The 127,386-nt window shown below is 32.5% G+C and overlaps 12 protein-coding genes, 1 long non-coding RNA gene and 1 other non-coding gene across 15 annotated transcripts; 5 read left to right on the top strand and 9 right to left on the bottom strand.

The window, feature by feature from the left end:
- Positions 1-3,580: 3,580 nt before the first annotated feature.
- TRNAR-UCU lies at positions 3,581-3,653 on the bottom strand. Its single transcript has one exon. It is a non-coding gene; the product is annotated as a tRNA-Arg (tRNA).
- A 1,973-nt stretch (positions 3,654-5,626) lies between these two features.
- LOC123881507 (cytochrome b5 domain-containing protein RLF) lies at positions 5,627-10,317 on the top strand. Of its 2 annotated transcripts, XM_045930215.1 has the most exons (5): positions 5,634-5,861; positions 7,330-7,690; positions 8,783-8,917; positions 9,023-9,073; positions 9,827-10,317. In XM_045930215.1, exons 1-5 carry the CDS (start codon positions 5,829-5,831, stop codon positions 9,901-9,903), a joined length of 657 nt encoding a protein of 218 aa, XP_045786171.1. In that variant the 5' UTR covers positions 5,634-5,828; the 3' UTR covers positions 9,904-10,317. The 2 variants fall into 2 exon arrangements, with proteins under 2 accessions (XP_045786170.1, XP_045786171.1); XM_045930214.1 differs by having other exon boundaries at positions 5,627-5,861; positions 8,783-9,073.
- Positions 10,318-19,975: 9,658 nt separating this feature from the next.
- On the bottom strand, positions 19,976-23,420 carry LOC123923785. The gene is made up of 5 exons (XM_045976518.1): positions 23,321-23,420; positions 23,020-23,182; positions 21,553-21,646; positions 20,725-20,924; positions 19,976-20,430 (listed from the first exon to the last, which is right to left on the bottom strand). Exons 1-5 carry the CDS (start codon positions 23,378-23,380, stop codon positions 20,315-20,317), a joined length of 633 nt encoding a protein of 210 aa, XP_045832474.1. The 5' UTR covers positions 23,381-23,420; the 3' UTR covers positions 19,976-20,314.
- A 1,066-nt stretch (positions 23,421-24,486) lies between these two features.
- LOC123923740 (transcription initiation factor TFIID subunit 11-like) lies at positions 24,487-26,054 on the top strand. The gene is made up of 4 exons (XM_045976462.1): positions 24,487-24,778; positions 24,877-24,964; positions 25,370-25,469; positions 25,626-26,054. Exons 1-4 carry the CDS (start codon positions 24,552-24,554, stop codon positions 25,754-25,756), a joined length of 546 nt encoding a protein of 181 aa, XP_045832418.1. The 5' UTR covers positions 24,487-24,551; the 3' UTR covers positions 25,757-26,054.
- A 5,120-nt stretch (positions 26,055-31,174) lies between these two features.
- LOC123881535 lies at positions 31,175-40,314 on the top strand. Its single transcript, XM_045930244.1, has 15 exons — positions 31,175-31,412; positions 31,659-31,736; positions 33,038-33,087; positions 33,187-33,240; positions 33,427-33,479; positions 34,168-34,240; positions 34,533-34,594; positions 35,339-35,407; positions 36,398-36,503; positions 37,436-37,500; positions 37,744-37,844; positions 38,253-38,348; positions 38,906-38,973; positions 39,117-39,162; positions 39,916-40,314. The coding sequence occupies exons 1-15, from the start codon at positions 31,299-31,301 to the stop codon at positions 39,994-39,996; spliced, it is 1,116 nt and encodes a 371-aa protein (XP_045786200.1). The 5' UTR covers positions 31,175-31,298; the 3' UTR covers positions 39,997-40,314.
- A 4,592-nt stretch (positions 40,315-44,906) lies between these two features.
- Positions 44,907-45,752, bottom strand: LOC123922110 (uncharacterized histidine-rich protein DDB_G0274557-like). Its single transcript, XM_045974856.1, has one exon. It carries the CDS (start codon positions 45,750-45,752, stop codon positions 44,907-44,909), a length of 846 nt encoding a protein of 281 aa, XP_045830812.1.
- Positions 45,753-60,690: 14,938 nt separating this feature from the next.
- Positions 60,691-61,536, bottom strand: LOC123922109 (uncharacterized histidine-rich protein DDB_G0274557-like). The gene has a single exon (XM_045974855.1). The coding sequence runs from the start codon at positions 61,534-61,536 to the stop codon at positions 60,691-60,693; it is 846 nt and encodes a 281-aa protein (XP_045830811.1).
- A 10,549-nt stretch (positions 61,537-72,085) lies between these two features.
- Positions 72,086-74,514, bottom strand: LOC123923202. The gene is made up of 3 exons (XM_045975880.1): positions 74,270-74,514; positions 73,318-73,812; positions 72,086-72,683 (listed from the first exon to the last, which is right to left on the bottom strand). The coding sequence occupies exons 1-3, from the start codon at positions 74,364-74,366 to the stop codon at positions 72,163-72,165; spliced, it is 1,113 nt and encodes a 370-aa protein (XP_045831836.1). The 5' UTR covers positions 74,367-74,514; the 3' UTR covers positions 72,086-72,162.
- A 1,240-nt stretch (positions 74,515-75,754) lies between these two features.
- Positions 75,755-78,598, bottom strand: LOC123921967. The gene is made up of 3 exons (XM_045974718.1): positions 78,419-78,598; positions 77,025-77,519; positions 75,755-76,415 (listed from the first exon to the last, which is right to left on the bottom strand). Exons 1-3 carry the CDS (start codon positions 78,513-78,515, stop codon positions 75,895-75,897), a joined length of 1,113 nt encoding a protein of 370 aa, XP_045830674.1. The 5' UTR covers positions 78,516-78,598; the 3' UTR covers positions 75,755-75,894.
- Positions 78,599-84,787: 6,189 nt separating this feature from the next.
- LOC123881567 (protein OBERON 4) lies at positions 84,788-89,998 on the bottom strand. Its single transcript, XM_045930282.1, has 2 exons — positions 86,430-89,998; positions 84,788-85,682 (listed from the first exon to the last, which is right to left on the bottom strand). Exons 1-2 carry the CDS (start codon positions 89,545-89,547, stop codon positions 85,126-85,128), a joined length of 3,675 nt encoding a protein of 1,224 aa, XP_045786238.1. The 5' UTR covers positions 89,548-89,998; the 3' UTR covers positions 84,788-85,125.
- A 4,763-nt stretch (positions 89,999-94,761) lies between these two features.
- On the top strand, positions 94,762-95,444 carry LOC123923102. Its single transcript, XM_045975749.1, has one exon. The coding sequence runs from the start codon at positions 94,901-94,903 to the stop codon at positions 95,270-95,272; it is 372 nt and encodes a 123-aa protein (XP_045831705.1). The 5' UTR covers positions 94,762-94,900; the 3' UTR covers positions 95,273-95,444.
- Positions 95,445-95,965: 521 nt separating this feature from the next.
- Positions 95,966-96,549, top strand: LOC123921707. The gene is made up of 2 exons (XR_006814170.1): positions 95,966-96,214; positions 96,317-96,549. It is a non-coding gene; the product is annotated as an uncharacterized LOC123921707 (long non-coding RNA).
- A 524-nt stretch (positions 96,550-97,073) lies between these two features.
- LOC123921706 (peptidyl-prolyl cis-trans isomerase FKBP42) lies at positions 97,074-101,329 on the bottom strand. Its single transcript, XM_045974356.1, has 8 exons — positions 101,208-101,329; positions 101,019-101,059; positions 100,520-100,705; positions 98,952-99,041; positions 98,426-98,610; positions 98,236-98,358; positions 97,970-98,122; positions 97,074-97,732 (listed from the first exon to the last, which is right to left on the bottom strand). Exons 2-8 carry the CDS (start codon positions 101,056-101,058, stop codon positions 97,397-97,399), a joined length of 1,113 nt encoding a protein of 370 aa, XP_045830312.1. The 5' UTR covers position 101,059; positions 101,208-101,329; the 3' UTR covers positions 97,074-97,396.
- A 14,993-nt stretch (positions 101,330-116,322) lies between these two features.
- LOC123921171 (protein SEMI-ROLLED LEAF 2-like) lies at positions 116,323-126,948 on the bottom strand. Its single transcript, XM_045973593.1, has 19 exons — positions 126,699-126,948; positions 126,513-126,587; positions 126,307-126,422; positions 125,465-125,579; positions 125,199-125,327; positions 124,772-124,819; positions 124,348-124,469; positions 124,067-124,263; positions 123,675-123,967; positions 123,363-123,512; positions 122,730-123,257; positions 122,465-122,611; positions 121,514-121,589; positions 119,918-120,045; positions 119,573-119,773; positions 119,351-119,488; positions 119,124-119,252; positions 117,393-117,626; positions 116,323-116,795 (listed from the first exon to the last, which is right to left on the bottom strand). The coding sequence occupies exons 1-19, from the start codon at positions 126,831-126,833 to the stop codon at positions 116,643-116,645; spliced, it is 3,114 nt and encodes a 1,037-aa protein (XP_045829549.1). The 5' UTR covers positions 126,834-126,948; the 3' UTR covers positions 116,323-116,642.
- Between the last annotated feature and the right edge of the window lie 438 nt (positions 126,949-127,386).

Here is a 127,386-nt window from a genome sequence, read left to right as displayed (position 1 = left end):
TAGAACGGAGAGATGCTCTCTCCTCCAGAGTAGGTCAATTTAGGACTGAACTGGGTAAACAATTTTCTTGTGTTCTTTTTCTCGTTCTAGTTGTTTATCTTTTCTTGTGATTACTTGTCGTACTGCTTTATTGGTTTCTTAATCCATTTTGCTTCAAACATCAAGTTTCATTGGTGTGATTTTAGACGAATTCACAATACTCTTAAATCTTGTTCACCACATGTGAATTTGCCAATACCACACTGTGACTCTGAAACCCAAAAAACATGGTTCGTAAAAATCGTTTCAATATCTGAATTTGGCAACACATACAGAAGTTGTGCACCTTTACTTGCAGTGCAAGTTATTTAAAAACAGAACAATCCTCAGAATTGGGTTTGAATTTTTATGAATATACAAACAAAAGTAAATTAAAGATAATTTGTTGAAACCATATATGGTGTAAAGATTGATTCCAAGTCAATATATCAACATCAAAGTTTTACTAACTTAGTATCCATATATCTCTAAATATAATATGATTGGCGCTGAACTCGGTAGGGAGGACCACGGTTTGATCCCCCAGAACTGCGATCGGTAGGGGACTGTAACCATTTGATGCCAGAACTGAACCCCGAAAATTTCGATCCTTCTATTTTTTGTTTTGAACAATTTTCCCCTATTTTACAAAATGCAAAATTTTGGCCCCCTATTTTATTTTGTGCAATTTTATTCCTGTATTTTGAAAAAATTAGACATTTGTTGGCCCACTCTTAATTTAACCTTTAATTTTGATGATTTGACACATTATTATTTATATGACATGACACATGATACATGATCATGTTTAGGAAGAACACAATGAAGAAGAAGGAAAACATAGTCTTAAATTTAATTTTATATACATTTACTATTATGAGTAGAATCCATTGATTTTGGTTTGCGGTTTTCGGTTATGCGATCTTGATTTCCCCTTTCGATTCAACAAAATTAATTGAGTAGAATCCTTCGATTTTGATTGTGATTTATGATTTTTTGATCTTACTATCCTCTTTGGATTTAAAGCAAAATCCTGATTCTGACAACCTTGGTTGGATAGTCAACATAAGGTCTAGGACAATCCATGTATTTGTGATCTTTGGTTTTGTCCAAGCACATTCTTATTTCTTTCACATAGTAATTATTTGTATATTCTACACATAAAATTTCTGGGTTTTTGCCATCAATAGCTTCCTTAATCGCATCGAAAATTTCTTCTCGTGCGAATCTTTGTATAATCACGTAAAATACTCTTTTTTTGAAGGATGTCCTTTAGAATTGTACGCTTATGAATATCGAGTGCGAGCTTAAAGTAATCCTCTGCATTTAGTATTGAGGAGCAATTGTTCCGTGCTTTTTCCATTGCTCCGTCCAAAAGAGTATATTCCGTATACCTTGATAACAAAACAAAATGTCAACATTTAAAACTAATGATAAATGACCAATGAAATGAACAAAATAAAGTTACATGGGAAAAGTCTACTGATTCGCGGACACAATCTTCTGGCTAAGAACCACTTGGAGTAGTGATTGACGGCCACAAGCCGTGAATTACAAATTTTGGGTGTATAACGGTGCAAAGTATGAAGTTGGTGCTAACTTTTTTTTTATAAATAATACACACGCATGCACGCACACACGCATACACGCACGCACTTGCGCACGCATACTCTACACACGCACACACTAAGTTAAATATTTGGTATACTTTGAAAAATGGGGCCATGTGTAGCCACACTTCTACGACATGTTGATTTATCAAATATCAGTATTAAGAATACCTGAAATGGATGAACCATTGAGGGTACGGTAGCTTCTCCTAGTACTAATAAATACAAAGAAAAGAAGACACTGATTTTTGGCATTTATTGGGGAATGCTAACATTTCAATAACAACTCACTCCTTCGCAATCTTCAACTTGTGCTGTTCTGGATGTTCAAAAGTGTATTGATGATTTGCCAACTATAATATATCAGTGTTATCTGTTTGTTGTTCCTTGGCTGCAGATGCTTGCGGTCAAGTTGAAACTGTGTTCCATATGATTTGTTTTGCAAAATGCGCGAAAACAATGTAAAAACTGATATTTTTTAGAAGATCTACATTAAGGTAGTGACTTTTCTGCAAATTATGAAATAGATTCTGCATATAGCTGCTTACATGAAGCTGCCAATGCTTTGTATAAGCAGAAAAATATGCAACAAGAAACTTTTCATCCTTTCTGTTGGTTGTGTGGAAAAATATGCAAACAAGTAACGTTTCATTTTTGTTCTTTGCTTTTCACGATTATCTTAGAGAATCAAGAACATGACATTTACATATGATAAATAAAGACACTTTGATAAATAAAGACACTTTGTTACATATGATATTTATCAAAGTGTCTTGTTCTTGATTCTATATCAAAGACACTTTTATAATTTCATCAATACAATCATAATATAATACTATAAGATAAGATTCATACAATAGCGCACGGGTGAAACTTGTAAACTTGGTGAGATTGATTTGGCAATATAAGTAAATGGTTTTTTAAAATATGTTGTTTGAATACACAACAAATGAGAATTGAGACTTATAAACCTGACATAATGGCCTCAGGGCTATGCTCTTTCAAAGAGGGAAAGTGGGGCGATTCTTATTCCTGTACAGTTTCGTGTTCATATCCAGGGCCCTATCTCGAAACACACACGCTAACAGAGGAGATACGGGTAGACTAGATCCTAGCTACCCGGGATTCCAAGCTACTAGCCACGTCGATCTGTTGGAGAATGGGGGGATTTCAATCTCCCCTCCTATTATTTGGGAGGATATCTCAAACACCAAAGTGGATAATCTCATATTGTGGAAACCCATCTAGCCCACATTGAATGAACTAGGATAAATCTTTTGTGTCAAACCTCTATCCGTGATAAATTAGAAGCATACCATATACATACATATAGTTTTCAATCTTAGTTCATTGTAATACATATCTTAGAATAATATTTTGATTCTCATCCTCAAGTATCTCTCAAAACAATTTTGAATGAGTCACAATTCAAATCCCCCTTTTTTTTTACTGATTTACTGATGTTGTTACTTAAATTCATCAGAGTTAGTTTTATGGGTTTGAGTACGTAACAAATTTTAGAGAAAAGATTTCCTTTGTTAAGGCTAAGTCGCTATGGAAAGAGGCAAGTATATATTCCACTTCAAGAGGCTTTATTTTTGTTAAGGGAGTTGGGTATTCAACGCGTAAACATCGAACTTGATTGTAAATCGGTGGTGGATGGAGTCGTTGGAAATCTTACAAATGTAGCCAAATATGACATTATTATTAGAAAGTGTAAGGCTCTATTAAATTGTTTGCAAAACTTTAGTGTTAGTTTTATTCGAAGACAAGCAAACCTTGTTGCTCACACCCTTCCAATTGCAAGGGCGTCAAGTTCGTATGCTAATTCCACAATTTTTGATAAAAAGACTACCATTCCAATTTAACGTTCAAATCTGATTTTTCAATAGATGTTTACACAATGGTACATGTTTTGTCAAATAAAAATAATTATTAAAAAAACAGAAAAACACACCTGGTGGGACTCGAACCCACAATCGTTTGATTAGAAGTCAAACGCCTTATCCATTAGGCCACAGGTGCTGACAATTAACACAATAGTCAACATTTATTATTTGTTTAATACAAAAAGGTATGTATACCACCTGCAATTATTTTAATTTTTTAGTTTTAGTTTAGTTTACATGTAATATTTACAATACAATCAATTATATACGTAATTTTAGAAGTAATTTTGACAACAAAAAAGTCAAACAAATCTAATCGGTTAATTGTTAATTGATCATATGATATGACATCATTATTTTAACTCCGATTTTTTATACAAATTCTCTAATTTTTAGAGAGAGTTTGTCATCCATTTAGATCTCACAAAATTTGAGGATTAGTGTGTTCAATGGTAAAAGAAATTTTTTTTAACTAAATAAAAAAATAGTTTTTTTTAACTCTACTTCATTATTTATTTTTCCATAAAGAATACTAATGACAGACTTGCTTTCCACCTTTAACCGGTACTTCTAACACCTCTAATCTCTAGGATACTTAGAACTCTTACACTGTGTTTGGTTTAGAGGAAAGATAAGAGAAGGGAAAGAAAGTGGGTGGATGGATCCACGTTGCATAGGGATGGCAACGGGCGCCCATGGGTGCGGGTTTGACACTTACCAAACCCACACCCGAAATCATCACCCAAACCCAAACCCAAACCCAAAGGTTGTTCGGGTGGCAAAACAACACCCACGCCCACACCCATTGGGTTCGGGCTTTTTCCACCCAAACCCAAACCCGCAACACATTTGAAAATAATTTGCAAATTTAAGAAATTAAATTCCAACATAGACTTTGAATTGAATTACAACTAAAATTATAAGGTCTTCCAAAGAAATTCAAACATAGACTTTCAAGAAATTACAACATAGACTTTCAAGAAATTAAATTACAACTAAAATTTAAGGTCTTCCAAGGAAATTGAGGGAGACTATGAGGGTAATTGGGTAATTATAAAATATTTCGGGTGGGTGTATGGGTTTCGGGTGTGGGTTTGACTGATACCAAACCCACACCCATATTATCGGGTGTCACCCGAACCCAAACCCAAACCCAGTCAAATCGGGTTTCGCCCGTTGACTTGAGTTTGGGTTCGGGTGGGTCTCTCAGGTTTGGGTTTTTTTGCCATCCCTAACGTTGCATCGTTTGGTAACTCTTTAAAATAGGAAGGAAAGAAAGTTTCAGCTAGGACCCACATATAAAATCTTACCGCTCAAAGATTGTTAAGGTTACTTTTTTCATTTTGCAAATATAAATATTACTTTTTAACTTTCTTTCCTTTCACTTTCTCTTATACCAAACAACTAAAAAACCATTCCACTTTTCACTTTCTTTCCTTTCACTTTCTTTCATCTTACTTTCTTTTGTGATCCAAACATACCCTTAAACATCCCTTTGGAGCAAATCCAATAAACTTCATAGCTTTGACTTACAAACAATTAAATTTATACCACAAAACAAATTAACATGAATATTCCTATAGATTTGTCAAAAAAAAAAAAAAGAATATTCTTATAGTTATACTATAAAATTAAATTTTTGAACTATGTTCAAAGTTGACTCGATTTTTTTTTTGTCAAATAGTGTAGCAGTTAGAAATTTCACTTCATAAAATGTAAGTGGGATGATTGAGATTTGAATACCGTCCCCCTACACATATATTAGCCCCGATTCCTACCCCCGAAGTATCCTCTTGGACTTTTCTCTCCATCCCAACCCCACAAGGAAACAATCTTCAAACTCAAAGGCTCAAACAGATAATCTCTGCGAGAATTTTCATCAACATATACAAATTAACATCTCTTAAAAGCGACTTCTCCCCCTTACTTCACTTTCATTAAAAAAAAAAAAAAAAAAACCCAAGTAATGGGTCCCTTCATTTTGTAATATCTCTTTCCCTATTTCTATGCATTCCAAAAAACAAGGGAAAGTCACAATCTCTTCTCTATTTCTCTCTTCCTTATTTCTCTTCAAACAAACAAACAAACCATTAATAGAAAGAAAGTGGGAAAAGCATAATCGCAGACCTTTCGCACGGAAGAAACCGTATTGGTTCGCACGCACGTAGCATCGCAGACAGTGATAGAATCGCAATTCGCGAATAACGGAACCCTAGCCAGTAATCACCGGAGATCGTGCGATTCTGCCACCATAATTACCGATCCGGAAATCGTGCAATCATCATCATCATCATCATCAGTTTGGTTTCAAATGGACAGTGATAATGATTTCACTTTTTGTCAGGTAAAACCACTACCATTTTCTTTTCTATTTTCATATTCTTTCATTCACTTATTCACACTATCAAAATAGGAGTAATAACCAAAATTCATTTTGTCAATATGTTACATCATCATTAGTTGGATACTTTTGATATAGGGCTTGGGGGAATTTGGATTCACTTATTTTTGAGCTTATACAAAACAACTTATGCAAATAAATAAGCTTATATGTATTATTCATCAGCTTGTCATTTGTCAATGTAGTTTAGGAAAATACAATTTTGAGCTTATGGAAAACAACTTATGCAAATAAATAAGCTTTTATGTATTATTCATAAGCTTGTCATTTGTCGATGCTGTTTACGAAAAAACAGCTTATGAAGATACAATTTTGAGCTTATGGAAAACAACTTATGCAAATAAATAAGCTTTTATGTATTATTCATAAGCTTGTCATCTGTCAATGTAGTTTGCGAAAAAAACAGCTTATGAAGATAAAATTTTCGTTAGTAAAAAGTTATGAATTAACATAAAAGCTTATTTATTTGCATAAGCTATTTTTCATAAGCTCAAAAATAAGTCAATCCAAACGAACACTTGGTGTATATTTGGTTCTACGCTGGCAAAAATTGATTTTGAGTGAATTGATTCTGGTTAAAATTGAGTTGAAGGTTAAGTGATTTATGTTTTGGATACATTAACGTATAAGTGAGTTGAACAATAAATTTGAGTGTAAAAATCAATTATAGAATCATAAACTACAATTTATGACTTCAAGTATAATCAATTCTGGAGCCAAAATCAATTTTTTACATTTGGGCAACCAAACATGTCACAATCAATTCTACCTTACTAGAATCAATTTTAGCTGTTCCAAAAGCTAAACCAAACATACACATTTGAGTTATCCAGAGGCATAAACACTTGTGAGACTGCTTAGGAGAATTTAATAAAACAATGTATGACATGTTCATGACGCATGAGCTGTTTTCAACTTATTTCCATAAGCTTGTGAAAACAACTTATGGGCTTATGTGAACATAATTTGACTTTATTTTATCTTTTGCTATAGAAATATCTTATACATGAACACTCATATGATAAGTGTTTACACTATAACTCTATAAGCGTCTAATTACGTTAGTTTATCCAAGCGGGGCGATAGAGTTTAATGAGTATATCCTGTTGGTGTAAATTAGTTTTACAACTGACACTCACTTTGATACTTCTATTGTTCTATGTCATATTATCAACTTTAAATTGCACAGATAAAAGTTGGGGAATGTAGTGATACATTTTAATTGGATATTTCTGTAAAACAAATACCTACTTATGGTACACTTGCTTTAATATGATTTAGAATTATTTTTCATTTTTATTAGGAGAAAGTAGAAGAGAGAATAATATTTTACAAATTAAATCGGAGGTTTACTCTTACACTTTGCAAACCAAAACCATGCACCCTTCTAATTTAAAATATGACTTTTTAGGTCAGTACACCCGCGGAAGAAACAAATGAGCTTGTTTCAGAAATTGCTGATATTTCCATAAAAGAAGAATCCTCAAATGCCAGTAGTAGTAAAAATAGTAATGGTGGTTTCTTATGGAAGGATGGTTTACCAAATGATTCTTCCAGCTCTAAAAAGGAGGGTACAGTTGGTTCTTTGTCTTTCAGTGTAATTAGCACATCGACTGAATCAACCCAAAGTGATGCTAAGAATTTGCCTCAGAAGTTGCCAGAACAGAAGAGTTCTGTTAAAAAGCCAACAGTTCGGGCCAAAGTTCCTTTTGAAAAGGGTTATAGTCAAATGGACTGGCTCAAGCTTACACGAACTCATCCTGACCTTGCAGGTACAGTTATTCTGTTGACCCTATTTGTAAAAAAATTCATCTCATTACTTAGTTACACCAGTGTTGTTTATGTCGGCCAAGACACCGCAATGGCGGAATGGCATGGCTGATTTTTGACAACTGCCATAGGCACATATTGTGAAGGGATGTCCATCGTGGTAGTGCTGTAAGTCACAATGGTGTGTTTAAATGGTGGATTTTTTGCCTTCCGCCATAAACAACACTGCTTAGAGCTTTGTGATGTAACAACACTTGAAAGAATTAAGTGCTACTGGTTGATTTAATAGTTGAAACTTGAATATGTGTTCCCTGTTTTAAGTTTTTGCACACACTTGCGGTCCCAATTTTCCATCCTTATGATACCATTACTAAAGTTCATAGTCAATGCCAATGATACCATTACTCTCTACTCCAAATATGACATTTAGGATAATTCAATGTCAAGTCTTTGTTATGACCTAGGGGAGCTTGGGCTCTTAAATTTTCCTGTTCCAAGGTTGAATTCAGCCAACCACCTTGAATGCCCTATCCCTTCTTGTATGATTTTCATTTCTTACATTTTATGCTCCCTGTTTTTTCCTTCCTGTTCGCTCCACTTATTTTGTTTTTCTTCAGTTTAATATATAATATTTCCTTTTCTTGTGATTAACTTGTAGCATGTGTATAGTTGATTCCATCCTTTGTTTTATTATTTTCAATTAATGGATGTCCCTGCACTTTTGGTTTCTAGCTCCGCCACTAAATTGGAAGTGTTTTTCTCTCCACTCTTCCTAATAATCGAAAAGCTTTCGGTCAAAAGAAAAACAATCTTATTTTCTTGTTCATATGTTCAAGTTATTTCTATTTCAAATTATAGCAACTCTTTTACTATATTGAAATCCTTTGTCTTGCTGTGTAACCAAAAAGTTTCAGACCATTTATATGCATATAGAGGTTACTTGCACTCCTAGTTGCTTTAGTTATGAAAGATACCATTTGCAAATAGTATTTTTCGTCAAGTTTTTGGTTGTAACTTATTTCTGGGAACTTAATAGTTCTTGTCATTACATTTTATAAGAATAATAATAAGTGATGCTATTTATGTTGATCCAGGTCTAAAAGGACAGTCAAACAGGAGACTTATTTCTATGGATGAAGTTAGAAAACATAAATTAGAAGGTGAAATGTGGACTGTATTAAAAGGCCGTGTTTACAATGTATCACCATATATGAAGTTTCACCCTGGAGGTACAGCTATCAGCTCAATCTTCAAGTTCATATATGACATTTTATTATTCTTGTTACTGGTTTCATTAAAATTTGTCATATGCATTTCCTGTTGGGGAAAATCAGGTGTTGATATGTTGATGAAGACAGTGGGAAAAGATTGCACATCTCTATTCAGTATCCTTTTTGTTATTTCTCTACTGTATTATTTAAGTTTGCGAACTTACTTGATTTCTCTGTTTCTGTTAATTTAATGTTACCATTGAATTTATAGCTTTTAGTTGCTTCACTCATCCATATGTCAATCTCTTCGAACAGTTGTCTCTGTATGCATTGCATTTGATGTGCTAGTTAAGCTTGATAAATGCTTCTAACATGTTTTAGCATGTCTTAGTTCGTGTTTGGATTCACGGTGAGAATGGTAGAATCACAATGAGCCACCACGATTTAGATAGAAGCTACACTTTGAAGCTTCAACAAAATCATGGTGTCACTAAGATTTTGCCTAACTCACCGCTCATCCAAATGTACACTTATGTTCCATATGAGGAATTGAAATTACGACCCAATTTTACATTACTTAGAAATTGGAGTTGAAATTTGCACATTTCAAGATAAATGTGCCTACTAAAGAGGTGTTTAGTAAGAGGAGATGGAGATCTTAGTTTCCCGAATGCTTTGAATCCTATTTATAAGATTCCAGAGTCTTTTATGCATATGATGACCAACACAAATAAAATCTAAATTGGTTTCAAAGTACTTGCAGTGGATGACTATATTGATTATTCCTATTTAACGCTAGTTATTCCTGTTTTCTTGTTCACGCACCTGCAATATGTCTATGATTCAGTTTTTGTCTAGGTTTCCCAGGCTTATAGTTTATGTTCTTGAATGATTTCTCGCAGCCTTTTCCTTAACCCCCTTTGTCAGATAAATACCATGCTTGGGTTAATGCTGAATTCTTATTGGAGAAATGCCTTGTGGGTACTTTGGATGAAAGTAAGTAAAGAAAGAATAGCTTTATATTAATAATGAATAATCGCATGAACCTAGCCTTGGCTCACTCTTCATGGGCCCTCTTCTATTTATTGGCCAGGAGTCATCATTCGATAAGGAACAAAAACAAACAAACAAATTATTTACATATACTTGTTTCTGATTAAAGCATCCCAGTAGGAGTTTGTTATACAATTGTTATGGACGACAAGTACAATTACTCTGTAATATGAAATTTTGGATTAGCAATGTAACATTTCATAAATATTTGTTGGCTTTGTTCAATAATGTATACCAGTTAATGTAATATTCTTGCATGTGTATTTATACATGCTGAATCGCTGATAATGTTCATAGTTAGAGACAGAGTGATACAACAATGGCTGGCTTCATGCATAATTGCAATAATACAGTATTTAAATCTTCGTTTGGGGCTTGTTTGGTATAGTTCACTTGGGGAAAAACTGTGTTGCTTTTGAGCAGAAGCAGTGTTACTCTTTGTTTCAACTTTAAAGAGTTCAAGGGTTATGGCAAAAATGAAGAACTATGGCCTCTTTAACATTAATCGATTTGAAATTTTCTCATCCCACCCACTCACTTTCTCCCCTACCCCCCTAGCAATTCGGAAAACGATTTCCGAATTTTTTATAGTGTAAATTTTACACTAGAAAAACAGTTCGGAACGTATTTTCCGAATTTTTTTGCGCGCTAGGGGAGTAGGCGAGAAAGTGAGTGGTGGGATGAGAAAATTTCGATCTTATAAGCTTAAGCAAGAGCTTGTTTGGATCTAGGGGTGTACGTGGGCCGGATTGGATTGGGTTTGGCCAAAATCAAAACCCGAACCACATATAGTATCAATAATTGTATATAATTTATGTAAAATCAAGTTCTGGCCAAGAAACTTTTTAAACTGAAATCTTATAAGGAAATTGTGTAATTTGAGAGACAATATTATTTACTTATTATAGAAAAATAGGCCAATTTAAATTGACGAGTTCTAAATTTATAATCGACTCTATCTAAATTATAAATATTATTTAAAATTAATACAAAAATAAAAACACAAGGTATTTGAAATAAAAGAAATTTAAAACAAGCTCACCAAATCACCCACTCATTGTTCATTTTTTGCCCTAAATTTGTAAGATGGTGCTAAATTTTGTATTGATGGTTTTTTTTTTAACATAGACGAAATGACAAAGTCATTATAAACTCACACAGAAGTGAGAGAGTCGGAGTTCGAACCCCGATCATAACGTCCGACGTAACAATTTCGACATTTTTTTGCTAGTTAAACTGAGATTTGTGAACAAATAAAAACTATTTTTAAATTTTTTAAAATTTTGAATGCACAATTTCCAAGACAATATTTTTAATTCTTTGTAAATCAATATTATCCACGCAAAGTGTATATATCATAAAAATCATTTCTTAAAATACAAAAAAAAAAAAAACACATTTTTTTAAAATTAAAACAAAGACACCCATATATTTGAAATCACTCGAATAGATGACTCATGCCCCCAATACAAAGTTTGTATAGTCATTTATAATATAAATAAGCACTATAATTGATCGGACTAGAAATTTTATCTTATAAATTTTATTGTCTGTTTGAATTGATTTATTTGAGTTTATATCTACTTATATAAATTTTGAGAGTTCCTTTCAACAACTTTTGGTCAAAGCTCCTTCTATTCAATATTTTTCATTTCAAAATAAGTTCTTAATTTTATTAAGTACTTAATTTATATTGTGTTAGGCCTACCTTCTACTTAAAAGAATAAAAAAGTGGAAAATAAATCCGGCCAAACAGTACCTATTTGAGAGAACTTAAGAAAATAATTTATGACAAATTTTCTTACCTTTTTTTCAGCTTATTATCATAAGTTCTTAGTAATAGCTTATGAAAATAATCCGTGGCATATATATATTAAAAAAAAAGTTATCTTTATTCTTCTATAAAAATAGCTTATATGTAAGCTTATATATAAGCATTTATCATGACAAACACTTGTACTATGGTACCGTTTGACCCAGTTTTTTTTTTTTTTTTTTGTGTAAAAGCTATTTTAATCATAAAACTAGAAATAATAGCTTAAAACTAAAATTAAAGTTATTTGGTAAATCTTACTTTTTGTATAAAAAAAAGGTTAAAAGTTTTTTTTTTTATTATTATTATATGGTTAAAAGACATGTTTGATAATATATTATAATTTTTTTTTAAAATATAGAAGCTGTTGTTATTTTTTTTCTTAATAGAGCTTTTAAAAGTTGTTGTTTGGTCTAGCTTCTTATTTCTAAGATAAAATAAGAGGGAAAAAAGTTATGTCAAACAGTATCTATATAAATTGCAAAGAAGCTGCTTATCTAAATAGTCCCGTCTATGTTGTTAACATGCTAAGGATTAGAGGTGTAAAAAGGGCCTTAAGGGGCCGGCCCTTTAAGGGGCGGACCACACTTATTCCTGATTATTAATTTTATTTAAATTTTAAACACAGTTTTTTTAGGGTGCCGATCGTGGACAGTGCTGATTGAAGAAAACGAGAATAAGTTCACGACACTAGAAAAATTGTTTAAAATTTAAATAAAATTAATAATCAGGAATAAGTGAGTCCGCCCCTTAAAGGGCCGACCCCTTAAGACCCTTTTTACAGCTCTACTAAGGATTAATATGATGAATTTTCGTATGTTTTAGGAATTAAAATAATGTTTTTTATGAAAACAGAAAATGATTTCATATTCAATTACTTATATATATTTAAATGTTAAATATATTTTTAGTACTCTTAAGTTTAGTCCCTATTAAATTTTAATGATAATTTTAATTCTTCATAATATTAGTAGTTTATAAAAATAGCCCCTATTTTAAAAACATTTTACAAAAAATGGGATACTTTTAGTCCTTCAATAAGTTAAATTAGTCACTTTATATAAAATCCAAATAAGAATTAACAGTGAATAACTTTTTTTTAAGAACTAAACTCAAAAGCTCGTGATTTAATTATAAGGACTAATTAAAAACATATTTAATCATATACTATTTAAAAGACTAATTAAGTTTGTGAGAGATAATACTTCCGACACTAGATTGAGTTGGTCATTATTAATTTTTCATGTTAATGAACACAAATGCACAATACATATATATTCACATTGTTTTATTATAAGTTTCCTCCTCAAAACGAAATGTCACCATTGATAAAGGTTATAGAGAGAAGATGAATAAATACTTGCACAACTCATGTTTTTATTTCAACTATATTATATATATATATATATATATATATATATATATATATATATATATATATATAACAACTTCTCTTCTTTTTTGAAGAAAGCAAAATTAATATACAATAGTGCCATATATAATATGAACAAAACTTCTAAATAAATACTTACTAATATTAATCTTAAGAGCAAATAAGCATTATAACACATCTTCTAACTATATAAAATCTTCCTCTACCTTCTTTAAGAAGAGCACTAATTCTTTTTCCCACAAGCCTTCCTTTAGACACTCTAGTATTCTCACTTTCTATCTTCATCTTCTCATTTGCATGTATCAACTTAGAATTTTGCTTGTTTCCTTTTTTCTCCATGTTGTGTACTTTATATAGCATTTATGTTCTCTCTTTATGCTTTCTAAGTATATAACTTTTTTGGGGTGATTTAATTGTATGAAATATAAAGTTTCAACATGAAGTGATGATTAAATAATAAAGTTATAAAATAAAAATAAAAAAGGGTTTGTGGTGGTCCTATGCTCTTGGCTTTCCTTGGTCTCTAAAGCAGAAACCAAACGTGGGGTTTGTGGTGGATCATATGAGATGTCCCAATTATGTTACCAAAGAGATACACTTTGGGTCCCAACACTTCTGGCAAGCTACAATAATATAAAAGAAAGGAATGTTTAAAACCATACAATGCACTACTCTATGTCTCTATCTCTTCTTTTTGTTTTTTGTTTTTTGTTTTTTGTAACTTTATATTTTTTTTATAAATTCATATTATTACTTTTTAACAAGGATGTGTTAGGGCTTTCAATCTTATCTCAAATGTTAGTACTACTTTAGAGGACGAGATAATTCCTATTATATGGTCTTTGTTACATGCTGACTTAACTTTTGTGGTTTTGCTTCATGATTTATTTGGGATTTGGATTTCCCGTTATTACACGCTGTAACAGATCGGAATTAATTGTCCTATTTAAAATGGATAGCTAAGATCACTTTTACATAATGTATTGGGCAAATCCCAAAAAATCATATGGCCTCATCCGTCCAAAATATATGGGCTTAGCTCGCCCACAATATCACAATTAAAGGCCCATCATGCTTAGAGGGTTTGACCGGAACATCACATAACGGATAGAAACCTAAAGATAACGATGGACTCAGTCATTGAAAGAAGGTAAGGCCTAAATAATATGCCACATGGGATACCTCATTAATGGATAGCGGAGTTAACCGCTCTCACGACGCCCTTGGACTATTCTCGCCAAGGAAAATACCTAAGGCATATATATATATATATATATATATATATATAGGAAACCCTAGGAATATAGAGGATGATCAATTATTTTATAATAACTTTTAGAGTTAAAATTTCAAAACATAAAAGCAACAAAAATGTTGACTTAAAAATTAAATTAAATTAAAACTGCAAGCATAATAATTTTATATGGACTAAAATATGCAACTTCATTTTATAAGAATCAAAATAAAATTTGATAATTTTATAAAATTAAAAACTTGTTTAACTCTAATTTTGTTCAGCAATCATTAGAATATATTAGTTCATTCTAGATATGTGGCCCCATTTTAATTATTTGACATATTTAAGATACAAGAACTGACCAGCTGCGTATGTTAATGGGGGACAAGTGTTTTATAAATTTTAAAAAACAGGAGACAAGAGATCAAGTGAAACCCTACCTGTATGAGAAATTGCAATTGCAATTGCAATATATATAGAGAACTACTAACCTACTAGTGGTTCCAAATTTAAATATTTAATTATCAAACTTATATAGAATTTGATAATATTAATGGTTTCAAATAGATCTCGCCAACTTCCAAAAACAAGTCTGGTAGTCTTTGTTGACTTGTTCTATTCATAATTGATAATTTAAAAACCAGAGGGTATTTTGAACACTCAATACAATTTCTAGATGAATACTCCCTCCGGTCCTTATTATAAGGAACAATTTGGTAAAAACACACATACCAAGAAACCTTATCTTTCTTAATAAAAATTCTAAAATTTTACAATCTATTCCAAAACTAACCTTGGTGTATTAATTTATTCTTAGGGAATATGTCACTCTAATTAATGCATAACTTTGGAATAGATACAATTTAATAAGGGTAGAAATGGAATTGTAAGAATAAATTTAATGATTGTTTCTTATAAAAAGGACCAAATTTTTTTTCCAAATTGTTCCTTATAAAAAGGACCGGAGGGAGTATTTGGATCCATTCAATTAATACAAATATAAGATAATATTGTTAATTTATTCAAATAATCAAATTCTTTCATGATTGGACTTTTGATGAGTTACATTATACACACACTCCCTCTGGCCTATAATTAAGCAAAAATTCATTTTTAGATTCATTTAAATAATTGATGTTAATTTATTCAAATAATCAAATTTTTTCATGATTGAACTTTTGATGAGTTACATGGCTATATATATATATATAGATACACACACTCTCCTCTGGCCTATAATTAAGCAAAAATTCATTTTTTTTAGATTCATTTGAATAATTGATGTGTCTGATGTATAATGTAAACTAGACCTACAACTATTAAATGAATCTAAGAAATTTTTTTCTTATAAATATGGTCGAATGGAGTATATATTAACAAATAGTAAAGTAGCTAGAACTTCATGGTAAATAAGTGGAAAATTTTATATTTTAACTCCTGGCCATTATATATATATATCAATAGTAAAAAATAATAATCTAGACTCATTGAATGAAGAGGAAAAAAAATAACTTATTTAATTTAGTCACATTTTAGTTCCATAATTTTAGCCTTTTTTTAGATAAAAAAAAAAATCAATAATATATCCTTAGTTGGTCTATTTATCATCCCTAGCCAATAGGATCTAAAATGGAAGACAGCTTATTTGTTGTTGTTTGTATGTTGCATTTCAAAATTTTAAACCACACACAACTTTTCTTGGCTGTGAAGGAGCTTCTTGTTATTTTCCTTCTCCTGTATTCCAATCTATTCATAGCCAGTGGCAATGACGTGCGTGCGTTATCACTTACCACAATAAGCGATTTATATCATGCAAGACCTTCCTTAGACAAAGCCACAACAATATCAATATATATGTGGAATGTAATATAAAACGAGTCAATTATGAAAAAAAAAAAAAGAAGAAGTCAATTTATTTCATGATAATATGTAATAATTGACATGAGTACTTTTATTCATAGACATGTGTATGTTCACTTGCAATCAGTTTTGTCAAACATGTATAGTAAAAATAGACGGAGATGCTTGAAATTACTTGATGTCAGAATTGACCTCTGAATAAGAATAAACGGTAATATGAAACTCTACCTATTGTGATCTCAATGTCTATGTTCTTGTGTTGCATCTATTTTCAATCAAAACCTCATTCTCCCTTATTTCTATTTACAATAGGTTGAACACCACATTTTCTCCAAAATCAAAATTTTTAACGCATTAGATATATTGGTAACTAGTTTAAAGACTCGTGCATTCGCACGGGTCATTGACTTTTATTCGATATTTAAGTTTGTCATTATATCATGGTAGAAAATTTATTTAGGATGAAATATTTAAAAATTTGTTATATTAATATTGTTAAAATATAAGTTAAACTATTGTGGTATTTTTTATTATAATTATCAATGATAAATTATCTAATTTTTTATTTATCTGTCACAAATAATAGTCCCGTGTATATTTTTTAATAAAAAGTTAGAAATTTGACTAGAAATATTTAGGATAATTTAATAAATTTTTTAGTAATTACTTTATTGTATTATTATTATTATTACTAATATTTTTTATGTTTCTATTTTCCTAATTTTATGAACATTCATCTTATTTATTCTATAATTTTTTTATTTACTATTTTATTCTCTTTTTTGTTTTAATAGATTATTGAGTTGATCGTATTAATTTGTTTTGTTGCTATTTTTATGAGTATAGATTGTTCTGTTTTGTTCTAATCTATAATCTGTTTTGTTTCTATTTTTAAGTATATCATTTTTTTTATTTATCTTATATTCTTTATATACATTTTTTTTTAATTTATTTTAAGTGAAATTACAATGAAGGATATAAAACTTAAAATAAGGATAAATTAGTAACTTTGGTGATAATCAATTTTAATATATTAATAATAGATTCATACTTCATATATTAGCATTTTCTTCATTAAGTGTGAGATTCTCTATGCCTTTGACTGAACACCAAAAACTGATCCTCCCCCGTCAAGTTAAATTTAAACTGGACCCTAATACCACTATTAGGACTTCCGAAAGTATATATATAAGTCTTTTCACTTATGTTACTTTTTTTTTTACGAACTCTTATATGTTAACATTTAGAGTTTTAAGTTACATCCAATATGAGACTTATAAGTCATTTGATATACATCAACAGACACAACCAAATTCTCCTATCATCAAGGCGTTCGGATTTTTTATTTTTTTTTATATATGTTAGTCTTGTTGTTCATTAGTTTGATTGACTAGGTTCCCCAATCTCAAACCTTCTCCTAGATAGTTGTCCTTGTGGCAAAGTGTATGAAGTTGTCTAGGTCCTTAATCCAACCGTCGTAGCAAATCCCTCAATCTTGCTCCGGTATGTTTTTAGGATGTGTCTGTTATTATCTGCCATAACGTCGAATACTCGATCCACAGTGAAAATGGACATTGCCCCGTCCAAACGAGTTTAATAACATTAGGGATGTCGACGGAATGAAGATTGAACAGGGAGTATTTTACCACTTTATTCTCCACCATCTAAAATGTTTCTCATTTTTCGCTTTGGAGAGAATTTTCCCCTCATCCCCATATATGTGGATCCCCACTAGTCGTAAAAGAAATAATAAAGTTTAATCATAAAACAAATACAAAAATTATAACATTATTGTTAGTCTTGTGACAATAATAAACACCACGTAAAAACAAATTTATACACATTGTATGAAAATATAATTAAAAATAATATACACATATTAAATATAATTAAAAATCTATACTATAATCTATAAAAAGGATACATAAGTTTGGGATAAATTTTTTATTATACCTATTTTACCCTTGACTTAGTTTCACAACTTCTATTAAATAATGGTTATTTTTTATAAAAAAAATCAAATCATAAAAATGTGAATAAGTGGCAAATGGGTTGCCTATACATGAACGGTTACCAACTTAATACTACATTTATAGGATACAAATATTTTTGGTGTCAAATAATACCAACAATACCCTTATTTTTTTTAGCAATAAAAACATTTTATTAACAAATTCACCATAACATAAGGCACATTTTTATTTTTTAGTGGCAAAAATCTTTTATTAACAAACTCATCCTAAGACATGTCCTTGTTTTTACATAAGTTAAACACAGGTGCGGAACGTGTCTGACCAACTAGTAATATATAAAGTAATTAAATATACATTTATAAATGTTATTTTAATAAAGTGTTTGGGGACGGAGTCTCCGCGAGGCTGGCGGTAAAATTCTAGCCCCATCCCCAAACCTCTCTCAGGGGATGAAGAAAAATTCTCCCTATTCAGATCCTCAAACAGGACAATTCTCACAAGAATCACCTTTACAGATCAAATTAACATCCCTAATTAGCATCAAGACAGCCAAATATCCATATAATGATTTTGATGAATGAATGAATTCATTTATATACATCAACCAATTGGTTGGTACTGGTCTATATTAAACCGAAGACGAAGCAATGCAAGAAACCGTACATTATATGGGTCCTCCCAAACTGGAATGGATAGTGACACTACATATATTGCGTATAGTGGCAATAAGAAAGATTGTGGAAGTAACGAAGCAAGACCCCTACCAAAAATGAGCACTTTTGTCCCATTGAGAATTAGAAAATGAAATGAGAGAGCCTTTTTATAGGTACGAACGATGTTAAAACACTTCCTTCAGTTCCTTGTTTGTCGTTTATATCATAGTACATATTCAAAATAAGCAAATGAAATTAAGTATAGCTGTAGTTTGACTGACCATAATCTATATGACCAGTGGCCACACATGTGAGACAGCCTAGTCTCTGAATCATCAACTGTGTAACCAAAGCTGCATCATCTCAAAAGAGCTTGTTGCTTGGATTGGAATGCTCATTCTTATTCACATATACTTCCACGAAGAAGAGAAAATTTAGTAGCAATTATTGACTAGAAAAACTTAACTTTTTCTTAGGGACCCAGTTGCAGTTCTTTACACCTGTGGAACAATGTAGCAACAGTATATGCAACCAGCAAGCTCCTTCATCCAATGAAAACCATAAGTTTTTGGTATTGATCTTATAAAATTGACATGTAAAATGTGAGATATCTATCTTTGTAAAATCCTATTAGAAGTTAAATATGTCAGTATCACAATTATGAACAATAGAACAAGAAAGACTATAGCAGACTTGTTTTGGAAGTTGGCAAGATCTATTTGAATCGATTAATCTTTAAAATTGCTTAAACTGTTGAACCAATTTCTGTTTTTGGTCCATTTCTATTACAAATTTGTGTACATAATCACAAATATTATACTATAAATAATGTTTAACCAATCATTGCTAATTAGATCTTCGTTGACAAATTAACAATAACGAGGTCACAATCTTAGATGTTGTAACAATCATCATGATATAATTTAAATGTTATTTTTATGAATTGAGGATGTAATTTATATTTTGAAGTTCATCTTTTTTTTTTTTTTTTGAAGGATAAGTTCATCTGTTATAAGTTAGTTTGTCAGCTATCCAATATTGTTTGCCAAATATAGCCTTAAAAGTTTCTTAATGTAATTTTTCCTATGCTTTGCCTTTCCTTTGGCTTGCACCTGGGACTTTGTGAAACCAACATTTACTAGCTAGTCACGATTCTTCATGTACTACGGAACTGGTCAAATTTAATTTCACAGGGATGAATATGACACATGATATGATATTTATAACTATGCTAAATATTTACAACTATGCTAATTAGTCATCAACCAAAAGGACTACCTCTCTTTCATTTTTTGTCAATCTTACAACTTTACCAGAACATGAGAACTACAACACACTGATCACTGCTTGGTTTTTTCTAGCATCATTTTCAAATAACTTTCAATCTTAATTAATGACCAAATTTGGAAAGGAATTTGTTTAAAGAAAGGAATTTACAGTAGATTATCACTGGTCCCAATTGCTGAAAACAGTGTAATCTTTAGTTCATTGATATCTTTAAGTAATATCTCATTCTCCCACTTCTTGCTCTGGATCTCAACTTCTAATGCTGCAGATAGGAAAAGTTAGGCTACAGCATTAACTTTAATCCCTATAATAATATGTTAATTCTTAGCCTATGTTTGGTATCGTGGTGGATACCTCAGAATCACGGTAATCCACTGTGATTTCCTAAAAGCTACACACTGTAGCTTCTCCAAAATCACGATGAGTCACCGCGATTTTGGCATACTCGTGATACCAAACATACAATTAGTTTGGTTTGGTGGATCAAATCAATAATATAAACCAACACTTAGCATGAAAAACTTACTTCCTTGTATAAATATGTACAGATTATTACCTGAGTTTGAATTATGAAGATCTTCAAGAATTTCCTCTACAAATGCCAATACTGAATTTTTCAAAACAGAATTCTTCTCATCCAAAAGTTGAATTTCATTTTCAAGTGAATATTTCTCGGACAACAAAGTCCTCACTTTACAATTTTCTTTATTGTCAATTTCTCTTTGAAATTCTAGGCAGTGTGCTGTAAATTCTTCCCTGCATGGAAACAAATCAATTGGTCATCAAATTAAGATGCAACATTGCAATGTTACACAAGGGCACATTAATTCATGCTATTTAGTCGGCTATACTATGAAGCACGGACACTACTCAGATTCAGCATATCTCGGTGTCCGACATGCATCAGTGTCGGACACAAACACGACACCGACACTTATGCTTACATTGAATTATGTCATTTTCTCAAACTATTATTGGTGTCGACGTGTCAGTGTCCGTGTCGTGTCCGGTATTCGTGTCTGGGTCCGTGCATAGGCTATAGGTTCTTAGAAGATATTCTCAGACTATATTACTAGATCTTATATTAATTGTAGATATACATCCATACCACATGTGAATGCCCAGTTAAAGTTTCTGTCATCCCAATTTTTGGAAGTACTATAACATAATGCATAAACTATACTATATGATATGGCAAATTTCAATCCAAACAAAAAGTTCAAAATTGATATTTCTTCTCACAGTACAGTATTGTTTTCTTTTTAGCTGTGATGGAGCCCAAATAATAATTAGCATTTGCAAATTTTAACTTGTAGTGAAGTCCAAAACAAAATAGACTTCAATAACTACATATATCTACGGATTATAAAAAATCTTTCAGTACCGTTTTTCGTCCATTCTATTAACCATTTCATCCCGCTTGATTTTTAGACAGCATATCTCTTTCTCCAAAGTATTCACTGATGCCCTGAAATCAGCTAAAAAATGAAGGAGGAAAAATTAATACAGCACCCTAGGAAAACAGAAAAAATAAAAATGGCTACCAAACAATTAATTGTTCAATAAGGTAGGTTCAGAATTTCTTTTTTATAACCATGTTACAAGTGTACAGACTACAAATGGTTCACCGACGTTTTGTAGGGGCTGATCTGTATCGGGGAACATATTAGACGCACAAGTCCTCAACCAGGTTTTCTGGATATACTAATTTCAAAATCAAAATTTTGAGACATTTTCAGATTTTGCTAACCAAATTGGTAATAAAACATATACATATAGGAAGGCTTGAGAGAAACATATACATACATATAGGAAGACATTTTCAAACATACAGTAATGTTAAAAAAAAATATAAACTTAACAGAGGTAAAGGTAAAAGTCACAGAGAGGAAAAAAAAGTAAAGAAAAGCCTATGCTATTTTTATTTTTTTGGTACAAAAGAGGGGCAAAGCCCCAAAGCCTATGCTATTTATTGGTAATAAAACTTAAACACAAATACATATATGAAGGAAACAGGACAAGTTAAAAAAATGCCTATTTATTTCATTCTAATGTCCAATAAGAAGTGAAGGGCTTACAATCCAAAAAAATTAAGAAGTAAAGGAATGATACTGATAGCTAGGTAGGTATGTGCTCCAATTAATTCATTTTTTATCAATAAAGAAGAAGAATATGTGCAATCTAGCTAACTTGGTGTCCTTAAAAAAGAAACTTTTCAAGCAATATGTCGCGGCCAAAGTTTTAAATCACAATCACGACATAATCGACAATATTACATAGAATAGTTGTTAAATAAACTTCAAGTGTATTCACTACGCGATCGTAAAGACGTCAAAAATCTTGATATACCCATTGAAATTGCAGTCACCTACCCTTTTCTTAAAACCAAGCAAATCTGTTTGCTTCTTAATATTCAAAAAATTGGCAAAAACAAATTTTCAGTAATAACATCTACAATTTTTACACATTCATATTAAATTATTGTTATTATTATATTTTTGAATTCAAGTTTTAATCTGTTATAAAATGAAAAGTGCTTCACACTAGTAATAGGTACCCCAAGAATAAAACCTAAGAAATTAACACTAATTAGAAAATAATTGATTAATTTAACCGATCTAATTGTTGGTTCACAGTACTGTTCAACATGCATATAATTATTTACACGGACTTATTCATTGTTCAATCAGGAATTTCAATTGTTAATCAGAAAAACTGATCTAAAACTAATCGAATATTTCTATAAACACGCCGATTAATTAACAGATCAGAACAATCAATGATACTACCAAATACATCTAATCTGATATATCGAAATGAAGGGAGCTAGAGCGAAGGGAATAATTCTAACCGGCGACAGTTACATATCCAACAGTTTCGAACTGCAAAACGCCACTGGTTCTGATCAATTCAGCTTCCTTTATCTCAAAATGGCTCTCCATCTCTTCGCATTTGACGATACTGTTTTCGATCTCGCGTGTGATCTGAATATGAGCCTCAATTTCTTCATTGACCTAACAATCATGATTATCAATAATAATAATAATAATAATAATAATAATAATAATAATAATAATAATAATAATAATAATAATAATCAGATGATGAAAAAATGAATGAAAATAAAGAAATTAAGATCGAAGAATAGGTACCTGATCGAGCATTTCCTTGAGAGATGAAATGTGAGAGAGAATCGCTCCAGAATCTTCCATTGCGCTATGTTGATGTGATGTGTTACCCAATGCAACAACCGCCACATTTCAACGATTCAGTTTCGTGTTTCCCGCGCTTCAATATTTCTTTTGTTTTTCTATTTTACTTTTTTTTTTTTTTTATCTTTCTTTAGGCCCAGTCTCTCAAAAGCTTTTGGGCTGTTTAGGCCTTTCTATAGTAAGTTGAGTGAATTCTTCTTTTTTTTTTTCTTTGAAATTAAAAGTAAAAAATAACAAATATTGAAAATTAATGTAGAATCCACACAAATATTTATTAATATATCCAAAAATTAATATAAAAGAGAAAAAAATTGCAACGAACTAACAAAACAAACCCACACACCACTAAGTTTGGTCTAGTGGTGTGCGATTTAGATAGTATGCATGAGGTTTTATGTTCAATCTTCATTGTTAAAATTTTTTATTTTTTAAAACAAACAAACTTAATTCATATAATTAATTAATAAATGTTCAATACATAAAGAAATAATTTCAAATCTATGAAAACTAGCCCAAACTTTGGCCGCCCTAGCAAGAGTATGAACAACCAAATTCGCTTGTCTCCTAACAAACTTAACCTCAAAGTTTATATTAGAAGATGACACAAGAAGAATAATGTCATTAATAATTAGAAGATGTCATTGTTAATGATTTAATATTGTAAAAAAAAAATTTAAAAAAAAAACCAACAAACTCACCAAAATCAATTTTTCTATTTATATGTTTGTACTTTAAAGAAGTTTTTTATAAGACTATAGATTACTTATTATATTTATATAATATTTTAAATTAAAAACAACTTATATAGTAGTGACATGATAGTTGTCATACTATTGTTAGGTCTTGTTTTCAAAATATCAAAATACTTATGTAGCGGACATTCCAAAAAATATCATACCTTTATAACGTCCGTTATTTAAGTAACGGACGATATTTTTCAAAAAAATTTATTTTTATAACATCCGTTACTAAAATAGTAGGAGGGTAGTCGATAATAGTTAAGTTGGATCAATATAGACTATTTATTTAGTCTGGTCCTCCGAGGCCCATTTGACAGCTATATAAATAAGCCACCCACTACACAAACCTATATAAGCGAGCAAGAATTTCCCTTTCACTTCTAACTTTCCAACAAAATCAATCAATCTATCTATCTCTGCGTTTTCAAAGAATGAAGCAATCAAAGGATCCATTCGAATCACCACCGGAATCCCCAATTCAAACCGATTCAGATACAGAGGACCCAAGTTCCAATTCCTTGATTTCCCAACTAAGTAACACGAGGACTACCATAATCACTAAGAATAATAAAGATGAACAAGAAGAAGAAAAAGATGATATGGACATTTATTTCGCCATGTTTCCTGCTGATGTTCCTCCCAAAATTGCTAAGATGCAGTTAGTTACTACTAGTATCTTCATTCTTTTCTTCTTTTCATGTCATGATTTTCAATATCATATCATAAACCCTAATTTCTTTTTTTGTTAATACTCAGTTCTATTGTTTCACAATTCACTGATCAACAAATGAGAAGATATGAGTCCTTTCGTAGGGCTAAATTCACGAAAGCTCAAATGACTCGGGTATGCATTTCTTTTAAATTAAACAAGGGAAAAAACAGTATCGGTTGTTTTGTCGCGGACATTTTTGCTGTAACAGAAAATTTTTAAAACCTTGGTTGCCTCCCGGGGTAGTCAGCATCAAACACGGAAATTGACACGTCAACACCAATATCATACATAAAGTCAATGTAGTCACATGTGTCGGTCTGGTGCAGGTGTCGGACACTGACACATGTTAACACCAAATACGCCTTCAATGTGTCGGTGTTACACAAGCCAACATTTTAAGGCCACGAATCCTTACACAAAACTCTTTTGAGATTGCAGATTGCCATTTTTACATTTCAGTTTGCACTAATAATTTACATTATAGTATGATAAGATTGCTCACCAGTTGCCTCTTCTCTTTTGATTGCCTCAAAGCAGTTAGTAGCAAGTATAAATGGGACCAATACAGTCCCTGAGCTAATTTCACTTGCAGTATCAGTGATTACAAAAATGTTTGTGGGTGAAGTTGTGGAAACAGGTATGTTTGTTTTTAGTTTTCCTTTACAAGCTTGACATGCTTTCTTTTAATATAAATTGGAAATAGAAAAATGTAAATACTCCTGCGCATATAGTGTTTCCAAGGTGATTAATGTTGGTGTATTGTTTCCATTAATCGAAGCTACTATCTTTGCAGCTAGAATAATTATGGAAGAGAGGAGGGAATCTGGGCCAATCCGGCCAAGTCATTTGAGAGAAGCACATAGACGACTAAAGCTTGAAGGAAAAGCCTTTAAGAGAACAGTCCCGAGGAGGCTCTTTCGGTAATGGTCCGAATTATGATTTTATTTGGATCATATCATTGATTTGCAACAGTCACTTGCAGGCAGGAAAAGTCTTTGATCCCGGTGTCCGGCTTATCCAATTACTTGGAATGAGTTACTCGATGTTGGTTGGTAAAACGAGAAAGTTTCTCCATTCTTATAAATATAAAATGTGAAAGTACTTCAGAAAATCTTTTCTTTCTATAGTAGTGTCAAATATCAATATCCAATTCCTCCATCAACTTGTAATCCTAGCAAGTTCTTACAAACAGAAAATTCGAGCATACACTGACATATTTTAGATTTTATGTTGAACTTTGCTATTTGGTGTTTTTCAAAGGAAGATATCACTGTGCAAGGATTTCAAAGGAATGGTTCCTTATATTTATAATACACATTACATAAAAAGAAGTAATTCGTCGTAATGTTGCTTCTAAAGTAGTTAGATGCGTGCTAATCAGTTTATGGCTTATAGATGAATCAACTGGAAATAGTAATTCCTAGACTTGTAAATTCAATTTTGTTACATACGCAAGTTGAACAATTGCACAGAATTTTCAGCTTGGCATGTTTAAATCGTTTGATCTCAGCAGTCGCACTCAACTTATAACTCAATTAATCATTGTTAAAATTCTCTCCTGCATTAAGAAACTGGAATACTTGATTGTAGGCCTCCTGATAGCATATTCAACTGCACTTCTCTTTTAAGTATTGCTTTCAATTTCAACAATTTTGCTGGCACAATCCCATCAAACATAGGGAATATAATTGTCATTACACAGATTGTAGGATTTGAGAATAGCTTGACTGGGTTGGGAACTTTCCAATATTATTATAGACAAAAACAGTTATCAGGTGTAATGCCTCAGAGTCAGAGATATTGCAAACCTCAAAAATTTAGATTATCTTGCATTGTGTTAAATATTCATATACTGTAATAATAAACCTTAGTACAATGATTGGTGTGCAATGTGTGTGAGTGTTGTAATTTGTAAACTCTGGAGTATCAAGTTCGATTCTAGTCATGAAAAAAATAGTACATGATTTTCTTTTTTGACAAAGTACATGGTTGGTTACTTATGATAGTTTATGCATTTTATATCATTAGGTGTTTAGTTTTTTTCCTTCTCATATGTGTGTGTCATCTTTTTTATTATCAATCTTGGAAATGCTTCACCTTAGAATTGCTTGGTAATACTTCTCCTTATATTTTTTTCCTTCCAATTATTACAATCATATGTTCATCGCACTTCTTCTTTTAAATTGATCCTTCAAGAATGCCATACAACGTAAAAAGAGAAGTGCGCTGAAAATATGGTTGTAATAATTGGTTAATGGTTATGGTTATGTGTGGTTATGGTTATGGTTATGAATTAAAATAGAGTCTAATAGTGCACAATGTCATGCATGTTGGTTCTGTGGTAACAAATTATTTTCAATAAATTAATTTTATAAAATTGATCTAACTTAAAATATTGAGCTGAATGTAAAATAATTTATGTTTGATGCATTTCCATAAAAAAGTGAGTTGAAAGTAAATTTTGGTCTATAAATTATGGGTCGACTAAAAAATGGAACCAAGCATAGGTGTCATCATTTAACTAACTATAATCTAATATAATTGGTTCACATCAAACCAAGGAATAAGTACAATTGGTTCACATCAAACCAAGGAATAAGTACAAGTAGAAAGGTTTCAAGTGAGTTTAATTTAGTGGCATTGCATTATGGATACTTTTATTTTTGAGCTTATACAAAATAAATTACGCAAATAAATAAGTTTTTGGCTAAATTGCATTTTTGGCCCTCTATGTTTTAGAAACTTGCAATTTTGACCCACTATGTTTCAAAATAGCAGTTTTAGCCCCCTATCTTTACTCCGTTTTGCAAAAGGTCAATTTTAACCAAGTCAATGCTGATGTGGCAAGTCACTTAAGTCAATGCTATTGATTGTTTTGCATAGGAAGATGATCTACGACGGCAGTTTTTATGCTCCAAAAGTGTTAATATGCTTTTACTCTTCCTTTTCTTATTTTTTTTTTCAAATAATAAGTGACAAAAAATTGATGTGGCAACTGAGCCACTTAAGTGACTTGTCACATCAGTGTTGACTTGGTCAAAATTGACCTTTTGCAAAAGGGGTTAAAGTTAGAGGTCAAAAGTGCTATTTTGAAATATAGGGGGCCAAAATCGCAACTTTCTGAAACTCAAGGTGCTAAAAGCGCAATTTAGCCTAAGTTTTTATGTTAATTCATAAGTTCTAACTAATAAAAATTATATTTTTATAAGCTATTTTTTTTCATAAACTATCTTTACAAAAGTTGTATTTTTTTTATTGGTCCCCTTAGACTTAACTTAATTGACAGTGACATTGTAATATGTGTGCAGGAGTTGGAGTTCGAACCCCAGACACTCCAATTATTCACAAGTGGATTATTTATCCACCTACTTATTTGAAAAATAAATAAATCCTTAAAGATACTTTTTTTGGTAAAATTAAAGATACTTTTGTATCACATAAAGCTATTCCATTTCCATATCTCTATTCTTTTTTTTGAAGACAACAAGTTCATATCATTTCATTAATCAATAAGTGTTCAATACAATTTGGTTTGTCAACCAATATTTGGGGACTAGCTACACATGTGGCCGCTTTAGCTAAACTATGAGCAACCTCATTTGCTTGCCTCCTAATAAACTCAACACTAGAGTTAACATAAAAAGCATTGAAAAGTCTTCTACAATGTGAGATGATTTCTCCAAACTCAGTAACATCATGATTATTTGATTGAAAACCATCTATCACCAACTTCGAGTCAAGTTCAAAATCCACCGGTCCTAAATTTAATTCATGAACCCAAGATAGCGCTGACAAGAAGCCAAGAGCTTCGCCGACACGAACATCACAAATTGGAGAGAATTGATCAAGCTTCGCTAACACATAAGCGACTTTCTCATCTCGAATATAAACACCTATCCCAACTCTATTATTATGCGATGAAAAAGAGGCATCAATATTACATTTCACTCGCCCATTGCCCGACTTGGTCCATTTAATCTCAGTAGTCGTACACTGCCCCATCACATCAGGTCTAGCCTGCTGCACAGCGCACCAATCATTAATCAAGGCAGCAGCTCGTGAAAAGACAAAGTTTTGTGCGTCAATCACATTGTTCCAAATACGGTTGTTCCTTTGCTTCCAAATAATCCAAATAACACATGCCATGAGTGAAGCATCCTCATTAGAGAGTTGTTGCAGCAAATCAAAGATTAAATTTGACGCTGCATAATTATTATGCAGTGCTGCTATAATTTTATTTCCAAAACTGCACATACTCCAAACATTTTTGCTACTCGAACAATCAAAGAAAACGTGGCGGCTGTCTTCATCATGATCATTGCAAAGAGAACATACAGTTGTGCAATTCACACCTCTACTCCGAAGGTTTACACGAGTTGGGACACACCGACGACAAATACGCCATAACAGATTTCTAACTCGCGGCGGAGCTTTTAACTACCAAATCAAATTCCAAGTGCCGTCCATCTTAAGATGAGATGTATCTAATAGTTCTTGCACACACAAGCGATATGCACTTCTAACTGAGTACACACCGTTTTTCTCCATGCGCCAAATACGTTTGTCCTCCACCACATAATCGAACAAAGGAGTGTGTAAAACTTTATCTATACCACTAGAATCAAGTAGAGTAGTGAGAAGAGGAAGATTCCAACCCTTTGTTTCAGGAAGAATCACATCTGCCACCACTAAATGACCTGCTAAAGACACTTCAGTTTGCTGCAGCTGCAAAGACGATGCATCAAATAACCAATTTTCATTAAGTAGTGGAATATTATTGCCATTTCCAATCGTCCATCGACTACCTGCTCTAAGTAAAAATTTGGAGTTACAAATACTCCTCCAGACAAAACTAGTATTGTGACCCACCGTTGATTCAAAGAACTCACAACCGGGAAAATATTTTGCTTTATAGAGTTTAGAAATCAAAATATCCGGATTTGACATAATACGCCAACCTTGCTTTCCCAACAGTGCTAGATTAAAAGCAGTGAGGTTTTTGAAACCCATCCCGCCATCATTTTTATGCATGGAAAGTTTATCCCACGACATCCAATGGATACCTTTGTTTCGAGCTCCTGAGTGACCCCACCAAAAAGAGTTCATCATTTTTTCAATTTCATCACATAGGGAAGAAGGAATAGTAAAAATACTCATAAAATAAGTCGGAATTGACTGAAGGACTGATTTGATAAGAACTTCACGCCCCGCTTTTGACAGACTTTTACTACTCCAGGAAATAATTTTCTTCCACACTCTATCCTTAATAAAGCTGAAGATAGCTTTTTTACTTCTTCCAATCATGGATGACAACCCCAAGTATTTACCGGTACCGAGGACAGCATGAACCCCAAGACAATTAGCAATAGAATCTCGGACTCCTCCTAACACATTTCGGCTGCAGAAAATTTCAGATTTTTGAAAATTGATAGCTTGACCAGAAGCTGCCTCATAATTAAGTTGCTAAAATGTTTTTCATTGCCTCTGCTTCGTTATTACTAGCTCGGAAAAATAAGAAACAATCATCTGCAAATAAAAGATGAGAAATGATAGGCGCATTACGACAAATTTTGATGCCATGAATATCACCTCGAGCCTCTGCCTTTCTTATAAGAGCTGACAACCCTTCTGCACAAATAATGAAAAGATACGGGGAAAGCGGATCTCCTTGTTGAAGTCCTCTACTCGGTGTGATAGGCCCTGCTACATTATTATTCACAAGAATAGAATAATCAACTGATTCTACACACATCATAATCCACTTAATCCACTGAGTACAAAATCCCATCTTTTGCATAACTCCACGTAAATAGTCCCACTCAATTCTGTCATATGCTTTACTGATATCAAGTTTAAGTGCCACATCACCAATCTTACCTTTTGTCTTCGTTTTCATATAATGCACCACTTCTATGGCTACCATCGCATTATCTAAAATAGAACGATAGAGAACAAAAGCAGACTGGTTATTAGAAATGCACTTGCTCAAAATAGACTTCAACCTGTTTGCCAAAACTTTTGCTGCTAATTTATAGATGACATCAAAGCTGGTATAAGTCGCAATCTCAAAAAATACCACAAGTGGTCTATGTTTAATGATACTCTTTCATGTTTTTTTCTTATTTTGTTGGGGTGATTATCCATATTGTACGAGTGAGTAGGATTTTTGGCAACAATTTATTGAGCAGCCATAATACTTAATTATAATTAAGTATGATAATAAATTAAAATTATGATAATAATATCATTATTTATTTCTATTAATAGTATTATGATGATTCATAATTTTGTCCAATAGCCAATTTTTTTCCATAACAGTACTCATGATAACCAATTTTTCTCATAATTAGTCTTTCCAGTTGCGCAGAGATATCAGGTTTACCAAAAATAGTTTCTTCAGTAATTTATAGTATTGACTTACCGTACCGTGTAGTCTTGAAGTTCAAACCAAAATGGAGTCATTGGCATGTTGACCTTCTTCTCTCCATTCCCGCGCCCTCTTTCTCAAAACGCAGTCGTTCCCCGCCACACAATCACCATGTCCTACTCCACTGTTTCCATTCCCTTCTCTCACCTCCAAGTACTCTCTCTCTCTCTCTCTCTCTCTCTCTCTCTCTCTCTCTCTCTAGTGAAAACAACTCTCAACTCTCGATTGGATTCGTCTTGCATCTGTTTGATCATTTGTTTGAATGATTTTTTGTTTTGTTTAATACTTACTGATATATAATTGGTTTGATGTTTGACTATGGATATATACTTTATTTGTATTATTACTATATATAGTTTTTTATTATTGATTATATTGTTCTTAATTTTAATGTGACAGGATAAGAATCATGATTTGTCATTGAAGATTGAACAAGGGTTTGGACCTAATGGTTTAGGGATTCTATCTGTCACTGATGTATGTGAATATTTAATTTCATTTGTATTTTTTATTTTCAGTTTAATGGATATTCTCTGTCAGTCGTACTCGTAGGTGTAATCAAAATTCTGCAATGTCATATAATCAAAGTGGTGTATAGTGGGGTGATTTGACAGAATACATAGTTGCTATTTGGTGATAATGTAAAATTATTTTACACTATCAGCGTGTAATCCTATTTTGTCTTTTATTTTTGTTCAATTTATTACCGATGAAAGTTTAAGGAATATGGTCTATAAGTGTAAACTAATTTTACACTGACATCCAATAGAAATCAAACATTCCTCCATGTCATATAATTAAAGTGGGGTGATTTGGAGGAATACATGGTTGCTATTGGATGAAAGTGTAAAATTATTTTACACTGATAGAGTGTATCATATTTTCTCATAACAATGAGTTTAATGATTGAATTCATTTATTGGATAAGTTGCTGAGTAAGTTTAATGTTTAATTTTGTTAGTTGGTGTTTGAATGTAATTGTTAGTTGGTGTTTGCATGTAAAGTTGAATTAAGTCTGAATCTTAATCCAACTAAGGGCAGATCAAAATTAAACACCCGACCATAAACCAAGTTATCCGAAAGTCAAAATTGTAATGTGGTTGGTTTCAGGGGGATTTTCGGTACTAAATGAGGAAAAAACGGTTTAAGATGGCTTCATAAGAGTGGGCGGGCTCAGTTGCCCAAAATTAAATCCAGTGGTGCTTGAACACGCTCGATGCAAGTATTTAGAGAGTTTCAGTTGCCTCACATTGTTCAGTATTATATATGCGCTGAGTTGTCCCACTTCCATCAAGACTGCAAATGTTGTCTTCTCTAACTGTTGATTAAGCGGACTGGATGGAGATGGGTTCACGTTTGTTCTCTTTGGTTTGCTTTCGGTGGATGATTTTCTGACTGAATTTGACTGTAACTGATGTTCACCCCTATATCAAATTATGAAGAAAAGAGTCAAATGCATGACCCACAATTTTTGTTCAACCTCAAAGTAATAGCACAAACTTACGAAACACATAATATACTTTATTTTACCTTGTGAAGTCAAATGTAGTCGGTAATCATATTGAGGCTGAGACATGATCTTTTTTAGGGGAAAAGTTTCTCAGATTGAACTTACACCTTGTGCTAGTTTGTATAACGGCTTCTGTCATTAACTCTATCTTATCCTAAAAGTGGTGATTGTAGATATGTTATAAAACTTTAGAACTGGAAATTCATGTTTATTTTGAGCTGTATTACAATTTTTATTTTCATAATTACTTAATTGGAACTAATTATAGGTCCCAGGATATTCTTCGCTGCGCAAAAATCTTTTGCATCTCGCACCAAGGTAGGTGTTTTGATATGCTATTTCTACTTATAGTCCTAGTGCATTAGTTATTGATAACATTAGAACATTAGCAACACAAGTTGTTATTGTTGATGTCAGATTGGCAAATCTTCCTCAAGAAGTGAAGGATGATCTTGAAGATCCTAACAGTAGGTAACTTATCTTCTTTTTTTCCTTTTACTTTTTTTTTTTTAATTTAAAACTTCTTACTAATATATTTTCACTTCCACTTCATTCCATCATCCAAGTATTCAATTTTCTTTTTCCATCTGTCCAAATCCTTTAATAGTAGCATATTGCTAATGAATTCTGCTTCTTCTATTCACCATGAATTTGTAGATATAATATTGGTTGGAGTCATGGGAAAGAGAGACTTGAATCCGGCAAGCCTGGTAATTCTCTCATCTGTTGGATATAATGAATTCTATTGTGGTTTTTCTCAGGGCATCCTTAATTGGCTTCACATTAGATTTTGTTTATTGCTTCTCTCTTGTGTTTGTATCCATTTCTTTTTATTGGCTTTTTCCATTTTGGATATGCATATTTATTTGACAAAGTTGCTGCATTTTTAACTTCTTGTTTACATTGTATTTTGAATTTTTGGTTTAATAGGATGTCTTACTTTGCCCATTATCGAACTTTCCTTCTTTTCTCTTCGATAAAAATTGGTTTTCTGTTCACAAAAGAAAAATATCTTCAAGTAGTTTAAACAAGTTTCTAAATTGCATGTTTCAAAAGTAATTTGTGAGGAAGAGATCCCCATAGGACAGTCTTTGATGAGAATGGGTTAGTGTATTATTCCAGTCAAAGGTGTAACAGAACCATGTAAAACATAGTTATATAATGAATCTACATGGATTACACTTTTCTAAGAAGAAATATGCAATGGGTTGATAGCATAGACATGTTATATATGAAAGTACTTCAGCTATATACTATATATTACATTTAATTTGTATCTATTAATTTGGAAATGCTTATACTTTGCTGCATGGATGCATTTTGGAAAATCTGTTGGTTATCTACATTATTAGAGCCAGGCCGGTTTTATTTATCTACTTTTTTCTTCTCTGAGTGCAGATTTATTAAAAGGATCATTCTATGCCAATCCCATACTTGATACACCTACAACAGATAAATCATTGTTAAAACGGTAAAGTGGATGAGAACACATGATTTGGTATAAACTTTTTAGCTGTTTCTTACACCAGGTGTTTCTTTATAATGTATGGATATTCTAGAGAAATTCTTGCTATATCATAATTCAATCATTATTCTTTTAAATATACAACTTTCATGCAAGATATCACAGAATTCTACTGAGTTCACCTCTGTCTATAAGTTCTATTTCCATACCCTTTTAAACTTAGATGTTACTTTTTATTGTTATTTATATATGTTGCTTACTTTTTTTTTATCATAATTTATTTTGTATGAAACTGTAGGTACCCATCATATTGTGGATCAAATATATGGCCGAGAAGCACATTACCAGAACTTGAATTGGGTATGTCCTAAAGCCTAAATTGATTTTGCCTTTGTTGTGTTTATTTTCATATTTTTGGGGATATAGATTTCTGTCTGTATTATCGGTTTTCTTTCCTTGGGTTTTACATGAATGATCATGCAGATGATGATTGTAAGTCACAAATTGTTTAACTTGTGGTGCTATGCCTATACACATTCAGGCATGAATCAAACCATGCCGCTTGCTTTTGTATACCTGTTGTCAGTTTTTGTTGCTTTTTACATTTCAAGTATACAGAAGATAGTGAAAACATTACGCAGCTCTAACTTTACTTTTGAAAAAATATTCCACCTTTGCAGAGTAATAAAAAGTAATTATTATTGATAAAAGTAATTCCAGTTAATAAGTATACTTACTTATGATTAACCACTTTGAGTATCGTTAATCTATTCAAGTTTAGTGGTTGGATGTTCCTAACCTTAAAATATTTACTCAATGACTCCATATAGTTTTTTCATCTTTTATGGATAAACGGTTACTAGAAGTTCAATTTTATTTTTTTTAAAGTTGAGATCAAACAATGCTTCTGCTCTGTTGTTACATTGACTTATGGATTTTGAACTTAAATTTAGAAGGTTAAGTGCATGATGTTTATACAACTTCCAAATCATGTTAAATTTAGTTAACGGTAATAACTTGTCCCTAACTATTTGATCTTCATGTTTTGCCGGATGGTAACACGATTGGTTACATGTATACTGTTCTTTTGTTTTTGGCATGTAGCTTTCAAAGCACTTGGGAAGCTGATATTTGATGTTGGATTGATGGTGGCATATCACTGCGATCAATATGGTAAGGCAGTCATTGTTATTTGTTTGGCTTTAGACAAAGGCCTCTTTAACCGTGGCATTACTCTAGCTTTTTATTTCATACATGTTGTAACTTGTTGGAGGTGGAAAAACTATATTCCCCCAGGGACAATAATTTCCCTTCCTATTTTGAATTTTGAAACCTAATAAATTTCTTTGCAAATTGAAGTGGTGTTTCTTATATTGGCCCTGTTTTGTATAAAATAGCGGATAACTGATAAGGTAACTTATACCGAATGAGCTTATAGAGAATAACTTATAAGCTAGCTTTTAGCTTATAGTGAATAAGCTAGCTGATTGAATTTGTAGCGTTTGGTAAAATTAGCAGTTGAACTAGCTTATAAGTATGAAATGACAAAAAATATATGTTTAATTAATATTTAATTTTTTCAAGGGGTAAAATTTAAAGAAAAAACGATAAGCCATAAGCTCATAAGCTACTTAAAATAGCGTCTGAAAAATAAGCTATAAGCTCATAATGAAAAGACCGTTTACCAAACAGAGCTTTTAGCTTATAAGCTATAAGCTATAGCTTATTTGTCTTCCCAAACAGAGCCATTGTTAAGTCTCTAAATAGTTTTAGATGGATTAGGAATTAGAGTTTGGGGCTTCGGACTAGTGATTATTCTATCTCGAGAAAAGAATATCTGTTTTATATTTTACCCCAAAATATCTCATGTAAAATAAAAATGGAAACAGTAACCAATTAGTTTAATTAGTCACCTCAATGAATTTTGATTCCCTTTTCACCCTTTCCAATTGCTCCTTAAGCTAGGAATCATCTTTCAATTTTTTAACGTTGGCAAAGTTTTGAAATTTCAATACTTTCATCAAATTAAGGCCTGAGGCACCTTATATGACTGATGGTGCATTAAATCTTGGGAACGTTTTGTTGATTATCACGTTCCTTTACCTATTTTTCTGCTCATTTGTATTTCTGTTCTGATTAATTGTCGCATTCAAAACTTATCAGTATCCAAAGGAATGAAAGTTCATAAGGATGAAGGTCTGGAATCAATACTTAATCGCTCCCGCTGTCACAAAGGACGTTTGCTATATTATTTTCCTGCACAACAGGGGTAATTTTCTTTACAATGTCTCATATCTTATTGGAAGACTTTTATATTGATATCTGATGTAACCACCAAGGTTATGTTTGTTGATTTTCTAAAATATTGAGTAGAATCAATATGTGAAGTGTGAATATTGTCCACAAAATAAATGTGTTCACATTGCCAATGGGACTCTACTGATAGAGTTTAGTTTGATCTGTCTTTTCTTTGAATTTTTCAAGGTATAATACATTATTACTTTGTCAACTTAATTGAAAATTAATTAGTCAAAATTTCCCTCTTGTTTATTGATAACTAGAAAAACCCAACCCTTGATAATGGAGACTTATAGTTTCAATTTAACCTTTGCATTTAAATCATGTGAGTTTTTTTTGTTTTAATTTCATTAAAACATCTTTCGTTCTTGTTTTTAAAACTGAATTGATAATAATATGCGTTGGACATATGAATTAGATATTATAATCAGAATTTGACTATATGATTTATGGATAATGTTTTCTCTGCGTATCCGAAGTCCCAGTGCAAGATTGAGGCCTCTCAATTCACAATTACACCCAAACCTTAGTAGACTTGGGCCGGTGCCAATTGAGCTACAAGCTTGGTTGTTACTTTAAACATTTTCTATTCATATAAGCTGTAAAAGATATGAAATAACTATACGATGGTAGCCGAATAACAATTTCATTTTGGATAGAGGGTTAAAGGGAGAAATATTACTCGCACACGTAAAATAGTTTGATTTCATCAATTCCTTCACTTCTAGACTTGGTAATAGTCTCCGATCATAAATATTTTCAGTTCATTTCCAATGCTATTTAACTTATATTGTAGTTTTCAAGTTTATGTAATTATTATGCTTAAATAAAGAAAACAATTCTAGTTTATCCCTTTGTATATGACTGAAAATATATTAATAAATTAGATATGACTTGTTACAGAATCCCAGGTTCCAACTCCATGTCTTCTTGGTGTGGATGGCATACAGACAATGGTTCACTGACAGGTATTTAACATATGGTTATTTTTATTTAATATGGGCTCATTACAGAATCCTAGGTAGCAACTCCATCTCTTTCATTATATTTTGTTTCTATATAATGTTAACTTCTTAGACTCATATTCCTCTAGTCAAGTTGATTAGAGAACCACATGGATTTTAAAAATATAAACTGTTACTCAGAGCATTACTAACGAAGATCTTCACATTGTATCGTCTGTTCAATGTTGATTTCGATTACACATGTAGGTTTGACTTGTGGTATATTTACAAGAGATGGTGTAGAAATACCTTGCCCTGATAGTGCTGCTGGCCTTTATATTCGAACAAGAAATGATCAAATTGTGAAGGTACACACTCTTCTCCCGGTAATGCAAGTAACTGGGTAATATTTCTTCTTCTGGAAATGCAAAGTAACTGGGTGATATTGATATACACAACTGCAACATAAAAATATTTTGTTGGTTCATCTTTCTTTCAACTAGAAGAAGCTTTTTCTCCCTTTCAATAAACTTGTATTTGGAAGAATTTTAAAGTTGTTAAATAATGGTAAAATGATCCACTCTTTTTCAACAAAGCTATTAGGATAGAATTTGAAGCTTAGAATTTGAAAGCACTTGAAGCTTATAACTTGAAGCTGTCAGGATAAAGTTTGAAAGTATTTCATGGACCTGATACATTATTCCTAAATGGCGTGAATATTAAGCTTAGAATTTTAGTGAATTAACACAATGCATTCATTGTATTTTCCCTTATAGGTTGTGTTTGGAGCAGATGACATAGCTTACCAAATTGGTGAAACTGCTGAAATTCTTTCTGGAGGTATTCTTCGTGCAACACCACATTGTGTCCAGGTAATTTAAAAAACTTCAGAAAGTTGCATAAATTTTCTCTCCTTGTGATAGACTTGTAGCATTTTTTATTGTCATCCTGTTGAATTGTGTTCAGATATTCCTTCTCATTTTTTACTTTACATCATTGGTTTCTTGTATTCCACCATGCTTTGTATTCATGTCATGATTATATTTTAGTTTATTTTCCGACTTATAAAGTTTGATTTTTCAAATGTTTGAGTTTATTGACATATATAAATGAGCACTACTATTGATATTCACAAAAATTTGAGTAACAAACTGTTATTCACCAAAAATTGTAAATCGAGTACCCTTTTCCAGGGTGCTTGCTTTGCTGTTGGTGGTATTACAAACCATGTCCAATGCCAAAGCAACAAATAGTTGTTGTGGACTCAACGGATCAGATGTCACCCAAACTCACTATTTGTCACTCAGATTATAGCTTTACATTGCCTATATACTAGTTGATGATTTTTTCTTTGACTTTTTGTTGTGTTTCCTTTTCATTTTGGGTGCACATTTTTTGATATAAAATATGGATGATATGGTACTTTTAGGCTCCGAAAGGGGAGGAGTCTTCTGGTGTTGAGCGTTCGACATTTGCATTATTCATGCAACCTGATTGGTATGTTCTCTGAGATCAAATTAGCTGTTCCATTGCTTAAATTTTGTTGAGTTGTCTTCAATAGTAGAATTACGTGTAAGCTTGAGGTCAATGATGTATCTGAGCTCATCTTAATATTGTGCGTCAATAATTTTTCTTTCCAGGGATGAGAAACTCAGTTTTCCAGAGGAAGTTCATATTCATAAAGAGGTATGTACATTCCTGAAAGTCATAATTGTTCTTCACATTCAGCCATTACAGATTATTGATAAAAGATGGCATTGAAAAACAGAAAAAGAATGATTTCATAGCATATTAAAAAACTGAAGTTCTTTATATAGGGAATCTAGTTGATCAGTTCATAGCATTTCATGTTCCACTAAATATGTAGGGTTTCTGCAATACCTCTAAATTTTGTGGATGATGGGACCGATGAATGATTTCTGTTAAACTAAACAACTAGAAATCCATCACAAATATAGAATTCTGAAATTCATGAAGAATGAAGATAGCTTTCTACATAACATATTTTTCCGCATCTAGATTTTAGACTATACCTGCTACACCCGCATATTATTGACAGTTGTGTTATTTGAACTACAGAAATTAGACAATATTTGCGACAACAATCTAAGTGGTTAACTTAATTCAAATACGTCCCTAAAAAACTTAATTCAAATACGAGATTAATTACATTCAGTAGATGGTTAATAGATATACTAGTGTCAAACCTCATCAACCATAAATAAAGTTAGTTTGGTGGTTAATGAATTTTGACATCCGATATATCCATTAACTATCTATTGAACGCAATCAACCACCTATTTGAACCATATTAGCCACTTAAATAATTGTTGTAAAAGTTGTGTAAATTTGGTTGAACAAAAACCATTTCTCTATTATTAAATAGATATGCCATATTTCTAGTTTCTAGTCAATAATGGATTGATTTTTTTTTTCCAGATTATTCCATCAAATGCTTCCCTTACTTATGGAGAGTATTCGGAGATGGTGCTTGACAAATACTACGACAAAAAACAGTAATGTATACATCTTAGTCACTGATGTTGATTGTCAGTAAAAAACTATGTTTTTAGCATTTGTTTTTGTTTCATATCTATCTGTTTTATTTTTCTCTGGTTCTTTAACTCATGCTAATTTGCATGGCCTAAGGTGTTACTCTTTGTACTTTTCACTCTAGTCCATGTTAACTAACTGTTAATTCATGGAATAAAAATAAATATTCTTGTATCTCATGGAATAAAAATAAAACTTGAAGGCCAAGGAAGTCCATTTAAATTAGTTTCACTAGACGTTAAACTGTTGCATCGATAAAATAATGGAATGAAAGGAATTAGTTTATGTTATTTGTTCTCTAATGGGAATTAATACAATTAGATTAGATATCTTATTGATAAGTATCCCGTGCGACTTGTTCAAAAAAAAAAAAGTATCCCGTGCGATCTTCTAACATTCGTTTCTATTTAGATTTTAATAATTTTTTGATCTCCATAGTTTTCTCTGTTTGAAAGTTTGATCTCCGTTGTCAAGTTTCAGCTGATTGGACTAACGGAAGTGCGATAAGGACGCACCACTAGGGTTTGACATGACTCATTTAATAATGTGGAATGTGTTTCAGTATGAGTATATTTATGAGTTATTTTTTGAGAGTGAGAATGTCAAGACTACACAAGCATTTTATTTTTTTATTTTTATTTTTGGCTTTCACTACCAGTTTAATCTGGTTTGAGGAGTGGTTTTAGCTCTCTTCCGACCGCAGTTGTGAGGGTTTAACCGTGGTTCTCCCTACGAAGTTCAGCGTCAATCACCACTGAACCAACCGATGATTGGCACACGAGCATTTTATTTAAGAGAAAGGAGTAATTACTCTCAAAATCATCATACATTTATAAGTTGGATTCAATTTTTAATGCTATAAAAATCTGGATGTTACATTGTTTTGTTCCAATTCTCTCTTCGTTAAGGAATTTTTTTTCTAAAAAATTGCTTGAAGTAAACAATTATGGGTAAAAATTGCACGTCTCACCCCCTCTTTCCCAAGTTGCATATTCATTAGCTGCTCCACCTGAGACAAGCTTTACCAATGGAATCACATCATCACAAGCTTTACCAAGGTCTCAAAACCCTAAACTTATAAAGGTGACTGTTCATACTTGTGAAGTTGGGATACATGGAATACACTATGAAGGTTGAAAAGTGAAGGAGGTAATGCTACTTGGTAGGCTACACTACCGAAATGTCTCAAATTTTGAGAGGGTCCAATAAAGCCGGAGATAAGTTCGAGCATTTTCAATTCTCGACAGACCCCACATTCGAGTGACTCTAAGAAATACATGATTGACCTCTTAAAAGTCTAAGTCTATTTTGCTTTTGTCATGGTAGATCTTTTGTCTACTTTAAGACGCTTTCATCTTTTCTTAAAGGGTAAATGATCATTTACCCCCCTGCAAAATAAGGAAATTTTCGTTTACCCCCCTGCACAGATTTTTTTTCTGTTTACCCCCTGCAAAAAATAGATTCTCTCATTTCGCCCCCTGGGTGTACAGCAGGACAAGTGACTGTGCAAATTTGCTGACGTGGCTTGTACACATGGAAAAAAATCATTTATATTTATTTTTAAATTCCACGTCAAATAATATTTTTTTAAAAAAATAAAAATAAAAATTATTTTTCCTACAAAATTTAGAAAACGAATTTTTTTTTTTCAAAATTTTAAAAAACATTTCCTAGAAATAACTTTTTTTTTTTCATACAAAATTATTGAGTATTTTTTTCCTAAAATAAAATAAAAAACGAATTTTCTTATTTTACTCCAAAAATAAAGATTTATTTTCAAATCTTTTTGAATTAAAAAAAATAGAATCTTCGCCGTAATCGTTTGCTTCCACCGTCATGATTGTATTCGTCGTCGTCTTTTTCAGTCGCCGAAATCATCTTCTACTTCATTATTGTCTTCTGCTTCTTTATATTTTTCTAGTTTTAGGGCAAATGGTTTTGATAGAAGAAGAAAACACCAATAAAACTTGTTTTTCTATTTTATATTTTTTTTGAAAATCTTTTTCTATTTTTTTTAATTCAAAGAGAATAACAAAAAATAAAGTTTTGTTTTTAAAAAATAAAGATTATGTTTTTTTTAATTCAAAAAGTTTGAAAATAAATCTTTAAAATTTTTATTTCGGAAATAAACTTTATTTCGGAGTAAATCTTTATTTTGGGAGCAAAATAAGAAAATTATTTTTTTTTTTTTATTTTGGGAGGAAATTTTTTTTTTGTTGGAAATTTTTTTAAAATCATTTGTATGAAAAAAAAATTTAATTTTTTTTGTAGGAATTTTTTAAAAAAATTTTTGGGAAACAAAACAGAATTTTTTTTTATTTTGTAGGAAAAAAATATTTTTTATTTTTTTAAAAAATATTATCTGACGTGGAATTTAAAAAATAAATATAAATGATTTTTTCCACATGTACAAGCCACGTCAATAGGTTTGCATAGTCACTTGTCCTGCTGTACACCCAGGAGGCGAAATGAGGGAATCTATTTTTTGCAAGGGGGTAAACAGAAAAAAAATCTGTGCAGGGGGTAAACGAAAATTTGCTTATTTTACAGGGGGGTAAATGATCATTTACCCTTTCTTAAATTATCTTAACTTTCTCAGTGATTTGCTAAACCACGTTCAATCCTAATACAGAACTATCTCCACTCTTAGAAACCTGTCCTAACTCCCACTCTGCTCTAACACATAAGCCCTCAACAAATATTCCAAAGATTGTGATGACATTCAATCACATTAGGTTTTTAGTAGTTATTTTATATTATTATATTAAGTTTTAAGTATAATTATATGAAAATCAAATCTCTTTTGATTTTCATTTTTATAATCTCAACCAATTGCAAACTTCTCCCAATTTACAGTTTATTTTAATCCTAAATTTATTTTAATTGTCTTGTTGAAATTTATAATTCCTGCGGAGACGAATTTATTATAAGTATTATTACATAACGAATTTTGTACATTTGCTAAAAAGCCACGAGATTGACTGATTTGTTTTGTACATGAACTCATCCTCAGTTTGATTAAGAGGTAAACCTAGAACCTCTATGCTAGACGCAGTCCCAATAACTTCACAATCTAACTACTATTTAACCAACATCTCAATGCTAGAAGAAGTCTATTGATAAAAACAAATGGAGGAAGAAGAGGCTTGTGTTCTTCAAATTAATAGGGTTAAAGTCTTAAGCTTGTCACATCATGATGCAAAGGTTGGACGAATTTCTAGCTTGAATACGATTTCTTTTTTACTATTCAAGCTTTTAGTAATTCTTCTTGACTTGGAATTCCACATCCTATAAGAATTCTACATTTAAGTGTTCTTGACTTGGAACCCTCTTTGGATGAGTGACAATTTGGGAAGTTCGCAAAAAGTGTGCAAGTGAGGATAAACCATGACTATCCAGGAATTTTCTAAAAAGTGTGCGAGCACAGCCAATCCCGACAATTTAGAGCCCCCTATTCGAATATTTAAAATGGATCCTTAATAAAAACAAAAAAAAATTAAAAAGAATCATTCTCAATTTACATTTAAAACAACATCAATAGCGTAAAAAAATAATCAGTCGTACCTAATATGAACAATATTAATATTTTAAGAATTACAACAAAAATACCTTTAGCTACCTTAATGAGCCATGAATTCTTCTTGTTGAGGTTTTTGTATGTTGGCTTCATTTTGTTAAAACAATGTTCTAGCAAGATGTTGGACCAGATGTTCCAACTTGTGAGTACAACATCTCAGTACTCTGTTTTCGCGTCATTAAATTTATGTCGAGTCCTCATTTTTAGAAGGCTTCTCTTTCCACCCCCACATTTCTTTTCTACCCGAAAACATGCAGAAAATTTTGGTTTCTATTTTTCGAAATTTTTTAGTGTAAATTTTAAACTAAAAAAAACATCGATTACTATTTATCGAAGTTTTTTACATGTTTTGGGGGTAGAAAAGAAATATGGGGTGAGAAGAGAAGCTTTCCCAATTTTATGAAGACAGTGACCAATGTTGCACATGGATAGGGGTCAGGCATATCTGCTTGGATCACTGAAAAGACTCGTGTTGGTTTGTCAGATCAATCGACAATGCTTAAATGTCTCGTTTGGGATGTTACAATTTCAATACTAAATTTTACTTCTCATTCATTCACTTCTTCTAATTCTTTTTTTTTTGATAAGCTCTTCTAAATTTTACTTAAAAGATGTGTACGTCCAGCAATCAATTAGAAAAGTATTCACATAGTTATCCCATAATAACATTACTTTATAATATTTGGAGACTATGTGGATCGTAAAAATTTAGAGAGAGGTTTCCCATAATGTCTATGTCAATAATTTTACAATTTACAATTTTTTTATTTACGAATTACATATTACTTCTCGACAAGAGAAATTTAATCGTTGAGTCAGAAAACAATTTGTCAAATTTAATGAATAGGAGGAACTCCTTTTGACGCGTGGTTAAGAATGAACTTAATGGTGATAAGAATATAATATTAGCTGAAATATATATGTCTAACAAAGATAATACATTAAAGAAAAGTCCACAAATCTTAGCTCAACTAGTAGAAATGTCGAAATTGTTAGTGTTGAACGTTATGACCGGGGTTCAAACCCCGGTCACTCCACTTTATGTGTGTGTGTTTTCAGTGACTTTGTCATTTCGTCTATCAACAAAAAAAAACTAAACATAAACATTATTATGAACTGATTAGAGAATATTGATTATCAACATATAATTTTCTCTTTCGATAAATTGTAATAATTTGAAATTAAAAAAAAAGGCGAAGAATATTAGAGGCAAGAATTATCAATAAACATAATTTTATTTATTTTTTATTCTTACAAAAATTATCTATCAAAAACTATTATTCAAAATATTTGAAGATAACTATTGAACATGAGAAGGGGTTGGGGCTGATGGATGATGGTGATGATGTTGGTGGTGTTCTTTGTGACTATGGTTAGGGGTAGGATATGGTGAGTGAACAGGGGCAGACTTTGGGGAGGATGGGTGGTGATGTTTGTGACTAGGGGAATGAGATGGTGGTTGAACAGGGGCAGATTTTGGGGAGGATGGGTGGTGATGTTTGTGGTGAGAATGACTAGGAGAAGGAGACGGTGGTTGAATAGGGGCAGATTTCGGGGAGGATGGGTGATGATGTTTGTGACTAGGGGAATGAGATGGTGATTGAACAGGGGCAGATTTTGGGGAGGATGGGTGGTGATGTTTGTGGTGAGAATGACTAGGGGAATGAGATGGTGGTTGAACAGGGGAAGACTTTGGGGAGGACGGGTGATGATGTTTGTGGTGAGAATGACTAGGAGAAGGAGACGGAGGTTGAACGGGGGCAGTTTTCGGGGAGGATGGATGATGATGTTTATGGTGAGAATGACTAGGGGAAGGAGACGGTGGTTGAACAGGGGCAGATTTCGGGGAGGATGGGTGATGATGTTTGTGGTGTTCTTTGTTAGGATTATCTAGACTAAGAGTTTTTGTAGGGGAAGGTGATGGTGATTGAATAGGGGAAGGCGTTGGAGAAGATGAATGATGGTGATGATGTCGGTGGTGTTCATTGTGAGAATATGGTGGTTGAGCAGGGGCAGTGGTTGGGACTGATGGGTGATGGTGATGATGTTTGTGGTGTTTGTTGTAAGGATAATTAGCCTCATTTGCAAACACTGTGATAGAGATCACCTGGAGTAAGACTAATGCTAACATCAAGACTTTGGCCATCTCTCTATACAAGATAAAGTAACTTAAAGAAATGGAGGTAGTGATATTGATATCTTGTGAATCTCCTAAACGGGTTTATATAGAAGAGCTTGTGTAAAGAATCAACTCAAAGTTGTAACTTAAATTAGGTTAATTAACTAATTAATATCAAGACTTTTTATAAAGAGGTAAATTAATGAAATTTATGGTAAAGTTATGTTGAATATTTGAATACTTTATTCGTTTTTTTTTATTATAATAAGGTTGAGTCAAAAAACAAATAATTATATTCTCTTTTATTCTTAATATAAAGGAAGATTTGTTTTTTAGGTTTATTCAATTTCTACTGTATTAAGTCTATATTATAATATAGATACATTAGAAACTCAAATAATCTAAAAAGTAAGTTTTCTCTAATGTTAAAGACCAGAGATAATAATATTTAATGTTTGAGTAAAAAAATAATAAATGTAATGTATTTGACTAATATGTTAACGTAGAAAATATCGATTATGATATATTTGATTTGAATATGTGTACTGTTCATATAACCTACTTTGACTATATTTTTTAACTAATACATAAAAGACAAAATAAGGTATTGTTGGATTTGATTTGATGAGATTATTTTCTAAATATTAACCTTTATAATTTTTAATAGTATATAACCAAAGATATTAACGGTTAAATTTTTGGATTGTCACGTGTGCAGTAGTCAACAATGACACTTATTTTGGAACGGAGGAAGTATACTATAATTATTCTCAATTTTATTTACATGATATTAAAAAATATATATATTAAACTTATTGATTAGTTACAAATATTTGCCTTGGGTATGATTTTTATGATAAATTATAATTATCAATGATATGAAAATAATCTAGCGACTAGAATTCAACCTTTGAGGTGAATAAGTTGCGTGTTTGGAGTACGAACCTCAACTCATGCATATAAAATGCAACTAAGCTAAACGCACAAGGATCTCAATGACAATTATTTGTTGTTGAGGAATGTTCCAAAATCCCTTCAAGATATTTCATTGATAACAAACTATCTTGACTTAATAATCATTCATGATATTTATTTGTTTTGGTCTCTAATCAAGTTTCTTTGTGTGTGACGATATTATAAATACGATGTTTTCTCTCCCCACCCACCGTGATTCTTTTATACCCCCAATATTCCAATTTTGCCCTTGCAAAAAACTTCGGTTGGCAGAAACCGAATTTTTTCTACTACAAATTCAAAGTAAATTTCGGTTTTCAAGGCAAAAAAAACTTCGATTTCTATAAATCGAAGTTTTTTGCAAGGGTAAAATTGAAAATTCAGGGGGTATAAAAGAATCACGGGGGTGGGGAGAGAAAACATCTATAAATACTTATACAGGAAACAATATCAATGACAATTATTTGTTGTTGAGGAATTAATGTTCCAAAATCCATTCAAGCTGATATATATTTTTTTTTTTTTGGTAAAGAAAGGGGGCCAAAGCCCAAAAGAAAACTAAACAATTACACGAATTACTCTCTGTGAGGGAAGTGGTAAACCCCTCAGGAGAATGGAATTATGATTTCCTCATTTCTAACTTGCCTTCTACCATTGCTTTACAGGTTCTCGCCCTTCCAGCGCCTATGGATACGGACGGACACGATAGTATAGGGTGGGGAGGAACTAGCACTAGGGACTTTACGGTCCAAAGTGCCTATGTTTATCAAAGTGTCGGAGGTCAAACCTTCGAGGGAGATTGGAAGACCTTGTGGAGCTGGAAAGGACCACATAGAATTCAAACTTTTATGTGGATGGCTGCTCATGAGCGTCTGCTCACTAATTATCGGAGGAGCAAATGGGGTGTTGGAATTTCTCCAATGTGTCCTGATTGTGATAGAGACAACGAAACTACTCTGCATGTTTTACGGGACTGCCCAAAAGCAACTCAAATTTGGATTAGGTTGGTCCCTTCAAATCAAATTACTAATTTCTTCTCTTTAAATTGCAGGGACTGGATCTTCAGGAATATCAGCAACCAACCTCAAGGAATCCAAAGTAAGAAGTGGACTACTACCTTTTTAGTGGCTTGTTGGCACATTTGGACGTGGAGAAACAAGACTATTTTTGAAGACGATTTTCAATATCCAACCAACCCAACCTACATTATTCTTAAGATGGTTGACGAAATAGACAATTGTAACCATAATCCTATGAATCTTTACCATGGAAACACCATTTTCATTGGCTGGAAAAAACCTCAAGAAGGGTGGGTCAAGCTTAATTGCGATGGAGCATATAAGGATTCTCTTGAGCTAGCTGGTTGTGGTGGTCTCCTGCGTGACTCTGATGGGAGATGGCTAACAGGATACTCTCGCAAAATTGGAACATGTGATGCTCTTGGCGCTGAGATGTGGGGGATGTACTTGGGTATGCAAATTGCATGGAGACAAGGTTTCAATAATCTTCAAGTGGAAAGCGACTCAAAAATGCTAGTTGACATGATCACGGGGAAGGCCAGAATCAATGGTAAACCACCTACGTTGGTTCGTCGTATTCAGGAGCTTTTAAAGTTGAATTGGCAGGTGCAGATCAATCATACCTGGCGGGAGGGAAATAGATGTGCCGATTGGCTGGCAAATTTTAGTTTTTCTTTGAATTCTTTTCAAATTCATGTTATGGAGCTGATATATATTTTATTGATAACAAACTATCTTGACTTAATAATCATTCATGATTTTTATTTGTTTTGTCCTCTAATCAAGTTTCTTTGTGTGTGACGATATTATAAAGACTTATACAGAAAAAAAATATCAATGAAAATTATTTGTTGTTGAGGAATGTTCCAAAATCCCTTCAAGATATATATTTCATGGATAACAAATTATCTTGACTAAATAATCATTCATAGTTTTTATTTGTTTTTTTTTTCATTGATAGGCAGCAAGTGCACGTTCTATCATCATAATAAAATGTATCAATATTATAAAGACTTATAAAGGAAAAAATATGTTTTTCAATATCTATACATTATTTAGATAAAAAGTAATTAATTTGTTGAAGATATATTTTTTTTGTTTTCTAGAGATATGATAAAATAAAACACCCTAGAACAATGAATTTAATCTTTTTGTTTTGCTATGGAAAATCAATTTGTAAAAACAATAGTAAATTAAACTCGCCCCTGCTTAAAAGAAACAAGAATTACACTCTCATTTCCTCTTAGGTTAAAACATATATGTTAGCCCATTTTAGCATATTTTAACATATTTATGCTAAATATGTTAAAATATGCACTTTAATTCATTCAAACTTTTAGTAATTAATAATACGTTTACCGAAATGTATTTTTGTGACAACTAATACTGATGAGGGTGTGGAGTGATCGGCGGTGCAGAAAGCATGTATAGACAATGAACGGATGAGAGGGCACATAAATGAAATAAATTAACATCAAAATGAGAGAAATGCTATGGCAGTGCAGGTATGGTGAACTATCTATACCGACAAGATGCATGCATTTTCATTTTGGTAGCCCATCCTATAAGAATTCCACATTTAAGTGACAATTTGGAAAGTTCGTAAAAAGTGTGCAAGTGAGGATAAACCATGACTATCCAGGAATTTTCTAAAAAGTGTGCGAGAACGGCCAATCTCGACTATTTGGAGCCCCCCTGTTCAAATATTTAAATTGGATCCCTAATAAACACGAAAAAAATTAAAAAAAGAATCATTCTCAATTTATATTTAAAATAACATCAATAGCGTAAAAAATTAATCGGTCGTACCTAATATGAACAATATTTATATTTTAATAATTACAACTAAAATACCTTTAGCTACTTTAATGAGCCATGAATTCTTCTTGTTGAGGTTTTTGTATGTTGGCTTCATTTTATTAAAACAATGTTCTAGCAAGATGTTGACTAGATGTCCCAACATGTGAGTACAACATCTCGGCACTCTGTTTTCGCGTCATTAAATTTATTTTGAGTCCTCATTTTTAGAAAGCTTCTCTTCCCATCCCTACATTTCTTTTCTATCCCAACACACGCAGATAATTTTGGTTTCTATTTGTTGGATATTTGAATTGGCTTAATTTTGCTAAAACAAATATACTAACAAGATGTTGGAAAACATGTTACAACATCATATTTACTCAAGGAAATCTCGCGCATTTATGAGAGCATCTGCTATATATGGAAATCCACTTTAAAAGCACGCGTAATGGAGATCTGATCTGATCAGGAGTTTTTAAGGATAAGACAGACTTAATGGTACAACGGTATGATCACAATTATCCTATAAAGTCCTTAAACACTTTTGGAAAGTTTATATACAATCTTGATGAAGATCAAAAGAGAATCAGATCACCTTTTATGAGCTACAAGGAGCGTCCTACGAGTAATGAAGAAAGAGGAGCGTGCTAGATTATTATATATACGAAGACCAAGCTCAAGACTACATATCTTATTGAAAAATATTAGTTACACATATTGAGTCTTTGTTAAGTCTTTGTTGAGTTTTTTTTTTATTGTAATTCTTGCTTGTGGATTCTATAACACGAGTTAAGAAGTAAGTTTATTAGTTTAAGGTTGCTCCTAAGCTTTGAAGTACGGAGTTTACCGTGTGTGATTCACTTGAAGCTTTTAAGCAAAAGTGAAGTGTTGTCTTGACAAGTTGTCACCACATCTTTCCCAACATTGTATAATCAACACAGGTTGTGTTGTGTGAGTGGAAGTGAGATGGGATCTCATGTCTAGGAGTTCCTAGGCAGAAGTTGCATGAGTAGTGTCGAGGTTATAAGGCGTAAACCAGGGGTTTGCTGGAGGTCTTAGTGTAAGGCGTAAATCCTAGGGTTTGCTGGAGGTCTTAGTAACTAGAGCTATTAGTGGATTTCCTTCCTGGATTGGTATCCCCCAGAGTAGGCAGTTGGCTGAACTGGGTTAACAATTACTTGTGTCATTTATTTATTTTCTGTCAGTTTTTATATGTTATATAAGATGTGCCAACAAAAGAAACAACATTAATCATAAAGTAGTTGTTGGGACATCTTAGGCAACATCATTCTAGTGATACCAGAATTTCAATTGGCATCAGAGCAGGCACCCTGTTCTGTTATTTTGGGTGAGCTCCAGGGAGAGTACTTTCTGGTACAATGGATAAAGAAGGAGGGTCAGTGTCTAAACCCCCCTTACTGACAGGTCCTGAGAACTATGATTATTGGAAATCTAAAATGGAGGCTTTCATTAAATCAATTGACAGCAGGACATGGAAGGCTGTATTACGTGGATGGGAACCACCAATGGTTCTTGACAAAGATGGTAATAAAACTGATGTTAAGAAGCCAAATGATGAATGGACAAAAGATGAGGATGATCTGGCACTTGGCAACTCCAAAGCCTTGTATGCAATTTTCAATGGTGTGGATGCTAACATGTTCAGGCTTGTAAAGAGATGTATTACTGCCAAGCATGCCTGGGAAATTCTGAGAAAGGCTCATGAAGGAACATCTAAAGTAAAGCTATCTAAGCTTCAGATGCTCAAAACTAATTTTGAGAATCTCAGAATGAAGGAGGAAGAAACCATCCATGACTTTCAGATGAATGTGCTTGACTTTGCAAATTCGTTTGATGCACTTGGAAAACCTATCTCAGATGAGGAGCTAGTTGGAAAAATACTCAGATCTTTGCCTAAAAGATTTGATATGAAGGTGACAGCCATTGAGGAGGCTCATGATCTCTCAAGCCTAAATTTAGATGAACTCATAGGATCACTTCAGACCTATGAAATTGGTTTGAACAGAAGGGATGAAAAGAAAGATAAGAATCTAGCCTTTGCTTCAAAAAGTGCTGCTGATGATTTACAAATTGAATCTGAAGGTGAAGAAAGCTTAGCTGAGTCTATGGCTATGCTTGGGAGACAGTTCAACAAGTTGATGAAGAAAGTGGATCAAAGGCACAAGCCAAATGGTCGATTCAACAACAACAAACAGTCCAGCTTTCAGAAAAAGACTAATGAAGATGAAAGAGGAGTGAAATGCCACGAATGTGAAGGTTTTGGCCATATCAGACCTGAATGTCCAACCTTTTTAAAAAGGCAAAAGAAAAGTCTTGTGGTTTCATGGTCTGATACAGATTCAGAGGAGGAAGAATCTGCCAAATTTGTTAATGCTTTAACAGGAGTCTGTGTATCTGACTCAGAATCATGTGATGAGGAGGTAACTTATGAAGAACTAGCTGCTACTTACAAAGAACTTCATAGTAGAAGTATAGAAGTTTGCAAAGCATTGGAAAAACAAAAGAAGATCAATGGCAAACTGCAAGCTGAGAGAAATGACTTACTCATGAACATTAATAATCTCAACATTAAGGTTGAAGATCAGAGTAGTCAAATTCAACAGTTGGAAATGGAGAAGTCTAACCTCCTGTGTAAAGTTGCTGAACAAGGTGAAGAAGTGACCAAGTTAAATGCTGACTTGGATCAAGTCACAAAAGTGGCTAAAATGATGACCAAAGGTACTGATGCCTTTGAGGAAATGTTACAAAGACAAAACTACGGGAAACCTAAGCCCATTGGTTTTGAACATGAAAGAGTAAAGCAACAGATGAAGTTCAACAATGCCACTATACGTACTCCAATCAACAACACGTTTGTGTCAGGAGGATTGTCGCAACATCTTATGGAACATCCTGTGCCCAGGTTCTATAACTGGACATGTCATCATTGTGGAAGGAAAGGACATATTAGGCCTTTCTGCTATAGACTGCACGGATATCCAAGGAGAGTTCATCAAGAATTCTATACTCCTGCCTTTCCTAATGTTACAACAAGACAGGAATGGAGAGAAAAGAAGAAGATCACAGGTCTAATAGCTCATACATCCTTGAGAGCTTCTTCAAGAGAAACATGGTACTTTGATAGTGGCTGTTCTAGACACATGACAGGTGTTGAACACTATCTTGAAGACCTGAAGTCATATGCTACCAGTTTTGTGACCTTTGGAGATGGAGCCAAAGGAGAGATCAAGGGAGTTGGTAAACTTGCAAACCATGGCTTACCAAAGCTTGATAATGTGTTGCTTGTAAAAGGGCTTAAAGCTAATCTAATCAGCATAAGCCAACTTTGTGATCAAGGCATGAAAGTTAACTTCACAAAAGCTGAATGCCTAGTTACAAACGAGCAAGGAGAGCTGTTGATGAAAGGAGTAAGGTCAAGAGACAACTGCTATCTCTGGATCCCTAAAGAAGAAGATGTACCAACATGTCTTATTAGTAAAGAAGATGAGGTAAAGTTGTGGCACCAAAAACTTGGACACCTGCACCTCAAAGGGATGAAGAAGGCAATAGCTAAAGAGGCAATCAGAGGTCTTCCAAAACTCAAAATTGAGGAAGGAAGTATATGTGGAGAATGTCAAATAGGGAAGCAAACAAAGATGTCGCATCCAAAGTTGCAACATCTTACAACAACAAGGGTTCTAGAATTACTGCACATAGACCTGATGGGGCCAATGCAAGTGGAGAGCCTTGGAGGAAAAAGGTACGCGTTTGTCATGGTAGATGACTTTTCAAGGTTCACATGGATTGAATTTCTAAAAGACAAATCTGAAATTTTTGATGCATTCAAAGAACTTTGTCTTCAACTCCAAAGGGAAAAGAACTCTGCTATTGTTAGGATACGAAGTGATCATGGTAAAGAGTTTGAGAATGCAAGCTTTCTTGAATTCTGCATCTCTGAAGGAATCAAGCATGAATTCTCAGCTCCAATCACACCTCAACAAAATGGTGTTGTTGAGAGGAAGAACAGGACAATACAAGAGTCAGCCAGAGTGATGTTGCATGCAAAACATCTTCCATATCAATTCTGGGCTGAGGCTATGCATACTGCTTGTTATATTCACAATCGTGTCACACTCAGAACTGGAACTTCTACTACACTATATGAACTGTGGAAAGGCAGAAAACCAACTGTCAAACACTTTCATGTGTTTGGAAGTAAGTGCTATATCCTATCTGATAGAGAGCACAGAAGAAAAATGGATCCTAAAAGTGAAGAAGGATTGTTTCTTGGATACTCAACAAACAGCAGGGCTTACAGAGTTTACAACCAGAGAACTAAGGTAATAGTAGAATCTATCAATGTTGTGATAGATGATTTGACACCTGCTAAAACATCTGATACTGAAGATGATGTTGCAACAACTTTGCCAACATCTGAAGAAGCTGTAGCAGAAAAAGAATCAGATTCAGATGATGAATCAACCATTTCTACACCTCGTCCTGTAAGTAAAGTTCCTTCAATAAGAATCCAGAAGAACCATCTCAAGGATCTCATCATAGGAAATCCTAACCAAGGAATTGCTACAAGAAGGACTAATGAAGTGGTTACTAATTCATGTTTTGTTTCAAAAGTTGAGCCTAAAAATGTAAAAGAGGCTCTCACTGATGAGTTCTGGATAGAAGCCATGCAAGATGAATTAACTCAGTTTAGAAGAAGTGATGTGTGGGATCTTGTTCCTAGACCCAATGGTGTTAATGTCATAGGCACAAAATGGGTGTTCAAGAACAAGTCAGATGAAAATGGTGTTGTAACAAGAAACAAGGCAAGGTTAGTGGCTCAAGGGTACACTCAGGTTGAAGGACTTGACTTTGATGAAACATTTGCACCAGTTGCAAGACTGGAATCTATTAGGCTACTCCTTGGTATAGCATGCATCTTCAAATTTAAGCTGTACCAAATGGATGTCAAGAGTGTCTTCCTTAATGGGTACTTACATGAGGAAGTTTATGTGGAGCAGCCAAAAGGTTTTGTAGATCCTGCTAATCCTGATCATGTGTACAAGCTGAAGAAGGCTCTTTATGGACTGAAACAGGCTCCAAGGGCTTGGTATGAAAGGCTGACAAATTTTCTTGTTAGTCAAGGATACAGAAAAGGAGGCCATGACAAAACCCTGTTTGTTAAAGGACAAGAAGAGAAGCTGATGATTGCCCAGATTTATGTTGATGACATAGTATTTGGTGGAATGTCTGAAAAGATGGTGCAACATTTTGTACAACAAATGCAATCAGAGTTTGAAATGAGTTTGGTAGGTGAGCTGACATATTTCCTTGGACTGCAAGTAAAACAAATGGAAGACACCATATTTGTCTCTCAAAGCAAGTATACGAAGAACATGATCAAAAAGTTTGGAATGGACACTGCAGCACACAAGAGAACACCAGCTGCTACTCATCTAAAGCTAACCAAAGATGAAAATGGCATTGATGTTGATCAAAGCCTATACAGGAGCATGATTGGCAGTCTATTGTATCTTACAGCTAGTAGACCAGACATCACTTTTGCTGTGGGTGTTTGTGCAAGATATCAAGCCAAGCCAAAGATGAGCCATCTTGTCCAAGTCAAAAGGATTCTGAAGTATATAAAGGGCACCAGTGATTATGGGATTCTGTACTCCCAGACAAAGAATTCAACTTTGATAGGGTATTGTGATGCAGATTGGGCTGAAAGTGCTGATGATAGAAAGAGTACCTCAGGAGGATGTTTCTTTTTGGGTGATAATTTAATCTCATGGTTCAGCAAGAAGCAGAATTGTGTGTCTCTGTCTACTGCAGAGGCTGAATACATAGCTGCAGGAAGCAGTTGTTCTCAGCTGATGTGGATGAAACAGATGCTGAAAGAGTATAATGTCGACCAAGATGTCATGACATTATATTGTGACAACTTGAGTGCAATCAATATATCAAAGAATCCAGTTCAACACTCAAGAACCAAACACATAGATATCAGGCATCATTTCATCAGAGACCTTGTTGAAGAAAATTGTGTGGAACTCAAGCACATTGGTACAAGTGAACAGCTAGCTGACATTTTTACAAAGGCGCTTGATGCTAATCAATTTGAATTTTTAAGAGGCAAATTGGGAATTTGCCTGCATGAAGAAGCATAGCAGTTACAGCAGTTGAGGCGTGCAAAAAGAAACCGTTTTCTCTCCCATCAATCAATGCACGCTAATTTAGGGAAATCATTACAAACTTCCCTTAAATGTGTCTGTACACGCTATCAATATACTTCCACTCAAATCCTAATTTTTTATCGTGAACCCTATTCTTCCACTTCCAACCTCAACTTTCATCCATTCAACTTCGTAAACCTCAAAAATCATCATCCAAACATGTCTGAATCTTCCCAAACTACAAAGTCCGGTCGTTCTACTCGATCAAAAGCAAAGATTGAACCCTCAAACATCATCAAGGATGCTGTACCGGTTACAACTGTTCGTGCTTCCAAATCAAAAGCCCAAACAAATGTCGCTGAGAAGAAAGGGAAAGAAAAAACTGCTGAAAAGAAAGAAACTCCAAAAGTAAGTGATGATATCTCTCCTTCAACTGTTAAATCTAGTAAAGGAACTTCTAAAAGGAAGAGAAGGGATTATAAGTCTAGAATTCCTCTTTCTATGTCTGATCTGGTTTTTGAATCAAATGTTAACACATCCGAGAAAACAACTGAAGTAGAATCTCAGAACCCTAAATCTGTGTCTGAAGTTGTTGAAACACTTATTTCAATTGCTGGTAACCCTAATCAAGATAATTTGGGATCTGATGCTGAGAAGAGAGATCTGAATAATATGCCTGTTGATACTGAGATGGAAGATACTCCTACAGAGATTGAGCCTAATATTGCTGAGAAACCACCAACAATTGCTGAGATGGTGGCTGAAAAATCAACCCCTGTTGTTACTGAAAAAGTTGTTATGAAGGATGTTGAAACATCCTTGAATGAGAATGAAGAAGTTGAAACTGCTACTGCTGAGGAAGAACCTGTGAAGGAAACTGTTGCTGAAAAGGATGTTGAGACAACTGCCACAACATCTGAGTCCACAGATGAAGAAACTGGAACTGCTGATGAGGGTACTTCTGATAATGAAGGAGACACTCAATCTGAAGAGAGTAACCAGTCCATCCCTACAGATGAGCAAGAGATTGAAGCTGACAAGCCTGCAGAAGCTGAGAAAGAAAAGGATGTAGTAGATGTTGATGATTATGTCACCACCAAGACTGCTGTAAAACCAACTGGTGGTATAACAAAAAGGTTGAGAAGCTGTACAGGGAAGGCTGTGGCCACTGCAAGCAAGACTCCTGCACCAAGAGTGAAAACAAAAGGTGTTGGACCTGTAAAAGGTTGGAGTAAAGTTCTATCACCTCCTGGCAAGAAGAAGGAGACACTGAAGAGAAAGAAGGAGTCATCCAGTGACTCTGATGCTGCTGAAGATGTTGCTAACATCTCATCTCCCAATCCTAAGAAGGCTACTGCAAAGAAGGTTCCTCAAGGTATTGAAGAAGCCCCCTGTGATAACATCTCCTTCCATCGTGCTGCCTTTGCACTGAGATGGGACTACATTTACCAAAGGAGATTGGCTGTTGAAAGGGAACTGACCAAAGATGCGCTCAAATGTCAAGACATCTTTGACTACATCAAGGAAGCTGGTCTGATGAAGACAGTTTGTGATTTCAGTCCCTGCTATGAGCTGCTGGTGAAAGAATTTCTTGTAAACATCCCTGAAGAATGTGATAACCCACTGAGCAAGGACTACCACAAAGTTTTTGTCAGAGGTAAATGTATCAATTTTTCCCCTGTTGTGATTAATAATTACTTAGGAAGATCTATAGAACCTAAGGCTGAATTAGAGGTTGCTAATGATGTTGTGAGTGCTGAGATAACTGGTGGTAAGGTTAAGGTCTGGCCTACAAAGAAGCTGATACCCACGAGTAAATTGAATGTCAAATATGCCATCCTCAATAGGATAGGGTCAACCAATTGGGTACCAACCAAGCATGCAACCAATGTTGCAACCAACCTGGGTAGATTTATATATGCTGTAGGAACCAAAGTTGACTATGACTATGGGACCTTTATTTTTGATCAAACCATTAAGCATATTAGATCAACTGCTGTGAAGATGCCAATAGCATTTCCATCACTATTATGTGGAATCATTTTGGCCCAGTATCCAGAAATCAAGGTTGTGACTGACACTCCCAAGAAAAGGGAATCTGGTTTTACTTTTCATCATAAGCTTTTTGGTAATCATATTGTTGCTGATCATGTTGGAACATCTGCTGCTGGAGCTGGTATTATGACAAAAAGGGAGATTATTGCTGGTTTGAAAGTTCAATGTCAAGAGATAGATAAACAGAAGGCTGAGCTTGAGGAGAGGAAGAAGGTGTTCTCGAAGATGATTGAAGGACTGGAGGCTGATGAAATACCTGTCAAAGCTAGTGCAAATGTGGCTGCTGCAGGTGAACAAAACAATGCAGATGAGGATGAAGGGTATGATACTGCTACAGATGAGGATGAAGCTTCTGATAGCAGTGATGATGAATGATTTTGTAATCTGTTTAATGTTTTACTGAACTTTGTTATTTGGTTTGTGGGTTGTTTTGTGCCCTGGATTTAGCACCTTCTGAGTGCATGGTCTGTATTTTGTTTTATTCTGCACCTTGGATACTTAACTTTCCTGTTTTGGCACATTTTGTGGCTAAAAAGGGGGAGTAGTACTTTGATTTGTTTGTTTCTGCTACATGTTGTTGTGTCTTTTGTTATGACATGTTTTTAAGTAGCAGTAAGCAAGTATTCAGGGGGAGTAAAAATTTTACCCTAAGATGATGCACAAGCTGATGAAGTCAGGGGGAGTTTGCTGCTGAATGGATATGCTGCCCTGATTGGACGAACATGTGCTAGAAGATGTGCTCCCATATGTCACAACACCTTTGATGACATATGATATATGTTTTGCTCTGATACCACGTTTTATTTTGCTCGAGGCTAACTGATGATAAATCCGCTGCTGCTGCCTCTGATGCATATAGTTTCACCTATGTGAAATTTTGTTTAAATGATGCTCTAACATTCCTTCTTTTGTGTGACTATGGTGATTTGAAGGATTGCGCTTCTCATATCTCTCAAAGGTAATGGCCTGAAATTGTTTTAGCCAAAAATTGCCAAAGGGGGAGATTGTTGGATATTTGAATTGGCTTAATTTTGCTAAAACAAATATACTAACAAGATGTTGGAAAACATGTTACAACATCATATTTACTCAAGGAAATCTCGTGCATTTATGAGAGCATCTGCTATATATGGAAATCCACTTTAAAAGCACGCGTAATGGAGATCTGATCTGATCAGGAGTTTTTAAGGATAAGACAGACTTAATGGTACAACGGTATGATCACAATTATCCTATAAAGTCCTTAAACACTTTTGGAAAGTTTATATACAATCTTGATGAAGATCAAAAGAGAATCAGATCACCTTTTATGAGCTACAAGGAGCGTCCTACGAGTAATGAAGAAAGAGGAGCGTGCTAGATTATTATATATACGAAGACCAAGCTCAAGACTACATATCTTATTGAAAAATATTAGTTACACATATTGAGTCTTTGTTAAGTCTTTGTTGAGTTTTTTTTTTATTGTAATTCTTGCTTGTGGATTCTATAACACGAGTTAAGAAGTAAGTTTATTAGTTTAAGGTTGCTCCTAAGCTTTGAAGTACGGAGTTTACCGTGTGTGATTCACTTGAAGCTTTTAAACAAAAGTGAAGTGTTGTCTTGACAAGTTGTCACCACATCTTTCCCAACATTGTATAATCAACACAGGTTGTGTTGTGTGAGTGGAAGTGAGATGGGATCTCATGTCTAGGAGTTCCTAGGCAGAAGTTGCATGAGTAGTGTCGAGGTTATAAGGCGTAAACCAGGGGTTTGCTGGAGGTCTTAGTGTAAGGCGTAAATCCTAGGGTTTGCTGGAGGTCTTAGTAACTAGAGCTATTAGTGGATTTCCTTCCTGGATTGGTATCCCCCAGAGTAGGCAGTTGGCTGAACTGGGTTAACAATTACTTGTGTCATTTATTTATTTTCTGTCAGTTTTTATATGTTATATAAGATGTGCCAAAAAAAGAAACAACATTAATCATAAAGTAGTTGTTGGGACATCTTAGGCAACATCATTCTAGTGATACCAGAATTTCACTATTTTTCAAAATTTTTAATTATAAATTTTAAACTAAAAAAAAACGTCAGTTTCTATTTATCGAAGTTCTCTGCATGTTTTGGGTGTAGAAAAGAAATATGGGGTGGGAAGAGAAGCTTTCCCATTTTTATGAAGACAGTGACCAATGTTGCACATGGATAAGGGTTAGACCTATCTGCTTGGATCACTGAAAATACTCGTGTTGCTTCAATACTAAATTTTACTTTCTCATTCATTCACTTCTTCTAAATTTTACTTAAAAGATGTGTACGTCCCGCAATCAATTAGAAAATTATTCACATAGTTATCCCATAATAACATTACTTTATAATATTTGGAGACTATGTGGATCGTAAAATTTTAGAGAGAGGTTTCCCATAATGTCTATGTCAATAATTTTACAATTTTTTGATTTACGAATTACATATTACTTCTCAACAAGAGAAATTTAATCGTTGAGTTAGAAAATAATTTGTCAAATTTAATGAATACGAGGAGCTCCTTTTTGACGCGTGGTTAAGAATGAACATAATGGTGATAAGAATATAATATTAGCTGAAATATATATGTCTAACAAAGATAATACATTAAAGAAAAGTCCACAAATCTTAGCTCAACTAGTAGAAATATCGAAATTGTTAGTGATGAACGTTATGACTGGGGTTCAAACCCCGGTCACTCCACTTTGTGTGTGTGTGTTTTCAGTGGCTTTGTCATTTCGTCTATCAACAAAAAAACTAAACATAAAAGTTATTATGAACTGATTAGAGAATATTGATTATCAACATATAATTTTCTCTTTCGACAAATTGTAATAATTTGAAATTAAAAAAAAAGGCGAAGAATATTAGAGGCAAGAATTATCAATAAACATAATTTTATTTATTTTTTATTCTTACAAAAATTATCTATCAAAAATTATCATTTAAAATATTTAAAGATAACTATTGAACATGAGAAGGGGCTGGGGCTGATGGATGATGGTGATGATGTTGGTGGTGTTCTTTGTGACTATGGTTAGGGGTAGGAGATGGTGGGTGAACAGGGGCAGACTTTGGGGAGGATGGGTGGTGATGTTTGTGACTAGGGGAATGAGATGGTGGTTGAACAGGGGCAGATTTTGGGGAGGATGGGTGGTGATGTTTGTGGTGAGAATGACTAGGAGAAGGAGACAGTAATTGAATAGGGGCAGATTTCGGGGAGGATGGGTGATGATGTTTGTGACTAGGGGAATGAGATGGTGATTGAACAGGGGCAGATTTTGGGGAGGATGGGTGGTGATGTTTGTGGTGAGAATGACTAGGGGAATGAGATGGTGGTTGAACAGGGGAAGACTTTGGGGAGGACGGGTGATGATGTTTGTGGTGAGAATGACTAGGAGAAGGAGACGGAGGTTGAACGGGGGCAGTTTTCGGGGAGGATGGATGATGATGTTTATGGTGAGAATGACTAGGGGAAGGAGACGGTGGTTGAACAGGGGCAGATTTCGGGGAGGATGGGTGATGATGTTTGTGGTGTTCTTTGTTAGGATTATCTAGACTAAGAGTTTTTGTAGGGGAAGGTGATGGTGATTGAATAGGGGAAGGCGTTGGAGAAGATGAATGATGGTGATGATGTCGGTGGTGTTCATTGTGAGAAGATGGTGGTTGAGCAGGGGCAGTGGTTGGGACTGATGGGTGATGGTGATGATGTTTGTGGTGTTTGTTGTAAGGATAATTAGCCTCATTTGCAAACACTGTGATAGAGATCACCTGGAGTAAGACTAATGCTAACATCAAGACTTTGGCCATCTCTCTATACAAGATAAAGTAACTTAAAGAAATGGAGGTAGTGATATTGATATCTTGTGAATCTCCTAAACGGGTTTATATAGAAGAGCTTGTGTAAAGAATCAACTCAAAGTTGTAACTTAAATTAGGTTAATTAACTAATTAATATCAAGACTTTTTATAAAGAGGTAAATTAATGAAATTTATGGTAAAGTTATGTTGAATATTTGAATACTTTATTCGTTTTTTTTTATTATAATAAGGTTGAGTCAAAAAACAAATAATTATATTCTCTTTTATTCTTAATATAAAGGAAGATTTGTTTTTTAGGTTTATTCAATTTCTACTGTATTAAGTCTATATTATAATATAGATACATTAGAAACTCAAATAATCTAAAAAGTAAGTTTTCTCTAATGTTAAAGACCAGAGATAATAATATTTAATGTTTGAGTAAAAAAATAATAAATGTAATGTATTTGACTAATATGTTAACGTAGAAAATATCGATTATGATATATTTCAAGTTATTGTGTACTTTCATGTATGTTTTAATAGTAAATTATAATTTGTACGTACTCCTTCTATCTAAAAATAAATGTCATAATTTGATTTGATTATGTGTACTATTCATATAATCTACTTTGACTATATTTTTTAACTAATACATAAAAGACAAAATAAGGTATTGTTGGATTTGATTTGATGAGATTATTTTCTAAATATTTACTTTTATAATTTTTAATAGTATATAACCAAAGATATTAACTGTTAAATTTTTGGATTGCCATGTGTGCAGTGGTCAACAATGACACTTATTTTGGAACGAAGGAAGTATACTATAATTATTCTAAATTTTATTTACATGATATTAAAATATATATATATATATATATATATATATATATATATATATATATATATATTAAACTTATTGATTAGTTACAAATATTTGCCTTGGGTATGATTTTTATGATAAATTATAATTATCAATGATATGAAAATAATCTAGCGACTAGAATTTAACCTTTGAGGTGAATAAATTGCGTGTTTGGAGTTCGAACTTTAACTCATGCATATAAAATGCAACTAAGCTAAACGCACAAGGATCTCAATGACAATTATTTGTTGTTGAGGAATGTTCCAAAATCTCTTCAAGATATATATTTCATTGATAACAAACTATCTTGATTTAATAATCTTTCATGATTTTTATTTGTTTTGTTCTCTAATCAAGTTTCTTTGTGAGTGACGATATTATAAGGACTTATACAGGAAAAAATATCAGTGACAATTATTTGTTGTTGATGAATGTTCCAAAATCCCTTCAAGATATATATTTCATTGATAACAAATTAACTATCTTGACTTAATAATCATTCATGATTTTTATTTGTTTTTTTTCATTGATAGGCCGCAAGTGCACGTTGCTATCATCATAATAAAATGTATCGATATTATAAAGACTTATACAGGAAAACATATGTTTTTCAATATCTATACATTTATTTAGAAAAAAAAGTGTAGTGAATTTGTTGAAGATATATTTTCTTGTTATATGATAAAATAAAACACCCTAGAACAATGAGTTTCATCACATTCTTTTTTATTTGCTATGGAAAATTAATTTGTAAAAACAATAGTAAATTAAAATCCCCGTGCTTAAAAGAAACAAGATTTACACTCTCATTTCCTCTTAGGTTAAAACATATATGTTAGTCCATTTTAGCATAAATATGTTAAAATATACACTTTAATTCATTTTAACATAAAAAAAAATGTATGATAATAATTAACTTTATGCCTTTGTTTTATTTAACTCAAACACGCTCAAACACGCTTGTTTCCACAAACTTGGAAAACAAGCAACAATACAAAGTTAAGAATGAAGAAAACTATGTATGGTTGTTATCAAGTCAATATCACATTAAATGATGTATATATCTTAGTGCTCAGAAAATTTTATGGATATGAAAATATAGGCCAAGTTTCACAAGATATATGTTTGAAAGTTTATGAGAGAAAAGTAATATTAAACTTAGAAATATTGTGAATATGAAAGTTGTTATCAATTGTAATGATCACAAATATATTTATAGAGGCTTTAGAAAATGTCCATGAAGACAACTCTTCAAAAAATCTTATAATAAAAAGTTATGTTTAAAAATCACAATGGTTCATTAAAAGTGCATTCTGTTCAGGATATATTAAATCGGTTGTTACGGACAGGCGATTTAAAAAGTGATGTTTTCAAAATTCAATCATTGCACTGTTTTGGAAATACAACCAGCAACATATCTTTTTAAATCGGTTAACGAGCGCAGTGATTTAAAAGGCCCTGACAGCTATTTTTCAAAAAACAGCTTTTTATAATTTTAAAGACTTGCTTCATATGGACTTTTATATTTAACTTAGAAACTTTATTTTTAATTAATTTATAAAATAATTTCTGAGCATTCTAAGTTATATAATTATTGAAAATGATAAATCAAATATCAGGACCATACTTACAATTAATTTAAATTAAAAATCCTAAGACTTGGTCTTCATCTTGTTTCCTCTTGTTGAGCCTCCATAACCTTTCTTCTTTTGTGATGAGAGTTTGTTATCATCAAAACTCAGCCAAGTTCAAGAAGAAAATCTTCTTCACAAGAATGAGATGAACGAAATTCAAGCTTCTTTTAAGAGGAAAAAAAAATAAAAATTTAAGCATTTCTCAAGAGATGACAATGTAATTTACTCTGAAAACAAAACTATTGGTGAAGTCTCTAATATTGCAAAAGTTCTCTCTCAAAATAATTAACAAGCAACTTGCATAAAATAAGCTGTGACTCCCAGCATCTTGCTTAGAATAGTTCACCGCATATGATCACATGGGACAAATTTATGTGGGAGAGATTTTTTTATATTATAAATATAAATACAAAAACTTATTAAAAATGTGAAGATCACATATGAGTTTACTTACAAGCATGGATCAATTTTGTGGTGGGGAATCATAAAATGAGAATTGACTTCACCGATATGTAGCGGTGGAGCCTATGAAAACATAGGCTTGGAATGCAGCAACCACCGCGTTCACCGCCTTATCGTGTGACTGCTTTATAAATAATTTTGCAATTTATTTTTAAACATCTTTAGTCGAGAGTATTTATTTATATAAAAATTAGTTATAGAGTCTCATGAGCATAACTCAGTTGATAAAAATATTACACGTAATATACAAAGATCAAAGTTCAAATCCCTGTACACCCACTTATTCGCGGTGATTGCTTTATTCTTTTTGTGTTACTCAAAATTGACAAAATCACATACTCTCTCCGGTCCTTTTTAAAATGAATACTTTGGAAGAAAAAAAAATTGATTATTTTTATTAGAAATTTTGACCAACTTTCAAATGTTTTAAATGTTTAATTTCACTTATGACATTATTTATTACTAGCGTGCAGACGGGCACTCTCGTGCCCGTCTGTCCACTCTTTTTATTTTGTTATTGCACTAACATGTATATATTTTGACTAATATGTGTGAAAACAAAAAAAAAACCACTTGAAAAATACATAAATTGTAGCATAAATTGAAAAAGAAAACAAATTATTTTTCCCAAAAATACTCTAATAGAACGCTTGCTCCACTATCTCAAAAAAAAAAAGTGTTTGCTCCACTTATATGTTTGTTGATCCCATGATCATGCATGAAAAGAACAATCATTTTAGCAATAGGAACCAAAGAAGAAGCTATAAAACCACTTGAAAAATACTAACATTAATTGTAGCATAAATTGAAAGAGAAAAGAAAAGAAAAAAAAAATTCTTTTTCCCAAATACTCCGATAGAAAGCACTTGCTCCACTTATATGTTTGTTGATCCCATGATCATGCATGAATTTGTGAAGACAAACATTCACATTTTCCATACTTGAATGAAGCTTTGGATAGAAAATTGTATCCTACAAAATTAAACGTTCACATTTACTCGATTTTTGTTGTCATCGACAATGCTGCTTAACATGAAGGTTAAAATTGAATTCAATCAAGAGTTAACAAAACAATATAACAGTTTTTTTTTTTTAAAAAAAATCACTAAAATGTAAGGACTTATTCTTATATACAACTATTAATAGGTAATTCAAGAGATGAATAATTTATATTTTCCATCCAACCATAAATGCCAAAAATTACAAATAATGTACTACTAAGAATATATTTTGATGGCCCTATAAAAAAATGTATATGTTAAAATTTAGATGCATCCATTGATGATTCAATGGATGCATCTAAAAAAGATGAATCGATGATCATTGAATCATCTTGCATAAACTGTGAAAAGATAAAGAAAACTACAAAAAATTGTTAAGTGGTGGTTGGAAGATAAAAAAAAAAAATTGAAGGGAAGTTATAATTATTTTTGACATGGCATAGATGTAATTGTTGTGAAGGGTATTTTTGGAAGAAAAATAGGCTATACCAAATTTGAAGTGTATTTTAACATGTGCATTTTTTTATAGGGCCATCAAAATATATTCTTATTCATGTTTAACATAATGGAGGGTTTGAAACATAGAGACATTTGAACGTCTTGAAACATTTTATAAAACCATATGATGATGAACATTTATTTTGTTCATCCTCTTCTTCACCACGTTCATCCATCATCTTATTCACTAATTTATAACAAAGTACATTCAAATGTACCTCAAGATTATAGGAATTTATGTGTTTTGTTTGTTTATGTTTGCTTCAAACTCTTCATTATGTTACAAATGAATTACATAAATGATTAATCCGCGCATGTTTATAAAGATAACGAACCAGTGTGGGGAAAAAATAAGATAAAAGATTAACATATTCACATTTATGAAGATAGGTGGTCAATTTGAAGGGAAAAAAAATACAAAACGAATAGGTTACAAATAAATAAGAAAAATGACATGTAGTACGTGTTACCTAAACGTTTTTTTTTATTAAAAATGTATGCTAGCCAATCCGCTACCAATACTATGAATTTCTTTTGGTAATTTCTTTTTGCATCCTATGAATTTCTCAAACACTATCTACTACTTAAATAACAAATAATATTTTTTCTTCAAATTTCTTATCTTATAATATCTGCTATATAACATTCTCTACTTAAATAGTGATAAGTAAAAATAAAGTGTGCCAGAAATTCATAGTACACCAGCAGAAACTATCCTCACAAAGAGATATTCTTGCATGTTCATGATACCAAGAAAATCATATTTGGTCACATTTATTTAATATATTTTTTTTACATTTAATTTTTTATATGTGTATGACAAAAAAGAGGTCCAATCTTTTGGTCCATATAAAAATTATTCCCTCACAAAATACCCAACCGATGGGACACACACCACACCAAGTAGTGTTTTACTACAATTTGTTCTTTTTCTATTTTTACAATAAGAAAAACATGTATGGATAAGGACTACAATGCCACGTAAGTAGGGTAGGTATATAACTATAAGGGAGTGTAATACACCACGTGTGGTTACGATTCTTCTTATACTAACTAATGTACTAGCAATTGGTTATGGGAATGGAAGTATCCATGCAACTTTTCTTCTCTTCTCACCTAAACAAAGAACAAAATCTTTGCTGTTCATTTTGACCAAGTTCAATTACTAGTATTTTCCTTGTCCTTATACGGCTTCTAGAATTTATTCCTTCTATCGCCAAAAAATACAATTAACTATATATTCCTTTCTTCTAGATGAAGCTGAATTTATATAGACAAATAATTTAAAACTAGCAGCAAATTTTATTTTTACTTCTTTCTAATTTTTATTACTTTATTTTAATTATTATAGTGACTATGGTTCATATGCAAATTGATGAATGTATTTTTATCATTTGTGAAATAGTTTGCTTCAATCTAGTAATTTGTCTATTGACTAAAAATACTAATTTAAATGATGTATTTTTAAAAAATAAATAGTATTTTCATAAGTAATATCCAGAAATAATATTCTAGATTTTCATAAATAATATCCGGAAATCATATCTTTAATTTTTATAGACCGACTCAACGTAAGTGTCATAATAATAATTTGAATTTAAGACTTGAGAGAAGTTTTATTTTTAACTCTAGAATTTATACATATATTGATATTTTTTTTGAAGGATATACATATATAAATTTTATTTTATAGGAATATTTAATATTTAATTAAAAAAGTAGTAAGTAGTACTTGGGAGGAAAGTGACACCCAAAAAAAAAAAAAACAAACAAATACGCGTACAAGTTGTGTAACAAATGGACCCCAACCTTATCTTTCTATATATAAAACTAACGAACACAATTCTCTTAACGTGTTCAATTGTTTTTCCAATTTCAACAACCAAAACACCCTTTTCAGGTTTCATTTTTTGTTCTTCCAAAATCATCATCATGTCTTTCTCTCTTACCACTTCTTCAAAATCACAACCTAGGAGGAAAATAAGCTTCACAAAACGTTGTTTTTCGGTGGCTAAACAACACAAGGCACGTATCCATATCTTTGGACGATGTGTAACTATGCTTCTTTGTTGGCACAACCATACTATTTCTGATTAGATTTTTTTATTTATTTTGGGTGTATCTTTAATACAAGGAATCAAGAACAAATGTGGAATTGTGTGTTTTGAGATTGAATTCAAGAGTTATAGAAGCACAAATCAAAATTTCAAACCGTCAGAGGTCCACGCATTCAGGACATTGATAGATGTTCAATCAAGATCAGACGGTTATGAACAATTCGGTCAAAAATGGTCAGTCACAAATACTTCGAATGCATGAATGTGTGAAAAACTCGACAACAAGGGCAGCTTTGAGAAATATTCCACATGTATGCCACGGAATAGGGGTAATTTAGGATTAGATTTTTTGAGGTTAGAGTAGGATGTTATAGTCGGTTTCAGCCATTCGATTATAAAATAGTATGAAAATGTTTGTATATTTCGTGAATTTGGGCATTGAATTCCCAAATGTTTGTATATTTTATAAGAAATATATCGATAATGCATGATGGTTTGTGATTTTAAATGTCTTGCTAAAAATCACTTGAGAACAAAATTGCCTTAGATCCACCGTCGTACATAAAGTTATACATTTCTAATCCATTGGATTCTTTGAGTTTTATTTATATTTTAATTCGTAGTTTTCTTGCCAATAGAGCTTTTGTTTTTGACACACGGATTTATCATTTATTTGATATGAAATTTGGTAGTCAGCATCCATGACTGTATGCGGTCAGTTAATGTTTTCGGTTGGTCAAAAGCGCAATTATCAGAAAGGTCCAATTAAAAGTAAGGTGCAATAATCGCTATACATGTTACCAAGTATAAGATAAATGATTCTTCTTAAAAATATTTGTGACTCATTCTATTCATATGGGAACCCAACCAAAACGGTTACACACGCACATTCCATTATATATGCATGCACTCGCCTTGAGGTACATTCATTCATTCCTTTTCTCACCTTGAGTAATACTGACTTGAGCGTTGAAGTACTGACATTTTTGCAGGTACTTTTCCCCTTGGTACTTAAACCTAAATCATCAACATAATACAACTCTGACACCTCAATCACACCGAAATAATATTCTGATCTGAACAGACGATTCAGTGGCACTGTTTGTGGCATGGTTTACTTAGAAAAACTAGATCAAACCCACCATATTTTCCTTACCCATTTTCTTCTAAAAGAAACAGCCGCTGCTACAAATCAAATTCCTAACTCGTCGAACCTCCAAAGCGTAGAAATCATTCTAGAACACCGCAAAAAACTGCAAAAAAAAAAAAAAAAAAAAAAAAAAACTGCTACATACCCTCCAGATCCGCCGCAAAACTCCACTCCATGAAGGCGGTGTTGCCGGAGAGCTGGCAGAAAGGTGGTGCGAAAGGCCACCGATCATCGCACCACTATATGTGGTTCTACATCTAAAAAAATGACTTTGGGGGAAAGGAATGGGTGACGGCAGAATAATTAATGTCCAAATGGTTAATTTAACTTTATAACAAAAAAGAAAGAGTTAACATATAATAGATCACTTTGTTCATATATGTTCATCAAAACTTTGTCACGACCCAATCCTTGGTCATGACCGGTGCAGACACCACCTCTAACTAATTATGTATTTAGCTTGGCAAGCCTAATACATTATACACTATAACAAATGTACTTGGTTAAAACATAGAGTTACTGAAATTATAACTCGACAGACAAGATCTTGGTGCTACGTATCCCTAAATAATTAGGGAATCAGAGTCAGATAGTTCTTTAAGTGTTTGGTTAACTAACAAGTATATAAAAACTATTTCATCAATGGTACAACTCAAAGAGAAATTGCATAATACTTAAATCATAAAATAATAACAATCAAATCTCACACATGAATTTCTACAAAAACAAAATATTTGCAATTGAAGATGTTAAAACATATCTCTTTTGATTTATTTCATCCCACTATGTGCATATAAACCACAATAAAATAAAATAAGTTAATGCTAAGTAACAGCCTACACGCAGTTTTTTCCTTTTAAAACCAAATTGGCCCATAAACCTTCCAATTTGTTTTGCACCACTTCTCTTACTTTCCAAAAGTATATGCAATCCTGTAACAATGGCTGGTCATTCCTTTCTTGGTGAAATTGTTTATTAGTTGAACCTGCAATTTTATAAAACAAAACAGAATTAGAAAGGTGCCAAGCCAATAATATATATAAGTGCAAAAATAAACTAATTTACCATGTTGACATATGAGTCTGCAGACCCAATTTAATGTTTCATCTCAAACTGAGCTTACCAGAACAAGCAGCCAAAAACCATTTCTTTTGTACTAAATATCAATTTTTTAGCAGAATAGTGTTCTAAAGCATTTTTCAACCATCTAACTTTTATTACCATAGACTATAGTGAGCTTTGATTTGTTTGCTTTGTCTTCAATGGTATTGTCTTGGAAAGCTAAGGCAATTTCTCTCAATTCCTCTCTCCATCTATTTCTCTCCATCCACCTCTCTCCATCCATCTCACTCCTATAAGATTAAAATTAGAGATCGAGATATAACATGAAATTAGAACTCACTTATTGAAGCAATAATCATTTTTACCAAAATAGGTTGATATCGAAATCACTGATACATTAGATCGGGTCTTCCTCTGTCTGATCACATCCTCTAGGATTCAGGTCTCCGTCCAACTCTCTTCATCAACCTCTCTCCATCTGCATCTCTCCATCCAACTCTCTCCATCCGTCTCTCTTCATCCAACTCTCTCCATCCATCTCTCTTCATCCGCCTATCTCCATTCGTCTCTCTCCATCTGACTCCCTCCATCAACCTCTCTCCATCCGTCTCTCCATCCATCTCTCTCAATCTTCCTCTCTCCATCTCAAAACGGGTGGAGAAAGTTAGATGGAGAGAGGCGGCTGGAGATAGTCGGATGGAAAGACAGATGGAGATAGGCGGTTGGAGAGAGACGAATGAAGAGAGGCGGATGGAGAGAGACGATAGAGAGAGTTGGATGGAGAGAGATGAATGAAGAGAGTTGGATGGAGAGAGTTTGGTATTATAGTCTCCGTTACTACCCACTAATTTTTGTTGTTTCATAAAAATTGGTAAGTACATCCGATACAACCATAAGGGTACATTAAGGGTAATTCGCCTAGTTAAGGAGCGTTTTTTCTAGTGGAATAATACAAAAGCTTTTGCCACATTATCAATTACTACTATTTCAAAATTTCTCAATGTGCCTAGCAAAATTATTTTAGACTTAAGTATCTTTCCCTATCCTATTGTTTTTTAGAAATAAAAAATTATTTCCAAAATCATGTTTCGTAAGTCTAACTTTTCTGTGATTCTTCTGTCATGGCTCGCGTGCATCAATGCATGTTATAATGTGAGCATTCAGTATTCATTGTTACTAGCTTCACAATGCAGGCAATGTCTCAGATTCAGCATTGAGTTATCACAGCCATGCTTAAAATAAAAATATTCATGCTACTGCTGCATGTCTCATCACATGGAGACATAGTGGAAGAAAGTTATGAGTTGTTTTGTTTAGATTATCATGAAATCATAAAATATTTGGGAGGAACTTTTATTGGCTGAATGTGTATTTTCACACAAATCACGAGTTTTTGTACCGTTCAGACGTATATACTTATGAAATCATGTGCAGTTATTTTCTTTTAAGTAAATTTAGTGTATGTTTCAGCATCACGGTGAATTGAAGTTATAAGGAGGTAACTTCTAAAAATTCCCAATTATAGCTTTTCACCTGCAGTGTCTTGTGATGCAAGTAAAAGAGATTCTATAGAAAAACCAAGCATCACTACAAGAAAAGTGTGTTTAGAATTTCTACGGACTTTGTTAATGTTTGATTTCACTTTCAAAGAAAGCAAAATTACTTTCATATTTATAGATTCATTTCGACATATTTGAAAGATTTTAAATAGGATTGATTTTGTCTCCAGAAATATTTCAAACTTGCAGCTAGAATTTAGAGTTTTTACCTCTACAATTGATTTTGTCACCTTTTAATTTATTATTCAACTCACTTTTACACAAATGTATCTAAATATAAATCACGTTACATTCAACTGATATAAAGCAAAAATCACAATTGCTAGGTAAAACATAAGGAGAGTTTAAGCAACAGGAGATACAATAACTTGATCAAGAACAGGACCACAGAGAGATCCAAAATCATCAATCCTTGTATGATAAAAAGAACTATAAAAAGTGATTCTAGTCCTGCTTGAAACTGCTTTGAAGTTGAAACTTGATGTTTTGAATGTTCCCTTTCCAACCGATTTAAAAGGAACTTTAAAAGTATCTTTTGCAGCAAATGCTTCGACCATCATCGATCCATGACAACCATTTCTTGCATCACCAATTGTGAATTTTAGGTTGTAGACTTTGTTTGGAACAGTTTTGAGAATTTGTGCAATGGCACTTTCTCTGCCTGCAACAAGCTCCACTGCTCCATGTCCAAATGGGACATGAAAATGCTTTGAATCAATGAATTTAATGGCTTTGAGAGATTCAATAATCCAACCAGGGAGTGGTGATACAAGATCTTGTTGTTTTGGTGGGAGTAGAACACCATTGGTTGAGTTGAAAATAGGGAATGGACCTTCCTCAAAGCCATGGTTTCTTACCAAATTACCTGCAAGAGATCCTGTTAAAGAAGATAGAAGCCCAGTTTGGATAAAATAAATAATTAAGTGATTATAGCATAAGTGTTTATCGTATAAGTACTTACGTATAAGCTATTTCTATAACAGAAAATAAAATAAAGGCATACTTTATTCGTATATGTTATAAGTTGTTTTCATAATTAATCACCGAGAGCATATGCGAATCAGCTGAAAACAGCCTATGAATATGTCATAAGTTGTTTCCGCAAGCTCACCCAAACAACCACACAATTGCTTATTTTGGTAGATAAACTTAAATCAATCAATTCAAACAAGTCTATATGCTTGATTTTCTATAAAGTGACACCCCATCCTCTTATAGGCCAGTTTTGTAGGGTTGAGTTAGGTCAAATATAAAAATCTAATAATTGCATTGGAAAGACTTCACAAAAAACAAGTATTTTCTCAACTTCAAATAATTTTTTTCCTACAAAGAACAAAGCATAATCTAAACTAGATATTTGACTTAGATTCTATGCAGCGCTGCAGATCATTCAAGTCCAATCGCAACAAATCAAAACAAAAACAGTTGAATTTGTGAGATTGGACTTAGACCTACTACAGGCCTGCAAAGAATCTAGATTAATAGATATGGTTCATTACCTCTTGTCGGCATCGGAGGGTAAAACTCTCTAATAGCAACAGCATCCAAAAGTGGACCACAAGTAGGATCTTCTTGAAGACCAGGGTTATGGAATGTAACTTTTGCAACATTAGAACTAGCCTTGAATCCCCAAGCAATAACATCACCATTGAGACTATAAAGTGTTTGTAAAGGAACATCACCAGATTGTGGAGGTACTGAGATTCTCAAAACTTCATCTTGAGCACAAGTTCTTGTGGCTCCTAATATTAAAGCATACCATTGACCAGGTTTGACTTTAATGGTTTGGGAAATTGAAGCTTCATTTCCAAGCCTAACTGCATGAACTCCATGTGTGACTGGAAAGTACATTCCTCCTGGTTGTGGCCCTCCAGAGATGTACTCAACTAGACCATTGATTTCCCATTTTGGAAGTGCATGTGTTCCAATGAGTCTTGTGTTCTTTAAGGATGTTGGGTTTGGTTTCTCCTCAAAGTTCCCATTTTGAAAGTAAACTATAAGCAAAAAAACAAAAGAAAGAACACAACAAACACACTGGATCAGAAAGTAAGAATATAAGGTTATGCACATGATACCCCCTCTGGTCTCATATATAAGCAAAAATTCATTTTTTAGGTTCATTGAATAACTGATGTATTTGGTCCATGATATAAAAGGAAAACACATGACTACTTTAAGAATCACGATGAGATTGGCAGAATCACGGAAATAAACACATATTACCACATGAATATTGTGTTTGGATTGGAGTTGAGATTGACAGAATCACAATAAGATAACGTGATTTATGCAAAAGCTACACTTTAGACATCTAAACATTAACCATTAGCAAACAATCTATAGTACTAACACAGACACTAGACATGATACTGACACGACTACACAGGTAATAATATGAGAAAATGAATTATCAAGGCGTAGAATTGGCATGATTAGAGTGGAACATATTACCTTCTGGTGACCTGGGATGAGTATTAGCAAATGCTGAAGAAGCAAAGAGCAGAGTGATAAAAATAGTACACTTGAATGTCATTGCCATTTTCAGCATGAGAAGAAACAAATTAGAGAAATGAATTTAGGTTGCTAATGGACAAAGCTGTGCTCTTTTTATTGTGCACTTGGGGACAAACACTTTGCAATTGATTATATCAAGGTTTTGACTTTACAAAACGAGTTTTTCTCCTTAATTCATGCCATGAGCTATCTGAGGGAATCTAAGGATTTAAGATTTGTTTAAAGTTCTTTTACATAAAGAAGTGTCTTGCTAATAGCTCTTAGAGATCTCCAATGGTCCGTTTTTAAGAAATCTACTCTAAGTTTCATATATTAGTAATAAGTGGTTCTTATAAGTTACAACCAAACATTAATATTTTTTCCAATATTTTGCTCCAATGATAAAATAATAAGATACCATGGCATGTATTAATTAATGATGATATGAGACTAATTATGCAACCAAACAATATTGTATCTTATTTAAGGTACTTTTACAATTTTTTTGCAACCCGGTTTGCCAGTAAATTTCCTTCAATGGAAAGAAAAAATAAGGAAGAGGTTTATCCTTCTATAAAACTTTTTTATATACCTTGATCATTTTCTTAACGCACATATGTTAAAGAACTCAAAAATAAAAAATTATTAAAAAATAATATTTTAACTTTTAAAAAATTGAATATACAATTTTAAAATAGAAATTTTTATATTGAGTTTATTTTTTCATTTTTATTTTTGACACATTATATTGAGTTTATTAACGTATGCCTTATAGTACGTTAACATTCTCCATAATAGAACGAATAAATGTGTACAATAAGATTACAATTATTTGAAAGTTGTGAGTTGAAAAATTTGACAGTAAATTTTGAAAAAAAAAATAATTAAAATTACTTTAGAAATGTAAAATGATACTTTTTTAAAATAATTATTTGATTTGTTAAAGAGACTTCAAATAAAAAATATTTTTGCACACACACAAATGAGAAAATTTTAAAGAAAAATAATTTAATTACATCATTTAACATTAATTAACCATTTTTCTTTTAATTTTTTAATATTGTGTATATATGCCTAAACGGGATGGGATCATCTCCTGTGCAGTTTAGTTTCAACTACAGGGAGTCTAGTGAGCATCACTACCCTCCAATCTACCTTTTTTTTCTATCCTGCCTAAATTAAGGGATGAGATTTAACTGAACAATAATGTCACGGGATACAATCTGTAGTCATGCCTAAACATATATAATTTGTGATTGTGCCCAAGTAAATATTACTCTACATTGTGATTATATATATATATTTAACTTATGAGAAATACTGGAGTAGTGATAACTAATAACATAGGAAAAGAATTGAATAAAAAAATAAAATAACAGGCAAGGAACCTGTTTCCAACATTTAACGATTTATGTATATGTCATGTGTTGTTTCCATAAGTACTTCAAACAATCTTACAAGTGCTTATTATAAGTAGATAAAATCAAATAAGTTAATCGGAACATATGAAAAATATCTTATTCATCTTCACACAAATTATATAAAGCAAAAATAAAAATTGCATGGCAGGACAAAAGCAGAATTTAAGCAACCGGGGATACAATAACTTGATCAAGAACAGGACCACAAAGAGAACCAAAATCAGAAATCCTTGTATGATAGAAAGAGCTATAAAAAGTGATTCTAGTCCTATTTGAAACTGCTTTGAATTTGAAACTTGATGTTTTGAATATTCCTTTTCCAACCGATTTAAAAGGAACTTTAAAAGTATCTTTTGCAGCAAATGCTTCAACCATCATTGATCCATGACAACCATTTCTTGCATCACCAATTGTGAATTTCAAGTTGTAGATTTTGTTTGGAACAGTTCTGAGAATTTGTGCAATGGCACTTTCCCTGCCTGCAACAAGCTCAACTGCTCCATGTCCAAATGGTACTTGAAAATGATTTGAATCAATGAATTTAATGGCTTTGAGGGATTCAATAATCCAACCAGGGAGTGGTGACACAAGATCTTGTTGTTTTGGAGGGAGTAGAACACCATTGGTTGAATTGAAAATAGGGAATGGACCCTCTTCAAAACCAGGATTTTTTACCAAGTTAGCTGCAAAAAAAAAAATGTGATAGTCATATTAAGCCACACTCATTTAGGTTCGATTCATTTTTAATTAAAATCAATTTTTGTCACGGCAAAACTAGACTATATTATATTTTGACTTTTGCAAAAATCCACCAATGTTAATGTTAAACGATGTGTTATTAGCTTTTTCTTCCAAGTAGGTTTGTTGAGATTCGATCAAACCTATTGCACTACGGCAGGAAAAAAAATTGGTATTAACCCTCTGATTTTCAGGAGAACGGGAACTTAATAACCTGAAATTCAATTAGGATGTAGGTAAAATCTAGCCAAGACCTATTGCAAATAGGGGTGGGAATAGGCCACGCCGGCCTACAGGGGCCTACGACCTAGCCTACGTAGATTCATGTGAAATAGGTTTTTAAACATGCTAACAGACCACATAAGGCTTTCAAAAGATCAGACTCATACCTAAAAAATAAGCCTTTGACAGGCCACATACTAGATTCAGGCTTCATTTTTTGATAAGCAAGACTTAGACTTAGCAAAGCCTAGCTCGGCCTAACATATTCTCAAGTCTCAACCCTAATTGTAGTACAACAGAGAATATAGATTCATGCATATATGATTCATTACCTCTTGTAGGCATTGGAGGGTAAAACTCTCTAATAGCAACAGCATCTATAAGTGGGCCACAAGTAGGATCTTCTTGAACACCAGGGTTATGGAATGTAACTTTCACAACTTTAGAACTAGCCTTGAATCCCCAAGCAATAACATCACCATTGAGACTATAAAGTGTTTGTAAGGGAACATCACCAGATTGTGGAGGCACTGAGATTCTCAAAACTTCATCTTGAGCACAAGTTCTTGTGGCTCCTAATATTAGAGCATACCATTGACCAGGTTTGACCTTGATGGTTTGAGAGATGGAAGCTTCATTTCCAAGCCTAACTGCATGAACTCCATGTGACACTGGAAAGTACATTCCTCCTGGTTGTGGGCCTCCAGAGATGAACTCAACTAGACCATTGATTTCCCATTTTGGAAGTGAATGTTTCCCAATGATTCTTGTTTTCTTCAAGAATCTTGGGTTTGGCTTCTCCTCAAAGTTCCCATTTTTGAAGTAAACTTTAAGCAAACAAAAAAAAACAAAAGAAATAATAGAACACAACCAAACACATTGGATCAGAATTTAAAAATATAAAGTTATGCACAATAGAAATATAGAAATAAAGTTATGTTTGGATTGACGGTGAGATTGGCATAATCACGATAAGCCATTGCAATTTTCACAAAAGTTACACTTTAATAACAACAGTGAGTGACAATAGCAGAATCACAGAAAGGAACACACATGCATAACCACTTAAATAATATGTTTGGATTGAGGATGAGATTGGCATAATCACAATAAGCCACCACAATTACTTACTATTGTGATATTTTTAAACTCGCCGATCATCTAACCATTACCGCGATACAATTTTTATCACTACAACAAACACTAGATATGACACTAACGGTCTACATCAGTGATAATTTCAAAAAAAAAAAAAAATAACTTAACTGAATATAATCAAATATATTAGCTGTTGTGTCCGTGTCAGAACCGGACAATCTTCAGTTTAAAGTGTCTCGGTGCTAAAGAGATAATACATACACTACCCACTTTTTGAAATATGAGACTTTATTGTATAGATCAATGTCAAATCTATGGTGCTTCGACAAGTTTTTCACTATGCACAAACTTATTTTCACCATTAGATCAAATAAAATGTGACGCAACATATTGATCCAATGATAAAAACAAATTTGTGTATGATAAAAGACTTATTGATCTAATGATAAAAACAAATTTGTGTATGATAAAAGACTTGTCTCGCTTATTCATATTAGACAAACCTTATAACATATGTGAATTATGTAGCATGGGGAAAGACTTGTCTCACTTAAACATTCAAACATGTTAGATGTACAACGTGTTCCTTTAAAAAATATGAATTGGCATTATTAGAGTTGAACATTACCTTCAGGTGACTTGAGATGAAAATTAGCAAATGCTGAAGAAGCAAATAGCAAAGTCACAAAAAGTGTATATATGAATGTCACTGCCATTTTCACCATGAAAAGAAAAACAAATTTGTAGCAATATTAAAAGAGAAATGTATTAAGGAAAGAAATGCTTTGGTGAAAAAATGGACAGAGCTTTGTTCTCTTTTATTGTGCACTTGGAGAGAAACACTTATTGATTTGCACCAAGGTTTTGACTTTTCAAAACGAGTTTTTCTCCTTAATTCATGCCACGAGATTTCTGAGGGAATCTAGGATTTAAGATTTATTTTATGATAGTTAGTACATAGGATAAGTACGGTCTAATAACTACAAGTAGGAGGAGTTATTACATTGTGATCTACATTAACACTTATGAAGTAATAACATGGGCAAGGTATTTGTTATCAACATTTAATAATGAAAATTTATTGGCTTCATGTGACTTAAGATAAATAAACGTTTAATGTTATCAAATATGTTTAAGTTAGTTGGTCCGGTGGTGATTGATACTAGACTTAGTAGGGACGATCACAGTTCAATCCCCGCAACTGCGATCGAAAGAGGGCTGGAATCACTTAATGTCAGAATTAACTCTCGAACCAGATTAGGCAGACCATTGGGCCGGATACTGGTGGTAGAAAAAAAAAACCAATAGCGCTAATTAGATCATATGAGTCTCTTCTAACTTAATCAAGGTCTTGGGTCCGATCTATATCTTTAACATTCAATAGTGTTAAAACTCTTAAGAAGAGTTTCTTACTCTTAAATTAAAGGTTTAACTACACATTTGCTCCCTTACGTTTATTTTAGGTTTCGATTTGGTCAATTACGTTTAAAAAGTATCAATTTGGTCCCTTACGTTTATTTTAGGTTTCAAGTTAATCATTTCCGTTAGTTTGTCACTAACACCGTTTGAACAGTACACATGTCAGTGTGTCCAAATGCCACGTGTCTGTCCACATGTGCAAATTGGTTGTCACATGTGACAAAATTGACGGAAATGATTAACTTGAAACCTAAAATAAATGTAGGGGACTAAATTGATACTTTTTAAACTTAAGGGACAAAATTAAAACGTAAAATAAACGGGACCAAATGTGTAGTTAAGCCTAGATTAAACTAAGCCATGTTCAAACTCTTAAATTATTTTTTGACTTCTTTCTTGATGAATGTTCCTAAATTATGTTCAAGAGTCGCTAAAATATTTTATACTTGCCAATAGATGCAACAAACAATATAGAGAAACTAAGCCGGTGGCATTTCTATACCAATATAGACTGCCTAAATTGGATTCACTTAATTGATTCGTTAGTTTGATCATAACTCCACAAAGCACAAATTTAGAACTGCTTTGTTTTAATTTATGAAAATATTACATTAATTAATACTCTAGTTTTAAGGAAATGGAGTCCCTGTGATCCAGAGTTCGATCGTGAGATAAGTAAAGTCCGACCAAAAATTACTCTCACTAAGAATCAAACTCGGTTTTTTTCCAGACGATTCATCTAAGTAAGAGCTCATTAACAACTTGAACTCAGTTGATTAATACCAAAATGTCATGCATGTGGCCAATCTGGATAGCAAATAACTTGAACATCAGCTTAACTGCTTAAGCAACAATTCATTAGTTTGATTTCCAATTACTTAACCTACAAATGGGTTTCTGTGGGCTCTAATTTTAAACAATTGGCGGCAAGTTGTCCCTATATAATAGTAAGAATTAAGAAACAATATCTGTTGATCTCACACTCTGTAATTTCAAACTATAGTGTTATATGTGCACGTGATCACATGACTTTTGCTTGCATTATTAATTTGTGTTACCAAAACATTAGATAATTTATAGCTACCATGCCTAGTTCTTCACTCTTGTCCTGCCAAACTTAATGTTATTCACCAACATCTCGTTTGAGGTTATTTTTGTATGGCTCATTTATGAGGCAAAGTATATGGCATGTTACTCTTTATTCTTTTACAATATATGTTATATGTTACTAGTGGAACATATGAGTATAAGTACATAAATTATTATGCATAAGGAATAAACTTATGCATGGTATATAAACAAATTTTCAAATGCATTATTTCCCACCTCCAAATCAACAACAGGGGAACGTCATCAGATTACTTCGTAGTTAGTTTTAAACAAAAATCATGTCAAAATCATTTTTTCTGTGGAGTTGTTTCACATTAGATTTATTTAATCATGCCAAAACTATTTTTACTGTGGAATGGTTTCAGAGGGTTGTAATCCAAAATCATTTTACTGTGAAATGATTTTGTGTGTTATTTATGCATGGTGCATAAGGAATTCGCTTATGCACCATAACCGCTCCCTGAGTATAACTATTGTATGAATTGGAAAATGCTTAATTCTGTGATTTAATCAACGAGTCTTATATTTAAGGAGAGAGATAATATGTGTTGGAGAGTTTGAGGGAGTTCGGGAGAAATATCAAAGTCAAATGCTCTAGGACCACAAGAGAAGAAGACATTGCAACATCTCAATATTAACCTAAAACTTTAAGATATTAAGTTAATGAGTCTTTGTCAAAAAAACAAAGTTAATGAATCACATCTCTTATATAAACTCACTATTCTTCTCATTCACGGTCGATGTGACTTGATACTTATCCACTCACATTTGAATGAATGAGATGTGATTAGTTATTTTTCAATACAATAGTTAGAGGAGTGTTATCTAAACACAAAATTTAGGGACACAAAATTGACACATTTTTTTTTACCACTCATAAGCACGAAAATCGATGCATGCAAATAATATTTAAAACGCAAAAAGTGAGATGTAAACATGTACCTATTTTTTCAATGGTAAAAATAATTGTGTCTATTTCTGGTGAACACAATACTAAAAATTCATGTATAAATTAAGAACAATACTCTAGCTGCCAAGTTGCCAACTGGTGTCAATATTTTAATGACAATTGAGAGGTCGGTGCAGAAGCATCGGGGGAACACAAAAAAAGTAAATGTACTATGTTGATGATGGATCCAAAAATCAGAAATTAAGAATTTGTTTTAAATTTTAGTCCAAAAAATGAATATGGTTTTAAATTATTTTTTATAAGAGAAAATTAAAAATATGGTTTGAATTTCAAAATATTTCGTATGCTTCATAGAAAATTGCAGCATACTTTGGTCACTAATTTTTTATTTTTTTGGATAAGCAATATAACCATTTGGTCACTATTTATTTATAAGTAAAAAGTCATTTTTTTTAATAGTAAATTAAGATTTTTTTTTTTGACGTCAAAAAAAAGAATAATCTTAATTTACTGTTAAAAAAGAAAAGAAAAGAATACTCTTAATTTTCTTTAAGAATATATTTGTTCAGTTTAATATTTTTAAAATGAAAATAAATTTAATTGAAGAATATATATTTGTTCAGTTTACTCTTTTCAATATAAAAAAATATTTTATTTTATCATCAAAAGAAATGGTTTTGTTATGTACTTGCACATTCTTGTATCTTGTTGTCAATTATTTCTTCCGGTCTTTTTTACTTTTTTCAACATAAACAACTCGTTTTTTAAATTTATTAAATTACTTACGAATATAATTTATAATATAAACCAAATACATTACTTATTCAATAAATCTAAAAAGTCAATTATTTCTTATAAAAATGAGTTGGATAGCTAATACAAAATTGTTGTTAGCAAATAAATTTGGAAGTAACAATATGAAACTTCAAAAAAACATCAATGTGAGAACTATGTCATCTATTTTTTCTCAGTACAATACAAAAAGACTGATCGAGTTAAACGCGACGTTGGTGATATATGTTAAAATATTTGTTCAATCTTGATCCGTTCGAAGACCTTTGATAAAATTTTGGCGTGCATGGTTAAACTTGAGGACGATGAAGATGAAGCGGTTGATTTATCTAATTCATAGTCTCGTTTGTGCTTAATTTATGTTTTCTTATTATGTCTTTGTTGTTGATCTTCATCACAATGTAATATGTTATTTTATTAAAGAGATCATCATATTTTCTGTTAATATTCTTGTGTCAGCTTCATCCACTAGATAGATAACACACATCGTTAGCTAGTTAGGTAGCGGACGATTGTTTTCTCAAATTTCTCATTTTTATAACGTCCAATACTACATTAATATAACATAAAGATAAAAATTGGGGCGCACAAGAAACATGGGAAGCAGGAAAAGAAATTCCCTTGAACCAAAACAGCAAAGAACAAAAATGAGAAGATTTATTTTGCCAAATCCTCTTTCCTCTCCACCCTAAAATGTAGGAGATTTATTTTGCCACCCTACGGGCTATTCACGCTCCCTATGCATTTTTCTTTTTACCCTTCCGCTACTTAAGTAGAGAACGTTATAAAAATGAGAAATTTTGAAAAAAAAAACTCTACTAAGATTTTTATCAGTTCTCTACTTAAGTAGCGGACAGATCCTCTACTTAAGTAGCGGACGTTATAAAAATATGAAATTTGAGAAGAAGAAAATAAACACTCTTTAACATGAAAATTTCTCATTATAATTTGTTACTTAAGTAGCAAATGTTATAAAAATGAGATTTTTTAGAGAAAAACACCCTCCTACGTAGAACCCGTTACATAAGTAGCGGCCGGGAGTATTTTGGTAATTTTATAGGACGCGCCCTAGAATCAGTAGGGTGACAAAAGTAAATCTCAAAATGTAATGCTTGTAACAAAAAATATAGGAGAGATAAAAAAATAAAAATAAAAAAGGGTTAATAACATTTTTGGTTTCTCTATTTTTAAAAGAATGAAGTTTTGGTCTCCCATTTTGAAGATTAATTGTTTAGTCTTCAATTAAATTTTGATCTAAATTTTAGTCCCTCAACTCATTTTTAAGTCATTTTTATATTTTTGTCTATTCATGGTTAGGGGTGGTAAAATGAATCGAGTCCATCAAGTCAATCTGTTTAAGCCACTATTTTTTACAAGTTGAGCTAAATTTTTGTGTCTGGTAACTTTAAGTTAATCTGCTCCGTCTAACTCGCTTAAAAAATGTGGTAGGATGGATTGGCCCACATGCATTTTTTTTTTATGTATTGAGATTAAAAATGAAGTGTTCAACAAAAAAGACAAAAAAAATGGATTGAGCACTTCATTTTTAATCTCAATACATTAAAAAAAAACATGCATGTGGGTCAATCCATCCCACCACATTTAAATTTGTGTATGATAAAATACTCGAGTGAATGAGTAGTCTTATTAAATTTTGTCACTAATTTGAGTGAATTTTGATTTACGTCCTTGTAATTTGTGAGTTTTGATTTTCGTCTCTATAATTTATGTGAGTTTTGGTTTCTGTCCGTATAATTTGTCAAGTCTATGAACTTATAATAATGGTCCAATCAGCAGGTTTTGGCCATGTCAGCATTTTTGTGTGACATGTCTTCTGCACCTGTTCATGATTCAATTGCCCAAGAAAGAAAAGAAAGGGCTATGCGAAAGGTTGCTTCAATATTCCGGTAGTTTTCATTGAGAGCGAGGACCGAACGGATGGAAGAGGCACGTGACTGCTTGGACCTTTTTTTTGGAGGAAAGAGGATCCTGGTTGCTTTACCAACCCGACGGAACCCATAACACGGCTCTTCCACTTGACCACATTAAGGACTGAAACCAAAGTAATCTGAAACTACAGAGGCAAAATGAGAGGATTTTTTGTACGAAGACTTAAAACCCAAATTTGTTGACTTTACGGGAAACAAAAACACATTTAAGGACTAAAATAACCTCAAAATTAAAGAGGGAAAAAAAAAACTCTCATACCCATACCCTCTTTCAGTCTGAGAGAAATTTCATCCAATGATACGATACAACCAGACTAGAAAATCAGTACTAATAAACGAATGGAAAAAAATATTAAAACAAAGCACCCCAGATTTCTTGAATTGATTTTTTGGGAGTGAAAGAAAAATATATATTTTTTGTATTATACCCTTTGGTTTCTAGAGAAAAGAGATCCCGATAATCCAAAATTCGGCCACGAGATAAAGTAAAATCTGCCAAGAATTTACACCAACAGATTTCTTGCAACTTTTATTGCTCTTTAAAATTTTGAAAACCAATGCAGAAAAAAGAAAAAAATGTAGCTTCATAAGAGAATGCAAATCCTGATGAAGCTTTATTTACATCCATGTCAGAATGACAAATATAACCCCAACATATACTATTTAGAAGATTCTTTAAAAGATAGCTGGAAAACTTATGAATTTATGATTGAATAAATGTGTCAGAAATATTAACACAGACCAACAGGAAGTGATGAAAAAGGTACTGCTGGACCACACTTGTCCTAAATGTAACATTAAATTTGAAAGCACAATATCCACCAAGGTTTCTATTTTATAAATTTTCATACGCAACAGTCAGTACAACAAGCCTGTACATCAAATCCAAGCCACATGCTGGCCAATTTTTTGTCAGTTCAAATAATAAACTGTTTAAAACTGCTTTCATAATCGAAATTGTTTTATAAGACTGTTAACTACTGTGATGGACTCTACAGATTTTGGTTAGCAGCTTATAAGCAAAATAAACTACAATGAAAAATAAATAAAACTATGGTAGTTCACAACAACATGGTAGAGCACTAGAACCTACAAATTTCAGGATGAGTGATAATACATTTACCTGAAATAACTATTCTAAATATTTTGATCAGGTCACATGGCAAGGTTCATTTTAGTAGCTTCCATTTTGGATAACAGATCTTTAATGTCTGACTCCATTCTCATTTTCATGTTCAAATACTCATGATGTGCCCTCTCTATTGCTTGGAGTTCTTCGAATTTTTGTTTACGCAAATCATCTGTCTCGGCAAAACGCAGCTTGGCAATTCGATTGGCATACTCTTCTTCAATTTTCTCATTCTTTGCAAGGGCGATGCGTTTTAACCCTTCAGCTTCTCTCCTAGCATCATCAGCACGAGATTGGAACATTTTGGCCTCTGCATGTTTGATTTTTATTATACTTTCTAATTCATCAAAACAGAAGTCTTTTTGGATACTACTCATCTGCAACTCTTGCACCAGTGTCCTTTTATCATTCTGGTCAAATCTTGGAAGGATGCTTGCAGGTCTTTCTAACAGAGCTGGCTTTTCTGAATAAATAGATTTTAGCCAAGCAGCTTCCTGGCTGGGCCCAGCTACCCCATTGTTTTCTTTGACTTGTTCCTTACCAGAAAAGATCGTTGTCATGGGTAATTTGGAAGAATCACAATCTGCAATTAACCATAATGCATGTAAACATGGTTATCAAATCAGAAGACCTATTTTGCGAATAGTGAATCAAATTTTATGATGAATCGTAAGATATATTACCAATGATAATGACTTGTTTAAGTAAAAACAGGTGACAACAAATTATAAGCAGATATATCATATATGAACCTCAAAGCAATTCAAGATTTGAGTCATAAAGCAAATTACAAATGAAAAGCGGTTGATTATACAAAGTTGATATAACAGGTGGTTGACTACACTAAGTTTAGGTAAAAATTCATTAGAATGAAACGTGATTCATCATAGTGAATCGGGATTTGTATTGATTGAGTTCAGTTTAGTATCAAATCTGGATACGACTCATGATACAAACGTAATATACTAATAACCATGCATGTAAATACATACAATTTAGCCTTCACAAACACCAATGACGTATATGACCTAGAACATAAATGCCCAACTATATTGAGGAAACGCCATCACTAGCTATATTCCACATGATTGAATGAACCTATCTAACATAGAGTTGTTGACATGGTTTGAGACATTCCAAAAAATACCAGGCCAAACAGAATAATTTACGGAAAAGAAAGGCTCATTTAAATCTTACAACAATAATATTTTCATGTCATTCAGATAGCAGGAAAATAGTATATCATTGTTGAATGCAAGCATTTCATATACTGTAAAAATAAGAAAATAGGATAAAAGCATTCAAATAATCAAAGACATTTGTTACTTACCAGAAAAGAAAGACATGATGTGTCTTAAAACCTCAGGAATGTTAGACTTGATAGCCAGGCTCGGCAACATTTTATCCGCAATCTCATGCAACTGTCTCCCTCTAATATCCTTGCTAGCAGAAAAGATTCTCTTCACATATTCAAGTTCCTTGCAAAGAGATTCGGGTGACCAATCTTTTGCAAAATTTTGAAACACCTCTTTGACAAAGCCAAACATCTCAGAAGGGTGATCACAAGCAATGCAGTGAAACTGCATCTCAGTCGTCCCTTTCGTTCCAGTAGTACTAAGTCCATTTCTAATATAAGATTCTCGTAATCCACAGTCAGTATGACACCAGTGAAGACAAACATCACACCCAACCCAACTACATGTGCTCGACGCATTGTCAAACTTAGAACACACAACACACATACATTCCCTGCAAAAACCGTTCTTCTGCACACAAAGCTTGCAATCACATTCATCTACATGCAACTGATTTCGACATGATAAATTCCTACACTTCAAGTTTAGAAAAATTTGAGCTAAATCAGAAGATGAAATGTTATCATCTAGGTGAAGATAATGGACTACACCAGTTTTTAATGCAACCAAAATTTCCAGTTGCGCTAGGTGACACTTCACTAGGACATCATAGGATATGTCAGACCTGTTCTGCAAAACATTTTGAAAAGTAAGTATTTGTCCCTGGTTATCTGCACTGACCATGAGTTCCCGAATACCCTCTTTCATACGAGTTATGTACTGTCCATTCATTTCATGGAACTTTCTGGACATTGCTTGCACAGGTTCAGAAACTATTCTTGCAATGATTGTCTTAACAAATTCAAGTCCACCCATCAGAAAATTATCTTGTCCCTTCTGGCTAGTTGATCGATGTAGACTACTGCTACTTCTTTCTCTAACCTCCCTCTTCTCGAAACTATAATTCGATCCATTGTCATGTGACCCAACACTCTGTGTAGGAGATCGAACATCATCATGTTGTCTTGACTGTCCTGAAAGCTGCTTATGAAAACTCAATTGCCTTTCAAGCCCATTTCCCATTTTTGAGCTTCCTTCAAGAGGCCTAGAAGGTTGTCCTTTCAAAGCTTGAGTATCTAAAATTCCCCATGATGCTTGAGGCTGGTAAAGAGAGCCGTTCCCATTACTCGAAGTTCTCTGACCAGAGGGAACTTCTTTCTGCTTGGGTTCAGCCTGAGATAGGGCTTGCCAATCAAATCCCTGGAACAAGGGGCGACTACCAACCGATTTGCCAACAGATTGTTCATAGTCCACTGAATTTCTCGTTAACGAACAACTTGGATTGTGATAGAGTGATTGTGAACCTGAAAATGACATCGATGCAGTAAAACCATCTGAGTTAGTGCAAAATGTATTACTTAGAGACTGAACACTCAGTGCTTGACTAGGAGAACCAGGGGCTTGCGACGCCGTCTCCTGAGCACCTATAGGTAACAGAACATTCGGCAAGCTAAGAGTAAGAACAAGCTGCCCCATTCCAAGACTGTCATCATTCTCCTTTTTTAGAACCGAGCGATCAGACTTTTCTACTTTTCTTACTGGAGATCTAGAGAAAAGTTCAAACCCTCTTGTGCTTGGACCTTCCATGACATCTGCGGGGCTTGTTGTGAGATCTTTTGACCCTCTATCAATCCACAAGCCATCTTCTGAAGCATGAGCAACATCAGGTGCGACCGAAATGCTTTTGCCTTTATCCTTCACATTATTTGTCACACACTCCATCATCGTTTCTTCCTGCACTTCAACACCAACTGTATTCTCTGTTGAGCCTTCATCATTTCCGTCAAGTTTGTCACCACCTACACCCTTGTCCACCTCATGCTCTTCTTCATTAAGCAACACCTTCTCGTTATTTTCCCCCCTTTCCTTCTTAAGCAATGCCTTCTCGTTATTTTCTGCCTTTTCCTTCTCCACCTCCTTGTGCCGAGTATCATCACCATTCAAACACACATCCTTCTTAACATTATCATTATCAACAGTTCTAATCTCATCCTTATTAACACCAATTTCCTTAGTAGATTTATCTTGATTCTTAGACAATTCACGAACTTCCTTCTCTGCATCTTTTACTTTTACCTCAGAATCAACATCCTCCATAGGTTTCACCTCTTTCTCACCCAACATCTGTTTTTCTTCCATAACAACATCTGCATCACTCGAACCAAATTCATTCTTCTTGTGCACTTGTTCATCCTCAGAGGCTTGCAATCTTTCCCTTCCAGCTGCAGCATCATTACACACTGCTTCGGCCTCAGTTTTAGCGGCGGGTTCAGGTACAAGCTCCCCCTCTTCCATTTCACTACCACTACCACTCTGAACCTGTTGCAACAACTCATCACTTTTCTTCACCTCCACACTAACACTCTTCGATTGTTCACTCTCCGAATCCTTAGACCAAGAAGGTGACTTTGATATTGACTTAGTAGCTTCTCTAAACACCCTCGGAGACTCCGAAGATCTCTTCTTCGATTGTTCACTCTCAGAATCCTTAGACCAACTAGGGGATTTCACGTCCCTCGAGAAACCCTTTGGTGACCTCACAATTCTCTCTTCAACTCTACTATTCCCCCCTCTACTACTCTCATCAAAATCCTTTAAACCTCTCCTCCACGACGACACACTCCCTTCCCTCCTTGATCGATCCCTCTCCGACCGAAACCCCTTCGGAAACTCCCTCCTCGAACCTCCACAAAAACTCTCCGACCTATGAATCGAATTCCTATCTCTATCTCTATCTCCACCTCCACTGTAACCACCATCACGACTATACCGATCAAAACCCTTCCTCCGATCAAAACCATCGAAATCATGTTCAGATCGCTTCCGAACAATTCTAGAACTTTCTCGATCTTCCTCCACCGTCCGATCCCTATCCCTATCCCTATCGAATCGCGACGAAGACGACGACGAAGATATCAAATTCTTCCTCACATTCTCTTGTTTATAGTAAAAACTTCTTTGACCAGTGGAAGAAAACGAACGGTTCAGATTTGAATTAGAATTAGAATCCTTAACAGAAAGATTTGAATTCTTATCAGCACCGTTCTTTTCACCATAAGAGTGAAGATCTTCGGTTGAACGCAATCTCTTCATAATTAAAACGACGATAAATTACCAAAAACGCAGAGCATGAAAATTGCGGCTAGGGTTACTCGGAGGAGATTTTCCGGCGAGTTTTATGGCGGTGAAGAAAATGAAGAGAGAAAATAAAAGAAAAATGAAAATGAAGATTTTATGATTCTTGTTGTAGTCAACGGAGAAAAAGTAAAGTGAAGAGAGAGAAAGAGAAAGAGTTGGACTTGAATACGCAATGTGCGTAGAGCGCACTGAACGTGAAAGAGAATTGAAGAGAAAAAGGAAATTTGAGGGTGCGTATTGTGCGGTGCCGGCGTATTTTAGATGAATTTAAAAATGTAAAACTAGCTTGACTTGTTAGTTTTGAAGTTTGTGCATGCAAAGTGGGAAATGGTTCGGTGGGTTTGGGTGTTTTGAATTGCGTGTGGTGGAAATGTAAATTTTGTGTTTGGTAAACCACTAAGAACATGACACGTTTCTCAAATTAAGCTTTTTTGTCATGTAAATTTTTTGTTTTTGGGAGATTAATTAATTAAAGGTCTTTCTTTTTGACAAAAATTAATTAAAGGTCTCTGACACATGTTTTAAGGTTTGGTTCAACTTTCAACTTCAAAATAAATACTCTAATATTAATATTAATATTAATAGGAGAATGTTAACTTGTGCCCTTAAGGCACATGTTAAGGAAGCAAAAATAGAAATTATTAAATGCTAATTTGTGCATTTTGACTTTTGAAGCATTAAATTTCTTGTATCATTAAATGTTAAATTTCTATTTTGGTATATCTTAACATGTGCCTTAAGGGCACATGTTAACAAGACCCATATTAATATAAGAGAAATTTTACATTTTTGTTGTATTGAGAATTCAATGTATCTAGTCAAATGTATCTAGTTTCTGTTATTGACTAGATATATTAGATTTTCAATGAATTTATAAAATAAAGTTTATGTTATATTAAGAACCGGAAGGAGTAATTATTCAAAATGTTAAAATATTCAAATTTTAATGTGGTACTGTATATGGTCTTGATTTTCTTAAGCATGTGGTAAGAAATTCGTTTTATGACTTATGAGTATGGAGAAAATTTGATTGAAGGTAGAACTCACCTTATGTACCTGACAAATTTTGTGACTGAGATTAGTTATCGCTAACGGCGTGTAAACTTTATACCAACATCATAGTAACCAAAAAAAATTACATATAGTTTTATAAAAAGTTAAAGACTATTTAATGAATTTTGAAGAACAAAAATTTCTTATAATTAATGTTAGAGCTGAATATATGAGTTAAGGTTCGCAGATCGATTCATATAACATGCAGTCTGCGTAGATTTCAAGATCAATTTATTTTGGTCCGTTTATATTTTGGTCTATTTTGATTTTTGTGTCCACATGTTTTTCGAAGGCAATTAGTTAATCGCCGTCAAATGATGACGAGAATTTCATACCTATAACATGATAATAAAAAAATTATTGATAATATAAACAAAAATAATCTCTATAAATAAATACATTCATTTTACTATTTACAATTTTTTATCCTCAATATGATAATTGATAAGTTTTTGGATTCGCCTGTGATTATATTTATGTTGAAGCTATTGGTTCTAAGCAAGACACTAGCTTTTTTATTTTTACTTAAGCAATACACTAGCTCTTGGTGCATCAATTGTTTGGTAATATATTTCTTGGTTGGTTAAGTATAAACATTAGTTTGGCTTTTGTTTATGAAATTATGATGGTTAAGAATAAACATTGATGTTTTTTTTTTAAGAAGTTAAATTAGCCCACTCAAATTGGGATCAGAGAGAATCGAACCTCAAACCTCAAGAGGAGCAAACTCTCAGGTCCTAAGCCAATACCAATACACCAACCCAAGTGGGTTTTTTAATAAACATTGATGTTTATTTATGTTTTGAGTAATAAGTGTTCTTTATGGTTAATTTTTTTTCCAAGTAGTCTAGTGGCTAGAAAATCCACCTTAAACATGAATAAGTGGAGTGTCCCGGGTTTGTTGATGATAAGCTAGCTTGTATGGGTTAAAATAACATAATATTGACATTACAAAGGGTAATAAAAAAAATCATTATGTTATAGGAGTTAAATCAAAATTCGCTAACATTATAGTGGTTAAACACTATTTTATATTATTGACAAAATTTCAGTTTTATTACTTTAGTCTTTTATCTTCTTTTTCATGTTTGAATATGAATTTTATGGTGTGTTTGATTCGGAGTAGATGTAGGAAACGGGATGAGATGTAATATTTTTAATTATATGTGTTTTGTTTAATTTTTAAGAGGGGTGCAAAATCCCTCATAACTTCATCTTTTGCTTCCCCCCAATTTGGGGATATTTGGAGGGGAGGTGAGGAGAGATGTACTACGGCATCTTTTGAAGAAAAAAAAGGAAATTCCATATCAGGTAAGGGCAACTCGAAGCAGAGAAGCAAGAGTTCACTCGACCAATAGGAATAGGGAGGTAGATTTATTCCAAACTGCTCTTAGTTTGAGCGGCTGTTAGATCAGGAGTTTCAAACAGACCTTTAGGTTGGGATGGGATGTCTTCCCACTTCCTCTTTCCATTCATTAAAGGGTACTAAGAAGAATTGAGTATTTGACATTTTAGTAAAAAAGGGGTTTACTAGATCGAAAGAATCCTGTAGCAAATGAGATTGATTCAACTTCCTGCTATTGGCTTTATAGTGCGAGCACTATTCAGTGTCGAGGAAATTCTTCTTTGGGTGTCTACTAGGTCTGATGCAGGCTCAGAAGCAAGCGTAAACCAAGAGTTGCATTAGCCTTCCCGCCCCGCTGCTTCTATCGATGGGTCGGCTTCCACAAGTAGTTTAGTTGAGCAGCCAGCTCCGGCTGAAAAACTATTACAATTTTAATTACATTGACATAATTATCTTCATATTTATTTTAAAATATCAACATTATTCCTTAAAAAATTTATCCTCATAGTCCCCCCTTCCCTCGTCTCTTTTGAACCAAACAGACTTTTAAACTTTAAATATAGTTTTTCTCTTTGTTCACTATCAAATATCAATCATAAATATATGTTAAAGATTTGAAGCATGAAAAATCATAAAAAATATATATATAAAAGACTGAATTATTACCTGAAATTAAGTTAAATGATTAAATATATAATCTAAATATATCATTTTACCTATACTATTATCAATATAAACTTCATAAGTTTTTCACTCATTTTTCGTTAACATCATATTTCTCAATAGGCTCCTTTAATAATATATAATCGGGGCGGTAAAAACTCCAAACTTTCAACTTATTTTATTTTAGTAAGATCACTAATTTCCAAATTAATTTACAGTTTCGGTGATATTACTTCGGTTGATAAGAACATTGCATTATATATGCAAAAGTCAAAATTTGAACCTTAAATACTCTGGCTCTGTTTGAGAAGTACAATAAGCCAGCTTATTTATAGCTTATAAGCTAAAAGCTCTGTTACAGTTACTATTGGGATGGGTGGTTCGATGACTAAATTGATGCATAATCTATAAGCCGGTTTGACTGTATATACACCATTTTTTGAAGACTTCCAATTGCATTATCTGTTTGATGAGCCACATTACAAATCAATGCCTGAAAAAACCATTTGTACCAACTAGTTGAAGTTAAGAGTTGCGCTGTTTTAAATACATTGCTTGTTCAAATTTTCATTAAGATTGCTTGAGGATGACTTTGAGTGAGGTGGGTATTTGACTGTCTAGTGAGAGATGTTAACAAATAAATTTATGATTTGTTATGACATACTAAGCAATGTTATTCATAGCGAAGACTTTTATCACGAATTCTTAACGAAGCATTGTTTTGTATTAGTTAAACCGAAAATGGTCAAATTTGATTTTTGCGGAAAACATGAGTGATTGGACTGAAATGTGATCAAAATACACTGTTCGCTATCTCTCGTGATTTGTTGTTCGCTATAAACAACATTTTCTATACTTGTAATATCTTTACTTTTGATTTAATCAATAGTTTATAATACCCACTCCCCGCTTTCTTATTTTAGAGGAGTCAGATCATATCCAAAAAAAATTGTGATTAATGCTAATTTGTATTATATTAGTGTCTTTTAAAATTTTAACTAATAATTTTATATAATTTTTTTTTTTTCATTTTTCAAATTTGAAAGTTAATGGAGTGAAACTGCTTCACTAGAGAAAGACATTTTAACTATACTGACACTAAAAAAACTTATTGTAAAAATAGCACAAAAGTGTTTCAAAAAACATATAGCACAAGAGTGTAATAGCAAGTTTTATTTGAAGTGCTATTAAGGACTATTAGCACTTAAAATAGGTTATGATAGCACTTTCTGGGGAAACACTACTCCCTCATGTTCTTAATATTGAAGAAATTCACTTTTTAGACAATATTTCAATGTATCTAAATAGTAAACTTCTTTTTATATTAAGAATCAGAGGGAGTATTATATACGGGTTTTTTAATAGTAGCATTTAAAAGCGGTATTATAGGTAGTCAACTTTTTCTTTTACATTATAGGTAGTAAACCTTAAAATCCTTTTTTTCATTAAAAAAAAAAAACCTTAAAATCCTTTTTTAGTGTACTATTATACGATCTTTTTTGGCATGGTAATTTTTTTTTTGTCGTATGACAAATTGACAAGTTTCATATAAATAAGGAATCTTAAGTTCAAACATGAATAAGGAATTTCAGGTTCGAACCCGGATAATGGTTAAAAGTATCCAACTTAATAATTTCAACCTCGCCAAACAAGTTAAGCCTTACATACATGTCTTTATTTATTTAAAAAGTTTGATGATTGACATGATTTATGTGTCTTAATTCTTGGATATGTTTGGATGAAAATTTTTTAAGGAGAGGAGATGACTTACCTTTTTCATTTAAATTACAGATACTATTTTTTAAAATCAATAATAAATTTTTTAAAATTTTTAATTTTTGTAAAACATCAAATATATTTTATAATATAGACTCAACAGTCAACACTCTAAAGCTCTCTCCACTTTCCTCTAAATAATTGATTAAAGAATTCTCTTAATTTTATTTATGAAAGAAAAAAAAATCTATTTTATTATTTTTTTTAGGGGAAAAATTCTATTTTATATTCTCTCATTATATCGTGTCTCCTCCACACAATGTCCAAGGTCAATAATAGACTCCTTATCCATCAACCAATCCATTTAATCAAAATATCTAAGGTACAATAATTCATCTTAGTAATGAAAAAATAGAGTTCCAACATTTTAGTAGTCATAAAGTGACATCTATATCTATTTTATTTTATCTACATATGTTGACTTCAAATTAATAATACAATTCCTACTCCAATAAACAAAAAGAATCATCTATGGCATCTCTAATTATTGGCTATTCTTTTTGTAGATTAAGGGCACCTATTGTTCCAATATCTTGTCAAAGTAGAAGAGCATTAAATATCTCTAACTCCAATAATGAAGAAAAGAAAGATATTGGAAGAGGAGGTGGAAAAGGGAAGGTACCATTGTTGAAATGGAAAGTTATTTTGAATGATTTTGAGAAGATAATTGGGAAGAATAAGTCACAAGAGAAGATGAATAATTTAAGTCCACAACAACAAAAGGGTGATTGGAAAGATTTGTTTTTAATGAGTATTTCTTTTGCTGTTTATGTGTACATTTCTCAGAAGTTAGTTTGTGCTTATTGTGCTTGGACTTCTATGCCTAATGTACATGTTTGGTAGTTATTAACTACTTTAGTTTTATCACTTAATTAATGAATTGTAAGCAAATAGGCTTATATTTTTAGAAGGGACTATGATTGTATTTTTTTTTTTTTTTACAAATTATGATTGTATATATTTTATAAGATAAGATGTGTTTTTATAGTTGGAAAATTTTAATGTCGATCTACAATAGATTGTTGTACTGCCTCTGGAGGTTTTATGAAGGTTTTACACAATCCACCCATGATTAATTGCTTTATCTTCTGGGGCATGTTTACCTTGACATTGTTCTCCTTTAATCAGGGGCGATTCCACCGTCCAGTAAGCCCGGACATTTACTGAGTTCTCCCAAAAAATTTGGTATTTTTAGGGATTATTTAACTAAGTTGTCCAGATTTTATAAATTTTTTGCCTCCACCAGTGTCCACCTCTAATCAAATATATGCATTAAAAAAGGAAAAAATATTTCATTCAGATATTAGAAAAGAAAAATGAAACTCTCTAGACGCTGCATATTATATTATTATGAATTATGATGCTTCAAACACCCAAAATTACATGACTTTTCACTGAAATAACACATCAATTTGTGATTGAAACATATTGTAATATAAATAAAAGATGCAAACATGCAAGAAATCTCTTTTTTATGTCAATTAAATTTTTTGTTGTTTTTTAGTTTTGCCCCTATACATCATAAAAGGCTAGACATTAAAAAAAGGAAAATAATGAAAGGATTGTCCTTATCTATTGAGCGAGCTAAATAGGCAAAAATGAAAAATTGATCACCTATGATACATTTTTTTTAAGATATATAAGTGCAAAAAATTGAAACAAATAAACAAAACATAGTACATTTATAAACATTTCTATAGGAGAAAAATATGTCTCAAATTTTTAAGTTCGTTTATTTAGTGATCTTTTTAATTTTCTTATTTCTTGTTGTAGTTGATGCTAGTGGTAAATATATTTTTTATTCCTTTTGAGCTTTATTGTTTATCTTATACAAAATAATTCACCACTTTTAATAGTAATATTTGTTTCTTATCTTTTATATTACAGAAATTGCAAGGATGAGGTGCAAAGATGATTCTCATTGTTCCAAGTATGTGTGCGAACATCCTTTTGTTCCAAAATGTGTTTTTCATCAATGTAGATGTCGTTAATTATAAGCAAACTCAATTCTAAGAGATTTGTATTGTAATCTGAAATGATGAAGCAAATATTTCATCTGGAATTGTTATAAAATAGCCATTAGAGCTACCGTTATTAATAATAGAATTTATTCTCTTGCATACCCATAATTTATAGCAACCCAATCATTCTAGTTTGATGAAAGCTAGTGCAGTTCAAAACAATGTTGAAGATGTTACCCAATCAAAGCCAAAGAGATTTAGCATAGGAGCAATCAAGAAAAAGATAATTTGTATGTTCAGTGTCTCAGCTACAAAGGTTGCGTATGATGTTTCTACGGAACAAAAAGTGGAAGAATTCCTAAGAAGCTAATACAAAGAGTCATCACAATCTAATCGAGGCAATGTAGTCAATATATTTTCATATAAGCTACAAGCTACTTTCATAAGCTACAACGGAGAGCTTATTTTTTTTTGAAGAAACTAAATTGACACCAGAGAAAATCGAACCTGAGACCTTAAGGAGGAGCACACTCTCATGTCCCAAGTCAATACCATCATACCAACCCAAGTGGGTTAACGGAGAGCTTATTGAATAAGTTGTTACTATAATCTCTATCGAACATTCCAAACAAATATTTATGCCAATAGATAAATCCAAGTAATTATTTATAAGTTGATCCAGATAGTCCTTACTCCTTATATATTAAATTAATCAACAAACTATCGTATCGGAAGATCAATCGGCCAAAATAACGCTTATGAACAAACTATCCAAATCTTAGAATAGGTTGATAAAATTGTCAAAACAAGATTACTCTAGAGAAGTGTGAAATACAGACTTCTTCCAGCATCTGATTGTTCCACTAGCAAAGATAAATAGTAATAGCAAAACCAGAATTGTTCTGTCAATTATTCCGTCAGTACCACAAATTGCAGTCGCCGTTCATAGGATGCACGTAAACAATTGTCAACGCAACAATGGTTTTGATATTCAACAGTAGTAATATTAGTCAGATTTGTTCTTTTCGCGGTTGAAGAGTGTGATAAAGCTATAAAACACTGAAACTAACCACTGCCAAACAAGTAAAAGCAAATTCCTTTTCTTAGGTACTGGTTGTGGCCTTGGTCCAAATATTCCTTTATAGATCTCTTTCTGCTTTTGATAAATAGCTTTGTCATGTTCAGCAAGTAATTTCAATTCTCTTGCAATTGCTTTATCTTCAGGGGCTTGTTTACGCGCTTTTAGAAAATCTTCCCTAGCAGCATCTGTTTGCCCAAGTGCTGCTCTAGCCTTACCTCTCCTAAATAATGCCTTCAAATTGTTCTCATCCTCACTCAATACCTGCAAGTTACACCAATTTAGCCCATTGAATAGAATATTGGTCAATTTATAATTTTTTTTTTCTTGCAAATATAGCACCACAACTTTAATGACTTTATATGCTTATTTTGATGCAACAAGAGGCTATACAAATCAATATGTTCAGTAAAGAGATATTTTGATAGAGGGACTACATTGCTAATTTACTAAGTATTTTATGCTGAAATGACTTTTAAAATTCTATACTTATATACTTACAATGCTGCATTGTCCTATAGCTTCTTCGTACCGGTTCAGCTTAATCAGACAGGCTGCCGTGTTAAGATGGCACGGATTCTTTACAGCCAATGCCATATCCCTATACTTCCCAAATAACTGGAACATGAAGTCATCTCCCATATAAGCTATAGCCTGACAAGAACCAAGACAATAAACAATTTATCAAACCCAAAATAATCAGAGAGAAGAAAGAAATTTTCATAGATCAGAAATAAGAAAGAGAATAAGAAACACAAGTGGGTAACCATTTCATACTGTTGCATGGCCTCCTCTAGTTTATTTTCCTGAAACAGAACATTTCCGTCCATCTTTCTACGATCTGCTGCACCAATCCTCTCCTCCACTGTCATATCACTACGAGCTTTTCCCTGTGAATAAGCCAGTATAAGCATCCAACCAAGTCCATGGCCATACATTAATTTAATGCCAACTTACATCTTTTGTTTCATCAAAACCAATGAGCTCAACTTCATAAACTAAATCTGCCATGGGTGGAACATTTGGAAAAGAAAAACTTCCCTCCTTTCCATATCCTAATTCCCAGTTCACACGCAGCAACGCACGCTCCCCAGCTTTCATGCTTGCCACCCCAATGCCCAAACCAGTCATTTCTTTCTTCTCTGTTTCATAGAAATTCATCAAAACCAAATAACAAGTCTGGAAAGGCATAAGTAGTAATTGAAAAGAATGGAAGACAAAATATTGAACAAAATTCATTACTTCAAATTTATAACAATCACCCTGTCGTACAACAAAACTAATTGGCAAGGGTCCAAGACTAAAATTTACAGGAGATGAACACGCTATAATTGGAATTATGTTCTATTACTAATACATAAACAACTAAAATCAAAGATATAGAGAATAGATATAGAAATGCCAGTAAAAGAAAACCAACAGGTCCAATTAATCAATGATTCAATGGACACAAGAAATCCAATACTTTAAACTTCCACAATACCTTTTCCTATTACCATCTCAATTGGTCGTTGCTCCTGCCATGTATCTTCAAATTTGTGCTCCGTGTTCTCAGCCCATGCCCTGTAATGGACTACCACCACAAACCATCCAGGTCACAATAATGATTTTGACGCAACAAGAAAACAGAAAAAGGCTATGCAAGAACGGGCACATTAGAAGTGCAGATATTAGGAACTAATGCCTGATACAATTTTGCTTCCCCTAACTTTTCCCATCATTCGGCATAAAGAAAAGCCAAGAGTACATGTCCTATCATAACATTTTCATAAAAAAGCATTGCCATATATTGTAGGGCTCAAACATTTTGATCACTGAAATTAATGAAATTCCAAACTGATCCTTCAAATTGAAAATCCTAGAGCACATTAGTTCCTCCAAGACAATTCCAGGAACTAAATTGAAATACCAGAAATGACTAATGTGATCGAAGATTTTCTTTTTCATAGATCATTCTGAAACATCATTAATTTCAAGACCAAATTGCTCAACGCCTAGAATTTCAAAGACCAAATTGGCGATTCACTCAATAGTTTAAATTATTATGCAAGTGGCCACACACATAGCCAAATACAACAAACACCATTCCAAATTTAAGCATATACGATACATCCATTCCATTTCCACAAACAAGTTCAAATAGTGATAGAGACTTGAATGTGAAAGTGGGCCTTGACTTTGGCCCAAGACTAAGGTGTGGAAAGGAAGAGGGAAAGGAATGAAAGAATGATGACGTGGTTGTTTGATCCATGAGATGCATGGGAGTGTGGCTATATAAGTAGTGGAACGGAGAGATGCATGGGGTCACTATCTAGTGATTTGGGAAGCATTGTATGCTTTTGGGCAGTTAGAATACCTCTACCAGTTGGTTATTTCCTTTATTTCAGAGGAGCAATTCTACTATGAGAACAACCCCAAATCTTTTATATATAGGCACACTCACATCAATGATAAAAATTAAATTATAAATAATTTAGTCACATCCATCAATATCAATTAATTCTTTTATCTTAAAATTTTATTTAGGTTATGTATGTGTGCCTAAATTGAAATAGTTTGTGATTGTGCCTATAGAACTGTTTCTCATTTCAGAGATACCTTGTAATCGTTTTTCCTCCATTAATACAATTACAAGCTTATTTTTATATTTCTATCCATTTTACTGTTTCATTCACAAAATACTCATACACAAACTCATCAAATAGTTTCAGATATACACAATTGGATATCTAACATGCTGCAACACTAACCATTTTTCTACTAGCAGGAAAGTGGAAACATGTATCAAGAAATTAACAGCAAAGGGTTTTCACCTATGAAGCAGGACACTCCTCAGATTAGCCGTGTCCCAGTGTCGACACGCGTCAGTGTCGGACACTGACACGACGCCGACACTTATGATTACACTAAATTATATCATTTTCTCAAATTATTATCAGTGTCGACGTGTCAGTGTCCCTGTCATGTCCGGTGTCTGTGTCCTTGCTTCATAGGTTTTCACACTAATTACAAGCATGACATAGTTAAATCATGATTAACTAAGGTACTTACAGAAACATGTTGAATACTTGGAAGGTTTTTGGCCATGACCTTCCTTAATTATTTGTTTAGTAACCTTCTCATGAAGAACCTCAACTTCAGAATCAACTTTTGGAGGTCTACTCAATAATTCTTCTGGTGTTTCCCCTTTACCATATTCAGAACTTTCATCAACCACTTCATCTGCATTTTCTTTACCTGCAACCATTAACAGCACCGAAAAAATCAAACAGTGGTTTAAGTTGATTCTGAGTGAATTTGATTTTGTAAAATTGATTTGCATTGGAAACTTTCACACAAAAGTGCGAAAGTGAGTTGAACAATAAATTTTAGTAAGTTACAAATCATAACTTAATAAAGTTAGAATCAATTTTATAAAAAAAATGCAAAATCAATTTTATGTGTCTATAATCACTTTTACACTCACAGTGAAACCAAACACACACTAAGAAATTGAAATTACATAAAATTAAAAAAAAAACTGTTATTGTTATGAATGAATGCAAATTACCTAGAGTTGATTGAGGTTGAGACTCTTGAACTTCTTCCATGCTGAAAAAAAAAAACAAATTATTGCATATAATAAAATTTGTTGAGAAAATGAAAAGTGGTTAGATTCAAGTATGAATTTTTTTTCCTCGGAATTAAAAATGAAGGGAGAAAGAAATTGAGGAACTGGAAAATAGTAGAAAACACTTACGTTGACCAGATCGGTTTTTGTTTCGTGTGGCACTCGACTGTATGTATGGAAGAAGATTCTAGTTCTCGTTTTAGCTCAACACAAGATACAGAGACAAGACTGAGGGTAAAAGAGTAAAATTGGTATTACATGCAAAAAACGATATTGATTAATTCCAATCGATAGAATACTCATATACAATCAGATATCCAACATCGTTAAAAACATAATGAATGAATCCATGAACATATACACAGTATCGAAGTTAATAGTATATAACGGCAAAATGCCTACTATAAATAATATGATAAATTAAAGTCACTGGAATATCTAAGTCTCCGGATCTGCAATGTTGATGTTCAAATCATTGATTAAATATATAATTGATTGAATTGATCTTTCAATAAGAAAAATGGAAACGTGTTGTCAAATAGCACCGCACAAGACGACGTACAACACAACACCGCACTTAACGACAAAATCATGAAACACTTAATCTATGCGAAAATCACTTATTTGTATTAAAAGAAGGAAATAAACGATATATAGGGGGTGATTCTAGGCCAAAAATGACCTAAAATCACCTCTCTCCTATGAACAAAAGAGAAAAGAGCTTAGTTTTTTCTCCAAAGAAAAGCTTGGGCCGGCTGATCATGCATAAACCAAGCACAATATGAATTTTTTTCTTCTTGGCATTAAGTTCCATAGGAAGCGCTTCAGTAATCCAGAGTTCGATCGTTGAGTTAAGAAAATTTCGTTAAAAATTGATTCCACACCATGAATCGAATTCAGATTCTCCAAAATAATCTATTATGAGGAGCTTATTAACCACTTAAGTTCAATGTTTTGTTTTAGAGTAATAAAGTTTGTAACAAAAATTGATTCCACCATGAATCGAATTCAGATTCTCCAGAAATGATCTGTTCTGAAGAGCTTATTAACCACATAAGTTCAATGTCTTATTTGAGAGTGATAAAGTTTGTAACAAATCAGTATTTTAGTTTCTTTAAGTTTCGTAACAGATTACACTGTTACTCTTTTTGTCTAACGCCTCTAGTTAGAAATTTCACCTTAAAAGAGTATCGAATCCCGACTCCTGTATAATATATACGATGTCCTTGCCAACTGATCTAAGTTCACGAGGATAATTACGTTGTTACTCTTTTAATGATTATTTGTTACAAAAATATTTAATGAATGCATGATATTGTATGCTTACGTGGTCGTTGTAAAAATTGTTTACTTGGAGAATTTATATGTGTCTTGAAAACTCTGAACATGATTGTTTAAAATGCAAACTATTCGTTGAGTTTGATGAATGCTTTTTAAAGGGGTATTATGGTCGAACGATATTTGCTTATGTTGATAGGGTTCCAAATGATCAAATATGGTCAATAGTAATAGCAATTGTTGAAGGGTATCAGTCGCATAAGCATATTTGTTAAAAAGTTAAGCGACTAATTTGATACTTAGAGAAAGGTTTAAATGTAATTTTGACCTCCAAGTTTTAATTGCTTGATTTTACCCCCTAAGGTTCACAATTGATTTATTTTAGCCACCCCAAGTTTTAATTGCTCGATTTTTGTCCAAAGTTTATCCCATTTTACATTTGGTAGCACGCCGTCGACTCTTTTGACTAAAACTCGCTTATGTGGCATTTTAAAATTAAAAATAAAATTGCTTTTGTAGTAGCACATTTAATATTTTAATAGTATGTCTAATTATCAATATTTATGTTAAAAAAAATCTAATTATCAATATTTGGTTGACTATGTATTGAATGAATAATATTTATTTAAAAGCTTAAATATGTTATTCATCCCTGCAATTATAGTAGTTTTTGGTATGTCCCTGAAATCTTTTTTGTTTGGTTTGAGTCTCTACGCTTTGTAAAATATTTGCTTTAAGTCTCTGCTCTCAATTTGACGTTTAAAAAAAGTTAAAACTAACGGAGTGGCACGTGGTCCAATTATTTTATGCCACGTGGCACTGTAATTGACATCTTTTTGTAATTAAAAAAAGAAAAAGAAATTGACATTTCTTTCAATTTGTTTTATTTATTATTTATTATTAATAAAAATTAACCGCTTATTCAAGAGGGATTCTTCATCCATGGACATTCATTATCATCACAACCGCCATGTTTTCTTTCCTTAACCTTCACCACCACCACAACCACTTCTTTTATTAAAACTAAATAGTAGTCCGGATTTTTTTAGTCTGATTCGTAAAAGCCTATTTAAAAATACAGACAAGTCTATATGGGCCACAGGTAGCACGTTACCCATATAAAGCAAAATAAATTACAAAAAAAATTAAAATAAAAACTAAACTAAGTACTCTACATTGTTTTAATATAATAGTTTCATTGGTTAATAACTTATTCCCTACACTAAATTATATATGATTGTATTTGATTATTAAAATATGACTTTTAATTGTTTCATAATTCTTCGTGGAACTTTACAATTTCTTTTATTTCACATTCAAAATCCTATTCTAAAGTTGCACGTGAATCGTGATACCATCCATTTGAATTTTATAAAATTTCTTTTTTTTTATTCAACTTTATAAAATTTCTTTTAATCACCCTTCTTCATGTGTTTCTTCTTTCATAATCTTGTAAACCAATTTTAAATTTTATTTTGTTAAAGTATTTTACATTATTTTTTAAAAAAATGTCAAAAAAATTAACAAATTAATATATGGCCAGCCCCTATAAAGTCAGACTCAAGTAGTGTTTTTAGAGCCCATATTTAAATAGTTTTTTACCCCGGATCTGTCCGTTTAGGGTCAGGGTGCCTGTTTTGACCGTTCTTCCTTCCTTTTTTTTATATATTCAAGAGGGCCTAAGCCCGAAAACCGTTATTCCTTTACCCACTAGTTATATAATATTTACACGGTAAATAAATAACTTATTGATCAAGATTTCAAAACTTTAACAATGATACATATTATTCATTCTTACTATTAGTACAAAAAAGATAATTCATATTTAATTTAAAATTATAAGAACCAAGAAAAATTATTCTTTGTAGGCTTGTTTAAGTCAAATGGTAGCGCATGTGGAGGTGGTGCATTTTCTTGTGGTGGTGGTGGTGGTGGTGTTGCTACATTTTCTGGTGGTGGTGGTTGGTGGTGCATTTTTGTTGTAGTTGAGGTTGTTCACTCGATTCTAATATTCGATTTGGATGATGTTGTTCAATAGTATGCACAGCTAAAGCTTGTGGAGATGGCAAATATTTGCCACACTCAATGCATAAGAATTCTACCTTTGTCATCATAAAAGAAAAACAAAACAAAATTTGGAAATGTATTTTTCGAGCTAATTTTTTTTCTTCTTCTTACAAAATATTTTTCAAGCTAATGTTTGATATTTAGTGAATTGGGTACGTAATAACAGTATATATAGGCCTACAAGACAATATTTCTTTAATTTGAGTGTTTTTTTATTTTATTTTAATTTTCATAAAAATGTATAATCTGTGTTACGGGAAACTTGTTTGGTATTTTGAAAAGATTTCCTTTAACATTAATTCCATAAAAACACCCAAAATTGAAAATAAAATAATTATGGCTTTTATTGTTCCCATTTTGCACGGTCAAAAAATAAATAAATGTAGTCAAAATGGGTCTCGTATATTTTGAGACATAATTAATTTAGTCGAAATCACATATTAATGCTAGTCAAAATGTAATCTCTTCCATTTATTCCTCCAACTTTTAATTATAAGCAAATTTTCACTTTTCAGATTCATTAAATAAGTAATGTGTATTCCCTCCTTCCCAATTAAGGGAAAAAACAATAATCATATTATTAAGTAAAAGTAAAACATGATAATTTAAAATCTACTCAGCTGCTCCAATTGCTTTTTAAGATCTAGCAATGATTGTTTATTCAATACTTGTCCATTTAGGTTTACCTCATATTCGTTGATTTTTCCTTTTCCCAAAGAAACTATCAACTTTTTCGCATGATAACAAACTAAAAATTCTAACTCGGCAAGGTTAGAAATAGATAAAGGCTTACCATCATCATAAATTTGATGCATTGAATATGACTCTTCTTTCTTAGCAAGCTCTTGTTTCAGCTTGATGGATTCATCTTCCAATCCCTTTTTCTCCTTCAATTTCTCAGCAAGTTCTTGTTTGAGCTTGAAGAATTGATCTTTTAATCTCTTTTTCTCCTTTAATGTATGATCCACGTCAGCCTCTCTGTTTGCTTTCAATAATTTTTCAGTCATGGCAGGAAATGTCCAAATTGTAGGCCTCATATCACCTGGACCTTTTGTTATTACGCATGCCTCAACACTACATTGGACACTCAACATGTCGATATCCTTCAACAACCCTAATAACATTCTCTCGAATCTTTTCGCTAGCTCTCTGTTTCTCATCCAAATTAGTGGAAGCCATGAACCCATGAAGACAATAGGTAATTGTTTATCTTTTAATACAAGAAAAACAAGAAAATAAATTAGCAGAACAAAATCACGAGCGAACAAAAAATTCCAAAAGGTGGCCCATTTGTTTTGTTTGTGATTTTGTTCTGCTCATATATTTTCTTATATTTCTTGTATGAAAGGATAAATAATTACCTATTATCTTTTTGAGTTCACGGCTTCCACTAATTTGGATGAGAAACGGAGAGCGAGAAGATTCAAGAGAATATTACCAGGGCTACTGAAGGTGATCGACATGATGAGTGTCCAATGTGGTGTTGAGGCATGCATAATTACAAAAGGCCCAAGCGATATGAGGCCTACAATTTGCGCATCTCCTGCCATGACTGGAAAATTATTGAGAGCAAAAAAAGAGGCTAAAGTGGATCATCTGTTGAAGGAGAAAAAGAGATGGAAAATCAACCTGTCAAGGTCAAACAAGAGCTCGCAGAGAAGTTGAAGGAGAAAAAGAGATTGGAAGATGAATCTGCCAAGCAAAAACAAGAGCTTGTTGAGAAAAAAAGTCATATTCAATACATAAAATCTATGATGACGGTAAGCCTTTATCTATTTTTGAACTAGTTGAGTCAGAACTTTAATTTTATTTTTTGACGAAAAAGTTGATAGTTTCTTTGGAGAAGGAAATCAGCAAATCAGAAGGTAGGAATGACAATTTGACCCATACCTAGTGGGTACCCACAACGGGTAGGGTAAAAACTCACATTTTAAGTACGAGGATAAGTATGCGTAATTATCCACAAAAATGAGCGGGTATGGGTGCAGGTACGGGTGCGGGGTACCTTAGCACCCACCCCGCCCCCATACCCACATAATATATAATTATTTATTTTATTTATATTATTATATAATAATATATGGATATCAATTTTTAAAAAATACAATACTAATAAACAATTACACATTTTATAATAAAAATATTTATTTATAATATAATGCAAACACAATATGAATATATCAACAAAGATATGAACTTTAACATAAGGTTACTAATAATTTTGTTTAAAACTTACATGAGTTAACATTAAAATCTTTGAAATCTTTTTAATTCTATTAAAATGATACAATATTTTATAATTAATCAATTTAATTTTAGGAAAAATGCGAGTAACGAGTACATGTACCTTGGTACCCGTAGGGTATGGGTACGGACACAGATTGTTCCCCACGTAAATATGAGGATGAGTACGAATATTTTTTTTGAACTGCGAGTATAAAGATAGATACTATAGTACCCTACCCATTATTATTCCTATAAGAAGCAAACATAGATGGACAAATATTGAATAAACAATCATTGCTATTGGTTATTAATACCAACCATGATTTGATCTGAGCAAATAATCCAACCTCGCCCCTCTAATGGACTCGATTCACATTTTGAGTTATTGGTTATTATTACCTCTGTTTGGAGATTTTAATTTTTTTTTTTTAAATTGTAATATATTTGTCAAACAAATTGCATTCCATGTTTTATTAAAAAAAATAAAAATTGTACTCCATATAAATGCAATCAAATAGTAAAGGATTATCATTTAAAATTCTGATAAGGAGACTTCCAAAAATAAGTTGAAGCTAATAGAAGCAGTCTTTTTCATCTAAGGTACCGTTTGACCTAACTTTTTTTTTTCTTCTTTTGAGATTATGCAAACAGCTTATGCAATTTTTATGTATTATTATAAGTTTTTCAAGATAGTTTATGATAAAATAGCTTATAAAAATACAATTTTGACTAGTATGAACTTATAAAATAGCATAAAACCTAATTTATATTATATAAGCTGTTTGCATAAGCTCAAAAGAAGAGGAAAAAAAGTTAGGCCAAACGGTAAGAGTAAGAGTATAGAGGGTGTACACTTCTCGTGCAAAATAGTTTTATACTGACAGAGTCACATTCAATGAAAGATTATCATTTTTTTCATGTCACGCAATCAATTTTATTGTAGTTTTGTTTGGTTTTACTTCGGATCAACCTGCTTATGTCATATTAAAACCTGATCTTAATTGTCGCGTACATCATTGGATTTACTCGAGTCTAAGATGAGTTCAAGTTTAAAATGTTGGCCCTCAGTGGCAGATCTAGAAATTTTCTTGTGTGGGGGCTCAAAAATATTACGACCAATGAAAATATTTTATTATGCTTTATTTTTTTTGTTTTCGTGTTAAAAATACAAAAATTTTATTACTATATAAAAGAGAGTAATCATCGCCTGTAACCAAAAAAAAAAGAGTAATCAACGCCGGAAAATTTGCTTGGTACCCAAAACAATTTCTCCTCTTCTATCCAAATTTTCTCCATAATCAACGTCAAACAACTTGCTTAAAGAGTCTTACCACTTGTACCAATTTATTGTTAGTAGATGATACTTGATTTATGTTTGCTAAAGATAGAGATATTGTGTGAAAAAAATTATTTGATTGGAGAGTATGAGGATCTACACAAAATAAATTAAGAAGTAGAAAGTGAGGTAATAATAAAATGATGAACTTGACTTGGAGATAAATATATAAGTGTAAGTTAGTGGTCTAATCAATTTTATGGAGGCTTAAATAAAATATATAAGTATTTTTGTATAATGAAAAGAATACTGAAAAATTAGGATAGGATAAAGTACATACATAATCTGTCTTAATAAGTTTTTGGAACTCCCTAAATTAAATAGACTATTTATTGGGAGAAAAAAATAAGTCTCACATTAACTAGAAATGTGATTTAGATATTAAGATTATAAAGATCAGACAATTCTCAGCTCTGGAGAGTAGAGTAGATTGTGGAAACAAATACAAAGATCCAGTCATAAATCAAATCTCGAGAGTCCTTTTTTGTTTTTGTTTTCAATGTCAACATAATGTTTAGCTAAATTCTTCAAGTTAGGAGTGGTGAATTTTAATTGTATAACCTTTTGTAATTACTACTACTTTTTACAATCACGATTTTGCAATGTTGGTGATTGAACTGCTTATTTCAATTGACTTTCCTATCATTGTAACATTATTATTACTTAATGCTGAAAATTACTACTCCTTAGAATGGAGTGAAGTTTCTCTTTAATGATTTTTCCAAATTTAAGAATTTGAAATAGTTTAGTTTTGGTTAATTATTACAAAATTGAAGTGACCACGGCTACTACCATGGTTATTTATATTTTAAATAAGTAACTTCATGTTTATATTTCTATTAATGAATTGAAGTGACCACTGCTACACTGCTGATATGGATAATTATGATAGGTTCATAAATAGTGTTTAATAAGAAAATTTAATAAACATTATTTATAAACTTATTAAAATTGTCCACGTATAGGACCACTTTACTTTCATGACAAGTTAACATTTGACAAGTTTGGTAAATATAATAAATATAGAAATTTTTATACTCATCAATAAAACTCTAACTCATCATTCTTTGAGTTTGTTGAATTTTGACACTTTGAACAATAATTGAATCTTGTTATTGATGTGGCGGGAATTGGTATAAAATCTATCATTAAAAAAATTAAATATTAGGTTTGATTAGTGAGAAAATTTTCTGATTTTTTGCTTCTCAATTACCTATGAATTGTGGAATTTTGACATAAGGGAGGATTGCAAATAAAAATGTAAAATTTTTATGCTCTTTTTCTTTATATTTTCAAAAGGTTTGTATTCACATTTGTTGTTGGAATCTCAAAAGCTCGATCCATCACCACCTTCTTCTCCACCTACAAATTATTGATGCTATTGGATGCATTGATTATGGAATTTCTTTTAGTATGACCAAAATTAATATGGAATCCAATCCAAGGATAATATAGAAATCAAATCCTATAGTATATGTGACTCACACTGGGATTCTACTAGTGAAGAAGCTCCAATAAAAATTGACGATCAAGGTCAATCTTTCTTCAAATTCTATGAATGGAAGCAAATAGACATTAATTAATTAATTAGATACCACATTTTAGTGGGAAAAAATAGATATGACAATTAGTTATAACATTTAGAATTGAAATTTGAATTTATATATTTTTCAGTTTATATAAAAGTTTTTTTTGGGCAAACAATTATATACAAGTTATTACTTTTAAAACATAAATTTTCCATACACTCTACATCTCATAAATAAGTTATTTTAACAAATGATACAAGAATTAATAAATGTACTTAATTTGTTCAAGAGTTTTTTTGCAATGTGTATTCTTGAGAATGCTTTCATTAGAGACGCAAAAAAAATCATAATTTCGGCTATCATAAGAAAAATAGATAAATGTTTTGATTCTTTTTTATATATATGACTAAGTGAGCCGTTGCTAGAAAAATTAATAAATGTACTATAATTTCTGAGAAATTTGGGTACACCAACATATATAAAGGACTAGAATCACATTTTTTGTTGGAGTAGTAAAATTGCCAATGTGGAAGGAGCGGGGAGGTATTGAATTTCGTAATATTCAAAGTTTCAATCTTGCAATGCTGGGTAAACAAGGGTTGGAAACTATTAACCAACCCCGATACTATAATTTCTTGAATTTTCAAAGCTAAATATTATCCCGAATAAGGATTTTTTGGGTACGTGTGTTTTTGGACATATCCTAGTTATGTTTAGCGTAGCATTTGGTTAGGGGTGTGCATGGTCGGATATTTTTACAAACCAAACCATATCCAAACCAAAACCACTTAAATGGATTTGGATTGATAACCATAACCACATTTTGCTACAAACTGGTTACATATCTGGTTATAAATATGGTTATGGTTATGTAACTACTTATTTTTATAAAACTGGTTTAAATTTGGTTATTTTCTTAAATTCGGTTTAAAACCGGTTATTTCTAAATACAAATTAAAAACCAGTTATTTATCACTTCCAAAACTGGTTCTTTCATAAAATCAGATATTTATCTTTCAATTTTTAAAACCAAATTTTACAAAAAAAATAAAAATCACATACTTTAAATTAAAAAGATAATTAAAAGGTTGTACAAAAAATAATCAGAATTGCTACTAGCTTGAAACTGCAAACCATTGTTATAGCAATTATTATACAAGAAGTGATTAACAGTCTTTAATCAGGCCACCAACTAAGATTGTTTCATAGGGCAAAGATTGAACACAAATTAAGATTGGAAGACACAGGCAACAAGCATAATTGGTTAAGTTAAAAATTAGATTAATGAAAGTTTTGCAAAAGAAGGAGAAACAACAAGTGGCAACAATGATATTTTTTGTTTTATCTGAATTTAGTTTCATCTAAATTTGATTAATTTAGAGAGGAATAAAGGAGACGGAAAGACAAATTATTTTTATTTCCTTCATGTATTATGTCTAAACTCTAAAACAAGCAATTCGTTCTCAACTTCTCATGGAATAAAACATGCAACAACTATTATTTTCGTTGTTATCAAATTAAGCACACAATAAAAATTGAATGTAGAAAAATCAATTTTGTTGGAGGAAAAGAACAAGAGAAATCGTTGCTGGAGACGATGAATTGCATCAAAAAGCAATTTTTAAGCACACATATCTATTGCAACTGAGTTGAAGAAATTGGAAGAAGAATAGGAAAGGGAATGGAAACACGAGAGAGAACAAGATTTTAAGATATGGTTATGGATCTGGACATCCAAAATAAAAACTGAACTTATAAAAGTGGATGACCAACCATTTTGTGATAAACTGGTTTATTTTTGTTTGCAAATAACCGGTTAGTTGGATATGGTTTTGGACTTGGATGTGGTTTTATCCACTCGACCGGTTATTTTGCTCACCCCTACATTTGGTCTTCCTGGATAGTTGAAAGAAGGTTACCGATGAAAAATTAGTGATGGTTCTTTGATGCCGATTTGGTTAATGGATGAAGAGATCCCATGCATTACTACTCTCATCAATCATATTTAGTTCTCTCATTGTTATAAATTAAGGTTATTGGAATAAACATCTTGTGCATGAGTATTTTTGCGATAGAGATGCTACTACTATTTTAAAAATATCACTTGTCAACCTTGGAAAAAATGATGAGATAATATGGAGGTTAGATTAAAAAAAAAAGTTTTTTTTTTGATCAAATTAAAAAAAAAGTTTTATATTTCATTAAAAGTGCATATAAAAATGAGTGGAAAATTGATTGTGATTGGCAAAATTTACGAGCTCTACCCGTTCTTCTCAGGATAAAGTATTTTATGTAGAGACTTGGGAAGAATTGCCTACCAAATAAGCAAAGATTGATGAGCAAAGAAGTCAATTATGAATCTAATTGTTTGGTTTGCCAAAAATATATATCGAATATAATAATTGGCACTTATTTTTTTATTGTGCAGATAGCATATCTTATTGGCGAAGTTTTAATTTGTGGACTATCTTACAAAATCTAATGGCCAATGCAGAATTTTTTTAAGTGTTTATTTAATGTTTTTCGACAATTATATATGGATCTACTTCAACACACAACAAATAATTGTTTTTTCTGTGATAGCTTGGAGCTTACGGAGGAAAAAAAAATCCCAACATTTTTGGGAGGCGAAATATGAAACCGTCGAACAAGTCTTTGGGCGAGCAACATACACACTGCATTCCACTGTGATGGAACAACACCAACAACGCTGTATTCTTGGCAACTTCCACTGTAGAATTATCTATTTTATACCTATGTATAAAGAGGATACAAAAAAATTTGGTGTGAACTTTTCATAATACAAACAATACACTTGATTTTTTTTATGAGCAACAAAAATATTTTATTAACAAATTCACCATAACATAATTAAGGTTTTTTTTTCCTTGCAACAAAAAAATTTTATTAACAAACTCACCATAACATAAGACTTGTTTTTTTACATAGATTTGCATAATAGAAAATATGGACCCCACAGACATGCACATGATGTGCATGTCTATTTGCTAGTATTAAATAAATATACTACAATTTTGCTTTATAATAGGGCCTATTTAATCACTTTTTGATAGAGTTTTCTATGCAATATTTTTTAGGTACAATTTTTTTTGTTTACAATGAAGCTGTGGATCGAACCCAGAAATTATAACGTACTATCAAACCCATCATCATTGGACCAAACCTAGTGGCTTTATGTACATTTATTTGGTTTTGAAATTTTTTCTTTTGTATGTAGATATTACCTAATTTTAATTTTTTTATCAATTTTTTATCTCGTATTTAGTACGGGTCAAAACACTAGTTTGACTTATAACTTTTTTTCATTAATGGAAGTTTGACTTATAAATTTAATCATTAAATCAAATAAAAGAAAAGATGCTATCATAAAAAAAAAGAAAAAAAAAAAAAGAAAAGAAAAGATGCTAGACTGCGCACATTGAGACTGCATACCACAACACACTTATCCAACTAAATTCTCAATATTGCGAGTACACCTTAAAAACTACTCTCTCTAATTTTATATATAAGAAAGTTTTTGTTTTTTAAATTTATTGTAAAATTGATGAATCTAGATAATAATAATCTAGATTCATCAATTTTACAATAAATCTAAAAAACAAAATTTTTCTTATAAATAAGACCAGAGGGAGCACAATATTATTCATTCTTGCTAATACATAGTACACAAAAGATAACTCATATGTAATCTAAAATTAAGAACAAATAAAAATCATGAAAGTTTGGATTTCAAACCATTATTTAAATTAACTAAACCTCTAAACTTAAAATTTTGATCGTTCGATCAAGATCGGACAATCAAAATGCGATGACTGCATACAGTTTGACTGCATTCAATCCATTTCCTTAGGAGGGAGGTTAAGGTCGAAATCATGAACATAAGCAGGTTGGTTCAAGTCAAATGGTAGCATATGTGGAGGTGGTACATTTTGTGGTTGATGAGGGGCATTTAGGTCCACATCTTGAGCATTAGCAGGTTGGTTCAAGTCAATTGGTGGCATATTTGGATATGGATGATGTTGTCTGATAAAATGCACTTCGAAATTTTGTGCAGTTGAAAATTTTTTGTTACACTCATAGCATACAAATTTTACCTTTGCCATGATAAAAAAGAAAAAAAAATAAAATTGAAAAGTGTTTTTCAATCTAGTGACTGATGTTGAGTGAATTGGGTAATAACAAGTATATTGTATATATAGGCACAAGACCCTATTTTCTTTTATTTTTTTAATTTTAATAAAATATAATATATGTTAGGAAACCACATTTGATATTTTGAAAAGATTTCCTTTAACATTAATTTCAAAAAAGCACCCAAAATTGAAAATAAATTATTTTTTTGGCTTTCATTCTTTCCGCTTTTCCTTTTAACCCATCAACTTTTTCAACCATTAATTTTGAAGATATCTCAACATATATTTATATTGTTAATTGTGATTGGATGAATTTATGAAAAGCAAATTATGGTGACTTATACACAAGCCAACATATTTTTTATCAACCATAAAGGATTATTTTTACCGTCGAAAAAATAAATATGAAGGATAAACTTGATAAAATTATAAATTATTAACAAATTTAATACTATTATCAACTTTTTTTTTTAGTGTACTTAATTTGGTCAATAGGTCCTATACTATAAATTAATTCTGTCAAAAGAGTATTCAAAATAATGGTCAAAATTTGTAAAAAAAATAAATAATGGTCAAACAATTCAAAATATAGTCAAAAAATTTATAAAAAAAAAAACTATAATAAGAATTTAATATCTTTATTTTTTAATGCAATTTAATTTGTTCTTAGCACTCCAAAATTTGTTTTTATACGTACATATTGTTTTATTATATAATTACTAATGTTTTAATTTGTAAAAAAAATAAATTAATATTTATGCGGGTAATTAGCACTAGTGGGATTTGGTTTAGGGTCCATTTGTTTTAGATATTTTAAAAATCAATTTTTTTAATGTTTTAGTTATGTATATGTGTACACTGTTCTCAAAAATTACATCTTAAAAAATGATTTTTACATTGAAGATGAAATAGTTTAAACCATATTAATAAAAAAATATTATTTATTTTTGGTTGGCAAGTAAAATATGAGGTTTAATCGGAAAGTAAGTAAAATCTGATCAAAAATTGTTTTTCCCAATTTCTCAAAAATCAAACTCAGATTTTTCTAAATGATTTATTCTGATGAAAAATTCATTAACCACTAAAGACAATTCAATTAGTTGATGAAATACTATTTCAACATTCATAATTTTCAACATGAATGTTTTTTCAACCATGGTTAATACATTTTTTTAAAAGTCTCTAAACAATAATCTACAAATTATTTTTATCAAAAATGATTTTGAGAATTTAAAACAAATGGGCCTTTAATCTTTTACTATTAGTTAGGTGTTTGGGCTTAAACCAAGAGAAGCCCACAAAAATGAGAAGAGAGAAATAGATGAGAGAGAGTGAGAGAAGAGAGAAATATAATAAATTTGATATATTGATTGGTATAAGAAAAAGAAGAGAGAAATAGAAGAGAAAGAAATTTTAGTTGTTTTTGAAAGTACAAAATTGTCCTTGAATTAAAAACACCTTCATGAAACTAATAAATTGTCAAAAAACTTGCATAAAAAAAATTGTTGACCGCTATGCTAGTACAATATGAGTATTAATTAACGCAAGAAAAAAAATGCATTTCCTAGTTTGATCTAGCTTTTATATAGTCATCACTCATCATGATGTCATTATATAACAACAAAAACATGGGTAACATGTACTCCATCTCTGACACTATATAAACAAAAAAAAACCCTTTTTAGGTTCATTGCTTTATTAATGTATTTGGTTTATAATATAAATTAAATACATTAATAAAGCAATGAGCCTAGAAAGATGTTTTTTGCTTATATAATACACGGAGGGAGTAGCAATTAGTCGGCCTTGATCTGGCTTTCATTGTAAATCCTCATTCAGGTGATGGTTTATCCTAATCTTACAAGGACTATGTCTCACTTAACCTAATAGTTAAACTCTTATATTTTACATTTGTGTCAAGTTACAAAGTCATACTCTTACAATTAAATTGATATTTCTTGCGTATGAAAAGAATTTGATTGGAGGAGGAAAACTCATCTTACGTGTCCCACAAGTTATTCAATAAACTAGTTATCGCGAACAATAGTAGAAATTTCATACTTGTAAGGTGTAACTCAAAAATTGATACCTCTTGAACAAATGACATTTTTTTTATATTTTATTTAATTTCGTTTCAAAATTAATTATTGGGCTTGATGGATTGGCACGACCTTTATTAACATGGAATCATAAAGAAATAAAATCCTATTGTACCCACACACAAAAAAAAAAAAAATCATCATCTATGATTCGCACTAATATTCTACTAGCACTACAAAAATGATTGAAGGTCGATCTTTCCTCAACTTCGATGAATGAAAATAAATCTATATTAATTTTCTCATTAATAAATTGAGAAAGTCTTTTTAAACTTCGGCCCTCTTTTGTATCAAAAAAAAAAAAATTGAGAAAGTCTCAAGTCATCAACTATATTACTCACCTATAATGAGGTGATGGTTTTTCCTTATTGGTAAATTATATGTAAATTTCATTGTAAATACTCGATCAGTCGATGGTTCTAATCTTGCAAGGATTATGTCTCACTTAACCTAAAAGATTATTTATTAATAAATTGAGGATTGAGGATTGGAAATCCCTAGTGTTTTTAAAAACAGATATTAGAGAATGGTTTACCATTCATTTGAAATCCCTTATGCTGAATAACATATTCATATGTAGATTTAAATATCTCTTTACAAATATTGTCTTTACAAAATTCTCACACCTAAAATGCAATATGAGAAGTTGAAGGACAATGAAGATCAGAAAGGCAAAAAAGATAGAAAGAATGAGATGTACACATTGATATGACCACTGTATTATGTAACCTATGCACACCATATAAATACAGCTCTCAAAAATTGCAAGGAAGCTGATAAAAGATACACTTCCTTGCTGGAAGAAAATCGATGCACAGGGGACATTATTCACGACGCTTAACTATATGAGAATCACCATCCTTTTCTACCATGAATCAACAACCAGCAGCCTTCAAGAAATTATCATATGGACGTGACGCTGGCAGTTGAAAGAAGGCAGCTTGGTGCTGATATTCTGTGGCACAAAGCCTTGGACCAGTCTCGGGCAATGTAGAGCTTATGTTTGAATCCAAGAATGGATTTCCACTCTGCAATTCCAATGGCACATGAATAAGTTTATTTTTTTTATCGGAAATAAGTTATTTCAGCTTCTGAAACATGCATGACAATGGCATCCACAATATATAGGTCACTAGGTCGGTGTAAAATTTAGGTTTAATTACTCCGTCAGTCCCTGAACTATTTAGAAATTTCTAACTAGGTTCTTGACTATGAAAGTTTGTAATTATGTTGTTGTCTCATTGAACTAGTCAATAATTTGTAATTGGATCCCTTAACTTTAAATAATTTGTGATCGGTTAACTAGTTCAAAGACTCGATTTGAATAATTTGTAACAAGGTCTCTAAACTTGTTACTGATTATAAATTATTTAAAAATTCTGGCACCCAATTATAAAAGACTAACAAGTTGAGGACCCAACTACAAACTATTTTAGTTCAATTACCTCTATTTAGATATTCTCAAATAGTTCAGAACCGACGGATAATTAAACCTAAAATTTAATGATTAAGTCCTCACTTAAAAAAAATACAGTTTGAAGTACCCAAAATAAATCAGAGATGACGATATCTCAAAGCCAGAAACAATTATTCCAAATTCAAAACTAAAGAAAGTAAAGAAGTACCAAAGGCAAACTCTGTTGAACATTGGAATTTGTGGATTCGTTCTTATTGTTGTTGTACTCTGGAGCAGGAATCCTGAACGACGTTCCATATAACGAATTGGTACTCATGAACGTGGAAATCTTCTGTTGTTTGCCCGCTAGAAGGTTTTCACAATGAAGAGCCATTTCTTTATATGGCATGTTACAAGGTGTTGAAACAGAAATCCTTCCTACATGATTTGTTGTCTCCAAAACCTGCAGACGAAATATCATTTTTCAACTCATTATTTTTAAAGAATTAATAATAGAATTATGTGTTGAAGATAATATTTTACAAACCACAGAATTTATTCTATTCTATTCTATCAAGAAAAAAAAATTCTTTCTGAGATTCGGCATTTGACAAATTGACCACTTAAATGTGGAGCTCAGTAAAATGAATGCCCGGCTAAAAAGTATGTCTAATAACATGGAAATTGACACCGAGCCATCACGAAGACACGAACAACGAACACTATGACACAATCATGTTAAGATGTCTCTGATATTTAACCAACACAAACACAACTCTTTAGACTACCAAGAGGGAACGGCTACTGTTTTCATTTCATTCATGGCTATCTAATAGGTTATAACACAAAACTCGAAAAGCTTTCGGCATTGAGCTTAACGCAACCGATGGGGACTTCTTAACACACCCCCTCGCGCCCAACATAATTGGGCTTAGAGCATGGATATAAATGGTGGATGGCCTGATCGGAAACCCGGAAGCAGGTGGCCCAACGGAATGTGGAGAGACTCTGATACCATCTTAGACTTGAGTATTGGGCGTAACTCAACCTTACAAAACCGGCTTATAAAGTGAGGATTGCCTCTACTTTATAAACACATAGTCAGACCATCTCGCAACCTATGTGAGACTTCTTAACAGTACCCACATATTTATGTCTTTCTAGTTTAGTTGTGCTGAGGTCGGGAAATATACTTGACTTTTATGCGAAAGCCACTTTCGTTACTCTCCTCAATAGCTTATGTTATCTTGTGTAATTACGGAATGGTTAATATTTCCATGAGGGAAAACCCAAACATGTTATCCTAAAAACACGACTCCTAAGAAAAAACACGAAAACCAATTTCATCCCTCAGAAATTAAAAGTATCATAGAAGATTTAGGGTGCGTATGGAAGAGCTTATCTGGATTTATTTATAGAATAAGCGCTGAATTTCAGAGAGCTTATAAAAATAGCTCATGACATGTACTCCCTCCGGACACAATTATAAGCAAAAACTACTTTTTAGGTTCATTGAAAAAGTAATGTATATGGTTAATAATATAGACTGGATACATTACTTTTTCAATGAATCTAAAAAAATGGTTTTTGCTTATAATTGTGTCCGGAGGGAGTATATAAACTATTTTTAGAAATAGCTTATACATAAATGTTTATATGAAAGCACCAATTCATTAAGAACTTAATTGAGTTTTTTACCCAACACACCCTTAATACCATGTCAATAGCTAAATCAATCCAAAAGACCAAAACTTAACCTGGAGGTGTAGATCTCAAAATAGTTTATCTCTAACTAGTGCAACTCTAAATGTGTGTTTGGACTAGCTTATCAAAATATCTTATAATCAAAATCTTTTTAGGGGAACTTTAGAGAAAAATCAGATTTTTCATTATTCCCTATAACTTAATTTAAACCGAACTTGTTATTAGTGTGTACATATCAATGAACAGAAAAACTTACTGAACCCAAAATGTCATCAACACTCAGCAGGACTAGATTATCTGAAAACTGTTGTGCACCAGCATTAGCTTGGCTTCCCAAACCAGAAGCTGGAATGTCATCATCAATAGTAAATAATGGAATATCAACCTGCATAATTTCATGTAGGTGAACTGTACAGGTTAAAATACAATGGAAATATATATTTTTTTTTTTTAAAAAAATATGAGCAGAGCTGTGAAAATTACCATATCAGAATGTTTATCGTCCTTTAGTCCAGATTGGTAAGCATTTCCTGTTGTATCAAGTGACAACTGGACTCCCAATGGACAAGCATCATCTGGTGTAAATTTATTAAGCAGCTGTTCTTTTAACATGGATGACTCCTGTCGCACAAAAAACTGTATGTTAATACACTGACCCTGATAAACAAGTGCAACATTAAATGATAAATAATAAATAGTTGTTACATCTGCAGGTTTTTCTAGACTCTGCACTATCATGGTAGCACACGATTCATTTGACTGGCTTTCAGTTAGTTTGATTGATGAAAGTGCATTTAAAGCATCCTCGTCATCCTCGTTTGATCCGTAAACCTTACTTGGCTTCCTAGTTGTATCAGCAACAGCTTGTAACTTGCTGTCGTTAACCAGTTGCAGGAAAGGATCAACCTGAAAAGAAGCATAATAACTATTAGAGATACAAAGGAGTGATTGATCATGTAAAATACCAGTAGGAAGTAGGTAGAAAGTAGGGAAAGAGGGAAAGTTGGATAACTCAAATGCAAAACATTGTACAAAACAAGATGTACATACAGTTTTATCTGTCAATGACATTTTAGCGATAGAAATGAGAGAGAGGATGTTGTAGGCCTTGGATGTGAAGATAATCATGGATGTTGCTAGTGTAAAGAGAGACCTGCGCCGTGATGGTTGCAATTTAACTGGAAAAAAGAAGAGTTTCAAAACTAGACACCTTAACAATGCTACACAACTTTAAGCAATTTCATCAAAGAGAAACTTAAAATAAATACAGATGAAATATATCTAATATTAGAACATATATGCCATAATAAATAAAATATATGTTATAACTTCCGGTTCTATATGTAAAACATAATCTGATGGAATTTGTATATCATGGAAAATCCTAACTGCCAAACTTTCCTGTTAAGTATGTTATATGTTACATCACGCACCGCATTAGAATTTTCCATGCCATTGACTACAATGTTTTAATTACAATCATTAAAATTAATATGAATGCTTATCATTTATCCTTTTCCGTTCAATCTTTTTAAATCAGATATTTGATGTCGCATATGAATCCTGACAAAAGTTTAAGGTTGTGACCTATAAGTTCAAAATATAAATCACCATCTCATGACCATTTCATCCATAAAGATATCGTAGTTATATGATTAGAGTAATGGAAGAAATAAGGCACTGAGCCCAGGATGTCAACTACTAGCAAGTTATCACTGATTAGAGGACAATGAAATAGAGAATTTTCTGCAGAAACTTTGTTCACAAATTTTAACCTTCATAGTAATCTGGAATCTGCTGGATAAGATACTTACTCGTAGAGCCTCCTATAATTTAAACATTTAATTAAAATGATTATAGTTAAACGGTTAAAACCAAACTGAGAGTTTCTACTATTGGTTCAGAAAGGGAGAAGACAGAGCTGAGTTAAAGCAGCACAACACATGTTCATGTAAATTAATTAGAATTTTGGGACGTTTGGAATCAATAGAGAATGGAATCAAAGAACAAGCTCTAATACATTCATAACTGCAATGAATGTTTATTCCACCTGACTAAAAAGGAATGACCAGTCCTGTCTTTGCAGAACCAAGGACTGAAATGGAATTGGTACTCATGTCTTCTTTTCATATCAAATTGAGGAATCGCCATTCTTGAATACTGTGCCTTAAGAATGATTAGCTCATTACTCCGAGGGTGTACGAGTGCAAGAACAAGAAAGAAAAAGTGTGATCTGCCTTGCTGGAAGTTTGTTAGTATATGGCAATATAGATTAATGTGGGAATAAGAGAATGAGGGAATCATGAACATCTTTCAATTAGGACCCTGGTGATTGGCAGAGAGAAAGAGATAGTCTCTCAGCTCAGAGGAACATTCGCTATGGTTTCCTTGTATCTAAGAGCTTACTCTATTCTTTAATTCAATACGCTCCTCCATTCTTTGTTCATTTAATCTCTCTACTCTATCAATTTCCTTTCCGGAGTACCAAACCTTCCCTTACAAGGAATGAATGGAAAAAAAAATAATGTGATTCTAAACACAGGTTCATAAGATATCCATATCATATGTCACTGATATTGAGCTTGTCATTCTTACAAACGACATAATAACATTCAAACATTAAATAATATAGATTCAAGGCTCTACCCTTTTCATTGAGAGAAATGCTCCTCAAGGACAATGCCAACTGAAAACTTTGAATTAGAGCGTCATCAGAAGAATTCTGCGGGAGCCAAAGATTACAAGTTATGAGGATAAGATCAAATATAAACATAAAAATAACAGTCAATAAAGACTTATAAAAACAATTAAATGCTGGTAAAGATGTAAATGTCCTCCCAAGGATAATACAGAACTCGTGTGAATATTAAAAATCACATAAATTTTTTAATATTTTGTAGGTACCTAAAATATTTGAAAATTTTTAAATAGGTCCCTAAACTAAAAATATTGTAATCAGGTTGTTGAACTACTATATTTTTTGAAATTAGATCCATTTGTTACATTGTCTCTTTTAGCGTTAACCATAAACATTTTGATCATGTAATTTCTAAACTTGTAGGGGATGGCCATCCTTGTCTTGTTATTAAAATTTATAACTTTGATTCTCATTGCAATAACCTGCATGTTATGTATGAGTAAATTATCTGAGGTTGAGTTTAATCTTAGAACAACTTTACAAATAATAATCTATATTATCATAAAGGAAGCTTCTATAAGAATCTGATAGGTACTTGGGTATTATGGGCTGCCTAAGTCCCACATCGAGTAGTATGGTAAGCTCGGTGCGGTATTCAAGTGGTTTGGTTCTCCCCCTTGATAGCTAGCTTTTAAGGGAGGGTTCCCGTGCTTAGATACTCATCTGAATCATTCTCAAATAAATTGAACTAACTAAAAAAATTAAAATAATTGCATTAGGGAAAAGATATATGTTAATAGACAAGAATTTTATTTTGTTAAAAATTAAATTATCAAACTTTTATCAGAAAGTTGGTAAACTGAAAGGGCTGGGTTAAAAATTGGTCAACTAATCAATACACGGAAACAATTTTTTCAATCCATTTATAGATGGTAAAATAACAAGAATTGTCGCATTACCTTACTCCGGGCAACTAGCAAGACAAGGCTGTAGGTATGAGCAATTGCTTCAAAATTTTCAGGTGTATTCAGAGGATAGACTGACTGCACCCAGATTGATGATAGCAGAAGGGTAATCTGATGACTACTCAGCCTAATCGGCAATACCTGTGACATGGTAGTCATAACAAGAATGGTAGTATCTGATGGTGTTTGATTGATGATAAGTTCTATTATTATTAAAATACAATTAAAATGTAAAAGTAAAATAAGTGCAAATACATACCTGTTGCGGATCGGAACTAGTTGTAGTATTTTCTTCAATAATTACAGATGATTGAGGCTTCCTCACACTACCTATTCTTGATTTCAATCTATTCATCATAGAAGGGTTACTACCCTTCGAAGATTCACTGAAGGCCGCAGATTTTCTTGTACTAGCAGCCCGACTATAAGTTGACTTCAATCTATTCATAATAGAGCCATCATTGCTCTTTACATCATTGCTCTTTACAGCATTGATCTTTACATCATTGATCTTTACATCTGAATGACAACCTTCTTGGGAGGAAAGTTGCTTCCTATCCAATTTCTCAAAGAGTGCTGCTGAAGAAGAAAACACAGAGACATTTCTTGAGAGCATTCTATGAATATCAGTTGCCTTTGTCAAGGGGGGATTTGAAGAAGAAGGTTGAGGACAAACTGACGATGGAACAAGAACAAGAGAAAATATGCGGTGTGCACCCACCCTGGTTTCATGGTCTGCATGGACCATTGCCAGGAGTAACTGATGAAATAATGCCTCAGGAAATGCCTAAAGAAAAGAGTTTCAAGTTTACGGACAAACAGAAAAAGATGAGAAAAAAATAAGTGAAGCAATATTACAGTTATTACCAATCAAGCAATTTAAGTAACTTGCCTTGTTCTGATATGACAAGTTTGGTATAGAAGCAACTATTTGAGAAGTTCTATAACATGCAGAAATCAAGGTTCTGGCCATAACTGTAATATTAGACATGTTTTCCAACAACACGGCCATGGTATCAAGAACAGGACCTGCATCTGAAATCTGCATAACATTATAGCAGTAACCACAAAAGAATATTAGATCACTTAACGTTATACACATTGTCACAGCTAAATCTGCATAAAGACCTACGTGTTTATCTGGTTTGTTACACTATCAAGTATTATCTAAAAAATTATATTAAAAAGTTGGGTTTTTTATCACCTTAATTGTTAACTGTACAAGGCATTCATCTACTTCCGCTCTGTAATTTTGGTTCCATTGTATTACTTCAGTCCCTAAGCTCGAATCATCAAGAGAGCAGTGTATGCTTTTCCGCAGGTGTCTCATCATATCACTCAATGCACCGATTATAGCCACAGATTGCTGAACTCTTGTTTGTTTAGCAAGATGGGTAATAACACCAACAATATCAAGCTGCATGTTAGGATTCTTTAAGACATTCTTGTGATCAAGGTGCTTGACTAAAATGGACAGTAACAAGTGTGTATTCTGTCCTGTAAATTACAGTGAACCCAATTACAAACTGTTTAGATAGATAGGATAAAGAAACATGCACAGAAAGCTGATCTCAAAGAACTCAAGAAAATAAATACCAGCATTTTCAATTATAGACTGCATGTCGAGCAAGACAGATAGCGCAAGCCCGTGATCTGGAGACCAGAGATTGGCATTATCAAAATAGCGGAACAAAGATTCCAGAACACGTCGTACAGTTGTACCTTCCTTGGCCAACTTAGCCATATTTTGTATGCAAACTCGTGACCAAAATCCAGGGTTCGTGGCATCTTCCCTATGGAGGAGAAATTAAGTTAACATGAGTTACGACATATGAGTAACTCAAAACATATGCTAATATTAAGAGAAGGGAAGTTACGTAGCCACGTTGAGTTCTCCTTTGGCACTCACTACCATTTTCCATGAATAAAGCCTTGAATTATTCCCATATTGACAATCTTGCTTGATTTCCCCATAGTTTTCCAAAACAACCGACACAACCTGAGTTAACAAGAGATGCGAGCTGTGAATGAAAGAAGTATATGGAAATGTAAGGCAAAGGGTCATTAGAACTGTGTTATAAGATGTTCAGGTGACAAACAATTTCATTCAAAAGTGGTGTTCTCTCTTACAATCAGTGCGTAATATATTGAATAATCAAAGCTATCGTAATTAAGTTGACCATGAAAAAATCAAGACTAATTCTTTTCTATTAAAAACATGTCACGTGTCTATTAACACCTAGTTTCGGGTACGAAATGGCAAATACCTTAAAAGAAAATGTAAATAGTTCAATAACTTACATTGTCGAATTCAACTGAAATATGAGTGAATTCACCCATGAACCAAACCTGTAAAACATGTAAAGAATCTATCAATTTCATATCAGCAATAAAATTAGCCTTTTCAAAGGGGGGTCCTTGGCACAACGATTGGAATTGTTGTTTGACTTTAAGGTCATGGGTTGGAGTCTGGAAATCAACCTCTTGCAAAGGGAAGGTAAGGTTGTCTATAGCAGATCCATAATGGATTGCACCATTCCCAAAACCTCGCAATGATGGGAGCTTTGTGGCACCAAGTCACCCCTTTTACATATTTTCTTCTCTTTTGATAACTTTAGTATATCATACACGTTGAAAAATGGATTGACATTGAAAAGAACATGAAACAGTAGGCATATATGATTATGTAAGCCATATCGCAGAAATGATAAAGTAGAAATCATATTACCATTGCTGACAGGACTTGAAGTCCAGAAGCTCGCAAATGCTGTACTTTAACATCATCTCCCAATTGTTGAGCTAGATTACAGAGTTTTAAAATGAACCCATCTAAATTAAACATATAAGTACCATCCCTCTGCACGGATAAGAGAATGATTCCAGCTCAAACTTCAATGTGGAAAAACTTACAATGTTGTAAACATTTAACTATTTGAAGTAAAGAATAAACTAGCATCAAACTCATAAACTGAAAACCTACCAAAAATCCCCCACCTGATTGTTCACAAAGTCAAACAAGGCTTGGCATCCTAAAATCTGCACATCATCTTGCCGTGATTGATCAAGAAGAATTTGGATGATGCTAAGTAAGCTACTTGCAAACAAAGGCCTGCCACAATAGTTTTCTCATAAATTGTACGTAATAAAAATGTTTTTATTCATGATAAATAATAAATAGAAAAATCAGCTTCTGTTATTTCCTTAGAAAACTACTTTTTCAAATGGTTTCAAACCCAAGTAAACTTGAGCCTCTCAAACAACGAAGCTCTTACACTTACACGGCGAAATAAATATATTTCCTTCATTTTCACAATAAATTGACTACCAAACTTTCTATACACGTCTAAGTAAATATGTTTCCTTCATTTTCACAATAAAACAACTACAAACTTTCTATACACTGTCTTCAGTCAAGTAATGATATTGGTAATATGATCTTATCCAAAAAGAAAATTCATGATATATGAAATTGTAAATGCAAAAAAACCATCACATCATATAGGATACTACTAGGCTACTTTACTAACAGTGATAAAACATATGCTGACTATCAAATTTTATTAATTTTTAATTAATTAGAAACTAAGACCTTACTTATTATCTCAACAAAATCGTAATTAGAAACCAAGTAATTGGGCTCAAGTGGTTAATAAGCTCCCATTAGCATGAAGTTTTCGGGAGAATTCGAGTTCGATTTCTGGTGAGAACAATTCTTGGCCAGACTTTTTACTTACCCTGCGGTCGAACTCTGGATTACCCGGGCCCCCTTCCCCTGGGAACTAGAAGGTTAATACCGAGAAAAAAAAAATCATAAATATGATGAAAAATGAACTCACATTTGGTCTCTACAAGAAACCAACAACTTCCTATAAATACAAATGACAACTTTCACTGCATGATAATTCTCACTTCTCAACTCCTTATAACACCTTTGCTCAAGATAGCTTGTTATCTGAAACAACCAAGAACAACACAGTCATTTCACAAATATCAATAACAAAACAAAAAAATAAAAATGAATAAATCGTTCCAATTCACATACCTTAGGAACACGAAGAGGATTTCTTGCTGCATACTCGCATAATTTGCTAATCTTACGATCATTAGGTTCTTCTTCCTGTTACAACACCGTCATCATCATAATCATAATCATTATCATTGTCAAATCTTGCAATTACAAAGCAATTAGAATTATAAATCAAATGATACATTAAATCAAACAATTGACCTGCGTTTTAGGGAAGATATCCGCGAGTAAATGTTTGTAACGTTTAATAGGATGCCTTGATCTTTCTCGCAATGCAGGACAAAAACAACATAAACTCCCGCAAACAGGCCAAATATTGCGCGAAATCACGCTCATTTTATCTTCCTTCAAACAAACTTCTAAATCTTGTATTAATTTGAATAATTTTATAGATTAAGAATGTGATTAATGATTATCATGTGAATATTAAGAATGTGATTAATGATGATGATGATTATCATGTGAAATTGCAAAGAAAGAGGGGAAAGGAAAGAGAGAATGTTGATGGAGCGATAGAAACGTTGAAATGAAAGGATATTGGAATACAAAAGGTGTGTGTGGTGAATGAATGAATGAATTTTTTTTCCTCCTTTCCCCTTTCTCTTTGTTTTTTGTGTTTGTGTTTAATTTATAGTGTTTGTTTGTTATTTGGATTTTGGATTATGGATTAGAGCTTATGGATTATTAACAGCTTTTTCTTTGGGACGACACCTCAACAACATTTTCTCTTCTTTTCTTCCCTCTCGCCAACCGTAACACCCAACATTCAAATGTTTTTGTATTTATTGACATTCAATTATACTCCGGTAATAAAATATAAAAGAAAATTTATTTTTTAATTCATAGATAATTCAATGAATTAAAAAAATAGCGGATAACTGATAAACTA

Source organism: Trifolium pratense, linkage group LG4, assembly GCF_020283565.1.
Source record: "Trifolium pratense cultivar HEN17-A07 linkage group LG4, ARS_RC_1.1, whole genome shotgun sequence".
Taxonomy (NCBI): Eukaryota; Viridiplantae; Streptophyta; class Magnoliopsida; order Fabales; family Fabaceae; genus Trifolium; species Trifolium pratense.
The sequence above is the reverse complement of the archived record's forward strand: the minus strand, read 5'-3'. Positions and strand labels throughout refer to the sequence as shown.

Bases quoted from the DNA above. Each gene is read 5' to 3' on its own strand.
- LOC123921171 (XM_045973593.1), bottom strand. From the start codon at position 126,833: ATGAGCGTGATTTCGCGCAATATTTGGCCTGTTTGCGGGAGTTTATGT. The intron at 126,423-126,512 runs GTATGTGAATTG...TGGTTGTTTCAG, and splicing joins ATCCTCTTCGTGTTCCTAAG to ATAACAAGCTATCTTGAGCA. The intron at 123,258-123,362 runs GCAAGTTACTTA...TCTTTTCTTTAG, and splicing joins ACTTGTCATATCAGAACAAG to GCATTTCCTGAGGCATTATT.
- LOC123923740 (XM_045976462.1), top strand. From the start codon at position 24,552: ATGAAGCAATCAAAGGATCCATTCGAATCACCACCGGAATCCCCAATT. The intron at 24,779-24,876 runs GTTAGTTACTAC...GTTAATACTCAG, and splicing joins CCCAAAATTGCTAAGATGCA to TTCTATTGTTTCACAATTCA. The intron at 25,470-25,625 runs GTATGTTTGTTT...CTATCTTTGCAG, and splicing joins GGGTGAAGTTGTGGAAACAG to CTAGAATAATTATGGAAGAG.
- LOC123923102 (XM_045975749.1), top strand. From the start codon at position 94,901: ATGGCATCTCTAATTATTGGCTATTCTTTTTGTAGATTAAGGGCACCT.
- LOC123922110 (XM_045974856.1), bottom strand. From the start codon at position 45,752: ATGGCCAAAGTCTTGATGTTAGCATTAGTCTTACTCCAGGTGATCTCT.
- LOC123881535 (XM_045930244.1), top strand. From the start codon at position 31,299: ATGTTGACCTTCTTCTCTCCATTCCCGCGCCCTCTTTCTCAAAACGCA. The intron at 31,413-31,658 runs GTACTCTCTCTC...TTAATGTGACAG, and splicing joins TTCCCTTCTCTCACCTCCAA to GATAAGAATCATGATTTGTC. The intron at 37,501-37,743 runs GTATTTAACATA...TTACACATGTAG, and splicing joins AGACAATGGTTCACTGACAG to GTTTGACTTGTGGTATATTT.
- LOC123923202 (XM_045975880.1), bottom strand. From the start codon at position 74,366: ATGCTGAAAATGGCAATGACATTCAAGTGTACTATTTTTATCACTCTG. The intron at 73,813-74,269 runs GTAATATGTTCC...TTTTGCTTATAG, and splicing joins TCATCCCAGGTCACCAGAAG to TTTACTTTCAAAATGGGAAC. The intron at 72,684-73,317 runs GTAATGAACCAT...GATCTCTTGCAG, and splicing joins CCCTCCGATGCCGACAAGAG to GTAATTTGGTAAGAAACCAT.
- LOC123922109 (XM_045974855.1), bottom strand. From the start codon at position 61,536: ATGGCCAAAGTCTTGATGTTAGCATTAGTCTTACTCCAGGTGATCTCT.
- LOC123881567 (XM_045930282.1), bottom strand. From the start codon at position 89,547: ATGAAGAGATTGCGTTCAACCGAAGATCTTCACTCTTATGGTGAAAAG. The intron at 85,683-86,429 runs GTAAGTAACAAA...GGTTAATTGCAG, and splicing joins CATCATGTCTTTCTTTTCTG to ATTGTGATTCTTCCAAATTA.
- LOC123921706 (XM_045974356.1), bottom strand. From the start codon at position 101,058: ATGGAAGAAGTTCAAGAGTCTCAACCTCAATCAACTCTAG. The intron at 98,123-98,235 runs GTTACCCACTTG...GGTTCTTGTCAG, and splicing joins CCATGCAACAGTATGAAATG to GCTATAGCTTATATGGGAGA. The intron at 97,733-97,969 runs GTAAGTATATAA...TGTAACTTGCAG, and splicing joins CTATAGGACAATGCAGCATT to GTATTGAGTGAGGATGAGAA.
- LOC123923785 (XM_045976518.1), bottom strand. From the start codon at position 23,380: ATGGAAGATTCTGGAGCGATTCTCTCTCACATTTCATCTCTCAAGGAA. The intron at 23,183-23,320 runs GTACCTATTCTT...CATGATTGTTAG, and splicing joins TCAAGGAAATGCTCGATCAG to GTCAATGAAGAAATTGAGGC. The intron at 20,431-20,724 runs GTAATAATCTGT...TCCTATCTGCAG, and splicing joins TCTTCATAATTCAAACTCAG to CATTAGAAGTTGAGATCCAG.
- LOC123921967 (XM_045974718.1), bottom strand. From the start codon at position 78,515: ATGGTGAAAATGGCAGTGACATTCATATATACACTTTTTGTGACTTTG. The intron at 77,520-78,418 runs GTAATGTTCAAC...GTTTGCTTAAAG, and splicing joins TCATCTCAAGTCACCTGAAG to TTTACTTCAAAAATGGGAAC. The intron at 76,416-77,024 runs GTAATGAATCAT...TTTTTTTTGCAG, and splicing joins CCCTCCAATGCCTACAAGAG to CTAACTTGGTAAAAAATCCT.
- LOC123881507 (XM_045930214.1), top strand. From the start codon at position 5,829: ATGGACAGTGATAATGATTTCACTTTTTGTCAG. The intron at 7,691-8,782 runs GTACAGTTATTC...ATGTTGATCCAG, and splicing joins AACTCATCCTGACCTTGCAG to GTCTAAAAGGACAGTCAAAC. The intron at 9,074-9,826 runs GTATCCTTTTTG...CCCCTTTGTCAG, and splicing joins AGATTGCACATCTCTATTCA to ATAAATACCATGCTTGGGTT.